The sequence below is a fragment of the Aythya marila genome (genome assembly GCF_965140915.1).
Source record: "Aythya marila genome assembly, chromosome: Z".
NCBI classification, from domain to species: Eukaryota; Metazoa; Chordata; class Aves; order Anseriformes; family Anatidae; genus Aythya; species Aythya marila.
The window spans coordinates 34,768,517-34,912,695 of record NC_139080.1 but is presented as its reverse complement, the minus strand read 5'-3'; the positions used below and the strand labels follow the sequence as shown (position 1 = coordinate 34,912,695).

Sequence of the window (144,179 nt, the reverse complement as noted above, 5' to 3'; positions counted from 1 at the left end):
CCTTCAAAAACAAATGACACCACTGGAGTCTTTTTATAAAGGGGATTGAAGAGGATTGCTAAGTTTTACATTTGAAATCTATACACTGCTGAAAGTTTAAATAATTTTATAAGCATAGTATTTTGAAGTTAAATTTTGTGGAATTAAACCCCCTTTAATCTTGGTTTAAAAGTATTTAAACACTTTTGCCAATAGTTTTGTCCAGTATTAACAGGTAACACATTTCAAAAGACTAAAATTCCATTTAGAGAAAAAATGCTTATATGTTACAAGACTTAGAGTTGTAGTATATTTTTCTCTGACTACTGTATGTTTGTCTAGTTAATAGCAGGAAAAAGTGTAAATACTTTTAACTGCCTAATTGCTTCATTTGTATAAAATCTCTTCCTATGATACTTACCTCTGTGCATAGTTTTTCAACTCTCGTGGGGATGTCTTTTCACTGTGTTTTGTAGGAGCTGGAAGCAGCATTTTTATAGTTAAAATGTTTACGTGTGAGTTTACTTAATCACTTTCTTAAACAAGCTAAGTTTGTTCTTGCAAAACTTATTGTGCCAATTTACTGCAATGTGACTTCATGGTATGCATTTGGTATGATAAGTATGCTAGAAAGATACCTGGTGTTTTCACCAAAGCTGCTGATGCACACTGGTTGGAAAACAGTCTTGAACAATTTCTAAAATAAAAGAATTTTAAGTGCTAAAGAGAGACTGGTTCTTAATAAAAACTAAAACAGTCCTAAGAACTACATATACTTCATTTTAGTACTATTTCAGTGTTGAGAGCTTTGTCTTGGCATGAACTTGGGGATTTTTAACCTGAATTAAAAAAAAATAAAAATGAATTACAGTGAACTCCTTATGAAAAATTCCTAAAGGCATGAAGGGGAATGAGACATGTGTAAGCTTCTTGAAAAACATTTCTTCAAACAATTCCTATGTGTTTCCCTAAGAAACACATCTTCAAACACTTACTTTGTCTAACATCAGACCTAGGAAGACCTTGTTTGTGAACAGAAAAGGGTATTTGACAGAGGACGGCCAGGTTAGAAATTAATTTTAATAGTTCTAAGAATCTTCTTTGGGTACTCCCAGAGAAGATGACAGTGTTCCAGGTGTTTGTATCACCTTGTATTGTCTTGTCTTCAAGGAAGCACCAGAAAAACATGATTTGAGCCTGCTGGAGACCACTGCTTCTCAATGGGGTCAGAAGCACCTATAAACCAGGAAGAATTTTTAGTACTCTACTATGACCAAAGCACTATAGTACGTCATAGTGAAAAATCAAATTATTTCTTGCTCACATGCCTATGAATTGCCATGGTTGCTTCAGTCAGCCCACCCCTTTTGTTGCTGCTGTTTAGTTTATCTCTGCTTATACATAAAATGAGTTATTTTTCCCCACTGAAAGTTCAATAAATTGGCACTTCTTATCTTTGTTTGCAGTTCTGCTCATACAGTAGTGCCAAACAGCCAGCTATTCAGTAACATTCAGTAACAGGAAAAAAAGCAGCTTCACCAGGCACTATGGTGAAGTTGCAAGTGCAAACTAGTTGACGTTATAGTAACTTGAAACACTGGCTTCAGGTTTCCCTGTTTTCCCTAATCTGAACTGTGACAGATTTGTCTTAATAATAATGCTTCCTTGCACTGAAGTCTTGCCTTACTCACAGTTATTACTCTGCATCTCCTAATTCTTGAGAGAAAATTGTTTCTTCCTAGCACTACCACCTTGCCTTTTCCTTTCTAATAGGATAGAAAACTGAACTGCATACATTGATCTTAATTCAGGATCACAGTCTTAGCCTCCTCATCTCTCCACTTGCATGCTTTAAGTAATAACAAAATCTCAATAGTGACCGGAGGCACACTTTAGCTTATACTCGATTCACAAGCAGTCCAAGGTCTACTGTGTAGTTTGCACTAGCTTTTACTATTGTGATGTAACTTTGCCAGAATCTGCCATAAAAAAAAAGAACATTTGCTTTGTCTTTTTCTGCAAAATATGCTACTTCTTCAGAGACTGCATGTGCAACATGAAGTTACTATATACATGGTTAGCTGCTAATGCCTGTCTGAAGTAGTTTGACCACCGCTTACCTGCCCACTTACACAGTGGTACACCTGGATGCTCTTCCTGCTTCTGTATGTTGACCTTACTAGAATCTGTTACAAATATTTAAGGTTTCATTACTCTGTAGTATTACGACTAGGCCAGGTAACAGTTAATGTGGAGGATCCAACAGAATGTGTCTGCGTTCAGCCGCATTGCTCACCTGCAGTTGAATTTATGCAGTCTGTTTTATGCATTTGTACAGCTGAATCCACAGTATCAGAATACCCTGCATGCCTTATAAAGATATTCACTATACTGATCTGTTGCAAGTTTTGTAGATGCAAGGATATTTTTACCCCAACATTCTTTATTACACCACTTTTGCCTTCTTACTGTCAATGGATAGAAGCATGCATCTGTAGTGACCTTAACAAAAAGATTATTTGTGCTTCAGTGTGTACTTACAGAATGGTACCGTTTCCCTTCAACCTTCCTGCCTTAAGTTGTGAGCAGCTGCTCTCTTCACAGCTGTCTTAACAGAGAGAGATGTGAAGAGTGCCTGGGGTAAGGCCTCCATCCTGAGATGCATGCTAGTAAATTACTTATTGTTGAAACAAATAAATAAACAGTAAAGATGTTCCTAATAAATGAGGTTCCGCACTCTTCCTCTACTTGCATACTCCAAGAATGGTGTCAGCCCTCAAGTGTTAACTGTAAGGCCTAGTGCTTTTTTTCTTTGGTATGTTTCATGGAGTTTGTCAATAGACCCAGACGCTGAAAGCCTTGGGGATGAGGGAGGAAAGCAGCAAAGATCTGTGGTATATAACTACATCTAACAGACAAAATCCCGCTGTTATCATCTATCACTAGTCATCCAAGCAGGTTTTAAAACATTATTCCACACTACAAACTGTAAAGCCTCCTGGATGCACGCTGATTAAAAGACTGACTGATACGCTGTTGTGTGCCTCGACCACTTCACATGTAATAAAACATGATTATTTTTTAAGCTTGAGAAAGTAAACTTTTAGAGCTGAATCATAGTATCACACTAGCTAATGCAGAGTATGTTGTTCAGGCCTTTATCCTGCTAATTACCTTGTACAAGAGTTTTAAATACAAACTTGCAGGACTTACACTTAATACTGCTGCAGCTACACTGCACTGCACTCAATTACAACAGTATTTTATAGTAAGAAGCTTGCTGTCTTGGGAAATTAAAGTCTCAAGCTGCAGGCCTTTAGAAAGGTTAATGATTAAATATTGAAGCCTGTATTTACAGAGCAGAATCCACTTACGTGATTACTGCAAGTTAAACCTCAGCATGGAAAGAAGTCTTAGGTTGCAACAATTGTGTGATTTTGAGCACAGGAATCTCCTTCCCGAAGGAAAGGTATAAACATGCAAGGAGTCTCAGAACTAAATGCTGAAACTGCTTTCAAAGCTTCTCATGGGCAGAATGGGTATGCATTTGTCTAACAAAATGGAAGGTTTTGGTATAACAAAACCGAATACCTTTCAGATCTTGATGTTGCAGGTTTGATTTAAGGTACAGTCTTCAACAGCCATGGCAGGTCCCAGCATGAAGTTGCTTTTAGTAGACGGTCACAATGTTTAGCTGCTGTAGATCTTAACTTTCAATGATCTTTAGTACTTAGTGACAGACTGGGGAAAAGGGGGCAAACTGACAAGGCCCTAGAGGTAGGTCAAAAGACAACAGCGTTGTACTTCAGCTTCCAAGCACAGGTAGCTGCTGCAGGTCAGAATTTGTGTATTTCTACAAGCCATCACAGGATGTATTTATTGCCTTGGAAAACTAAAATAACTTAGATTGTCACCCTCAAAAGTCTTTATAGAAATACATTAACCCAAAATAAACAGGAATTCCCACACAGGCACTTCCTGATTTTGATCATTCCTTTGTATCATAACCATTTCACCAAAAAAAAAAAAAAAAAAAAGGCCCTGTATTTCACAACTATGCCAAATCCACCTTGTTTTCACACATGTTAGGAAATAATGTCGATGAGCTAACGCACATCTGTGCTTCACAACTGCTGAAGATACGAAGGGTCTACCATGCCACCACTTCCAGAGGGTAACCGAGACGGAGCGCTACCAGCTGTGTGCTGCTGCAAGTAACACGTCCACTGCTACCTACTCAGCTGCTTGAGTTTATTGCCCACCTACAAACCAGACGTAACATGAATTTACAGAATCTCATTGATTCTAGAATGATTATCTCACTTCCCAGGGTGTTTAAGTATTCTGAGTAGCTTTCTGTGAGTTGTGCCCCTTTACAAGTATTTCTGAGAGGTGACGACTAGGCTGTCCAACTCCTTAAGTCTCCTGAGTAATAAGGCTCATCCCTTTTGCAGGAGAGACACAACCAATGCACGTAACTGAGAGCAGAGCTGGTTCTGACAGCAGCACCTCTCCATCCACAGAGCAGCACCTACACGGCTTTTGAAGACCTCCAGGGATGCTGGCTCAGCTACTTTGCTGGGCAGCCTCTTCCAATGCTGCACAACCCTTTTAGTGAAGAAACCTTTCCTAATACCCAGCCTAAACCTCACCTGACACAGCGTCCTAGAGTCTTGTTCCAGAGTCAAGTTTACTGTAACTTAAAGCACTGCACAGTCACGTTGAGTTGCTTGTTCTTCCAGGTGCACAGGGGGCCGCTGTGCTGATGTTACAAGCGCTCTGCTAGCACTGGACAGTGACGCTGTCTACACACGCTACATTTTGCTTCTGTATTTCACACCCACAGTAAAATCAGAGGGACTTCTTCCCTCCTCACCATGAGGACAGCATCCTGCGTCGTCACCTCGCTAGCAAAGCAAAAACTTTAGGAGAGAACCTCCAAGACCTTTTGGAAGTTTCAACTGAGTTGTAAAGGTTCACACTGCCAATCACTAAGTCTTTAAAAAGATCAAAGCAAAAAGGCAAACAGAAATTCAGATTAATGCCCTTTATTTAGGAATGCTTTCTAGCTTAGTATTTAGTGTGGTGACTCCATGCTTTTAAGTCTGAAATGAACTGTAAAGTTAAAGAAGAAAGTTTTCTGTATTTTTCCCTTAAGATAAAAATTTGTCTATGCAAACAGATTGAAAAAAGAAAGTTTTAAAAAGGTGGATAAAAAGCAAGATCATACTAATCTTTAATGCTATTAATACACAGTCATGCCTGGACTCAACTGCTGTTTTTAATTCTCTAGCCTTTTTGCTTCCCCTGGTAAGTGCAGGCATAAGTCTTCACATGTTAGCAGGCAGGACTATTAAAATTTCATTTGAATTTAATTCTGAACATATCCAAATTCCATCCATACCTTTGCACCTAATTTAACACAATAAGGAATTTGTAAGAAACAAACTGATTGTCTTGCTTTAAAAAAAAAAAAAAAACATAAAAAACAAACACATAGACAGAATTATTACAAATAATTATTTTCTCATTTTTCATTGTGAAATAATAAACGTACTTTGAAGTTGTGATCACTTACGTTCTAAGAACATTTAACAATTAGCCAAAACACAACTATCCAGCTGGTGTCACAGCAATTTAATTATGAATAAGCAGCTGGGTCTGATGTTGGATTTCACTCAGAGGAATCACTCACAAACATTAAATTAAGGTCACAACCAGCTGTCCTGTGACACCACCTGGGAATTAAAAGCATCTTTAAAAACTATGATTAAGGTAACCTTTTTGTTTTGTCATTTAAGATAAAACTGAATATCAAATAGGACCAGAACACACCACACTGTAACTTCTACTATGAGTTCTCCATTTTGTAGTTCAGCATAGATGCACTCACTTCTTGCACCCAGACTGTGGCCAGATTCTCATTCCTTATTAGAAGTATGGGACTGGCCCTAACAAAATTTCTTAACCTGCCAAGAGAACTGCTGTTGTAACCAATTTGACTGTAACTTTTTACTGGAAAGAAGGTAAATAGGTTAGGTGGAAAACAATTATACTGAGGCAGAATTAGTTTAATGAAAGAATAAATTCATATAATCCTCTTCCTGTTGCTTCTTTTAAAAGAATAAATAAAATAAAAATACACACTGTGGTGCCAGAAGAGTCCAGAAGCTGCCAGGTAAGAGCCACCTCCAGCTGGCTACAAAAGGGACCTGCTGCTGGACAGAGCCGAGCCAGGGAGCAATCTGTGCCTCTCTGGTAACATACTTAGAAAAGGGGGGAAAAAAAATACAACAGCATCCCGTGGAGAGGCCCCTGGTGGAGCAGGCTGTCCCCCTGCAGCCCATGGGTCCCACATGGAGCAGATCTCCACGCTGCAGCCTGTGGAGGAGCCCCCGGTGGAGCAGGTGGATTTGGCTGGAGGAGGCTGCGGCCCATGGAGAGCCCCCGCAGGAGCAGGCCCCGGGCCGGAGCTGCAGCTCGTGGAGAGGAGCCCACGCAGGAGCAGGGGTCTGGGGGGAGCTGCCGCCCACCCATGGGGGACCCGTGCTGGAGCAGTTTGCTCCTGGGGGATGGATGGACCCCGTGGTACGGAGCCGTGTGGGAGCAGTGCTTGGAGAGCTGCTGCCTGTGGGCAGCCCCCGCAGGCTCAGTTCGGGAAGGACGGCATCCCGTGGGGAGCAGGGGCAGAGTGACCATGAAGCAGCAGAGGAGACGAAGCGACAGGGACTGACCGCAGCCCCCATTCTCCTGCTCCCCTCGACCCCTTGGGGGGAGGAGGTGGAAGAGGGTGGATGTGGGGAAGGCGTTTTTAGTTTGGTTTTAGCTTCTCACTGCTCTAGTCTGTTATTAATAGGCAACATATTACACTAATCTCCCTTATGCTGAGTCTGTTTTGCCCATGATGATAGTTGGTGAGCAATCGTCCTGTCCTTATCTCAACCCACAAGCTTTCTTTTTTTCATCATATTTTCTCCCTCTGACCTTCTGAGGATGGGGAGTGAGAGCAGTGTGGTGTAGCTTAGCTGCCCATCAGTGTGATACCACCACACTACTGCTAAAGAAAAGCAAAACCGAAAAACAAGTTAAGACTACACAAGCACAAAAATTTACAGATTGCCTCCTTAAAATTCACCATAAGAAGACATCAAAGAACGAAACAATAGGCAGGTGATAGAATTTCTAAAGCTACACGATCTCAGCTCCAATACTGAAGAGGACTGGGAAGCTGGCGTGTTATCAGGAGGCGGCTGACAGAGGACAGGGTTAGGGAAAAGATGAAGATGAGGGAAAAAAAAAAAACACAGAAGTTGCAGCCAGGAGTGTATTACAGGGGATTTCAAACCAGCTGTTACAGCACGGCAAAGCAGTTGTGCCCTAACAGGTTGACTTGGGGTGGTGTTGAGGGCAGGGCAGTTCTTCTTCCGCAGATTCCTGCAGGATAAGAACTATCAAACCATAACACTTCCCTAACACCTGACAGCAGGGCTAGGTTCACTACTCCATTTTAAAAATGAACAGGCCAACAGTGGGCTGACTTAGAAGACAAACAAAGGGTCACCTCCTTTTTTTGGTCCTAAAAAACCACTGGTTTACATTCACACAAACTAGTGCGCCACTGGAAAGCAGCCAGGTATCTGCGTGATGGAGTTTCAAGGCATCCACGATAATCAAGCAAGCACGTGCATAATTCAGGCCATAGGATCCGAACAGCAGTTCAGTTCATCCAATACATTACTGTATGCAGGTTATCAGAAGAGGCAGTCTTTTACACCAACCAGAAGGAGATTTTCCTAGGAGCTGGCTGAAACTTTCAAAAGAAAAGCAGTTACTTTACTAGCTTTCCTAAAAGCATGACTAGCTTTCCTAAACAGCCAGATCTCCACTGAAATCCCCTGAATTCCACATTAAAAATTTAAAAAGCAAGACACTAAATAGGTATATTCTGCCTCGGCAAGCAGAGTTTCAACTTCACACAAGACTAGTAAGTACAAATTGCTCACATTTTAATAGAAACAACGAAAATATAAAAAATTGCATAACAGACACTGATTTTGAACATTTACAACTACATACACTGTAAACATAGTTAATCGAGTTATTTGAAAGGCAGACTACAGTTCATTAGTTGGCAAAATGTGGTGTCCTCTTCAAAAAACAAGCTCTCAGCATCAACATGCAAGGACAGCAGGAGCTTACGGATACAAGCACTCTCTTTTTGATGGAAAGACCTAGAAGATAACCAGCACTATGAGCGACAGCTCTCCCAGGGAGCATCCTTATCCCAGCAAATTCAACGCACCAATTTCCAACCTTGTTCAGAGATGACAACTGCCAGTTTTCCAGGTAAGATGCCCAAAGACCATTTTGTCATCCTTGAGGTTAACAGTGTTGGATGCAAAAGATTTCCCAAACAAAAACAAACAAAAACCCTAGCAGCTTTTACACGGGCATTCTCAGGGTATTATCTCTTCAAAACATCCAGATTTTGAGAGTCTAATCTCCAAACTACTGTACTGTAGTAAAAGCATATTAAAAATGTACTGTATTAAAATACACACCTGAGCATATTTTTCCATGCTTACTTATTCTCTGTGAATGTAAAGGTATACCAAAAAAGATTTCAAGTGCAAAGAGCTCCTTCATCCTCAGAAGAGTTAAAAGTTTAACCAAAAATCCTATAGTACGCTCAACGCTCAAGTTGTTTGGTGGTTTTAGCAGCTAGAGCAACAGATTGATCGATGTAGTCCACTGAATCACGCAAGCTTTAGTTGAAAATCCCAGGATCGACATAAGGATATGCAAGAAACTCCCCCAGTTTACTGCCTTCTGCATCATAGTGGAGCATTCGAAAACAAACATCACAGAAGAAACAAGGATCCTCTGGTGCCAGACTGTCATTGTTGGTTACCCACCTGCAAGTTGCAAAACACAAGTGTTTTCCATGCAAGCCAAACACACGACAAACATCTCAATGTTTCACTCAGAGGTGGGGATGGCATCAACAAACATCAGTACGGTTACACTGAACAGGAACTATGTATATTGTGTTTTTACCATCCCATGCCTACAGCCATTTCCTAACCCCTCTGACTATTCTGTGTCAATCCCAGCTGACATCTGCCACTGCTGCCACTGCATGTCCTGTGGAACCCTCAGACCCGTGGAGCTCACACAGTGCACAACAACAACAAAAAATGAGTGAGGAATCTTCTGTCCAGCCTCTGGCCATTTAGGTCATAAAAGATAAATCTGTTTTACCTTACAGCGAGAAACCTCGACACAGAGCATGCACACGACTGACCTCGAACTACTCTTGGGATAACCAAATCCATTTACAAGTCTGCAAGAAAGGCCTGGGTGATGCAGACAGGGCAAGGAAGGACTGCTGCACACCCCAGCGAACACAAAAAGTAACATGAACACAGCTGCCAGCACAAGGAGGGGCTGTCATGTCACCGAGCAATTAATTTATGGTAGCCCTGACAGCTCAAGGCCTCTGGTGATTAAAGATGCTATCTGCACAGATTACAACATACAGGACAGACAGCCAAAGCAGCTCTGGCATCCATGGTTTAGCATCTCCCCACTTAAGCTTAGTGCTTAATCCTCGTTTTAATTTAATGCATTTACATCACCTCTGGTAATGCCCTCCCTATCCCATCTTTCCCCCAAACTGACCCTTTGGCTCCACCCCCCGTTCTGGCCAAATGCCTCACAGATTATAGCCACTTGTGAAGGCGTTCTGGGGGCTCTGCTAGGAACCCTAGAAGAGGCTCCTGTCATGATGGAAAATTGGCTCTTTGCCTAATTCCAGGCAAAATCTAAGGCCAAACTAGCAAGGTAACAGCTCTCGTGTCAAACGGGGGCAGAGTTTAAGCTTGTTGGGGGGAGGGGGGGCAGGGGAGGGTGCAGGGAACACAAGGGAGGCAGTAAGGGTTTTTGTAAAGAAACCATTCAGGTCTATAAAACCAAGGAGCCTAGTTTAGTGCTCAGAACTCCTTGAGAGAACTTTCTACCATGACTACTGAAAGGCTTTCTCATGTCTAAGAAAACAGCACTAAACCCTGCAGTAGCAAGTTCACGTTCTGCTCTTTTATCTGAAGAAAATCTGTGCATCACAAGAAGTTCCTTCAAGTGCACCAGCACAGTACAGAGCTTTCAGGCAGAGGTCTGAAGTTTATCCATGGGGGAGCTACATGCCCTCTTCTTCTGAAAATCTCCAGATTTGTATACACTGAAGTCAGACTTAAATGCTGGATTTAACAAAAGCTCTGTAAGAGAATTTATATCTCGCATCTTTTGTCGTAAGGTAAAAATGCATCGTACTCCCCCAACACTGAGATTTTCAAAAGTAAGTAAACGATCAAGAGCCCAGCTGTATGTATGCAAAAGAACCTGAGCCAAAGAATTAACCTCTGCACCATTACAATTCTTTGATCATCCTGAATCATCTCCTCCCAATGACTACACCTACAGGAAGCCTTTTCAAGGGACACCTGCCTGAAATATAGAATCTCAGAGCACTTACGGATTTTTGGATGGAGATTATTCACATCGTGTACCAAAAACATACAGAGCTCTGATTATTTTTGGAAAGTTAGTAAAAACATCTATGAAGATTTGTTTAAGAAGACACCTTAAAAAGATAAATTATGTAGCATACCTGGCTGTATACATTTTGCATACAAAGCATTTTCTGGTACATAACCAGTGTTTCTTGATTAACAAGGGATAGAAGTTCCTGTCCAGGCAATCATCATGATGAATAAGCCTTGAAGGAAATAAATAAATACACAAAATACAATAAAAACTCAGACACATTGGAGCTGATCTGTACATAAGCATGGATGCAGGACTTCAATTCCAGTACAAACTATGACTTTACTTCTGCTTAGCATTTCTCCAAGTCTTCATCTGTATTCAGATGAGACTGCTCGTTGCACCATCTGTGGCTTTTATCATCAGAAGTAAATTTAGTTTGTGTTACTAACTCAGAAATTCTCAGACCATTTACTCTAGTCATTCAAGCAAATAATTCAAAGTTACAGTTTAAAGCTTACACCTCCTGTGTAGACTAACAGGCACAAGCATAACTAGGAGAATATTCAGAGGTTCACAACCCTGAGATCATCATCGTGTGACATCCAGACCCTTCTTTGGGTTGTATTCCTCTGAGAGATATCGTTTGTTAACGATACTTAGATATATCAGGCTTCTAGGAGGAAAAAATGATCTACAGACACTCAGAGGAGTGCTCTCTCTACCCTTTATATGTTGAGCAGAGCATACATAACAGTTCTATTCCTGATGTGGTTGCCACTTCACAGCCACTGTCACCTTCTCCCTCCTGTGCTTTGCCCATCCATGTCACCCCACTATTTCCATTCCTCCATCCCCTTTTCAGTTTCTGCTGCCTGGCACTAAGTCTAAACTACCAAGTCTAGTTGACTGTAGCCAGAACTGCTATCCGCAGTGTGCTGCCCAGTGCTCCAGAATTATTTTGTAAATTTGGCACGTACTGGCTTTGCATAGAAAAGGCTCTTCACTGTGGGTGCCATTCCTCCCATATTGCAAGTCATGTCATGCTAGTAAGAAACCAGATTTTTTATGCAGAACAAACTATTACAAAAAGATGCAAGGGAGACCACTTTCCTCCTTTCTAAGGTGGTATATGGAATAAATCTTAAATAAATCCTGCAGAAAGACACATGAGTGATCTTCAAGTTAGTCTAACAGATATTCAGCACTTAAATGTCTGAAGTTTGTCCACTGAAGGCTTGCTTTTAATTGCCTGGAAACTCCCAAACAGCAGAAACTTACCTTATATCCGTGATGATAACGACGTGCTCACAGTTCCCTTGGTGGCAGAAAAGGTATGGAAAGCCAATTTTGAGGGACAAATCATTAAATGTGTAGTCCTCCATTTTAACTGACTGAAGATTTCCATAGCCTCTGTCATGGGCTTCTGACCACTCAATGACTGTTCTGAAAATAGAAAGGTCATCAGCATGGCAAGGCTATAAGCTGCAAACATGCAGAAAGGAAGAATACTCCTTTTCCTTACTTTTTGGGGAACATGCAATGCTCTTCAGTGGGATACAGTTTAACAGGTTGAAAAGAAAAGAGTTCACAACAGGTTGTAATGAGGTAACTTCACAGCAGTAACACAGCTCTGCAGAACTGCGCACTGTTCTTGTAGAAGACCTGCATTTTAATCCCTATCAGGTAGCTTGATGAGGAGGAGGTCGAGTCGATGTGCACACTACTGGTGGCACCCCATCCAGGTCAGGTCCTTTGCAGTCTGACACTTCTAAAGCATTCCAATTACTCAGGTCATCATTGTTCCTTTGGCCTATGACTTTGTTTTAAAGCTGTTGGTTTCATTTTTTATTTTTATTTTTTTCCCCAAGAAGAAACAAGGCTGACAACTGCACAGCTGTTTAGGATTGGAAGGGCACTAGTCACTGTTACAATTATTTTCAGTGTACTCCTACATACATGCCATTTCACTATAAACTATATATTCACTATGAACTGTGTATGTCATCACAGCCTTTTCCATAAAAATCATTGTTGCTCATGGACAGAAAGAGAAGCAGCAGCAAAATAATTAATTTATTTGAAATCACATACCAAGTTTGGCACAACAGGAACACAGTTCGAACGCAAAGCTCTTCCATGCCATTCTAACAACTTAATCTCCTAAGTCTCACTAATGTGTCATTAAGTCCCCACTTCCTCAAAATAACGGCATATAGCTTAAATGGTATGTATAGTTCCAAATAAGAGATACCCGAGACTTTGGGAATGCTGTCTTGCATTTCTTTTCCTAACAGTCTCTTTTCTGGTTTAACCATAAAATGGTTAAACCAGAAAATGGTTAAATTCAGCACAATTTCAAGATGGAGCAGAACAACTGATTCCCACACAGCTGAGCTTGCTGTCCTTCTAACCCATCTTCCACCTCACAGACAAGTCTTTTGGGTGGTCATCACAACTAAGGAGGGCACTGAAAAAGAATGTTTTCCCTTTCACAGCATTCCAACACATCAAAACAGAATTTGTGAGAAACAACTGCATTCTTTCTTTTTATAAGTGATATGAGTAGAAATGAAAAGTCCATTCTAGATTTACACACTAACCATTCCAGTCTTAAAAACACCACAAATCATAATAAAAATTTAGTAAATTTCCCGTCCTTTAAGGTTTTTGATAGCCTACGTTTATGAATACTGTACCTGCTCAGATCTCTGCACTCTGGATATCTTTTATCATTATAAAAGATGCCTTCGAAATAAAAGAAAGCAGATTTGTAGAGATCCTGAGAAAGAAAGAGAAGTCTACATTAGTGTTACAAGATATTTAACACCTTCAACATTACAAGAACACGTCAAAAAAAACAAGCACTTCAGGTATCCAAATTACTTTTAGAGATTTCATTCTACAGATTACTGAGATAAACCTTGCTCCGGTTTTAGATGTTGACAAGGCGGCTCATGCAGTTGTTCTGCTGATATTATTCTCAAGGCAATATAAGTTATTTTAATTCTCTTATTCCTATCCCCATCATTGCAGTTATGGATTTCTATAAAACACAAAACATCACAAGGAGCACTTGGGATGACAGAGAATAATTGCAATCCTGTCGCCTGCATGTGCACACACACACAGAGACAAGATAGCTACACAGGAGCAGTCCCTAGTCTCATCTACATAAACAAGACAGACATGCAATTTTGGAAGGTCCAATCCCCTTACCTCTGGGGGATCAGAAGAAAATCTAGCTTCCTTCAAAATGCTCCCTTAATTACAAAGTTTGTCACATGCAGACAGGCATGCCTGGTACCAACCTTCTCTATCAAATACTATTAACAAGTTGTGGCATTCATATCAGCAGTGCAAGCATTGTCACTTTCCAAATCATCCCAAGAAACTGAGCTAACCTATGAGCTGTCCACACATACATAACAAATTCTGCAGAAGAACTATATAACTATTTAAGGTAAAGTCATATCCAGCCATAAAAATAGCTCCTGCAGCATGCATGTTCTTGAGAAGGAACAAAATATGGAGAAAATATCCTACTCGAATAACACAGTTAAGTATTGTTATGTTTACCTATCCAGACTGCTTGCACAGCAGTATTCAGAGAACTGTCCTTTCCCAAAACTAAAGTTAGATCCATACTTTATTTCTACAAAATAGTAACTGTGTGTAGTTTTGTAACTAATAAAGCTATTACAATAGGAGAAAGAAATGGAATAGAATATCATTATATATACACACAGACAAAAGTAAGATGGGGAAGAACATACATACTTTTTATTTCAATACTTACATCATTGATACCTAAGAAAAAAGTAATTGCTTAATTAAAGCACACATCTGCTTTCTGTAATTCCTTTTTCCGTAATTTCTTTTTGTTGGTTTCAAAACAGCCTTTATACAAACAAGCAGTCTGAGCAGAGAGATGACCACAAAATCTGTGCTTTTTTATCCATCACATTTAAATTGTGTTCTTCCAAGTTCTTTTGGAACAAGTCTATCCTGGACCTAGGGCTGCAGAAGAAGGCCAGCTTTGCACTGCATTTATTGTTAGAGATGAGGGGAGGTTGAAGGGCACAGACTGAAGGGCACAGGCTGCTCCAAGCTTCAGAAGGCAGCCGTTTTCCATCTCCCTTGACAAAAGGTCAAGATTCTGGGGAATCTGAGTCAGGTCTTTCCTGATTAACGCTAGCAAGAGATATGACTCACACATTCCTTCTGCTCAGACTTTGCATTATCCTTCAGCATGCAAGGAGGAATGTCTCATCACATTTCTCCAGGGGATACTCATAATAATAATACTCACGCAAAAGATCAAGATCCTTGTTCTGTGGAATAAAGCACCTCCATATTGACTAGTTTTCTTAAACACCCCCCTTATGTTGCTTTGACTCAAATGCTTGTTTACAAAAAAAATTAAAATGGCACAGATGCAAAGAGTAAAATCACAAAACCCAAGATGAAATAAATTCTGCCTACTTACACCACCAAAATCCAGAAAGTCTCCTGCCCTCTGCATCAGCTGAACAGCTACAGATGTTTCCCTAACCAATGAGAGCAGGAACTTGATCTTTCTGCTCAGCTTATGTACCCCAACTTCATTTCAAGAGAAGACAAAGCTGGCATCAACAGCTACCTTGCATACAACAGCCTCTTTTTGGTAGCTTCTCATAGTGCCACTATGATTTAAATTAGCTTCTAGGATCCTACTAACTGTCAAGAATTTGGAAAAGCTAACACACTTCTAGTAAGTATAGCTACTACTTTCTTTCTAGACCAAAATAAGATAATTCTACCCCAATGACAGCTGATTACCTGCCTGCTGAAGGAACACACACATTTTGTTGTAATCATGCAACTTTACTGACATGCACTCAGCCTATACTCCGCTGTTTGTTGCAATTCCTAGTCATGCTTCAGGAAAACAAACAGATGGAAGCAAAGCACACCTCTCATAAACAACTCCTGCTGGGAGGCCAGGCATGGTAGCATTCATTTACTTTGTAAAAGTTATTTGTGTTAGGACACCACATCTCAACCCTGTCTTCTAGGAATCCTTTGCTAGTCTCAGATGACTCCTCTGCATGCACAGGAAGGGAGTTTACCCTCTAGTCTCGGAACCAATCAGCCACTGCTTTAGTAGCTAGGTAGAAAGATTATTCTACTTAATTTATATAACTGAAAAGATGGAGGACATCTTTCAGTTGTCTTAAACGGGAATGTGCAAAAATTTTCAGTTTTATATATACAACAGTACAATACAAGCAGTATTATAAATAATATACTATCAATGTAATATAAATTATGCAATATATAATAGACGATAATATACGAACTGACAAGAAACCAGAGCATACTGTTTCCAGAATGCAGAGTACACTGTGGTTTCTCTTCAGATTGCACAGAATGCAGAATGTGCAGGTTCCAGCGTAGAGAGTTCACTATGGTTTCTCTTCAGATTACGCATTATCACACATCATATAAATTATATTACTTTGATAATAAGCTATACTATTAATTTATAACATTGGCCAAACAGATGGGCCCAGAGGGTGGGATCTGTGGCACAAAATCTAGTTGGAAGCCAGTAACTAGCAGTGTACCCCAGGGGTCTACATTGGGTCCAGTCCTTTTTAACACCTTCACTAATGATCCAGAGAATAGGGTGAAATACACCCTCTGCAGGTCTGCAGATGACACAAAACTTGAAGGGCTGGCTGATAAGTCATAGGGTCATGCTGCCACGCAGAAGAACCTCAACAGCTTAGAGAAAAGGACTGTCAGGAACCTGATGAAGTTCCGCAAGGAGAAGTGCAAAGATAGATACAGCTACTGGATAGAGTCCAGTGAAGGGCCGTGAGGATAAAGGGACTGAAGCATCTTTCATATGAGGAAATACTGAGAGAACTGGAACTGCTCAGCCTGTAGAAGGCTCAGAGGAAATCTCATCACCATGGGTACACAGAGGATGGAACCAGGCTATTTTCAGTGGTGCCCGGTGACAGGGTAAGAGGTAACAAGCACCGACTGAAACACAGGAGGTTCTGTCTGTACATCAAGAAACATTTTACAGTGACAGAGCACTGGCACACACTGCCCAGAGGCTGTGGGCCACTTTCCATCACCTACAAGCAGTCATGGTCATTCACAGAGGTCCCAGATGACTGGAGATGTGCTAATGTGACTCCCATCTATAGAGAAGGAGGACCTGGGGAACTACAGGCCTGTCAGCCTCACCTTGGTGCCAGCAAAGGTGATGGAACAGGGCATCTTGAATGCAATCATGCAGTGTATACAGGACACCCAGGGGATCAGGCCCAGTCAGCATGGGTTCATGAAAGCTAAGTCCTGCCTGACCAACCTCATCTCCTTCTATAACCAGGTGACCTGCCTGGTGGATGAGGGAAAGGCCACTGATGTAGTCTACCTAGACTTCAGCAAGGCCTTTCTCATGGTCTCCCACAGTATTCTGCTGGAGAAGCTGGCAGCCCATGGCTTGGACAGAGACACTCTTCACTGGGCTAAAAATTGGCTGGAGGGCTGGGCCCAGAGAGTGGTGGTGAATGGGGTGGAATCCAGCTGGTGACCGGTCACCAGTGGCGTTCCCCAGAGGTCAGTGTTGGGGCCCATCCTCTTTAAAATCTGTATTGATAACTTGGATGAGGGAATTGAGCGCTCCCTCAGTAAGTTTGTAGATGACACCAAGCTGGGGGGGAAGTGTTGATCTGCTGGAGGGTAGGAAGGCTCTGCAAAGGGACCTGGACAGGTTGGGTTGATGGGCAGAGGCCAATGGGATGAGGTTCAATATGGATAAGTGCCAGGTCCTGCACTTTGGCCACAACAACCCCATGCAGCACTACAGGCTTGGGCCAGAGTGGCTGGAAAGCTGTGCAGAGGAAAAGGACATGGGGGTGCTGGTCAATGCTCACCTGAACATGAAATGGCAGTGTGCCCAGGTGGCCAAGAAGACCAATGGCATCCTGGCTTGTATCAGCAATAGTGCAGCCATCAGGACCAGGGAGGTGATCGTTCCCCTGTACTCTGCTCTGGTGAGGCTGCACCTTGAGTGCTGTGTTCAGCTTTGGGCCCCTCACTACAAGAAGGACATTGAGGGCCTGGAGCATGTCCATACAAGAGCTACAAAGCTGGTGAAGGGCCTCGAACACACGTCCTGTGAGGAGCGGCTGAGGGAACTGGGGGTGTTTAGTCTGGAAATGAGGAAGCTCGGGGAAGACTTTATTGCTCTCTACAACTACCTGAAAGGAAGGTGTGGGGAGCTGGGGATCGGCCTCTTCTAGCAGATAACTAGAGGGTATGGCCTTGAGTTGCATGAGGGGAGATTCAGGTTGGAAATGAGGAGACATTCCTTCTCAGAAAGAGCAGTCAGGCATTGGAATGGGTTGCCCAGGGAGGTGGTGGAGTCACCATCCCTGGAGGTGTTCAAGGAAAGGCTGGACCCAGTGCTGGACCCAGGGCGTGGTTTAGTGGGTGACATTGGTGGTAGGGTGATGGTTGGACCAGACGATCTTGGAGGTCTTTTCCAACCTTAATGATTCTATGAGTTGTGTTCAAAGATGTAAAGTCCATCTTTAGTTTTCCATTACCTCTGGTGTTTCAGAATATTGCTCAGTGTAAAAAACAGTCCACATGGACATCTCTCCACAAGAAGTCACTGTTAGGGTTACTACTTTCCAGCAATAGCACTAATGACATTTCTCTTGACATGCCATCAAAAATGTACGTAGGAGGTCAGCTTGGCAGTGCCACCAGGAAGTATTTACTTGTGGCGCAAACCCCACTCAGAACCAATCTAGCTAAATATAGTACTGAAGGGACAAAAAAAAAAAAAAAAAAAAACACACAGCAATGAACAAGCCCCTCCCTACTATGTTTTCCAAGTTCTTACAAGTGCTCCAAGCAGAAGGTTTTACCTTGCTGATGTGCTCTGGTGCTTGATCTGGCTGACTGCTGAACTCTCCACCTATCTGGAGGTCACTGACGCAGGAAATGGAGTCTCTCAGTTCAGTAAGCTTCTGGCTGCCCAGTACAAGGACTGTCTGATAGGGTTTGTGATCTTTATGCTACAAAGAAAACAGCATAAAAGGTTCAAGTGAAAACTACTTCAGGATAAGAACTGCTCTTGACTTGACAGCTTGAGGTATTTAATAGCAGCACACAGCACAACACCTTCCTGATTAAGATTTAAACTTGCCTCAGCCTCTTTTACAGATGGAAATTACCAGTTTTATGTAGAAATATCTTTGTGTATACCAGTACCAAAGGGAAAAACACATTCTGTAAAAGCCTTGAGAAGTTACCACAGCTGAAGAATTTATCATGCTTCCTCAGTGGTGTCACTGATTTTAAATGCTTGGGAAAGCAGTACATTACCCAAGCAGAGGTATTAGAATATAGTTTAAAGGGTTTAGTACCAACCTTCTGAAATATGACAGGATAGAAAATGTTCAGAGTTAAAATCAGTTCTCCCTCTTCTACTAGATCTACTGGATTGTCTGGCCTCTTTCCAATCGCATGTGACTCCTGGAATAAAAAAAAAGATACAAATAGATATTATATTGGCAAATTCTTATATACCATGATCCCTGGATAAAAGTCTGAGAAACTCTTCTAACCGTAACTTGTTTTCGACTGTCTTTCTGCAGCCTTCTGAATTAACAGCCTTGTTCCTTCAACACGGGAAAGTGAAAAACTGTGGTTTCAAACATTTCCCTTTATTCCTCGGCTCTGGAGAAACTGAGGTACTTTTGCCAATTAGAGACAGCCAGCTACGGCGGCAAACCAGAATGGCTGAGAAACACGGGTTATGAAGCTCAGAACTAGGGACTTCGCCTCTACTGTTTTCCTCTTTCAGCTCTACAGAAACCAGTTGACAACTATTTATACATTAAAGCTTAGATATCAACACAGGACTCCGCAAGCAACAATGCCATGCATTTTGTCTAGCTCTACAGTAAGCTCATACAATGCTCAGTACACTTGACACCCTACACAATGCTTTAGTGGCAGCCAAGTAAAAGCACTCATACAGCGGTAAAGGGCTGGAGTTCCTCCTTACCATGTTTGGTATCAACAGAACGAGAGAAGAGTTCCTGTGTTATCTCTCCATAAAATGTCTTTAATCTCAGTCATGATCTGCAGATTCAGATCTGCAAACATTTACAGTGTACACAGGTTCAGAGTAATGGGGAAAAAAAAAAAAAAAAAGCAACCAGTAGTCGGATTTTGGCTGTGCTAGGCAGCACTGAACTCCTGTGAGATGACAGGGAAATCTTACCATCTCATAGGCAAGAGTTTCTTGCCTGCAAGCCCGATCCACAATGATTCTTTCTTCTCTCCTCTCTAGTACCTTCTTTCTAATTCTGATGGACATAAACACAGGACAAAAACGTCATTAAACAACTTCTGTACACAATCTGTAGACATATTTCAAATAACACAGGGCACTACAGTGCAGCTTTCAAAGAGCAAGATTTCTGGCCATCTTAGTACAAACAACATTTGCAATAATCCTGTTTGACAATTCCTATTCATCATCCCAGGTTGTGGATTTCAGCTTTTTCTCCCCCCTCAATACTCAAATTACAGTTTGTTTGTGGGCAGTTTTTTAACACGAGAGAAAACAAAATGTTGACCCTGCAGACACCCTACAGACCCTTGCTACCTTTGAGGAAGCTGTTTTTTCTAGTCCTCATGCTTTAGAAAAATTCAATTCATACTCCAACAAAGAAGAAAAAAGGAAAAAAAAAAAAAAAAAAAACACTAATATTCTCAACCCCTGGAAATACTTTCCTAAAAAGAACTTCTAAAGAAAAACAAAGAGCGCAACACCTAGAATATTGACTACAATACACAAATTCAACCACTGTGTGAATAACAAACCCATTTTAACTTCCAGGACAAGTCTATTCACCCCCTTCTGAAGGTTCCTGAAGGTCTTCAGGAAGATTTTAAAGAACTATATGGCCATAATGTCAGTAGTAACACTTCGGATGTTACAATAGGACTGTGGGTTGCTAGAGATAAGAACTAAAGATGTATTTTTTTATTTTTTACAGTAACCTTCTTCACATGCTCTCAGGAAGTTTCCTGTGTGCTCAAAATGCACTAATTCAGAAGCACCTAGGTTCAGGAATCCTCAATTCTTCCAGGAAGAAAGATGGTGTATTCTGTGTCATATCTTCAATAAAAAAATAAAAAAAAAAATCCAAAGTAACATTCAAGCAGAAGACTCATACCAACTAGCTTGTCCTAACATGGTGTTTCTGCCCTTAGAGTATTTCTAGACACTGCTTCAGAAAGTACGCCATGGCCTAGAAAATGAACGTGCAGCTAACCTCGCTGTTGTGTTTGTTTGGTCTTCTTCCCTTCCCCCAAATGAGGATACAGACAGTATATGGTAGCAACATACCGAAGAGTTAGTAAACTGCTATCTTCAGGAATAACTTCTGGGTCCTTGTCTTTATCGGGAGACATTAACATATCAACACTAGGACAACAAAGAAAACAGTTATTGCACATTTTTTCATACTTAACAAAAATCTGTAAGTTGTTCTTAAAAGGAACAAAGACAGTAAAATGCAAATAAACAAGGCACAGCTTGCATAGCCTAAATCAACTCTACTGCTCTTATGCCCTGGTAAGACAGAGAACCAGAAGTAAAAGAGTCCTTGAATTTATTCCTGGCTTTCACAGACATTGGGCAAGTTTTCTCTGTTTCACGTTCTTCCTAACATAGCACAGCTGTCTACAGAGGTGTAACAAGCCCCATGTGTGTCCAACACTTTTTATAAACTAAGAACGTCACTTGACTTTTTAAAATCCCACCCACCTGCTCCAATTTTCTGATGATATATGGCAAAACAGATTCAACCAAAAAGAACCATCAGCCTCAACCCATATGGCAAAGCTAACAACTCACCTAAACACATATAGGCAAGCCACCACATTCACACAAGCACTGACTGCTGTATTAAGGCATTAATTTACACCATACTTCTTCCAGTGGGAATTAAACAACATTTCTGCTGAAAGTGGTAGGTCCACCCTTCCTTGCATCCTTCTTTCCATCCTCAGACCCTTTTAACACTCACTCTTTTTGTGCCCATACAGTTTCCAAAGTACAGCTAACTAGAATTTTTTGCTGTAGTGCAAATCACTGCAGGATGTAGGATGGAAGAGCAGAACTGGTTTGGCTGCAGTACTGATTTAAACAGATTATACAAATGTCATGCTTTCATACCATAAACAAGGATGAAATTTCTCACTAAACCACAGAATGGCCGAGGTTGGAAGGGACCTCTGGAGATCATCTAGTCCAACTACTCTGCCAAGCAGGATCACCCAGAGCACGTTGCACAGGATGGCATCCAGGCAGGTTTTGAGTATCTCCAGAGAAGGAGACTCCACAACCTCTCTGGACAACCTGTGCCATTGCTCTATCACCCTCAGAGTAAAGAAGTGCCTTCTCATCAATACATTAAAAAAAAAAAAAAAAAAAAATCCTTCAGAACACCACATCTGCATCCTGTCACAGTTTTATAATATAAAGTTATTCCACATCACGCCACAAACAGACCCAACTATCCATGTGTAGGCTTCAGATTAGACACTATTATACCAGCATCACTTACCTTTTTTATTTAAAAACAGACAGAAAAATGCTGATTCAAAAAACAGTTTTTTTTATTATTATTATTTTATTATTAATCAAGGCAAATTTTATCCAACATGAAAATAGTCTAAAAAAAAAAAAACAAAACAAATTTAAAATAGAGAAGTATCACCCACTTTGAATCAGACTTGATCTGTCTCCCCACTGCTTGCAGACTATATAAAGTCAGGGCTTATATCGCTGCTTATGTCATTGTTCAGGTTGAATCCCAACAAAGCTATGCAAACCTCTCCATATAGAGAAGGAGAGCACTGGTGGAATCCAGGAGGAAAAAAAAAAAAAAGATTGTACTATCTATTCTCAATGTAATGCATGATTTGGTTATATTCTTTTTCATTATCATCTTCTAATGTCCTCCATGTCAACAATACTAAGCTCGGGAAGTCTATAATTGCAGTAATGGATAAGTCATTAGAGCAGGACTGCACAGGAGTATACAGCAATTGAGAAACAGAAGTCTGGAACCAGCTGCTATCAGCTGACAGTAAGTAAACGTCAGAGATAAGGTTTCGGTTCAGGGTAGGTGGCCTACTTCTGATGACCCAATAAATTTATTCTGCACTGACGATTACTTGTATTTACTACTGTTTAGATACTTTCACACCATCCAGATGTACTCCAAAAGAAAAATAAGAATTTTTCTGTGTATTTCAAGTTACTGAGAAGATTCATTCAGATGTATTATTTTTAAAAAGAAACAAATAAAAACAATGCAGCAATTACTTGCAACCCCTTAGAAAAAGAATCAACCTTATCCTTAAGATTTCCGCCAGAGGAACTACAGGCAGAGACAATTATGTCAGCCTTGTATTGAATGCAGACTGCTGCTAAAGAATAGTCATTTTAAGCAACATAAAGAGTACTTCGGAGAATATACATCAAGCATCAGCTTTAGATAGGGTTGTTCTCCATTCAGCACAGGTCACTGTTATGAACAGCCCATCCATTGAAGTAAATATAGCCCCTGGCAGGTAAAGCAATTCACAAATAACCCTTCCGTGGCCAATAAACACAATCTAAATCCCACCAGCTTGCCTAGGCTGTTTGCTGAAGTCTTCCTGCACTTGCATCAGTGACCCTATTTACCTAAAAGCCCTGAATTTCTTGAGGTCCTGCCATTTTGTAAACATGCCTAGGCCCTTTGCTCTTTAAGCAACATGTAGGTTGTTTGCAAGATTTGAAACCTAATGTTGTAAAATTCTACCTACATCAAAGGCAACAAAATCCCATTTTGAGAGAGGGAGTTAGGAGAATCTTATCAAGTAGAGGTAGAGCGCTGACAGTATTAAACTAGTGGATGCTACTTAGTGTCTTTGGTAACTGTTGTCCATTGTGCAAATTAATTAGAGCAAGAAGCCTTGGGCCCCTTACCAAGATTAGTCTCTTGATGGGAGCGTGAGCCTGTCTTAAGAAACTTGCAGAAACTGGTTCTGTGGATGGACAAGAGCCAAGGAGCTCTTGTCAGGATGAGGATTTTGTGGTTTTGAGTCTGCGCAAACACAAGAGGTCAACTAGTGGTGACAAGGAAGAGTCACCAACCTTCATGCCCACAAACCCCGGCGACCACCACCAGGAGACACTGCACAAGTGCAGATGTGAGGAGGTTATGAAAATGACTTCTTGAGCTAATTTTAATATGAAGCAGGGACAGGTTATGTGTATGAACAGGCACATTGTATATGCATGTATATTGCATATTGCATATGCATGTATACTTCATGCATATGCAACTCTTTACATAACCATGGCAAGTTGCCATGTCACGTGCGCATGATTTTGGTGGGACTACTCCCTGTGCTGCATAAGCATTCCTACTTTACAGTCTTACTGATTGTGGAGTCTGTTTTCCGCAAGTCAGTTTCCCTTCTACACAAGCATACCGTGTCAAACTCACCAGTACTTAACATATGCTTTCCTTCCCACCCATAGCATTAGACAGCAATCTCTGGCTGTGGCATCTGCAGAATGCCCACTAATCATCCACGCCAGGAAACAACTCACATTCCCTAGGAAGCAGCTTCAAGAAGACACAGTGAAAAACACCTGTCATGCAAGCTGTTTCCTCATTTTCCGTGTAAGGCTGGAATGGTGGCTAGCACGAAGAGAAAATGACACTGGATTCCTAGGAGGCTGCATGGACCTTTGTGAGCCTTGATACTGCCATTTCAAACTCCTCAAAGTCAGAAACCTTTGATTTCTAAAGGAACGTTACATGCAGAATACCTTTTTCAGGCTTTTGAATCAGCCTCACTGTATCACAGGCATTTAAGTCCTGAGAGACCTTGCTACATGGCCTTTTCTGTAGGCCACACTGGAGTAACTCCACTGCAGCGGAACCACACCACAAATGCTTGGTCCACAGTTTTAGGAAAATCTGCCTTGGTAAGGTGTATGGCTATTCCCTAGGGGAATTAAGCCCAGGTAGTGGGTGTCACGTGCCTAACTTACCAAACTGCACAGCAGAAAGCTTGCACCAGGCGCACCTCACTCCCGAGGCAAGCTGCTTCAAGACAAAGAGCAGTCATACACTCAACAGTGCACTCAGCTATGGCTGGGGGGAAATAATTACAGCAGATGCCCAAATTGCTTAACAGGCATTGAGATGAACTGTAGGATAGTGACAGGGAACAACAGGCAAAGGTCGCACTTAAATAAAGCATGCAAAGTACTACACAAAATTCACGTCCCCTTGGAAGAAGGCTAAAAATAAGAAGCCTAAGGCCAGGCCTGTGGTAATTTGGACATGGAAACAGAACATCAGCAAAGCCCTTAATCACCACGGCCTCACTTTTCTCAGAATATTCTGGCAACACAAAAAACTTTCTCTGTTTTAGAAATTAAAAACTTTGAGGATTCTTTAGTATTTTGCCTGATGCTTTTCTGCTAAAACAGATACCGTGTTTATACTACTCTCTGTATGACACATATTTTGAGGGCTGTACTTTCATCGCCTTTGAGACACTAACGCTATGAGATGCTAAATACTAATACGATAAGACACTAATGCTAGCTTAATGCAGCTTTATAACACATCCCTAGAGATATTTACAACTACCTCCTTCTAATAAAACAAGAAGGTGAATCAGGGCTGAAGAGAAATAAGGTACCTGTAAGCCTCACCTCTCTTGACCTACCTAAAATCCACACTGATCTGAGCCTAAGCCTACCCAACAAACCACTCTGAAGGCAGAACAGAGTAACATAGCCGAGCACCTCCAGCATTAAAACACTTCAGTCTCTCAAACATCACTACTGACACCCAGCGTAAATCTCTGTGCTGACTGACGGAACAAGGGGCAAAACCTGACTCTCCCAACATCTTGGTTATTTAAGAGCTGACAGGATCTTCTAGCTGGGGACTGCATTTTATACCTGCACACAATCCATACAACCGTGGTTTGCACACAAATTGAGCAGCATGCAAACTGTTCTTACTGAGTCAAATTCAAGTAAAGTGAAAGTGCAGTTATTCTCCTGCAAATGGAAAAATACACAGGTGCAAAAAAAGGAGAGATTCAACCACAATACACTGGGATGCACAGCAAGTTAAACAGCATTTAAATATTATTCCATTTCTTCTCACCAGAAAAGTCTAAATCATAAGGAATACTTAAAGATACACTGTATCATAAATATTGTGAAAAAGACTCCACTGTGGGTTTTGAAGCTTTATCCTGAGTCTAGGAAAGATTCCCTTACTCCTGCTGTACCAGTTTTCTTTTAAACACAGGTACAGCAGGAGTATCCACATCTTGCCATTTCTCTTCTAACCAAAGCAAAACAGCTTAACTTGCCAGAACTTCAGTCACAAGTAGCTCACTCAAGAAAATGTGTTTATATCCAACACGCCTTCATGTCAGTGCCTAGGAAACTATATTTAGACCAACAACAAGTGTGACCAGCAGACTGCACAGAACAGGTCTTGGTGCAGTCCACAGCTGTCAACTCTTCTCAAGGGACAAGTACAAACAGCTCAGAGCAGGCAAGTGAAAGTGATCAGAGGTGGTGACTTGAGGTTGGCCAATGTTAAGGAGAGATTCAAGAGGCTAGGACTATTTAATTTAAAAGCAAAAGCACGTGGAGATTAGGGATTGGGATTCCAGCCTGCATGAGGGAAAAGGTCACACCAGGATGTGCAGGTTTATCTTCATTCTCCTGCAAAGCCAACAGGCAGCTGCCAGATGATCTGTTCTTTCTCCCTCATAGACCCTCTCTCCCTTTTTGCCTCCCTTTTCCAAAATTTCTTGCTCGCAGCATCACTTTCCACGTTTTACTCAGCAGCAAATGGTCAGCACTGCTCTGTAACCCCAGCAAATGCAGACAGCAGATGAAATGTAGCAGTCATAGATGGAAGGAGACAGAAGAGAAGAGCATGGAATAAAGGAAGGGAAATATAAAGCACAGAAAATCTGCTTGAAATTTAAGCAAAAGTAGCAGTATCAAGGATCAAGAAACAGGGTCACTGCAGAGAGTAAGCCACAGCACAGGAACAGGAACTATACCTACAGAGGGAGAACTTAAAAGAGTCATTTGCACAAGTGCTGCCACACCAGAACACATGACCTGTTTTTAATACTAGCCTCTAGCATTAGCCTCTATAATGCTAGCATCAGCCTCTATTTTTCCTAAGCCTAGTAATGCTAAAAAAATCCCAATCACCAGGACTATGACAGCTGAAGCAAAGCACTGGGTTAGTTAAGTTAGCACTAGAAAATGTGAGAACGCTTAGCAAGTTTCTCCTCCATAGACAAGGCAAAATATAACTCACTGTCCTGATTTCTTCCTGCACTACAACTGTCCCTAAAGGGCCTGATTTCCGATTGGCTTCCCAAACTTTCACCATCACACACAACATACACACAGGTATGTTTGGGCTCCAACTTTGAACTCAGTGCTCCTGGGCTCCAATTCTGCATGTTTCTTGCCTTTTACTGAAGCAGTGTGGTACGTTCCTACACCTCCTCCTCCCTCTCAAGCACCATCACCATTTAAACAAACAGTAATTACCAGTTAATGAACATCTCAAAAAACGTTGGTGATGTTGGCTTTGCTGTCATGTTATCACCACAATTTGAAGTAAAAGCGTGGAAACATTTAGCAAGACACTCACCACACAACTTGTCCGATTTCATATGCACCTTGCACTTAGTGTACCCATATAGATAGCAACTCCAGCTACATTACCAACTTTTGCCTTCTTGTTCACATCTGAGACTGTCCTGGTTTGGCTGGGATAGCTGATTTTATTTCCAGCAGCTCCTTTGGTGCTGTGTTTTGGATTTATGATGAAAACAGTGCTGACATCACACTGGCATTTTACTTGTTGCAGAGCAGTGCTTGCATAGCAGCAAGGTCTTTGCTTCATACACTGCCCTGACAGTCAGAAGGCTGGGGGTGCACCAGGAGCTGGGAGGGGACACAGCCAGGAAAGTTGGCCCAGAGGAACAGGGGAATGTCTTGTACTATGCAACGTTGTGCTCAGAAGTAAGAGGGGAAGATGACTGGGGGAGGCACCATACTCAGCAACTAGCTAGATATCAGTCAGCTGGTGGTAAGCAACTGCCTTTCTGTCACTCTTTTAATTTGTGTCATCCCCCCTCTTATTATTATTCTTTTTCTTTTTTCTTTCTTTCTTTCTTTCTTTCTCATTACACCGCTTTTATCTTTCTAAGTGCTCCCCCTCCATCCAGCTGGGGGGAGTGAGTGACCAGCTACCTGGGGTTCAGCTGCTTGCTGGGGTTAAAGCACTACAGAGACTAAGTTCATTCTACTCCATGCATGAAAGAGAGCCACCTCCACCTTGCTTTTACAAAAAAAAGTACATGCTTCTCCCTCCTTTGAGGAAACAACCATCAAGGGACTTGCACAAAGCCATACATATAGCAACAGAGCTCTGGTGCATCTTTGTAACTGATGAGCTGCAGGCAAACCACCAGCTGTGACGCTTTCTGAAGCAATTGCTGTGTGAAATCCAGCCTTTCCTAGAGGTCGGGTAAGAGCAGGTGATTCTCACTACTTATCTGATCTGGAAGTCTGATGCCTCTCAGCCTTAACATGATAGATCCTGCTGATCTAGCACCTGGATCACAGAATTTCTAGGTTGGAAGAGACCTCAAGATCATCGAGTCCAGCCTCTGAACTAACACTAACAGTCCCCACTAAACCATTTCCCTAAGCTCTACATCTAAACGTCTTTTAAAGACTTCCAGGGATGGTGACTCCACCACTTCCCTGGGCAGCCTGTTCCAATGCCTCACAACCCTTTCAGTGAAGAAGTTCTTCCTAACATCTAACCTAAACCTCCCCTGGTGCAACTTTAGTCCATTCCCCCTCGTCCTGTCACCAGGCATGTGGGAGAACAGACCAACCCCAACCCCCACCTCTCTACAGCCTCCTTTAAGGCATCTGTAGAGAGCAATAAGATTGCCCCTGAGCCTCCTCTTCTCCAGGCTGAACAAGCCCAGCTCCCTCAGCCGCTCCTCGTAGGACTTGTTCTCCAGGCCCCTCACCAGCTTCATCGCCCTTCTCTGCACCCGCTCAAGCACCTCGATGTCCTTCTTGTAGCGAGGGGCCCAAAACTGAACACAGTACTCGAGGTGCGGCCTCACCAGAGCCGAGTACAGGGGGACGATCACCTCCCTAGCCCTGCTGGTCACACTGTTCCTGATACAAGCCAGGATGACGTTGGCCTTCTTGGCCACCTGAGCACACTGCTGGCTCATATTCAGCTGATGGTTCTCCCCTTCCCGTGCTAGCACAAGTTTGCAATTCACCGGTCTGCAAATAGGAGCAGAGCTACATGGGAACCAGTGCACAACAACATGAGAACCTTTTTTCTTTCCCAGACCCAGTGCCGGCTGGGCAGCTCAGCACAACAGCACTGTCCCCTGCACCAAGCGTCAGGAGCCGAGCCTTGCACAGCCAGCCTCGACAGAGAAAGCAGGCAGAGGCTGAGGATGCACAGGGTCAAAAGTTACCCCCGTAGGGTGCCAGGGCCCGTCTAGGCGGTGTAAAGACTGATGTCTGGTTGCTTTCTTCACCTGAATTCCCCCTCTGCCACCAGGGCGTCCTACGAGCACATACACACACACCCGCACACGGTCAGCGCTGCGCAGGGACGCCGTTACCTGCAGAGCGCCGCGTCTTTACCCGGTTCATCACCACAAGCCCACACCGTAAGGAAAAGCACAGCACTGCTCTATGCAGAAACGTTTTCCTTCTCCACTGTTTATTCCAGAGGAAAATAGAGGGGGGGGGGGAGGAGGAACCCACCCACCCCCGCAGCCCCCCGCTCCCGCGGCCACCTGCAGACTGCCCGCAGCTCGGCCGCCGTCTCCAAGCCGCAGCCCAGCTCCTCCGCCACGGCCATGTCCTCCTCCTCCTCATCTTCCTCCTCCTCCTCCTCCGCCGCCAGAGAGAGGTCGGGGGGCCCTAGCTGCTGCCGCCAGGCGCGGCCCAGGGCGCCGACACTGAAGGCACGGCTGTGCAGCTCCCCCACCTCGTACTCGGGGGCGGCCGCCGCCGACATGTCCGGCACCGGCACCGGCACGGGCACGGACATGGCCGCCACCCCGCGACGCCCCCTGGGGCCTGTAGTCCGCCATCTGGAAACGCGTCACGTCCTCAGGGACACGCCCGCCCCTTCCGCTCCTGGAGGAACGCGGGGGGCTGCGTGGCAAACATTAATAATAAAAAATAAAGTCCTTAAAAGCGTGAGGCGCTGGGGTGTGATGGGGGCGTGCAGTCTTTCGTCGCGCCTGGCTGAAAATTTCTGCTACGGAACCAGCTGGGTTGGGAAGGACAGCGGCCCCAACCATCCTCCTGCTGAAACGCAAGCGTGGTGCTTGCCGAGCCTTTTTTACAGCATTAGGGTGTGCAGAAATATGATGAGTGAGGTTCTAGGGATATGTCTGTATATATATACATTGTGTATGTATATGTGTGTATGTATGTATGTGTATGTATATATATATATACAGAACCTCACATATATATACATATATATATGTATATATATGTATATATATGTGTATATATATATATATGTATGTGTATATATATATATGTATGTGTACATATATATATATATATATATATATATAGGCTCCACCTGTCCCCCCAGCCACGCAGGATTAATGATGCTTTCAGTTGCTTCAGGAGCAGCGTTTTAGAGAAGGTACAAAGAACCCCACAGTGCACAGGTGCAGCATATTCTCCTGTTAGAGCACTTGGAAATTAGCCATAGGAACAGTGTGAGAAAGCTGCTGTTACCACCACCTGTTAAGAAAGAGGCACAAATAATCCTGGGTTGATCTAACCTGATACACCTTTTTCAAGTACCAATTAAACAACAGCGTTCTCACTCACTGCAAGTCAAAATACCCTATTACTTCTTTAAGTATGGAAATAGTACTTAGAAAGGAGGGGCAGAGGGTGAGGTTGAGACCAGAAAAGTTTGTGATCAGAGGTCAGGTCTCTGAAAGCTACATGGAAGGGGCAGAATGCCAAGTGCAGATGGTGGTCACAGCATTTACCTGCAGCTTTTGCAAGAGAAAGTAGTTGAGAGGAGTGTGTAAGTACTTAGGAGTGGTTACAATGTAATAGCACAGCCTATGATGCAGGACCATATTTTGCTTCACTTAACAATAACAGAATGATCTACAGCCACGTTCCCTCCCCAGTTATATTTAGACTTGCACTGCATTTCAGTGCTAAATTCTTTCATCAGCTCTCGCTCACCTTTGCCTCTTAATTACAGTTATTATTCCTCATTATGGAAGTTTTGCTAAGCTTCAGTCCATTTTTCTTGTACTCATTGACACTGTTTGTTTCCTTTTCAGCTACACCCTCTGCTTTCTTCATCCATCACATTTGTGCATCGCGACACTCCCAAGCTCTGGAGGAAGCTCTTGATTAGGGACTGCTGCCCTCACTTCCTGCTGTATCCTCCCCGAAACCTTGTTGTTCCATGTTGTTCCATGAGGGGTTCTTATTCCAGTTTCCAATGCCACACCTGCCTTTATATATGTTTGTTGTGATCTCCCATGATGGGCATGTTCTGTTTATGTTATGAACATACCTTTCCCCTTTGTGCACTTGCAACACTACCTGAAATTTGAAAACACCCTATCATGTATCTGTTGTAGCCATAGATGAGAGTAGGCTGTATTGATCTAAATGTTGGCATAAACATTTAGAAACCCTTTGGGCCAAAAGTAGTAGGATTAAATCCTATTCTTCCAGAAAACAGTTGTGTAATGTTCAGAGAAGGATATTGGTTTCAAAAACCTTCTTTGGAATACCAAGCACACTAAACAATGTGGAAATCAGTGAGCTGGATTTTATCCCAAAACCACATGAAAATGACTACAGAATTCTACAACACAAGCCAACCACAGAGCTATCACAGAGGTCTGTGCTGCTGAGGAGCATGTCTGGAAGGCTCTAGAAACTGCTGTGCTCTACTTATACTTCTTGGAATGATCAGTAAGATGTATGAATCTCGTTCACTGCCTCTCTTCCTTCTCCCCATGACAGGTTTGATTTTTTGAGTTCTTCTGTATTTTAGGGGTCTGTTCTGTATTACTTAAAAAAAAAAAAAAAAAAAAAAGTAGTACATAAACTTCATGCAGCACAATTGGGTAAGTAAGCTCCAGGAGTAGCTAGTGCACGCCGCTCAAGGAATAGCTAAGGTGAAAATACTATAGCCAAACACATTGAGTGGTGAGTAGATGATATGTTTTCTCTTTCATTTCCCAACTTCAATACTAAGAAGTTACATACCTATAAAGCAACTTCACTCAACCTAAATCCTTTTAAGAACAAACAGACCTGTTTATATTTATGGCTTGGAACCAGTCTGCCCTTTATACACTAGGCACAAGGAAAATGTGCATTTTAAAGTTTCCAATAGTTACTTTTCTCTGATGAAGAGACTCCAGTGTTAAAAGAAATTAAGGATGTATGAAGATTTCAAGCAATATAAATTCAGGCAGGTAGGAAACTAAATTCTCTAAGATGGGAAATTCTGAAACCCAAAGAGCATTGAAAGACTATCAGAGCTAGATGAGAAGTGGAGATGGTATGCAAGAGGGATGGAAAACAAGCTGGAAAAAGCACATTACATGCAAAGGAGAATAAAGAGAAATTGTAACTAATGTGCTTCTGAAGCAATCAGGTTGTCTGTATTTTGTAATGCTGTGGTACCCTGAGGGCTTAAGAGGCAGATTTTCAGAGTTCACATGTGCACAACTCCAGTTACAGTCAATAAACATTGTGGATACATAACCATCAGAAAGCCTAAATGATCAAGGAAGTCTAAGGCAAAGATACTAATTAAACTCCTTAGTTCACCACAAGAAACACCCTTCATTCATTTCTTGATGGGCACATCCTCAGGAATACATAACTACTTGTGATAGCTTATTACATTCCACAGCAGTACTCAATGTAATAGAAGTAGCCTTTATATAATACCTTGGTAATGGTTATGAAAGGGTAGTTCTGTGGCTTAGTCATAAATCATTGTTTTATGTTATTCTCAGTCCTAGTTCACATAACTAAATTTAGGTCATTTAAGAAAAGTAATTTAAAATACTCTGGGCTTCTGCTTCATCCAGAAAATAACCACAAAAACACTAACAGGTGTGTCATGAAGCTAAGAAAATTAATGTTTGCAGGCAGTTTGAAAAAAAAAAAAAAAAAACAAAAAAAAACAAAAAACTTCTGAGAATTGGTGTTGGACATTATTTTTATTCAGTGTTTTAGAATAGATTCCATCTTTGTTTACTAGCTCAGTCTGGAGTTCTGTGATACCTCTGTACCTTGACAGACAGAGCATTGTCTGTCACTGTTTTGTAAGCAGTGACTGCCTCAGTACAGCAATACAGAGATACAGAAATGGTTTGGGGCTGTAATTTTTTGAGACAGGGCTTCAACACTTATGAGGCTTAAATAGTTTTTCTTTGCCACACACAGTACTGCACTCCTTTATTGTGAAGATGCATAATCTGCATTCTTGAACTACAGCACCCAAAGCATTGAACAAACCCAGCTGAAAGTATTTTCTGGTTCCATCTGGGGGATTGTTTTGTAGCTTGACCCAAGTTAAGCCACGGTGTTTATACTATGATCTTACAGAGTGCTGCATCAGTACAACCAACCTGGTGTTCACCAGGAATGGGAGTAAATGGAACTGCTTAGGAGTGTCTTGTCTGTCACTGCTTCCAAAATTTCCATGCTGATGAACAGTGATTCAGGGATGTAAAAGTCTTTGCATCAGACTTTGCATGCCTTTACTCTTCTAAAGGCAGCCACTAACATTTTCACATCTTTTTCATGTCTCCCTTCAGCTTGCTCTGCCCTGGGCTGAACAAACCAAGGGACCTCAGCCACTCCTCATACATCTTGCCTTTTAGGCCCTTCATCATTTTTGTTGCCCTCCTTTGGACACTCTCTAATAGTTTTATGTCCTTCTCATATTGTGGTGCCCAAAACTGCACACAGTACTCCAGGTGAGACTGCACCAGTGCAGAGTTTAGAATTGAATTTGAGTATATGTCTGAAATAAGGAACAAACAGAAGTCAGACACAAAGCAGAAATGGTATCATAGACCAGACAGCATCTAAAGCTTCTCAGTATATTACATTTTAGTTACAGCCAGGAGCAAACAACTGTAAATAAAGTAGAATTCAAGCTGCTGCAATTGTTCCAAACATTTATGTCAGCTGTCATGAACACTGTTTTCACTGGTACCTTCTTTGGAATTTTATCATAAATGTCATGCTTGGATTCAGGCACAAGTTGGAAAGAAAAGCTTCAGGAATTCATGTTTGGACTTGAAACTGTATCAGTGAAACACACAGCTGGAAAGCATAACTTCATTTTCTAAGGCCAAACTACAGGTTTCCTAAGGTGTAGGAGCTTTTTGCCAGACTAGCTATATCATATATCTGACAAAAGACAAAGAAGATGTTTACCGGTACAGTTTTACATAAGAAGGTGAAATAGCATTGAAAATGCTAATATTTGCAGAGCTATGTTGTGATGGTAACCCTCTCACAGAATTACTTAGCATTTTGGCAGTGTAAATTGACAGTATAATTGTGCTAAACCCCACTATTAACCACATTTTTAAAGCACACAGGCAATTTTTTCCTTCTAGTACAAATATTTTGTAGCTAGAGCATGCAAAGATTTTATGAAACACCAAGCAGAACTATAGCCAAACTTCTGCAAGATGTCTCATCTGATCCATCATTTCCCTTTGGATGAAGACCCAGTAGGGAATCTCTTGTTTGTGTTGTGTATAACTGTCCTATACATTTTAGAATTTTGTTTTACAGAGTATGAAGGAAACCTTGTCACACAACATTATAAATCATTGCCCAAATATGTCATTTCTGTTTTATAGTCTTGGAGGACTAATCATAAGAGTACTCTGTACTTCTACGGGAAAAAGAAGTTGTGTTGTATTTTTTGATGAATATTTTTCAAAGAAAAGCCAAATGTATTTGATGTCACTGTGAGCTTCAGTGCTTGGAAATATGCAAGATGAAAGCTATCTAAAAACATTTTGAGTTAGTTGTGAAACCCAAAGCGAACGAGCTAGCTTTCAGCCAGCTTTGCTTGAAATTGGAATTAGTAAATAATTCCAATGATTAGCTAGCAGTTAATTAATTAAATAAACCACTATGAATTAATTACTTAAATTAGTAAATTATTCCAATTAACAGGGCCTGGCATAAAGCAAAGTCAGGGCCCTGAACTTTAGAAGAGCAAAATTACAGCTATTTAAAGAACTAGAGAATGAGATCCCCTGGGACATTCTGCTTATTGACAGAAGAACTGATCAGAGCTGGCAACTCTTTGAGGACTTAGAGTTCAAGACGTTTCCATCCCCATGCATAAGAAGTTGAGCAAGGAAGGCAGGAAGCTGGTCTGTCTGAGCAAGGACCTGCTAGTCAAACTGAGATATAAGAAGGAAATGCACAGGCAGTGGAAGCAGGAACACATGGCCTGGGAAAAGTAAAGGGATGTCGTCTGTACATGTATGTGCAGGGATGGGATCAGAAAAGCCAAAGCACATATAGGGCTGAGCTTGTCAAAGGATGTAAAGAATAACAAGAAGGTATTCTAAAGGTACATTGGTACCATTTGAAAGTCCAAGGAGAGTATAGTCCCTCTGATAAATTAGAAGAGAGAACTGGTAAGAACAGACATGGAGAAGGCTGAGATACTGAACATTTTCTTTGCCTCATTTTTTATTGTCAGTCAGGCTTCCCAGATCTCTCAAGTCCCTGAACCTCTAGGCATGGTTTGAGGGAGTAAAGTCCCTCCCACTGTAAGTGAAGAGCAGGTTTGAGACCACCTGATGAAATTGAACAGGTACAACTCTATGGGGCCTGATGACATGCACCCCAGGGTCCTAAGGGAACTGGCTGATGTAGTTGCCAAGCCTCTCTCTATTATATTTGAAAAGTCATTGCAGTCAGGTGAAGTCCCTGGTGACTGGAGAAATCACTCCAATTTTTAAAAGAGGTAGGAAGGAAGACCCAAGGAACTACAGATGGGTGACCCTCAGCTTTGTGCCTGGCAAGATCACGGAACAGGTCCTCCTGGAAGCAATGTCAAGGCACATTCAAGACAACCTGGTGATCCGAGGCAGCCAGGATGGCTTCACCAAGGGTAAATCGTGCCTGACCAATCTGGTGGTCTTCTATGATGGAGTGACTGCATTAATTGACAAGGGAAGGCCAATCAATGTCATCTACTTGGATTTCTATAGGGCCTTTGACACAGTCTCATGCAACATCCTTATATCTATATTGGAGAGGTGTGGATTTGAAGAGCGAACCATTCAGTGGATAAGGAATTGGCTGGATGGCTGCACCCAGAGAGTGGTGGTCAATGGCTCTATGTCTAGGTGGAGGCTGGTGATGAGTGGTGTCCCTCTGGGGTCCAATGTGGGATCGACGCTGCTTAATATCTTTGTCAGTGGGGTAGACAATGGGATTGAGTGTGACCTCAGCAAGTCTGCAGAGGACACCAAGCTAAGCGGTACAGATGATACAACAGAAGGAAGGGATGCCATCCTAAGGGACCTGGACAAGCTTGAGAACTGGGACCACATGAGCTTCATGAGGTTCAATGAGTCTAAGTGCAAGGTGCTGCACCTGGGCTGGGACAATCCCCGACATGCCTGGGCAAAGAACTCCTTGAGAGCAGTCAAGTCAGTCTATGATAATCTATCAATAAAATCTTTGTGAAACATTTTGGCTTCAGAAAGATATTTCAATGTCAGGTTTTAATCATAGAAAAGTTGGCAGAGACCTTAAAGATCATCAAATTCCAACCCCTCTGCCATGGATGGGGATGCCTCCCACTACACCAGGTTACTCAGATTCCCATTAAGCCTGGTCTTGAATACCTCCAGGGAGGGGCATCTGCAGCTTCTCTGGGCAACCTGTTCTGGTGCTTCACCATTCTTTGAGGAAATAATTTCTTGCTAACATCTAATCTAATTTTCCCCTCTTTTAGTTTTAAATCATTACTCCTTATCCTATCACTACACCCCCTGACAGAGTCCCTCTCCTGCTTTCCTGTAGGCCCCCATTAGGTACCTGAAGGCTGCTATAAGGCCTCCCTTAGATGTTAGACAGCACTGGTCCCAATACAGACTCACAAGGAACACCACTTGTTACTAATCTCCACTTGGACATTGACCTATTGTCTACAATTCTCTGAGTGTGACCATCCAGCCTATTCTTTACCGAATCCATATTCTTTGGTATCATATAAAAGAGAGAGAGAAAAAAAGAGAGAGAGGAAGACAAAGAAAGAAGTGGTTCCAGACACTGACCTGGAAACATGTGAGTGTTTGTTAGCTGCCTTTTGAAATGAGAGAAGAGTGAACTAGAGGAGATATGCTCATCAATCCAGAAGGGTTGTAACATCATGGATTTGTTATTCTTTTATGGGCAGCATGTCCACGCAAAGAGTTGGATTTAGCCTATATATTATACCATGTTTATTCTATTTCTGACTCTCTAATCTACCTTTATAGAAATACTTATTTATATTTTAGGGTATGTTCTTCACCTGACAGATAACCAACTGTTATTTATTTCTTCTTCTTCTTCTTTATTTATTTATTTATTTATTTATTTATTTATTTTTCCCAAGAGCCTTAGTCATGAACAAGAATTCCATTTTGCCATTTGCACAGAACAAAAATACAGCACAGAGGCAAGAGGACAGGATTAACACAGCCACCAGCATTTGGCTGAGTAGACAGCTCTGAGGCATTGCTCTGACCAGGGTGCCACCAGTGACACTCTGCTCAGGAGTCCCTCCCTATTCCAGCCCCATTCCTGCCCAACAATGATTGTTCTTGATAAGCACCTGAGGGTCTTGTCCTCATCTTATCCATTGTACCACCATCACTGATGACCTCTAGCAACGTTTTTTTTTTGCTACCTTAAGGGATTTCTAGCATACCAAATAATGATATATTCTTTTTGTTGAAAACAAAATATTTGTTGAAAGCAGGCTGTTTCTGTATCTTGAGAAAATAAGTATGGTATGCTGACTTTTGCCAAAGTGAATTCCGTATGTGAGTGACAGAAACTGTCCATGTACCTTCCTTCTCCTCTCACCAAATGCCAGTGAACAGAATATTTACTGGATGGCCTTTTTGCAACAAATGCCTACATCCATTTACTTTGCAGAGGAACACTTCTGGTTCCTTGTGTGTGTCTGGTAGTCTCTTACAGCAAGATTGTTCCTGGAGTGGAGAAATGCTATGTTTTCTTTTCATGAATGTTACTCATCAAGGCATCGTGAACAAGGAGACTATGAGGTAATGTAGGACTGCTTAGATGACAAAGCTGGCTGGGTGGATGCTTGGTTTCTGGAACTGGCTGGAAGAGTTGTGTTTCAGGAGGGTTCAGGTAACAGCATTTTCACGTGGACTGTATTTTAACCAGATGCTTAGTAAATTCTGCTGAGGCTGTTGGTCTCTCCAGCAGTGTCAGTGACAGTCTTTCCAGCTATCAAACATCTTGCACAAAGCATTGGAGATGCTGACAATTTACACTGATTAAAGAGAAGTCCATTAAAGAGAAGTCCAGGAAAAAGTTATGAAAGAATAATCTGGTGAGGATTCTTATGTACCTGCACAAGAAATTTGAGCTGCAAAATAATGCAATTTGGGAAACAATTATACATACTAACAATATTATCATTGTCTTTGCTTTTTCCATTGACAGAGACAGGATACAATAAATCTGAATGGACACTTTGACTCTTTTTATGTTCTTACTGCAAACAGCTTACTGCCTTTTCATTCTTAAAGAGAAAAAGGTGCAGAAAAGTCCCATCCTAACTAAACCTGTTGCACCATCATTGATACTCCCCAGCTCAGATCAATTAGCAGGGATTAATTAGGCAATGAGTCTTCTCAGGAAATATTTCACTGAATGTCTAAGGGATGGAGACAATAGTAGGAAATTGTGTCTGAGCTCTTGGAAATCTTTTTCTGACACTTGCTAATTTTTCTCTTAGGTAAATAATTTATTCTGATGATACCTTAATAGGTATGATATAGACTTCAACCCTATACAGCATCCAAAATTCCAACATACAGACAAGTTACCTTTAAGGACTGCTGCCCACAAGTCAGCTGCTTTCTATGCCACTGATAAACAGTATGTGAAGTCAGAGGGCTTGGGAAAAAAATAAAATCAGTAAATTTTCTGAAAAGTCAGGGGTAGCACAGATTACAATGCTAGCAATATGCAAGCTAATGTAGGCTAACTTTTCATTTAACACAAAGAGTAACCCTGATCCTCTGAGATTTTTGCAAAGGCCTTTAGGTTAGGTTAAAAGTGCTTGCTGCAAAGAGATGATGCTGATGAAGCAGGAAGCATACCACTCTCCACCCTATCATGTTCTATGGAGAGGATCTGCCCTCTGATCCTGAGGGATCTGCTAAGAACAATGGTAGTGTTTAACAGAGCTTTTCATATTCTATAGCAACTGTATAATCAAGGACAGAATAAAAACTCACCTGTGGATTCCCAACGGATCCACATAGCTTCCTGCAAGACCCAGTATCACTGCATGGATCTATGAGCATGTGGTCTTCCTTGCTAATTATTCTATCATTTTACACAAAGTGGTTGCAAAACAAACAAATAAACAACAACAAAAACCTGAGTGCTTTTTTACACTGTGGTTGAAAATCCACAGGCATAAAAACAGGTCTTGAAAAACTCTGGGATTTTGTTCAGCTACCAATACATTACCTCATCTTTGGCTTTCTTTGAAATTCTAGGTTGAATTCAGCATTCCAGTCATCATTGTCGCATCATGCTATAGTCCAAGTTACTGGAGAGATTACCTCACTTCATCTCATTATGGTATGACAGCGACATTCCACTTCATTAGTAACAATATCATCTGCATGAGTCAAATAGACTGTTCATGCTGACAAGCAAGATAATTTGCAGTTTCAGATTAGGATAAAAGCACACCTTGATGTCTTCAGAACAAAATATATGGTAACCTCCTTCAGCCTGGGCTTCCCACTCCATCACCAAAAGAATAATCTTCCATCTTCTAAATAAAGCCCAGCTGTCAGTGACAAGAGTGACAAGAATAACACACATTTCTTATTCTGCAGGCATAATTAAGGGAGGAACACTACACTGAGAAATTGGAAGCTCTTCCTCTAAACAAATCTGTTGAATGCCAGTGATGATAATTACTAGTGATTATTCACCGATTGCTAATGCAGTCTAGATTTAGACATTCCAAAATAGGGAAAGCCTGGCAGTTTTTCATGTTGGTACATATTCAGGATCAATTTTTTATTTTTAATACCTAACAATAAATCCCTGTAAGAAAAAAGCTAGTATTTATACTGAAATCTGTACTAAGCTTCATACGGTTACAGACTTACATTACAGACATAATATTTCCACTTGAAAATAAATTGAAATCTAGGAAACAGAGGAGGATATAGTGCCTAAAGCATGTTAAAATAAAGGATGTCAGATGAAAGATGAAATCATCTTTCTAGTAGAAGAGAGATAGACTAGGTCAAAGGAAAAAGGAAGGTTGTTATAATTCATTTGCACCCTGGAAACCATGCTGCATGAGATTTGTTGGAAGAAATCAGATCTTTTGTGAGACCAGATGGTACAGCTGGAGAAAGATGACAAGCTTTCAAGCACACAGAGCATTCATTAACTGACAACAAAGATGTAGCAAACTTACAGCTAACTACAGAACAATACTGCATGTGTGCAGTAGATCTCCCAAACCTCTTTTGAAAAAGACTGCCTAATCCAAAACTCTATAGTCCTTTCTCTATAGGGGTTTTAGGCATTCATCTAAATCTTATATATTGGTTTTCCTACACTGAAAAAGAAGAGCATTTACTCAGAGTCTGAAAAAGCAGCTCATGTGAACCGTTTGAAAACTGATTGTTTTCTTGTGTGATTTGTTGCTGTTTTTGCTGCCTTCTTTTTGCCTGGAACAAAGAACTGATCTTACTGCATAACCAGATCAGCAGCAGTGTCCATGAAAGAGAGAGAGAAGTACATAATGAGAGGCACTGCAGTTTTAGGTGACCTGAAGTCCTCAAGAACCTAGTAAAAGATTCAAGGAAAGCATCCTCTGTGTCCCTACTTTCACTGATCATGCAGGTAGATTTTATAAGTGTAATAGAAAATTTTGAGCATTTAAATGCTGGGCTGAAATTTTTATTTTATTTTATTTTAATTATTTTATTTTATTTTATTTATTTTATTTTATTTTATTTTATTTTACTTTATTTTATTTTATTTTATTTTATTTTATTTTATTTTACTTTACTTTATTTTATTTTATTTTATTTTTTACAAATGGGATTATAAATACATACAATTCTTAAATTCAAGACATCCCCTTTAATAAAATTAAAGTAGTATCTATTAATATTGTGCTAATAAATCAGTATTCTGTTACATAGACAGTTTCAGCTGATCTGAATCTTTGGGGAATTACTCTATATAATTAGATTTTCTAGTTAAGATGAGTACCAAAATGTGCATGGTTGCAGATGGTTTGTTCCCTCAGAGAATGGTTCCCATTTGGCCTTCAAAATACTATTCTCCCTGGATGAAATTTTGTTGCTTCTTCTGTGGACCCCAGGCTGTCTGTTCAATCTGTGTTCCCAGTGGCAATGCGTCCTCTGTACAGCAACTGGCTGAGCCTGGTGCTATGTCACATGGGGCTTCTTATTTTACCTGAAGATGGTCTCCACATCCTCCTCTAAGCTATTGACCAATGCAGCCATACAGGGGTAGTTTAATACCATTAAACTACCACTATCTCGTCGTTTGACACCCTACGTTCTCCTTTGTTTCTCATTATGAAAAACACTGCTGGAGAGCAGACCCATGGAAGGAGATCGGGCATTCTGGTTGATGGCAAGTCAATAGTGTGCCCTGGCAGCCAGGAGGGCCAACCATGCCCTGGGGTGCATCGGGCATGGCATCACTAGCTGGTCAAGGGAAGGGATTGTTCCGCTCAGCTGTGTGCTGGTGCAGCCTCATCTCAAGTACTGTGTGCAGTTTTGGGCACCACAATATGAGAAGGACATAAAACTATTAGAGAGCGTCCAAAGAAGGGCAACAAAAGTGGTGAAGGGTCTAGAGGGCAAGACGTACAAGGAGCAGCTGAGGTCCCTTGGTTTGCTCAGCCCTGAGCAGAGCAGGCCGAGGGGAGGCCTCATGGCGGCCTGCAGCTCCCTCAGGAGGGGAGCGGAGGGGCAGGCGCTGAGCTCTGCTCTCTGGGGACAGTGACAGGACCCGAGGGAACGGCATGGAGCTGGGACAGGGGAGGGTCAGGCTGGGGCTTAGGGAAAGGGTTTGCACCCAGAGGTGGGTCAGGCACTGGGCCAGGCTCCCCAGGGCAGTGGTCACAGCACTGAGTCTGCTGGAGTTCAAGAAGCATTTGGACAATGCTCTCAGACACAGGGTATGATTTTTGGGTGGTCCTGAGTAGAGGCAGGAGTTGGACGCAATGATCCTTGTGGGTCCCTTCCAATTCAGGATATTCTATGTTTCTATGAAAATAACTTCCTGCTGCAGGAAAGCTCAGGTGATGTCTCCTTATCTTGGGTTGCCAGTGTATGGGGTGATTCCTACAAAGTAAATAAACTGGTGTCATCTCGGCTGTTACAGGCATTTTTTGCATGGGGACACAGGTTTAAGTACTTCGGCTGCACCCTAGGAGATGAGCCAATCTTTTTAGACTCCTGTTGGTTACTACTTACTACTAGTGCTACTGGCGTGGCTTGGCTGACTGAAGGAGAGACTGTGGATCAAACAAAGCAGTTACTGTGATTCTCCTCACCTCCCAACCCACAGCTCCCAGTGAGAGGAATATGTATTTATAAGCCAAGATAAGCACATTGACCACTATAGGTTGGGCTGTTGGCATACAGACCTCTTACAGGTAGGCAACATTTAGGTAATTATAGAGTCAAGAGGGTTATGCAAATATCTATTAGAGTGACACCCTACCGATGGAAGGCAGTATTGTTATAGGACTGTGGCATGGAAAGACAAGGTGTCTAGCACAGCGTCGTCTAGCCAGTATGTGCCAGGGCAGGCAGTAGAACTAGTTACTCAAGCTCCAGACTTGTTTTCTAACCACTGTCTTGTTCTTCCTATCTATTTATGTCTTTGCATGTGGCTGCATCCCAGTGCTCTGTCTTATTTTCCATGATTTATGACCTTGTATGTTGTCTCAAACAGGCATAAAATCTTGTGATAATATGTACTGTGACAATTTATCTATTCCATCTTTATAAGAAAATTTCAAAACCTAAATCTGCAGCCCTTATTTGCATTCAGACACACCATTTTTAAGCTTCTACTTGATGCACCTATAATGCATTTTAAATCAAATCTGTCCAATTCAAAAGATTTTATTTTAAGAACTACAAATATATGATTTCTGTCAAGTAATCCTTCTTTCAGTGGGAAATAGGAAACCCACAAATAAATGTCTGGCTTCTCAACATGACCTACTGTGGCTCACAGCCATCTGTATTTACAGGAAGAGATCACCCACATGCTTTAGTCTGTAAACTATATAAAAAAAAAAAAAAAAAAAAGCTCTTTTTTTTTTTTTTTTCTTCTTCTTCTTTCAATCTCCATCTATTGCAATTGCAGGGTGTTCACCTCTAGATAGAAGTGTCTGCACAGTTTTCATTATAGGTGTAAACAATTTAGCAGTTTTCTGAGCCAGTGCTTAACATTTGCTTTTTAACTATTGATAGTTAAAAGTCAACTATTGATAGTTGAAAAGATTATTGCATTATTGCTGTCAGTAGTAAGGGATGATTTATTTGCTGATTCAAATCCTTCCTAATCATTTAGCAATGGTTTTGTGTTTAGATAACTGCTGCATATTGAGTAGACAGTCAAACTGTAACTAACAAAAGCTAGAACCATGAATTTCCCCAATGCATGGAATTGTTGGGGATAAGTTAGTTTGCCATTTGGAAACTCTCCATTTCTCCATGTTATCTGACTTCAGACCGTCAGCTGGCTGGCAGTCGGAAGACCAGCGCTGGAGTCAGTGATTGCCACAAAATTTATTTTGCCACCCTATAATATTTTTTTCTATGAATATAGCTGTGAATGTGATCAGGAAAAAAGACTTAAAACCCAAAATTTCACATAAATGTCATTGATGAAAAACAGAATTAAGATCAGATTAGGACTACTTCTAAACATTTTCAGGATCAGATTAAGACTAATAACAGTTTTTATAATATGTTACTGAAAAACACACTTGCATTTCAAGTAACAAACAGGAACAGACTAGTGGAACATGTAAAGCACAGCTGTTCTTATGACCTTATGATTTCTGGGACAATAAAATCCTCTTATGTATATCTGTGTTCAGAAAATTCATCATGCCTGTGTCTAACAAAGGTAAACTGACTCAACTCAAGGAGAAGTTCTGTGGTTGTTCCAAAGATAAAGAAATCCCTGTGGATCCTTGCATAATAGAAGACAGCTTGCAACTTCTGAAGCAGCGTTGGGATTGTCTTGAACTACTAGTCATAGCACAACCATTTATATTACCAGAAGGCTGAGAATGTGAAGTGCTGCTGTAATGGAAGCTGCAGAGTTTGGTGCCAAGGAGCCCAAATGAAATGCAATTCAAACATTTGGAAATGCATGCTAGCATGGAGAGTGCTACCTTGGCTGTTGTCAGCCTGTCTTTTCCATTTTTTTTATGATGTCTTTCATGACTTCTAGGTATTTACTGATCTTATTCAAAAGATCAAATATATGGACAGTACTTGGATTCTGTTCCCTGCTTTGCCACATATTTCCTTTGCATCCTGTATGAACAAATATAATGTCATTTCTCTACTTAAGCTTTGCATATTGCTTGTCCTCAAGTTGTACTGAGAATAAAGCTGTATGAACCTAATGAAATATGATAAATTTTCAGAAATTACCTGCAGTGCTTGGTTACAGAATCACAGAATTTTCTAGGTTGGAAGAGACCTCAAGATCATCGAGTCCAACCTCTGACCTAACGCTAACAGTCCCCACTAAACCATATCCCTAAGCTCTACATCTAAACGTCTTTTGAAGACTTCCAGGGATAAAGAAATAAAATAAATAAATAAATAAAGAAAGAAAACTTTGTAATAAGTTTTGGGCAGATGCAGGGATACTGGATAGATAGATAGAGACAGAGATAGATAGAGAGATAGATAGATAGAGAGATAGATAGGCAGACAGGGAAAAGAAAAGGGAGAGAAAGGGAAGGGAAGGGAAGGGAAGGGAAGGGAAGGGAAGGGAAGGGAAGGGAAGGGAAGGGAAGGGAAGGGAAGGGAAGGGAAGGGAAGGGAAGGGAAGGGAAGGGAAGGGAAGGGAAGGGAAGGGAAGGGAAGGGAAGGGAAGGGAAGGGAAGGGAAGGGAAGGGAAGGGAAGGGAAGGGAAGGGAAGGGAAGGGAAGGGAAGGGAAGGGAAGGGAAGGGAAGGGAAGGGAAGGGAAGGGAAGGGAAGGGAAGGGAAGGGGTGTGCATTAGACACACCAATGTGAGTAAATTATGGTAAAGACAATTGTGACAATTTACAACACTTTAGCTAATAATAATTTGGGCAATGCTGAATGAGAACAAGTTTATTCCAATGCCTTTCACAGGAAAACTACCTTGCAGTTGTCACAAGACAGGGTATTTGGATGGTAGTCATGCGTAGTAGCTAATTCAGTGTGCATTCACATCTCCTGGTATCTTGTTCATGTACCCATACTCTGAAACTGCATTTGGCACTTCATGTGCCGGAGCTGAAAAGGCTCAATCTGTTTTTGTCATGTGATGCCAAAATGTCTTTGAGTAAGCATACTGAAGTTGTACTGTTTTTTTAAAAACCAAAATTTAAATTGGGATATTTTATTTTTTTTTTTATTTTTTTTTTTTGTGGGAAATGAGAATGGAAATGCACATACAAAAAAAGCAAATATTTCTAATCTTAACCTTGAAACATTTGAGAGCAGAAAATAAATTGAAATAAAACGTTGGTTGTTTGTTTTTTTTTTCTTACTGACTTCAACATGTGTGGTATTTTGCATGTACACAGACATTTCCTTTTGGTTATATGTGACTAATAAAGGAAATTGTTACTCAGCAAATACCTACTCTTAATTCGATGTTTTAACATCTCCTGAACTTTAGCCACACAGTACTGAGTACACTAATCAAGCCAGGATTACTTCTGAGAATTTATTTTTATTGCATACAGAAACATCTATCTGAAATCCACCCATACAATATATTTTTTTACTTGTTTTATCACTGGTTTAAATCAAATCAAATGCATGCCATTAATACACTGCTTTCCTTGTCAGGCTCTGGATTTGGCCTACAGTCAGGATAAGGCTGACACAAATACTTTCACAATTTATCTATAGGACAGCCTTCTACTAGCTCCACTCACTAGGGAGCCCAAATTTGCTACAATTTACAGATGAGCATCTGGTAAATTCACCACATGCTTTTTCTGCATAGTCCTCCACAAATCCACTCACCCTCAGATCCCTTTTGGAAGTTGTTATCTTTGTTTCTCAGTTCCTTCAGTCTGCAAATCATTGGCCAAATTAGCTGCCACAAAGTACATTACAAAGTTTTTGATACAGAACGTATACTTCCAGTTCTAGTGGAGGAACATTTGGAAACTGCTGCAGAACAATCTGGTATGAAAGTGTATTACTTTGGGCACCACTTCAAGCTAACATGCCTGCTGGGGTTTTGATTAAGAGCTAGATAAGATGCAACAAATGTAAAGTATGGACAAGGCAAGCTTGGATTTATCTACACCTGCCCTTCATCTAGATTTATTTATTACATATTGAATAATAAATAGAAGCATTTTAGAGAAATTGGTTGTTTAAATCCTGTGGTTTTAGGACTTCTTAAATAACAGATGGCTTGAATGAACAAATTAAATCATAAATACAGCTAAAGTTCAGAGTTAATTCTAGAAATAGCACTTGAGACTTACAGTAGTTGTACTTAACAAGTTAATAATGAGTACTGTTTGCTCTAAAAATACTAGTAGGAGAGCATAACAGCTCTTATTGTTCTTGATAAGTATCTTTCCATAACATGGAAGTTCATGAAGAGTCACATTCAGGCCTCAAGAGGTCTAACTAATCAAGATACTCTCAGGTCATTTGGCACACATGCCAAGTGTCATGGAGTCATAATGCATCAAGTGGGGTTAATGTCCCCAAATGAGACAGCCTTTTCCCAGCCACGTGTGACTGGAATTCAGTCAGAGGCTGCAAAGCAGGCACAGTCCCTACCCAATCAGCAGCGAAACCTCTTTTCTGAGTAAGAGGGGCACAGACCTGCCATTACAGTAGGAGCTTCTGAATACGGTGTCTTCCAGAGAAAAGAAGCCCATGCATCTGTTTTGCAGGTTTTTAATTTGTTTAAAAACTTTTGCCCTCGAAGTGGATAAATGTATCAAGCATTAAAGGAGCTAAAAGACAAGTAAATAAACAAACAAAAAATAAAGCCACGTATTTTCCTGCAATGTGAAGGGAAGTTTTTTGGATACAATTTACCAACTATAAATTGCTGTCCTGCTGTTAAGTCATATGATCTGTATTCAGAGATAAAATTATTGCTTCCTTGTGGGAAGAAGAACATGTTTGTGTACACATGACATTTCGGGTTTGGTTTTGGGGATTTTTTTTTGGTGGGGGAAGGACGGGGTTGCATTCAGGCATCTTTATTCTCTGGTGACTTGGACACATTACAACCATCTGTTCAGATGGTTCAAACCAGAACATGCTGTTTCAAGAGCAATGAAAGAATAACAAAATGAATAGACAAAAGATGTAGTAGATGTTTTCTGGCAAATATGACTTTGAGAACTTTTGCTAGTAAGGCAAAGAGAATTTCTGTAAGGTGAAGTTGGACCTTTTGTTTTGCCTTTTCTTGTAAAAATACTACAGGATGTGAAGAAAAGGCACTTGAACAAGATTAAGCTGAATACATATATCATTTCAAAGATGTTGTTTGCTCTAACTACTGAAGAATTTATGAGCAAACTTTCTGAAGCTTAATTTCTTGAAGTTAATAAAAGGCCGACATGACAAAATACAGTTTGAATTATTAATGGAACCAAAGGTTTCATAAGGTTTCAAAATAAAACAATAAAAAATCCACCCTATTAAACTGCAACAATTCACCAACATCTTTAAGAGTTTATTTAGCAAGAGATGATCAGTCATTCCCAATATACCATGCAAACAATAAGCATCATACTAGTAGCAATGAAAGTGAGGACATATTCATTTATTTTATTTTATAAATAATTACCATGATTTAATCTGGCTTTTTACATCATAAATAAAATGGAGGGTTGACTAGAACACTTTCAGAAGTCCTTTCCACTCTCATTACTACATTATTCTCTGAAAAAAAAAAAACTTCCACAAGAGGCTGGGAAAAGGAACATTGGTATCCTTCCAACGAAAATAAGTGGGATGAAAGTTAAACACGGAGAAGCATGGAGATAAGACTGGGAGAAACAGAGATAAAATATCTTGCTGAAGTAGCAGTAAACTCCTTAGCTGTAAAGGAGTGGAGAGAAACATACAAACCTGCAGAGATGAGACAGAACATACCAAAAGACACAAACGTACCGCTTGCTGCAGGACAAGAAAGGGCTAATCACCTGGCCTGCTGACAGAAGTTATAGGTGGGTCCCTTGAACACCTGCTAGAAAATGCTCTAGCTTGAATGAGTGAGCAGAGAAGGGAATACACATTAAAATAAAACATAAAAATATATTAAAAAAACACGTCTGATTTAGGAGAAATATTATACACAGCACTCCTTTCCCCCAGAAAATTCTTTGGAGAAAATACAGGCAATGGTCTTTCATACTTGTGCACTGCAAAATAAAATAAATCAAAACATATGTTTCTGTGGCTTGTAGTTTACTGAAGATTTTCCCATGTCTTGAAAGTATTTAGACTAAAATGTACAGTTTACTTCCGTGTCATCTTCAAAGTTATTCAGTTTCTTTGCTGCTTTCTGAGCTTAAGCTGTGCCAAATGCTGTTACACGTCACCTTTTTCCTTTCTCATGGTCAGTGTGTTCTCTTTTCTCTCATAAATTGCTCTCTTTGGAAGAAGTCAGTTTTATGGTTCTCCAGGACACAATTGCATGAGTTATTATTACATTTACTTCTCAATAGGCACAAACAGTGCTTCATCTGCTAAAGTTGTTGTAAACCAAGCTCTTCTCAGTTTCTGTTGTGACCTAACTTTAATGGTAAAGTATAACAGACTACAAAATTTCCTCTCATACTTTTCTTGCCACTTTTTTTCTTTCCCCCTAATTGAAGTTGCTGGTTTGATTCGATTTTCACTATCCAACCTGAGAAAATTAATTCTGGATAAGATGACATTCAGTTGACTTGAGTCTGAAACAGATGAGAGAAAGCATATTTATTCTTGTGAGGCAGATGGCTACTTTTGAATATTAAATAGAATTATCCTTAGTCCTCAGTAATGTTGTTCTCTAAGCCTGCTAAGTCTTAGACAGTAATACTAGATTTTGCTTGGGTGTGATTCTTACTCTTGGATTTCTAGGTATCTGAGTAGGTTGGAATTTTAACAAAGAAAAACATTTGTTGAGAAACACCACGTTTGTTGAGTCAGAACCAAGCTCTGTTTTAATCCAAAAATTTCCAGGTCTGTCAATTTTTTATCCACTCTAGATCAGGATGCCTATTTATATATTGGAGTTGTGTTGGTCTGTCTGAAGGATGAATGTGAATGACCAAGATAGAAAAAAAAATGTATTGAAGCTCCTAATTTCCTATTGATTATCATAGATAATTAGAGTTATTAGTGTTTTGTTAGATTTAAACCAATATGCCTATTGTTTTGCTTTTGGTGGGAAATAACATTAACATTCCTGAAGTGTCTGAGGAAGGGGTTATAAGGAGTTTGCACAGGCTTGTTCTATTTATTTATTTATTTATTTATATTATTATTTTAATACCCTTATTCTACATTTATATTTATCAAAAAGAAGAAGGGGGGAAGAAGGTGTTGGCAAATGGATTCTGTAAGTACTTTGCCTGAAATTACTCTAGTGGAGGAGGTGAAATAAGGATGTTTGGGAAGCAGTAGGTCCTGCTGACCTGTCCCTGACCATGGCAGTGGAATTGGAATTAGATGATCTTTAAGGGCCCTTCCAACCCAAACCATTCTGTGATTCTGTAACTTTTGCTTGTTTAGAGGGGAGGAAATGGGGAAGGGGAAAGAAATAAGGGAAAATGAAAAAGGGGAGGAAATGCCATAAAAGTGTGATGGGATGCATAAGGTTTGAAGAGAGAATGCTGATCATTGAAGACACCATGAGGAGAAAGAGTTTTGGTGATGGGACGCTGAGCTGGTCTTCCAGATGAAATGGAATATCAGGCAGGTCTGTGGCTTTGCTGTCTAGAATCACAGAAATTGGGGGTGACTTTTAAACCTCCTCAGATGTAATAAAGACCTTGCAGTTTTCTGGTTCTTCCCTAGAGATACAGTAAGGAGATGCACAAAATAATGCCATAGCCCATAAGTCACAGGTGGCACCTGTAGAAGTGTTGCTAGAAACTAGCATGCAAACAGTGTTTGTGTAGATACATCGGTAAGAGTGTTAGCGGGTGGCTGAAAGCTAGGCGCATTGATTGCACTATGCTTTCACTGAGGATAGCTTATACAACCTGCTTCATGTTCAAAGAAACAAAGCATGGTAACTGAGAAAAATCACTGAGCTTTATCCAAAGCACATTATTGTCCTTGACCTGGCATTGAGAAGGAGGCAGGGCTTCCCTTAGTAGAGGAAAATTTCTTTTGGATATTTTTCCAGACCGTGTTTATGCTGGACTTTCTGGTAACTACCTGACCACCCCTCTTCTAATCATGGACATGGTGAAATAACAGTTCTGTATGTCTTCTCACCACATCCTTCATTGCAACATGCTAGTACAGTGACTGAAGGGAAACATGGCTGTCAGATCAAAAGAACTGGTGGCTCTACTTTGACTTTAATACGGCTACCACTTTTAATTATGGAAATATAATGTGGGAGTTCGAAATGACTGCGGATCTTTAAAAGTGCCTAATGGAAGATGAAACTCTAAGTATTTAAAACCAAAACCCAAACCAAAGCCACTGCATTAATATACTCATGAAAGAAGTAATGCCAAGATGCTTATCTTCCACAGAAAATTCTTGATGAGTCTAGCAAAAAGGATTGAGATGAAGCAACTAATTAAGGGCAGAAAACATTTAACTGTAACAGTCCTATACTTTAAGCTTTATTTGATGACTGTATGTAGTCTTTGCAGAGTACTTGAATACTACATGTACATGACATAGTGCTGCCTCCATGCCAGAAAGTGTCTTGGAGAGCCTGCTATCTCTGACATCTTTTAGAAAAAGTATATGCTGGTTTGGTTGGTCCATCTCCTTATACCATTCTGTTGGGGCTTGATGCCAGAGAACATATTCTGAGGACACTGGCTTTCCTGGTGATTATAATTATTGCATTGACAAGGCGGGCTACTTTATGGCTTGCTAAGCTCTCCCTGCGGCTGCCTGTGGGAAAGCAGCTGCTTTCCAACAACTGGAGTTGATATTCTTTCTAGAGACTAAGGGAAAACATGAGACTTCTTGTTCCAGGTCTGTTTGGTAGCAGCCGAGTGTGTGTGTGGCTGGGAGGGGAAGGAGGGGGAGGACACAAGGAAACAACCTGATTATCAATCTCAGCCTTCTCATACAATGATATGTACACACAAATGCACTCTCATGTGTCTTAACTTTAAAGAGATCACTACTGCTGCTACAGTAATCTCCAAAATACTGTTCGCAAGCCACAGACTAGTTCAGCTTGTGGAAATAAACAATATTTTGAATCTGGAGGAGATCTTCATCTTAATTGACATAACTATGATGATTTAAAAATAAAATGCTTAGAGGTTACAGCATTGCTGTTACAGTCCACAGGAAAATCCACCATCATCTATTTTTCTGTCTTGGCTATTCCTTCTTGCTTTTGCTGAAGGTCTTTATGAGTTGGCATGTCTGCTAAGTTACTGCAAATATATACTAAAAAAATATACGTCAAGTATATATATATACATATATATACTTGCTTAGCTGGCTTCTAACGCCATACCGCAGTACAGAAACGTAGTCTCTTGATCTTGAAAGGTATTCCTCAAACTCAGTGATTCTTATTCCTGTCAGCAAGTCCTTTGTGGCATGTTTATATGAGTAGACTCACATGCAGCTTGCACTGCTAAGAGTACTCATTGCTTTAATTGGTAGTTTATGAAATAATTCTTCTGGAACTAGGTGGGACTTAGTTTCTGTCTTGCTCACCTGCCCCACCTCCATCCGTGAAACAGCTAATTGTTTAATGATTGGTATCTACAGTTCTTCTACTTGAGAGAGTCTGAGACAGTCTAATCCTACTGGAAAGTAGCCTCAGAAATACTAAGGCAACTTCATAGGCTCTTTTTTGGCAGGCCTGTTCTCAAGCACAGACCTCCATAAAACTAAATCTGTACCAAATGTTTACATTGAAATTGTTTTTACCCTTCTGTGTTCACTATCTGATCATGAGAAGCAGAATAGGACTTTTCATCCTTGTTGAACCTTAGTATTTGATTACAGAAGCTTAAGAAAAATCTCTTTTTCCCCCCTCATTGTTCTGTGAATTTTTATAATCAGGCAAATATCCAGTGAATAGGTATACTGCAGAAGGAAAGACTAGCAGAGCTATCAAATATCTAAATCATGTTAACACAGCAGCATGCAGGTGCTAGATCAGAAAATGAGGGAAAATACAGGCAGGCTTCTGTTGGGTGGGAATTCTATACAGCTGTGCTATGAAGAGGGGAATGGTGTCTCAAGGACTCACCTCCTCTCTCATATCTCAGGTAAATCCTTTCAACCAATTCACTGGAATGCTCTATGGAAGATTATTAATCAGCTCATAATCTTCCTAATTCTTGCTCTGGAGGTATCTACATTCAAATGGACGGAAACCCAAGCTGTCTGGGAACTGCCACAGGTTTCTTATCTCAGGAGATTCAGACCTGTTAGCTCTTGTAAACAACTGCTTCAGAAGTGTTATTTATTTATTTATTTACAAGTGGAAAACTACAAGGAAAAGGAATGTGCGAGGTCTTTCTTCAATGACTAAATTTCAAGGGACAAGGGGAAGGATGATTAAACCCATTAAAGCCAATTGGGGGGCTTTGAGATACCCTTTTGACTGCTATTACAGTGACCTAAATGGAAATATGGCCTGTGATAGCCTGTCAAAAAAACAAGCGAAACTCAGTCATTGCTCTGCCTTTCACAGGACCTGTGTTCAGACTTCAGAAGTATTTTTTGTGGTTTTGCTACCTGGGTCAGGAATGATATGATGCAGTTCTCTCTACCATGATCATTTTAGCATACATCTTTGTTCTGATCAGAGAAAGACCACTAACAGATATAGCTTTCATTTGTCCAAAAGCATATAAATGATCTAAAGGACTTGGCAGGGAGGAAAGAATACAACAATATAACTGCAACTTATCAAGAGCTGATCATGACAAAGTGATGTTGACCTAAAACTTAGCCTTGAACTTGCAGAGTATGTTATTTTAAAAACATTGACTCAAATGCAGTTGTCTCCTGCACATGCAGTACTACTCATGACTACAAACTCCGTAATTAGTGTAATTTCTCCAACCTAATGTCATGAGTGTTGGTGCTATAGTCCTTTACCAGTTTCTACAAGAACATAAGGGACTAAGCTAAGTTTTTATTTGTTCTAGATAGAACTGTTAGTGAGCAATTGCCTATATGAGTAGGTGCTACATAGTGGTATATCTGGTTCTCATCTTCAAGGACCATGTTCCCAGAACTTGGAGAACTTACATATAAGCTATCTTACTCACACACTATGTAACACATAGTATTCTGTTATAGAGGAATACTAGTTGAAAATTAGTTTTTGAAATGGAGGTAGTCTGCTACTCCAAGCAAAAAGATGTCTAGAAGGGGTTGCTTTTGCAGCTGAAGGATAAAAGTAGTCATGTCTTCAACAGAAGATGATAACCTGTGTAATGGAGCTACTGGAGCAAGCCTAGCAGAGCGCTTGGATGATTAGGGGATTGGAGCACCTCTCATATGAGGAGAGGCTGAGAGAGCTGGGCCTGTTTAGCTTGGAGGAAAAAAGACTGATAGTGAGAGGATCTTATCAGTGTGTATAGATACCTGAAGGGAAGATGTCAAGAGGATGGGCCAGACTCTTTTCAGTGGTGCCTAGCGACAGGACAAGAGGCAAACAAACTGAAACATGGGAGGTCCCATCTGAACTTGAGAAAACTTCTTTACTGTGAGGGTGATGGAGCACTGGAACAGGTTGCCCAGAGAGGTTATGGAGTCTTCTTCTCTGGAGATATTCAAAACCTGCCTGGATACCAACTTGTACAATGTGCTCTGGGTGATCCTGCTGTGCAGGGGGGGGTTGGACCAGGCGGTTTTCAGAGGTCCGTTCCAACCTCAGCCATTCTGTGACTCCGTGATTGTGATTCTGTGAACAGCGTAAGATTATGATGTAATGGTAATATGAATTTCAGGTAGAGCTGTGTGGGCTGTCCTGAATTAAATACAAGGCATGTGTGGGCCTATCGACTGCATTTGCACTACAAGCATGTTTCATGTATTGCAGATTAGTCCTGGATATATAACATCCCTGAAGTACCTTCCAGGAAGTTGCCACTGAAGAAACTTACTCCAGTGCAATAGGAGTATGAGAGAACAGAGTGTCTGCACCACCTTGAGTGACAAGGACGCTGTCTTGCAGTACAGAGGAATGTATTTAAGTCAGGTTTCCTTCCTGCTAAGCAGTGTAAAAATAGTAGTGCAGATAAAACAGAGCAGTCTAGATAAGACCTGAGGAACATTTCAGTTGCAAGCCTATATTGAAAGCTTGTACTTTGGCCTCAGGCTGAGGAACCTTGCCTATATCTAGACTGCAATCCCCAATGTTGCGAAAAGCCCTGACACTGCATCTACCTCCTGGTTAGCTGAATCTGCTCAGCACCCTTTCCCTCTTCATCTGACTCTGCTTCTATCGAAAGTGTTTATTTTTTTAACAGGGGCTGCGGCAGAGATGTAACTTGTAGGATGTGGTGACATGATGGTCTCTAAATGGTCTTTTAGTGGAACTTGACATCAGCTTGCTGAATAGGTAGAAGTGGGAACTGGCAGGTTTTTGGAGAACATTACGGTACTGCCAACTACATCCATACCCCAGGAGAAGGCAGAGCGAGGGAACTGGAGAGCGCTCCTCTCAGCCAGCTGCTTTCCAAACTCTCTCCTCTACCGCCAGCCACTGTGGGGATACAACAGCCCTTCCACAGCGCCTGGCCACAGGCTGCTGAACGACTCCAAGGTCCAACGGGACCGCAGGTGGCGGGCACCTGCCCCATCCCCTGCAGGAGGCAAGCCTGCTGTGTCCCCTGCGGCCCCGCAGCGCTGCCCCGGGACGAGACCCGAGGCGCAGAGCGCAGCAGAGGCCTCGCCAGCTACCCTGGCCCGCCGCTGCCCGGGCTGCGGGCCCGAGCCCGCGGGGCCAGGGCGGGGCCAGCGATGCAAAGCAGGGGGCGCGGACAGCGGCGCTGCCGGGCGGGCGGCCGGCGGGGGGCGGCGGGGCCGGGCCGGGCCGGGCCGGGCCGGGCCGAGCCGAGCCGAGCCGAGCGGGGGCGGGCGGGAGGCGTGCACCGGGCGGCGGGGAGCGGGGAGCGGGGAGCAGGGAGCGGGACCGGCGGCCGCCGTCAGCCCAGCGGGAACATGGCGAGCGTCGGCAACGGCGCCCAGGAGAACGGCGGCGAGGAGGCGAGTGCGGGGCAGCGGGAAGGGAAGGGAAGGGAAAGAAGGGCAGGGCAGGGCAGGGCAGGGCAGGGGGCGGCCCGGCAGCGGGGAGGGGGCGAGTTGGGGAAAGTTGTGCCGGGGGCGGCCGCTGCCCCTCCGGCGCAGCCTGCTGCCACCGGGCCGCCCTGCCCTGCTCCTGCAGCCGTTTCTTTATCGCCTCTGTGTTTTTTTCCTGCCCGTTTCGCTGCCCTCGTTCCCTTCCCTTCCCTCTTTTTCTTTCCCTTTCAGCCCAGCGCGCTGCCGGTAGGCCCCGTGCCGGTGGGGCTCCGCCGTGGGGCGGCCGGGCAGCGGCTCCCCAGCCCTGCTGCGGCTTCCCCGGCTGCCGGTCCTGCCGCCGGGGCCCTCTCCTCAGCCCTCCCTGCTGCCATGGGGCCGGGCAGGTGCGGCAGCAGAGCCCCTGCAGGTCGCTGCGAGCAGGCTCCTGGGTGTAATGGGTGTCCCAGGCTGGCTTCGCGGGAGCAGGACCATGAAAGCAAGGCAGACGTAAAGGCTTGTAAAAATGCTCCTAAAAGCAGTAGCTCGAAGTCCTGGCGAGCTCGGGTGGGGATAACCCACCTGGCTCCTGACTGCAGGCTGTAAGAGCGATGACTTTCGCCTTGCTTACGCTCAGCAGCTTTTTCAGGAAGGTTCACAAGGCGTAGCTCCAGCAGGACTTTGCAGAACAACACTTGTGAATCATGTCATTGCATAATAGTTTTTGTCTTCTTTCTTTTCAAAGACCTTGCTGGTGTGAATTTCAGAAACAGGCACGCAGCCAGTGCCCTGTTTCCGAGGTGAGCTAGTGTAGGGTATAACAGAGCAGCTGACAAACGTCTATATAGTATGGGGATGCTGTATAGTTGTCTCGAATACTCATGTTTTGTATTTGGAAGTTGCAAAAGTTGCTTTTGGATGAGATGATTTAAAACAAACAAACAAATCTTCTCACTTGGAAGGTGGGGATATACTACCCTCTATTTCAGGGCATGTTAAAAAAGTTGTTACTTCCCAAGGCTGTAGCATAGAAGCATAATGTGAAGAGGAAGTGAAAAGCTATATTGCTTTGTGTATTTGAGTCAATTGCTGCAAAATCTTAATGCACCAAGTAGGGGCAGTGATCTCTGTGGGGTAAGGTTTGTTTCTGACATAGGGAGTGAGTAAATACCAGTGGGAACAAGTTATTAATGAACTCCCGCTGCTCATAAGCGAGTAGTTCAGATTCACAATTGGTAAAACAGGTATGTAGCAACCTCGCTGTAATCCAGCTGTCCTATATAAAAACAAACAAACAAAAAAAATAAGGGTTGCTTTCTGTCAAGTGTCTGTGCTGTATCTCTTAGAGGAAAAGATGATTCCATGCAAATGGACAGGGGGACATAAAAACACCTGGAAAAGGTTTTACCTAAGCAATAGCATGCCAGAAGCAAAAAAGCATTTTTTTTTCCCATGAGCTCACAGTCTGTGTAGAGACTTGTACTTGATTCTCTAGAGTGTTGGTTTTAAGTGGACCAGAACAAGTAATAGCACAAGCAGTCAACTTTTTCCTGATAAGAACTGAGAGTTCAGAGAGGAATGGCAGATGCTGGCTTGATCCTGGAGAAAGTGACTGCGTGCATATCAGAAGTTGTCCCGACCGCTGGCATCCTTTGCCTGCAAGTTCATCACAGTCTTTACTAATCTCGATGTGATTTCAGCACTTCAGACATGAACTAGTTGTTTTGAAGTGCCTTAGCTGTTATTTAAGTATTTAAGCTTGGGAACGTTGCTGTTAGTTTTCTTCTTAAGAGCTGTGTGCTTCCGAGTAACGTTTACATGTAATGTGAAAGATATGAGCTGTTTATTTCCTTGTTTACGTGTGCATCCTTAGCACCGTATAAACACAGCTTTTAGCACAGGATTTTGCTTTGTAGGAACTTGTTCATCCCTGAAGCTTTGAAAAAGGATGTGCTAAGCTAAACAACCTTGAAGTCATATTCTACTTGATGGGACCTTAACTAACAAGAAGACTTCTGCAGTCCTTGCTGATGGTACAGGCAGCAGCTCTCTACTGTAGTCCGTGATGAAGAAAATGTGTGGTTTTCCTTATGCTTTTTTGTAGCTCGAGGAAGTACAAGATAGTATATTCGTCTTTACTTGCTGTTTTTTTTTTTTTTTTTGTCTTGTCCTACAGCTGTGGATTTGAATTGGGCATTTCAAGGAAGTAGTATGAAGTGTAACTCTTTGTTTTGTTCCCCAGCTGATGCAAGTGTAGTAGTTTTGGTGTTTTTTAATGAACACCAACTGGAACTGGAGACCTAAGCCTAAGAGGCCATATTAATGTGAGGATGTTCATCTGGAAAAAAAAAAAAGCACAAACGGTTATTAAACTCAGGATTTTTTCCGTGTGATGTTGCTTCCCGGGTGTTGAAGTGTGCGTAGGAGGATGTTGCTCCTGTACTAGGAGGAAGTTTGTTGGCTGTCAAGTGATCAGAGTGAGTGTCCACCTGTGATGTATCTACCTGTGAACTTAGAACCTGATATCTCTTAGGCCCTTAAACATCGATACAGCATTGAACTTCTATACTGCAAGTGCTCATGTTAGTGTTCTTTTGGAACAAGTTATAAATATAGGACAGATAATGTTTAGGGGCAAAATTACATTCCCAGCCACTGCAGTCTTCAAGCAAAACTTTAAGCCTTCCCCTTCTCCCCCCTCTACTGTCTAAAGATTACTTAAAATAGTGGGCCAGATCTGCTTCCCATTAAGTTCACTCTGTGCTGCCCTGGTTTTTCAAAGTCTTAAAGCCAGCTTAATTGGTTACTTGGGGATTCCCTATCCATTAAAAAAAAAAAAAAAAAAAAAGCAACAAACCCAACCTTGGCCTTTGTGCCTGTGAGGCTTGTGGCCAGACAAAAAGGATCATGATCTAGAAGTATCTAGATGCTATAAAAATGTCCTGTTTGCCCACAGCCAGCTAGGCTAAGGATTATATAGAGATCTGAAAGTGATTTCGTGCCCTTGCTGTGGTTAACTCTAAGTCTTGTATTAAGGGCAGGTTGGCCGATTCAGCTAATCTGTGCCTCAGCTCTAAACTAACCTGTTAAGGAAAATTTGTTTAATGATCTGATGATGCACACTGTACTCCTTTGAACTGCCCAAGCAAGGACAAATAGTATGTAGGGTGGCTTTACGAGCCTGAGCAGTTTATCTTCTGTACTAATTTCAGTATGAAACCAGTGTCTTCAGGACAGGCGTTCTTTAATTCAAGAACTGTTTAGTGCTGCTTAGTACTCCGTTAAAGTACTCAGAGCTCTTTATTCACTGCTGCTGCAGCTACTGTGCTTAAAATCAAAGAACCTACCAGAGTGCTTGCTTTCACCATTAACAATATAATAATGTGCTTTAGACTATAATAGAGAGAAAATGGCCAGTAATGCCGGCTCCTTTAATGTTTACTCTGAGGACTTTCTTTCCACTGGTTTTGGCTGGTATTTCTAACACAGAAAAATGTCAATGGGGAGAAACTGTTGTAGTTGTGCTCCCCCTGGGGGACTTCGGGAAGCTGGAACAAGCTGATTAGCACCTGTTTTTGTTTTTTTGTTTTTTTTTTTTTTTTTTTTTAAACCTTAAAAATGAACACTTGGTGCAGATGGTGTTGGGAAGGGGCAGTAAGAGTACTTTTTCCTGTTAGAGGTATTTTTTTTTTTTCATTGTATCAAGATGAGGATGCATACTCACATTTTCTGTTACCTGTATTGTTCTGAAATGGTGAATTTTTATTGCTTGTGTTTTTCCATTTCTTAGCTGCCTTCCTGAAGTTTGTTTCAATAATCTGTTTGAGCTCTTCGGTTAACTGTGAACAAATTTGAAAAAGAATGGCTTTTAAGTCTTTGTTAATTTCCTGGAGAAGCAAAGAAGGTGAATGTAACTAAATGTCCAATTAAATGTTCTTAGTTAATGCTCCCTTTGGTTGGTCAGCTTGGTTCCCTCTTCAAAGAGAGGGAAGAAAGACACGGGGGATACAGGAAAAGGTGGGGCTATTGCGGTTAATGAATTACAAGACAGTGCAAACTGAAAGAAAGCCTGGTTTATGGCTCCTCGTGTGTGTGCACACTTTCTAGAAGTGGTGAGGTCCACTGAGGGGACAGACATGATGAAACATGAGATTACTGAAAGCTGTGGTTATTTTGAAAGCTGAAAACTTCTTCAGTGAGAACACTAATGAAAATATATAAAGGTTGCCAGGATGTGAGAAGCACAAGATGCCTCTTACAACTGCAGAGCTGACAGAGGAACTCCTGGAATAGCTAAGTACCTGTGAAGCCAATCTGTTTCAATCTGTTATAATTTGCCTTTACATCTGTCTATTTTTTTTTTAATGGTGTAATATTTACCTATAGAGATGGAAAAAAAGTTGAAAAAGGAAACAGCTTTTTCTGAAGACTTTTCTTCATATATCGATCTGTGGCTATACTGTTGTGGAAAACAACATCTGAGGTCTTTTAATGAACACTTTACACTGAACAATGGAAGTTACTGTCCTTAACAGGTACAGCTGTCTTGGTTACTGTAGTTAAAGGCTTGCTGCTATCCACTATATTAGACTGTTCTACTTTGTACAAAGTCTTCAAAGGGGATAGATTGTATTAAAAAAAAAAAAAGCACAGGGATGAGGTTTAGAGGTTGAAGAATAGGAAGGAGCTTAGTTACTTTCCTCTGAATGGCTTAAGAGTTGCAAGTACGGCATGTTGCAGGTTGGAAAGTACCTTACAGACCACTCCATTCCAACCCCCTGCCATGTGCAGGGACACCTCCCACCAGTCCAGGTTGCCCAAAGCCCCATCCAGCTTGGTCTTGAAATCCTCTGGGGATGGGGCACCCACAGCTTCTCTGGGCAACCTGTGCCAATGCCTCATCACCCTCTGAATGAAGGTTTTCCTTCTAACATCTAATCTCAATATCCCCTCTTTTAGTTTAAAGCCATTCCCCTTGTCCTGTCAGTATCTGCCCAAGTAAAAAGTTGTTCTTCATATGTTTTATAAGCCCCCTTTAGATACTGGAAGGCTGCAGTGAGGTCTTCCCAGAGCCTTCCCTTCTCCAGGCTGAACAACCCTGACTCCCTCAGCCTGTCTTCATAGGAGAGGTGCTCCAGCCCTCTGATCATCCTTGTAGCCCTCCTCTCAACTTGCTCCAACAGGTCCATATCCTTCCCCTGTCCTTCTTGTGCTGGGCGCCTCAGAGCTGAACGCAGGGCTCCAGGTAGGTTTTCCTGAGAGCAGAGCAGAGGGGGACACTCACCTCTCCAGCCCTGCTGGCCCCACTGCCTTTTATGCAACCTAGGACATGGTTGGCGTTCTGGGCTGCAAGCTCACACTGCTGGCTCATGTTGAGCTTCTCATCAGCCAACACCCTCAGGACTGTTCTCAATCTCATAGCCCAGCCATCATAAGCAAACACAAAGTTATATCACAGAATCACAGAACTGTAGGGCTTGGAAGGGACCTTGAAAGATCATTGGGTCCAACCCACCTGCCAAAGCAGGTTCCTCAGAGCAGGCTGCCCAGGTAGGCGTCCAGACGGGCCTTGAATATCTCCAGAGAAGGAGACTCCACAACCTCCCTGGGCAGCCTGTTCCAGTGCTCCGTCACCCTCACCATCAAGAAGTTCTTTTGCATGTTGGTGCGGAACTTCCTGTGCTCTAACTTGCAGCCATTGCCCCTTGTCCTTTCCCCACAAACCACTGAGAAGATGTTGGCTACATCCTTCTGTCCCCCACCCCTCAGATATTTATATACACTGAGGAGATCCCCTCTCAGTCTTCTCTTCTCCAGGCTGAACAGACCCAGGTCTCTCAGCCTTTCCTCATAGGGAAGATGCTCCAGGCCCTGTATCATCTTTGTGGCCCTCCGCTGGACTCTTTCCAGGAGATCCCTGTCTTTCCTGTACTGGGGAGCCCAGAACTGGACACAGTACTCCAGGTGAGGCCTGACTAGGGCAGAGTAGAGAGGGAGGATCACCTCCCTTGACCTGCTGGCCACGCTCCTTTTAATGCACGCCAGGATCCCATTGGCCCTCTTGGCCACCAGGGCACAGTGCTGGCTCATGGTCAACCTGTCATCCACCAGGACCCCCAGGTCCTTCTCCTCAGAGCTCCTCTCCAGCAGGTCGTCCCCCAGCCTGTACTGATATAGATGTGGTTGTTCCTTCCCAGGTGTAGCACTCTACACTTGCTTTTATTAAATCTTATTAAATATATAGTGCTCTTAATAAATATATATATGTAGTGTTGTTTTGTGCTATAGTGGCAATAGAGCATGCAGCTTTATGCTATCCAGGTAAATACCAGTAGATTTTTGTCATTTATCTGTTCAGATCATACCTTATTTTATAAGTTGGTCTCTTTAAATTGTGCAGGTGAGTTAACCAAAATGTCACGAGATTTAAAGAAATGGTGTGAAAGTCTCCACAGATTAATAAAAACTCTCATGTATGTAATGACCATGGGCTAAAGTGAAAATGAATATAGATATTGGCAATGCGTGGAGGTCAGAATGACACAAATAGTTCACTGCCAGCCTTTTATTGTTTGGCTGCTACCTCTCCTTTCATAGTTGAAAGAAGTTTACTACACCAGTATACTACACCTTGAGTACTGTGCCTGTCTTTTCTGTTTTTATATCCCTTGGTGCTGAAGGGAGGAAGTGGCATTTAGAGAGGTTCAGTGTTTTAGATTTAACAGTGTGGGATTTCCTTTTCTGTAGCATGAGTCATCGCAGCCAGTTCACCAGCCATTTTGCAGTGTGAACGTGGTGCAAAGGAGTCAGCGTTCTGATTGCCTGTGAGTATGTGCTCCATGCTACAGTGCAATTCAACGTAATAGCACCGAAGGAGGGACTATGCACATGAGCAGTGACCTAGACACACTGACATACTGTAAACGTAACCTTACACTTAGGGTGAAATGTTAATGATCCTTTGGGCAGAAGTGACAAATCCAGCAACAACTGTGTATTTTTTCTGTCATTATTACACTCCTAGTGAAATGTCCTAAGGCTACAGATCGGTTATGCATCAATAAGCTGCATGACATCTGTGTGTGAGGAGGGAAACTGCACATCTCTACCTTTTTGACAAGCCTCAGTGCACAAATTGATGATGTGACTTCTCTGTAGGGAAATGCATGCTGAATTCAGTGCATTGTTTCTGGATCCTGCAGCTTTCAGTCAATGGCTGAGGAAACAGCAAGCTCTGGATGTAGTGGATGAATAGTTAAAGTAGAGGGAATCTTTACTGAAGAAGGTAGTAGCCTCGTGACATGTGAGGAAGACTTAATGGGGGACCTTAGTAGGTCAACTCTAACTTTATGTTAATGAAATTTGAAGGTGCATGTTACTTGTGATATTTGTTGGTAAAGAGTTACCCTCATAACTTCAGAAGAGAACGTGTTTTGTTTGTACTTGCCTTTAAGTAGCCTAGAAAGAACTAACACTTTAGCTTACTGTCAAGTTAAGTCAAGATCTGATTCTGCTAAGTGTAATTTAATGTGACACTTGTTCTGGTTGTGACACTATATTTTTTTTAGGCTTTTGTCTGTCTCACTCTGATTCTGGTAGAAACACAATGAGCTCTTCAGAACACATTTATAAATCAGCTAATAATTAGTTAATTTTATACTAATGAGGACATCAAGTGAGTGCTTATTGAAGAGGATGCTTTTCTACTGTAATGAAAAAAAATCTGTTTCTAGGAGAGATGGAAGGTGGCCTCTCTAGCACTGGGGGAACAGGTTGTTCTCTGGACAAAAGTCATTGCTTTAATCCTGTACAGATCTCTTCAACTGTACATAATGTTGGTTTCTAAAGCTCTGCTGTTTTGTTACTGCACTTAATGCTGCTGGTGGATTAGAAGATATCCACAGAGACTGTCAAGTTCTGTAATGAGAAAAACATTATCACAAATAGGTTGTTGCAATTACCGTTACTGCAGCAAGGCATTCCTTAAAAGGAAATAAAGCACTTAAGGAAAATCACTTCAGTAGTTTTACACAATAAAATATAACTTTTGGGTGCTACCCGTGCAGCAGCTGCTGCTGCATTCTGTACAAAGCAGTGTTCAGCCATGTGGTCCAGGAAACACTTAACCTGAGGGGAACGAGGAGGTTAATATCAAAGATGCTTGTACTAGTTTCTCTTTCATATAACTAATGAAATAAAGAAAGGCAAAGCGGGCACTGAGTCATCTTTAATACAAAGTAAACATGTTTGTTCTCCAGCTTGGCGTCATCTCTGAAAAGTATTAGTATTAGCAGCTCCAAAGCAGTGTCTCTATAATGAGACTTACTGAGGATTGTTGACTGCATTGAAATTGATGAGCATTCTGGAATGCTATAAAGATATTCTTCCAGGGGAAGAGTAATTGGAAAGAGGTGATACTTTTGTCTTGGTAAGTCTGTAATATGTACACAGTGACCCTGCTACATAAATAGGATTTTTCTTTGAATCTTTAGAAAGCCAAAAAAGCAGCGAGGACCTTTATTTGAAATTGCCTAGTAAAGTTCAGGGTAACATAGAATCACAGAATTTCTAGGTTGGAAGAGACCTCAAGATCATCGAGTCCAACCTCTGACCTAACACTAACAGTCCCCACTAAACCATATCCCTAAGCTCTACATCTAAACGTCTTTTGAAGACTTCCAGGGATGGTGACTCCACCACTTCCCTGGGCAGCCTGTTCCAATGTCTAACAACCCTTTCCGTAAAGAAGTTCTTCCTAACATCCAACCTAAAACTCCCCTGGCTCAACTTAAGCCCATTCCCCCTCGTCCTGTCACCAGGCACGTGGGAGAACAGACCAACCCCCACCTCGTACAGCCTCCTTTAAGGTACCTATAGAGAGCGATAAGGTCGCCCCTGAGCCTCCTCTTCTCCAGGCTGAACAAGCCCAGCTCCCTCAGCTGCTCCTCGTAGGACTTGTTCTCCAGGCCCCTCACCAGCTTCGTCGCCCTTCTCTGCACCCGCTCAAGCACCTCCATGTCCTTCTTGTAGCGAGGGGCCCAAAACTGAACACAGTACTCGAGGTGCGGCCTCACCAGAGCTGAGTACAGGGGGACGATCACCTCCCTAGCCCTGCTGGTCACGCTGTTCCTGATACAAGCCAGGATGCCGTTGGCCTTCTTGGCCACCTGAGCACACTGCTGGCTCATATTCAGCCGACTATCCACCATCACTCCCAGGTCCTTCTCTGCCTGGCAGCTCTCCAACCATTCCTCTCCCAGCCTATAGCTCTGCTTGGGGTTATTGCGCCCCAGGTGCAGGACCCGGCACTTGGCCTTGTTAAACTTCATGCAGTTGACCTCAGCCCATCAGTGCAGCCTATCCAGATCCTCCTGCAGAGCCTTCCTACCCTCGAGCAGATTGACACACGCACCTAACTTGGTGTCATCTGCAAACTTACTGAGGGTGCACTCGATGCCCTCGTCCAGATCATCGATGAAGATATTAAAGAGGACCGGCCCTAGCACCGAGCCCTGGGGGACACCACTAGTGACTGGCCTCCAACTGGACTTGGCTCCATTCACCACGACTCTTTGGGCCCGGCTATCCAGCCAGTTTCTAACCCAACGAAGCGTGTGCCAGTCCAAGCCAAGAGCAGCCAGTTTCTTGAGGAGAATGCTGTGGGAGACGGTGTCAAAAGCCTTGCTGAAGTCAAGGTAGACCACATCCACAGCCTTTCCCTCGTCCACCCAGCGCGTCACTTTGTCATAGAAGATCAGGTTCGTCATGCAGGACCTGCCTTTCATAAACCCATGCTGACTGGGCCTGATCGCCTGCTTCCCCTGCAAGTGCTGCGTGATGACTCTCAGGAGGATCTGCTCCATGAGCTTCCCTGGCACTGAGGTCAAACTGACAGGCCTGTAGTTTCCCGGGTCTGCCCTCCGGCCCTTCTTGTAGATGGGCGTCACATTTGCTAGCCGCCAGTCAACTGGGACCTCCCCCGATAGCCAGGACTGCTGATAAATGATGGACAGTGGCTTGGCCAGCTCCTCTGCCAGTTCTCTCAGTACCCTTGGGTGGATCCCATCCGGCCCCATCGACTTGTGCACATCCAAGTGCCGTAGCAGGTCACCAACCAGTTCTTCATGGATAGTGAGGGCCACATCCTGCTCCCCATCCCCTTCCACCAGCTCAGGGTACTGAGTATCCAGAGAACAACCGGTATTGCCGCTAAAGACTGAGGCAAAGAAGGCATTGAGCACCTCCGCCTTTTCCTCATCTCTTGTAACTAAGTTTCCCCCCGCATCCAGTAAAGGATGGAGATTCTCCTTAGTCCTCCTTTTTGTGTTGATGTATTTATAGAAACGTTTTTTGTTATCTTTAACGGCAGTAGCCAGATTGAGCTCCAGATGAGCTTTGGCCTTGCTAATTTTGTCCCTGCACAGCCTCGCTACATCCTTAAAGTCCTCCCTAGTGGCCTGCCCACTTTTCCAAAGCTTATAAACCCTCTTTTTCCTCCTAAGATCAAGCCACAATTCTCTGTTGAGCCAGGCTGGTCTTCTTCCCCGCCAGCTCGTCTTTGGGCACGTGGGGACAGACCGTTCCTGCGCCATTAAGACTTCCCTCTTGAAGAGCGCCCAGCCTTCCTGGACCCCTCTGCCCTTCAGAACCGCCTCCCAAGGGACTCCACCAACCAGTGTCCTGAGCAGCTCAAAGTCAGCCCTCCGAAAGTCCAATACAGTGGTTTTACTGGTCCCCTTCCTGGCCTCGCCAAGAATAGTGAACTCCACCATTTCGTGGTCACTCTGCCCAAGTACATGATGTACTCTTTTTCTTAGCTATTTCTATCTTACCCTTTTTTCTTTACTATGATGTAGTCTCCACTGCATCTACTTCTTTTCTATCCTGAATCAAGACAGATTTTTTAAAAAATGTATGATTGCAGCTTGATTTATACAAATACTGTCTTTGTTTTATGCTTCCAGAAATGTGTGAGATTTTTCTGTTTTTATTTTTTTGTGACTATTTGTCATGGCTGAAGACAGATTTTGTAGGGTAAGGACAGAGACACAGAATTGCAGTTCTGCTCCATCCTGCTCTAAGCTACCCATGCTTAATATGAACTATATTATGCAAGTAGAGACCTCACCAGAGTTTGGTAACTTGTGACATAACACGATCTTTACTGGAGAAGGTCTGGGAAATTTAATAAGTGCACTTAAATCTCAGCCATAAATACTTACTTAGCGTAGATTAAAAACAAACCCCAAACAAACAAGTGGCAAACCTCTTATATCCAGGACTGACAGAACTGGATGTCTTAATGAGAACATACACTATTATTAGTAACTCTGATACACTTTTCAAGTTTCTTTTAATGACAGACTGCCGGAAAGCACTGATACTCCTCTTGCTTGCACTTTCAGAAATAGTTATTTCTCTTTACGTTACAAGCACAGTTGATGTTACACTTGAGACACCTTGCATTCTATTCAGACATGCGGTTGGAGTCTCATGGTACTAAGATAAAACTGCAGGTTTACTACTATTATTATTTAAAATGAAATTATTTGAGCTCTGTTCTTTAAACTGCTTCCAGTTGTACCAAATGCCAAGCAATGATAATAGATTACCTCTATGAAGCACGTGAACTCTCTAGCAACAGCACTTCCTTATGATTACCACACAGTCATTTTTTGCCATGGATTGTAATTTAGCTGTGACTTGAGTTGTTCTTATTTATCTGTGTGTGTGTGTTTAAACCATAAAATGAATTGCTCTGTGAAGGAGGTGCAGAAGTCTGTAGAATTATGACACCTGAGGATGCATTTAAATGAGGTCTTTGGAAGGCTTCCTTGCATAGGCTATGAAATTCTGTGTGGTAGGCAAGACACCAGTTGTCCTGGGAAAAAAATCATTCTGGAAGTGTTCCCAAGTTTATAGCTGTGGCATCCAGCATTACAAGATCGAAGAATATCTGATACTATTGCATCTAGTGAAGGTGACGGCATTCACTTCAACTTCTGAACATTGATAATGGGATAAAATGAGTGATTAATTCCTTACCGTGATAGCCAGATAGTTTGGGAAGATGGTTTTCAATTCAGGTTAATTCTCCAGTTGGTTCATGGCTTTCACAAAACAAAAGGTACCACATAAACATGTATTTTGAGTCTTTTTGATTGCCCATGCTGTTTAGTTCAAGATTAAGCCCCGTATATCAAGAATTGTGCATGTTTTTGCATTGCATGAAGGGTACAGCTCTTTCCTACTATGTATTTTGACTGATAGCTTAAGAACTTCAAAAGGGTCTTGATTTGTAATCCATTTTAGAGATAGTGTCTTTACCACTCTGTCAGTGCTTCTTGTTTTACCTCTGTTCTTTAGTTCTTGTTCTTGAATACTACTAATTGGTGATGGGTTTTTACTGTCTTTAATGTTGATCATATGAATCAACAGCTAGGTTCAGTTGCAGCTAATAGTAGTCCCACTAAAAAACATGTAATTTGGAGGAAGGGGAGACTTCTTTTTTTTTTCTTTGGTCTGAAGAAACCTGTTCTTGACAACAGTGGATTTCAGGTTTTTGAGAAATTTTTTTACTAGCAAATAGTTACACAAGTTAGCAGCACAAAAAATGATGTAGCACTCAAATTATGAAACAGTAATGAAAGGAATTTTTATTCACCACAAAATAACTTTGTCAAATGGTTTGGTAAAAGATCATGGTGGAAATAAATCCCAAGTGGAAATAGGAAGAGGTTCAAGTTAACTATAACCTTTCTTTCCCATCAAGGCAGTTTGAAACAAGCAATTTAAGGAATTTTCCTTTCCCATTCTATTCCTTGCTTTTTCAGCTGATGAGGAATCATTTTGGTCAGCAAAATGAAAATCTTCTAAAAGTAAAATAAATACCTTGTTACATTGGCTCCTGTTGCTTCCAATTTTTCTATGCTTTTTTAATTTTACTTTGAGCATCCTGTGATAACATGGTGAGAACTGTTAGGTTTTGCTTCACGTTCTGCATCAAGCGTACTGAAATATGGAAATACAAGTAGGAAGGTTGTGTGAGGCAGCTGGGCAGATCTACCCTTGTGAGAGAGGAAGAATGGAGATTCTGCAATTTCAAAGTGCATACAGATGTGTCATCTGGTGTTTGTCAGATGGATCTTCCAGCTTCCCTTTTCATGATGGCTTTTATCTTATTTGGTGGGTTTGGCTGAGTAAAGTGAGTGCAACCTTAACTTTTTGTGCAGTAGAATTGTATGTTTTGAGGTAATACCTGTTCTGTTAGCAGCAGATTATCTAATGATCATTTGCCTAGACTGAGCTAAAGTTTCTGTGAAGTTTTGCCACTTGTGGAAAGCTAAACTTCATGAGGGATAGACAAATCTGAATGAGAGTGGGTGAAATTTCCCTAGCTGTGAAACTTTGCCAGAATTAGTAAGACCATGCTTCTTTCTTTGTGTCAAAGATTGGTGACATTGATTGCTGATACCTTGACTGCATGCAAACAAATCAAGAGAATAAATACTTGTTATGTCTGTCAAGTGCCAGCTGATGACTTGCTTCCAGTTAGTTTTTCCCTCTAATTTTCTTTCTGTAAAACATCTCACAATGTTTTGCATTTTCTAATTAATTTAAGAATGACCTCTCAACAGTCTTTGGAAACCGATTAGAGAAGGTTGGTTGGACTGACAGTAGAAAAGTCTCCACCAGCTTTGTCCTGGAAGATGTAGATACACCTAATTATTAATGCATATGGCTATGCATTATAAGAATTAGGTCTAGAAAAATGTGAAGATGGTCTTACCAGCTTACAGACATGATAAATAGCACGCTATGGTTTCTTTTGACTTTAATAGGGCTTCATTCAATCATTTCATAGAAATTACATGATACTCAAGTTTCTAATAAATCTTGATGGGCTTGGAACAAAGTTTTGCAAGACTCTCAGGCATGTCTAATTAAAGAAGAACTAAGCTGACAGAACAATCATCCTTACCTGCTAGAGAGGACGAACTTCTGGTGTCTTCTGGAGTATCTCCTTTGAGGAGGATGATTTTGCGTAGTCCCTACTTTCTCAGTCTGTTTAGTCACCTTCCCCTTCTTCTCAAGTCACTTTTCTGATGGTATCGAAAGGCAGATGTATCCAGTCAAAGTGCATCTAAATATGTGTATTTATCTTTGACTGTAGAATTGCTTGGCAGTCAGTCTTGTCCAATAAAAATGACTAAGAATAGTGACATATTTTCAGATCCCTTTAGGAGCATACTCTGTACTGGACTAGCAACTCCCAATGTGTGTTTTTTTTTTTTTTTTTTTAATTTCCTGGTGCTGTTAACAAACATATGTCTAACTGATATTTCTTTGAACTTGGGGCTGTTTGTTGGGATGTGTGAGAGGAAAGTTGGCTAATTGTTTATATATGTATATATAAACTTTATTATAGCAATGATGTTCTGTTGCTACCCTACTCCTTTGACTCTTAAAAATGCTCTTTGTGCAAAAGCAAAAGCAGGTCAAACTGACAAATAACAGGTCAAATAGCGGGAAGGTGCCAGTGTAAACTGTAAGAGGATCCAGACTGGTGTTCAGCCAACTTTAACTTCAGTTATATTCTCACTTTTATGTGCAAAATGTCAGATATGAATGCAAATACAAATAACTGTTGACAGCAGCAATTTGCATGTCAATTATAATGAAGTATTTTGTGATCCTTGCTGATGGTGTAACCGATTCTGCTTATTTCCTCTTCTCAGTCATAGGGGAGAGCAGTTGTTTAAAACAGTGCAAGCTCAGCCAGCTGCAGTCACAACAGGCAAGACTGATGCTAATGTACTAATGTGAGACTGCCTGAAGCTTGGTGTTTAGAAGTAGATTCAGAAAAGGCTTCATCTTGATGCTCACTCTGGTATGTAGATAGTCTGACCCACAAAGACTGATATCGCTGAGTATAATCATTCCCAGTCCTGACCTTTTTTATATGAAGTGGCTGGTATGCTGCTTTATAAATGTCCTGCTTACATGCAGCTGAGTGCAAATCCAGAGTTGTCTGCTTTTTAGAACATGTTAATAATTAACATTGAACTACAGCAGGTACTTTCATTGAAAGCATCTGTTTTCTGTTAAAATTGAGTATGGAACTTTTAAGACAGCGTTTTCACATGTCTTTTGGTAAATTTGAGGTAACCAGCTTTGCATGGAAAGGTCACTGCTTTCCAGGCTGTAATGGAGACACCTTTGTTCTTGTGGGTACTGATATCTAATCATTGAGCTAAATGACAATGAAGTTTGTATTTAGCTACAGTTTATTTAGCCAAATTTACAGTAGAGCTGGGTTCTACCTTATCAACTCCTGTTTTCTCTTTGTGTGTGGAAAGTTGTGTTTTTTATTTTTTCTTAGCACATGACCACTGTTATATATTTATATAGTTTATATATATATATATATATATATATATATATAAATCAAATCACCCACATTAGTAAAGATCTTGAATATGACATGATGTTCCACGTGGATGAGACTACATAAAATACCAGTGTTTTTCCAAAGAGGAGAGTGGAGGGTTTGGTGTCTGTTTTGGAGGAGCTGTGTTATCCTAAAAGTTTTCCACAGCAGATGAAAAACTTGAGCTCTCAGAAGCCAAAGATCAAGCTCAGTAGTTCAGACTTATTTATTCCAAGTATTTTGAAGAGTAACTTTAAAGAAGCAGATGGATCATATTTAGAGTTCAAGCCAATGAACTTGAAATACTGCGTAAGCACAAAAATACATGTTTTTTTCCTTCAGAGAAGGAGTTATTTTCATGTAAAAAATAAAAAAAGTTGCACTGAGTAGAAACAGAACTTGTGTGTTTCAGTTCAGTTCTTACTTTCTAATGCCACAGCCCACTTAAGTGACAATTGAATTCTGTCCGTAGGTGACACCATCATCTGATTGTTAGTATGCAAGAAAGGTGTCCACAACAGATTGTTTTATAGGTCAAGTTCTTGGTTACTTTTTTCTAGTTTATACAGCTTCTACCTAACGTTTTGAAGTGTGTGTAGGCATGTTAGACTTCTCTTACTTTAGATGAATCAAATGAGTTTGCTTAGGTGAATTTATTTTTAACTGAGCAGTATTATGAAGTGAACTTTCACAACTTTAAATCAGTAAAGCTTGCAGTATTGTTCATCTCCATCATTCTTTTTTCTTGAAGTAGTCATTTCTGATATATGATTCTTTGAGAGTAATTTTTGAGGGGAGGAGAAGCAGCAAAATAATGCCCATATAATCCATTATGAAGGTATTTTATGTTATGTGGAGAATATGCACGCTTCTGGGAAAAAGGGGAAAGAGCAGTATTCAGAAACTACCTAAAACTACCTCAGTATCCTTTTGATCCTATGCAGTGGAATTCTGACAGTAAATTCTGTAGTGGAACACTGTCTGTAGCTCAAATTTCAGGCTATGAGTTAATTTGAACAAAGTATTGTCAGAACTACAGATAATTTCTCCTTGTGTAACAAAAGCAACCAGTTTTCATGAAACTTAGCTGATGTTGAACCTAGTAATTTGTGCTTATCTGAGTCATAGTGTTATGTACTTTTCAGACTTCATCTGGATCCATGAAAGATGGCATCCATTGTTATTCTTACTTAACACTCTGCCTCAAGAAATGTGAACTTGACTCAGCAGGAAAAAAAAGACGTGATGAAAACCATTGTTTACAAGAAACCAAAGAGGTTTTACTTTGTACTGATTTTGTGCTTGTGTGATACTGTGTTTGTGTGTGATTTTTTTAAAACTTTTTCAATGAGCAAGAGATATTAAATATTTCTGCTTGGTAAATCGAAGTGATTAAACTTTTAAATAGCTTTTACATTAAGTCGTGTTCTAGCTCTTGGACTATTTTGGGTAATCTTCTGTATTTGTACATATTAACCAACCTTTAGGATGGTTGAACTCTAAGGAAGTAAAATGTTTTACTGTTTTCATCCTCTCAGTGTTGCTTGCTAAAACTTTTTTCTACGGTTTTCAGATTAGTTTAAGGATCACAATAACAATAGGAATTCATATTGAATTACTTGTCAAAATGACCTTCTAGCCTTATTCCAGGTTGTTACTTCCCATAATACAAACCCAGCCAGCATGTATGATTTCTTTCATTGTTTTTACATTTACAGCTCTTCACTTGAGACTGCGTTATATTCATTGATGCTAGTCTACTAAAGGCAGTGTTTTCTTGTTATGATTTGTGTTCCTCTAACTCTAATATAATTCTTCACAGCTGAAGATTTCGTTCACATCTAGGATATTGATTAAAAATTGTTTTGAATGAAGCCATGAGGGTATTTTATTAGAAAAAATGTAATGATAGTATTCCACTGACACCTGTATTTCCTTATGTTTAGTTGGCTAGTTGTTGATATAAAGTATGTTTTATGGGAGACCGCTTAAACTAGATCAGCCTACAATATGAAAGAAGGTTTGTCAAATCAGAAGTGTCTGTTTTTATTCAAGAAATGTTTAGTAGCCTCAAATCATTTTTTATATAAAAAAGTCAACTTTCATAATTATACATTAATTCTTTATTAATTGTAACTTTTGCGTGTTTTTTTTTTTTTTTTTTTTAAGATTGGTTTCATATTAAGCAGCTTATAGTAACTTAACTAGTAACTAGTTACTGTTTTTTCAGTTGCTTGCTGTGACAGTAGCTCTGTGGTACTGTAGCAGTTCTTTGGCTAAAATTATTTCAGTGTACTTGACAGAGTAAGAACACCTCAATATTCTTACATAAATGCAAAATAAGTGAGTAGACAACTGACAGTGGATTATGCAGTGGATTTGTATTTCATTAAATGCTGAGTACACTGTTGCCCTGAAGGAGAACTCCAAAGTACAGAGCATGATAAATGGAAAAAAAAAAGTTGGCAGAAAAATGTCTCTGATATGTCCTGTCTTTAGCATTAAAAACAAACAAAACCAAATAAAATATCAACAACAACAAACAGAAAAACAAGCCTAAAATGAGAATCAGTGTATTGCTGAGATTTGAAGGTGCAATCCCACTGAAATGGGATTGTCCCAGTTATTTTCTTGCTTTAGGGTCAGTCATACTCCTGTGCTGCATGTCTCAGAATGTACCCAATTTCACTGATGTTTCTCATCAGATCTCTCTTCGTAGTTCTCAGCTTAGTCATAGAACAGAATCACATAATCATAGAATAACTAGGATTGGAAAAGACCTCCAAGATTATCTAGTCCACCCATCCCCGTGCCACCAATGTCACCCACTAAACCATGTCCCTAAGCTCTGGGTCCAACCTTTCCCTAAACACCACCCCCAGGGACGTTGACTCCACAACCTCCCTGGGCAACCCATCGAAATGCCGAACCACTCCTTCTGAGAAGACATGTCTCCTAATTTCCAACCTGAACCTCCCCTGGCACAACTCGAGGCCATTTCTTCTAGTCCTATCCCTAATTACCTGTGAGAACCCCCAGCTCCCTACAGCTTCCTTTCAGGTGGCCGCAGAGAGCAATAAGGTCTCCCCTGAGCTCCACTTCTCCAGATTGAAACAACAACAGTTCTCTCAGTTGCTCCTCATAGGGCTTGTGCTCCAGGCCCTTCACTGGCTATCGTAGCCCTTCTCTGGACACACTCCGGGGCCTTGACGTCTTTCTTGTAGTGAGGGGCCCAAAGCTGAACATGGTACACGAGGTGCAGCCTCACCAGAGCAGAGTACAGGGGGACGGTCACCTCCCTGGTTCTGCTGGCTGCACTATTCCTGATACAAGCCACTCAAGTCAACTGAACGGAGGTATGTTGTCCTCTTGTATCCTTGAGCAAGGTGCAAGCTCCACTGTCTGCTCATTTTAAGGGGCCTTTCTGGGGCTATGGAATTTGAAATGTGTAGCCACCAGTTTCTTTGAATTTATTATGAATGTACTCCTGACTCGGGCTAAAAAGGAATGAATACGTAGAAAGTCGCATAACAAGTAATAATAAAAATGTATTTTTTCTGTATTTACTTGGATTCTCTTCCAAGTACATTTTTAATACTCTATTCCGTTTGCTAATAAAACTGTGGTGATTACTGTTTTCTAGAAACTTGCTCTGGTCAGAAATTAAGATTATCGGGAAGGCTTCTCTTTGATAGTCCCAGTCCATAGGGTGGATATTTCAGATCAGCGTTTTTTCCCTATCTTCTCATAGTCACACTTTTCTCCTGTACTGAGTATTGATCATTAAAAAGAAAAAATGATATAGCCCATGTTCCACCAAGACAATACTTACTCCTACATGCTATGCGCGTGTTAGTACCCTTTCAGCTTGGTCTGCACCGTTTTAGTTAGAGGGAATAGGGTGGATCTCTCTGGATTTTAGAAAATGGCTGCTGAGTGTGTCAACTAAATTTTGTTTAAACTCCATAGAGTCCTATGGGACAAATTCCTCTGCAGAACGATAGTTGTTCTGTGATTGCAGTGTTCTCTCACTCTGTTGTTCTTCCTATTGCGGTATTTTAGACCTCTCTCTCTGTGTATGGGGAATCCAGCAACTGACATCCAAAAAGGCAAATTCTTATGGACAAGTAGAGGTATGAAGTGTTCTTGGCTTTCGACAAAGGCCTGATTCTCTATGCATCCTTTTGTCTCAGCCTTGATCTTGAGGGGAGGAGCAGCACTGAAGTGAATTACAGAAGGTAGAAGAAGACAAAAATAATTAGATGTACCCATACTTGAATATAAGTTCGGAAAAAAGCATCAGGACAAAAAAGAATCTTGAAGTGTATGTGCTTACTAAATATGCTACTTTTTATAGATTGCCATTACTATTTACTTTCTGGGGAGGGGAGTTACTACTGTGGTTTTCCACAGCTTGACTTAAAGCAGTCCTCCAATTAATACCTAAAAATAAAGCTGTAAATAGACAACTAAGTGTCTTACATCAACAGCTTTTAATGCTGGCTAGTATTATTTCACCACTATCTTACGTTGTCTCATTTGTCTGTCTCTGAGAAAAAGTGACTATGTGATTCAATAAAAGTTTTTTTTTTTTTTTTTTTTTTTCTTCCAGACAGCTTTATTTTTGAGGTGTTGTGCCAATTTCTTTTCCAGATTTGTGGGAAAATCTAAATCAGTTTTCGTCATGCCATCTAGTGGCACTTTAATTTACATTCATGTGTTAAGTTATTAGGTATTCTGGAAAAGGTGCAATAAAAATTGTTACTCAGTGTTATGTACTGAGAAACATTACTAAACTGTTTCACTTAGTACTGAATAAAGTGTTAATGTATTTTTTTTCCTGAGTAGAATATCAGGAAAAAAGAGATTATTTCTTATTGTGGACCCATCTGCAAATTCTATTTCCTGAATATTTATGCAGAGTGTTTGTGGCTGTTGTAATAAGGACATACTTTAGGACTTGCTGCAGGATGGACCCAAGTCAGCAGAAAGAAATGGATGAGGGACTGCATTATCCTAAGTCTCTGGCAAGTCTCTCTAGCCATGCAAACAAAGGAAATTATATTCATCCAATATCACTCATAAAATGTTGAGGTCACAAATATGGCTGATTTAGTTACACATGGCATTAGGTTTGAAGGAACTTGTTTGCAGACCATCATCTGTGCTTTGTAAAATAATCTATCTTGAATTAAGTAATCTTCACTGTAGACTGACTTGAACAAGCACCTCCTGAAGTTAGTTATGGCATTTCAATTGTATCTGTTGTCTGTAGGCTGTGGTACTGTGATGAGCAACTAAAGATGGAAACTTTGCTAGGCTTTAATCAAATGTGCAAGAATGTCTGTCCTTGTCTTTGGGCTGCTTCTGTACTTTGAGGGATTGATAAATATTACAAACCACTTGATTTTCTTTTTTTTTTTTTTTTGAAACACATGTAGGTATGCATGTAATACATAACTTCACGTGTTCAAAATGTACTTGATGTAACAACTTGATGTTTTCTTTCGTAGAACAGGTTTAATTCACAAGTTAATTGTAAAAGGCTACCTGGAGAAAAGTGATTGTGCCCTGAATACTTCTGAAGTCTTTCATGTTTTTGTAGGAACATGACGAATCTCACAACTTGATCTGGGAAGAGCTGTTTTGGGTACCTCAGTTGCAGTCTTTCCATTTACACTTTTTTTTTTTTTGATGACTTTTTTTTTTCCTCCCTGAAGGAGACATGGAATGGAGTAGAAAATGGCCACATTTCTCACTTAATGCCTTCAACATTCTTCACTATATACAGAATCATTGAGATACTATAAAGTCAACTACGAGCTTGCCTGAGACTGTTTAAGACAGAACAAGATGTCTTACTTGAATACCTTTTAATTCCCCTTCTGTATCCAGTGGGACTGTGAGGGCTCATAGAATAAATGCAACGTTTTTAACCCCTTCTGCAATGTTTTTAACCCCTATGAGGAATCTTAAGAGGCCATGACTGTGACCTGTACTTTAGAATTGGGAAAAGATATTGTTGTTCTTCACCTTCTAAATGTTTAGACATGCATTTAACTGTTATGAATAGTAAGGAACAAAAATCAGCAGGAGCTGGACAGAGAAGGTCCACGTAGATACAATGTGTGAGTTATCTCTTTCTGCTTGTACATGGCTGGTGCTCTCAGGTTTAAAAGAGCTTTATGTGCTAGGAGCAGGCAAGAGGTTGACATCGAAAGTTTTATCATGTCAGTATACACTTCTGATTATTACTGTTATTTGTAAATATCTGACAGTTGAATCTAATTTTTGCATGTAAAGTTGTCCTCATAGGAAAAATGGAAACATGCTCAAAAACTGTCAGTATATTTTATTTATTTTGCTGAATTTCTCCTCTTGTTTCTGGAAATAGCTCAGGGAGGCAGTCTTCAGAGAGGCAAGTTACTAGAAGGCTGATGACTTTTATCAGTGTGTGGGTGAGACATGGGTAACACAGTTTTTATTTAAGATGTTTGTTCCTGTTGGCATCTCTTCAGCTTTTACAAACTCAGTTCATCTTTCCTCAGATCACACATCGTTTTACTGTCTTCTGTGTTAACTACTGTACTCTTCAGAGTATCCCTTATCCTGTCTACTATACCATTGTCAGCCAGAAAATTTAGCTTGAAAGAGAGCATTTGGGCAGTCTGTTAATAACATATCTTTAAGTATATTTATGGCACTCCTTGGCAGTGGCAGCTGCAGACAATAAAGAACGTGCTATTACTCTCTTTCAAGCTACTGCAATTGCATGTTCTACCTGTAAAGAATGATAAAAGTCATGTCCTTTTGCAACAGTTATTATGAATAGAAATTTTCCTGTAGATAAAACAAGTATTATTTTCAGGAAAGTAGATCATAGTATCACAGTATATTGCTGAATTAGCAGAGAAATTGTTACAATGTTTGATTATTTATTAGCTGTTTTCTGCTGGTAAGTTTGCCTAGAAATATAAAATTCGTGCAGCATTGGTGTGTCTTCTGAAGTATTTACTGAATGGTAGATTCAATCTCATGTTACCTTTAAGGTGAGTTCTCTTCCTGACTGCCTGGTGGAAGAAGGGACAGGCAACTTGGGGAGAGTACAAGGAAGTTGCCAGCATACACAAAGAAAGTCAGGAAGGTTAAAGTCCAGCATGAGCTCAACCTGGCCACTATGGTTAAAGATGACAAAAAATGTTTTTACAAATATATTAATGATAAGAGGAGGGCCAAGGAGAATCTCCATTCTTTACTGGACTTGGGGGAACATGAGGATAAGGAAAAGGCTGAGGTTCTTAATGCCATCCTTATATCTGTCTTTAATAATCAGACCAGTTATCCTTGGGGTAGTCAGCTTCCCAGACTGGAAATCTGGGATGGGGAGCAGAAGAAACTCCCCACAGCTCAGGTGGAAATAGTTAGAGGTCTGCTGCTCCACCTGGACTGTCACAAGTCCATGGAGCAAGATGGGATCCACCCGAGGCTGCTGAGGGAGTTGGCGAATGTGATTGCTGGGCCACTTTCCATCATCTATCACTGGTCATGGTCATCTGGAGAGGTCCTGAATGACTGGAGATGTGCTAATGTGACGCCCATCTATGAGAAGGGTTGTAAGGAGGTCCCAGGGAACTACAGGCCTGTCAGCTTCACCTCGGTGCCAACAAAGGTGATGGAATAGGGCATCTTGAATGCAATCATACAGTGTATACAGGACAACCAGGGGATCAGGCCCAGTCAGCATGGGTTCATGAAAGCCAAGTCCTGCCTGACCAACCTCATCTCCTTCTACAACCAGGTGACCTGCCTGGTGGATGAGGGAAAGGCCACTGATGTAGTCTACCTAGACTTCAGCAAGGCCTTTCTCATGGTCTCCCACAGTATTCTGCTGGAGAAGCTGGCAGCCCATGGCTTGGACAGAGACACTCTTCACTGGGCTAAAAATTGGCTGGAGGGCTGGGCCCAGAGAGTGGTGGTGAATGGGGTGGAATCCAGCTGGTGACCGGTCACCAGTGGCGTTCCCCAGAGGTCAGTGTTGGGGCCCATCCTCTTTAAAATCTGTATTGATAACTTGGATGAGGGAATTGAGTGCTTCCTCAGTAAGTTTGTAGATGACACCAAGCTGAGGGGAAGTGTTGATCTGCTGGAGGGTAGGAAGGCTCTGCAAAGGGACCTGGACAGGTTGGGTTGATCGCCCAATTGACCCAATGGGATGAGGTTCAACATAGCCAAGCGCTGGGTCCCACGCTTTGGCCACAACAGTGTGTGCAGTTTAGGGAAAGGTTGGATCTGGTGTTTAGAGATACGGTTTAGTGGGTGATACTGGTGGTTCGAGCAGACGATCTTGGAGGTTATTTCCAACCTTAATGATTCTGTGATTCTAAGGTAAGTATCATGCAAGGATGTTGAATTCCTTAATGAGGTTATGGCATAATGAATTTAAAATGAACAAGGAAGGACTGGATCAGTATATGGAACAGAGAGATGCTGAAAATTACCAGATGGACAAACCACAACAAGGTCAGGAAATTGCCTGAGCTGTTAATGGCTGGAAAACGTGTGGTGGATGGAAGAATGTAGATGTTTATTCTGTTCTTTGTTTGCTACACGACTCTGAAGACTAGTTTTGGAAACTGGATATAGAAGTAGGTGTCCTTTGATCTGAATCATTCTGACCATTTTATGTTCATGCATCTCTTCCTCTATTTTAATTTGAACTAAAAGAAGAAGAGACATCATCCTGATGTCTGTACCAAGTAATTCCCGTAAGCCCTACTAATGCCTGAGTTGGCTGTGTATTCACACTATCTGTTACGCATTTTGGACTTGACATATATAATCTGGTCCATCTGCATATCAGCTATATGCTCAGAACATTTTACATGCTGTTTTTTCTGTGCAAGTAAGCTGGTGCATCCTGAATGCATTAGATGTGGTGCAGAAATTACTGAGGCGTAAGCCTGTATTCCTCTTAGAAGTTTACATGGTAGAAGTTCGTGAGTCTGAAGAAGTTGTCGTCTGTGTTTAACTTGAGACTGTAGTGTGATATGGTAGGCCCATAGGAAATGTATATGTTTGGGTGATGATTTGTAGTGAAACCATAAGGGAAAGCCAGTAGGCTATGAATATTCTGAGTATTACTGTATGTTGCATAATAAATGCTACCTGGTAAACGTAACTTTCTGACGTGTTACAGAAAGAGTCCCAAAATACACATACACATTTAATTAAAACAGCTTTTTTCTTTTCCAGGAAAATTTTGAAGATGCCTTTGAAAACATCCCTGTGTAAGTAATATTTTTAATAAAAACAAATATTTTAAAAGCTACTTATACAGCAATAAAGTACTATACGCATATCTTCTCAGGGCAGTGTAGCTTTTTTATGCACTGACTGTATTCATGTTTTCAGAGTCCCAAGAGTTGGGAAAAGTGAGTGTAATTAGGTTGGTGGGTGTGATAAAGTACTTGTCAACAAATGTGAAAGTTGTAAAGAAAAAAAAAAAAGTAACTTGGTTGCATACTGATAGCTATAGGCAAATATTTGTATAGTGAAAAATCATAACCTAGTATTAGTGGAAAAATTTCAGATGATAGGACCATCAAAACAAGACTTTTGAATGCAGATTGCTACACCAATTGCTGCACAGGTATTTTTTTCCTGATGAAGTTAGGTATAGTCACTTCTCGAGCATTAGATTTAATGCTGAAGCATTTGTATAATACCTAGAGTAGTAAGGTATGCCCTCTATATGAAAAATGTAATGTAACTTCCTGTAGTCAGAAATAAATGAAGAAGAATCTTGTACATTAGTGTCAAGAACTTTTTCATGTTAATGACCACTCCTTCCTTAGGCTCACTAGCAGGTGCTGTATGATTAGGTAACTTCTTTCTTTGGCCCTTGCTTCCCCTGGGTAAGGAGAGAAAGTGACTCTAATATTTACTTTAGGGATATTTATCCAACACTCACTCAATTCCGTGAGAAGGTTATTTCATGGTTTTTGTTGATGTTAGACATGGGCATGGATATTTATTATGCAAAAGTATGCAAAACTCTGGTAATTTTTTGTGTGTATGTCTTCAGTGCTCATAGCTGCCATATAGAGAGACTTGTTACAGCTATAGAAGTTAGGCTGATAATAGTTTCTTCTTGCTAGTATTACTTCTGCCTGTATTAAACCATTATGTAAAAGAATAAATGTCCTCCTGTAGGGTGGTAGAGAGAATATTAGTAGGACAGAAGCAGTCTGTAGCAGAAGCAGTCTTCTACTGGCCAAAAATACTATCCCTGTGCTGTTACATTGTTGATTGATTCTGGTGGATGTGTATTCTAAAACTGTTTTTGCATTTGTTCAGATTTCACAGCCTTTAGTTCACTGTGTTTCAGTAGCATAGGACCACCTGCAGTTCTTGTGGGGTACCATTAGAGAGATCATAAAATGAGACTTATTATCTATCTTAAATGGGTTATTAGGAAAGGAAAAGAGCTGGCAAGTCTGTGTTGTATTAAAACAGCTTCTATTTTTCAACCCTAGGAGAAGTCACAATGTGACTAACTGCATTCACCGAGCTCTTATTCGTTTTTCTAAAAGAAAATGTCATTATAATGAATCTGATTATTCCAGTATTGTTTTTGCAGAAAATGAATTTATCTTCACATCTCAAGAACTGTTTCAATTTAGGGAATAGCTACATCAAAAAACTTGGGTTATATAGGCTGTGTAAGAGTGGCATTTGAACAGACTCTGAAAGTATCCTGCAGGATTTGAGTTGATTGCATAGACTGTTAAAATAAGCTGAACTAGATGTAGTAAAACTTCCATAGATGATAAGGGCAGTATATGTTATTATTTGGAAGCCTAGCTCATTGACTGTTATGAGACGTGCATTTATGTGCTAAATGTTCTTCACGGAATATGTCTTCTATTTCTTTGGTTGGTTGATTAACGTGATTATAAGTCACCAACTTTAAACTTGAAATAATGCAGGGATTAACCTGTCTGACTGATTGGCAGGCTACCGAACCAGTAAAGACCTCACTTTCTGTAGATGTTGAAAAAGGTATCTACTAAAATGCACTATGCTTTAATCTTATGTTGAATGTTTGGACTCATAAATGTTGCTCAGGTGTGTCCCCAGATAGACAGCTTTTAAATAATACTGTAAAAGAGGCATGTACTTTCATATTAGTTGATTGAAGGTAAAGAAGCAATAGGACTCTGAAACCCAACAGGATGTACAGATGAACAAACAAGTATGTGAGTTTCCAGCATCAGATTCTGAATGCCTTTATTTTTTGAGTACATTTTTAGACTGACAGATAGTATAAGTGAAAGTACTAGTAATCTTTGAGAGAAGAAATATTTCTAGTTTTCCATGCTTTTTTCTAAATTCTTTACAATTTTTCCAACTTTACAATTTGTGTTTTAAAATTGTTATGGAATCCTGTAGGGTTTTTTTTCTTTTTCTTTTAATTCTTCCTCTTTGGAAGAAAAATTTGAAGCTCCATTTTAGTAGTTTCGATATGCAGTGTGTGCAATTGGAGTTGTCTGGTGATGGTTAACTGACAGAGGATGTCAAGAATATATGTTTGAACAGCACTGTTCTTCCAAACTGCTAAGACTATTATTTTTTTTCAGTCTGGCTTAGAAATTTTAATTCAGCTGCTGTAATATTAATGGAAAACAGAATTTGATGTGTTTCTGTATCAGAGGACTGTAGAGGCCTGTGATATATGGAAAGGCTTTTGTTACTTTCACACAATATTACTGACCTTGAATTGCTTTCATCAAATTTTTGCAGGTGGGGAAGTTGTTGTAGGCTTTGGTTAGTGAAAGTGTAAAAGGCCTGTAAAATCTTAACCATAATACGTAGAAGAATGAAAAGTAAACCAATTAAAGCTTCGCAAGATTTTTGAGAAGTGTTAGCTTTAGTAAGCATTTAGTGAGTCATTAAAATGACTTACAGTGTCAGCTTTTATTTTACACTTAAATGTTCTATTGATTGCTAATGGCCACAGTAAGTCTTGAGCATTTCCGTTGTTACTTTCTTCTGGATTGTGTTCATTGTAGGTGACAGTGCTCATGGCCAATTTCTCTGAACTGAGCCTTATGTCCTTATGTCTTACGAACCTATACCTTCCCCTACCAGATGACTCAAGCTTTCTCTGCACCTACATACCTCTCCTTTCCCCAGCTGCATCTGAATCTTCCTTGCTCCTGGGTGGTGGTTTCATTTTTCAGCAGGCCAACAAAACAGTTAACTATGGTTCTGTAGCTTTTCTGTCAGTAGGTACATATTTCAGGTATTTCTGCACTATCTAGGTGTTGATTTTAATTATCTCTCAGATTTACAGCTTCTTTGTTAAATGCAATTGACTGAAACTGCGAATAGGCTAAGATATTAAGAGCATGACCAGACAGTTGGCATAACCATGTACATTATTTCTGTAGAAAATGAGGCTTGTTGAGAAGACTGCTCAGCTTATGAGATTTAAGCAATAAGAATAGGACAATCTCATTTGAAATAATTGCTGCTGATGACTTGCTTGGTGTTTAGATAATTAGCTGCTTCGCAGTTCTGGGGATTATGTAGAAAATACATACATTCTGTATCCGGGCAGCATTCACTACTTAGACTCCATTCTCAAATTTTTCAAAAGGTACAGCTATTTAAACAATGTGCATAAGAACTACAAAAAGCAAGCCTTCAGACTTTTCCTGAAAGTTTTTAATCTTGTATTCCTTGAATTTTTTTATTGTTTTAGTTTTCAAATAATACTGATAAGTTGCCTAAGGGAAGCTTTTCCTCAATCTGGAGCCATTCTTGTTATTTTTCACCTTATTCGGTCTAGAATTAATGGTATTTCTTTCTGTTACTAATACAGTAATAGAAGTTTGAAAGCATTACTGCATTGAAACAGTGAATGCTTGTTCACTTCGTTGTACTGGAGGCTCAACATTTTGGGAAGCTGTATCTAGTTTTTTTGATTTTGCTGTTGATAAAATTCCTTTTGGAATTTTCTAATGTATCTGTGTTTCAATCTCTTCTAATCAGATAAGAAACTTAAATTGTTATATCTCTGTGACAGTATATCTGGCATTTATTTGAGTGATTTATTGCAGTTTGATTATACTCACTTGAATTCAGCTGAAATTAACCCTTTTATTGGGTAGAATCTTTTTTATATATAAGGGCTTTTTCTGTTTACTTACAAGGAAAGAGCTTATTCAAATTATATCAGATCAACTTATTCTTTTAGAATTCTCTAAATCAACAAGTGGGACCTGTCATCATGATGTTTTGTGTATCAGTAACATAAAATATTTATAAATGAATAGTACTGTGTATATTGCTCCAGTAAATAACACACAATTTTACTAATTTAACTTTTCTTTAACTGTCTGTTTTCCATATTATTATTATTATTGCTTAACTACAGGTAGGTTGCGTAGGTTAGATGCTAAAAGACCAATGAGTTATCTTAAGAGGTTAAAATCCTTCCCTAAATCTCTAGTGCTGGCTGCTGTAACTGAGGACCAGTCCAGGAGGCAATCAGTCTTTGCTCCGATTGTCTAAATGGATTAGATTATTTATCTACACTCTTTTGTGATCTTGTGTTAGGTACTGTATGCATACTCAGCAACTCTGACAATTTTTTTGAATGATCACAAATTTCATGGTTCTATTAGAAGTGTGGAGGGATCATTAAGTGTAAATATAATTCTTTACTTACTGTCGCTAAAGTCAAAGTACGGCTGTTACAGGCAGTCTGCTATTTTGCTTAAAACAAGCCATAGAATTTCACGTTATTTACTCTGTCAAATCTAGCTATTAAATTTTTGTAAGTACTTTGTCTTGGCCATAATTTTTGATGTAGCATGTTCAACCTTATGAAGAGGATAGCTGGGATCAGTGTGAAACTAAATTTTGCCATTACATGGGACAGTTAATTCTACATTACTTCTGCACTGGTATCCCCTGTGGTAAAATAACTCAATAGCTTGAAATAAATCTCTGTTTTTAAAGTTCAAGCCTTTGGCAATAATTAAGTTTTCTGGTGCTAAGCTGCTGCTTACCAAATGTATCAGCATGTTTTCACCTGAGTGTTGGCTTACTTTAAGTGTTGTACAAGTCTGTTTCATAAGGTAACTTAGATTCTTGTTGGGTAATAGAATTATAAGCTCAAAAAGATGTATAGATAGAAAAGATTGGTTTTATCCTTTAATTCTTCCTAAAATGTTTCGTTAGCATCTGAATTTTATTATGTAAAAACTCAAATACAGTTCTAACCTTAGCGACCAAGGTAATTACCAAATTCTGCAATTTGTTCCTTATGTATTTCTGCTACATTAATTTTCCCCTGAATTATTCAGAAATTCTTTCTATTGAATATGGAGACCTATGTTTTCTGTTGTCAGAGTATTATTTTGGAAGTTATTTTGTCTTTGTTTTTACAAGATGACTAAAAAGTAAGGTATGTGCTCTTTCTAGTTTTTAACCATAGTATGCTTAATCTTGTATTAACCTTGTCATTGCTGTTTTTTTTTTTTTTAACATCTTCTCTGAAGCTTTAAACTTGTTAAGAACTTAAATGCTCTTTCAATTATATTTTAATTTTCTCCTGTTTTATTTTACTAATTATTCCTTAAAATTTCATTAGTATGTGACAGGAATGGGTTACCATCAGATTATCATAATTTCCTGTAGTCTAGTTGGTGTGCAGTCTTTTTCTTTGAAAGCACCATCTTGCCTTTACATGAAGTAGTGGTGTCATTGCCGTTCCTGGGGGTATTCAAGGAAGGTTGGACAAGGTTTAGTGGGTGACATTGGTAGTAGGGTGATGGTTGGACCAGATGATCTTGAACGTCTTTTCGAACCTTAATGATTCCTTTAATAACATTCACAGTGGTTATACTATGGTGACTGGCTGGGCATGTTTTACAGAGGATTACTGGTAGTTGTCTTTGTGAAGAAATGCAGTTGTCTGCCTGGCTGATCAAAACAGTTCATACAGGGGCCACCTTCGTGTTGCTCTATTTGTACAGAAAATTTTGACGCCCAACCTCCAGTTCTGGCGTTGGTGGGAGATCTGGAAAGATAGTGAAATCTCCTGTGAATACAGTTCAAAAATGAAATAGGGGAAAGATCTAAGCCACAATTCCAAAGAGAAGCAGACAAATGAGTTTTGATGAATAATGGAATTCATAGGATTTTCTATATTTTTTTTGCAGCAGAAATGCTGATATTTTGCTGCTATATTACCATTCCTCTTCTGCATTTCCTTTTCCTACCCAAAGCTGGATTTTGTTAATCCTTGATCCTACCAAAGCAGCTCTGTGTGGAATTACTGGGGTGATAGATTAAGGGCCAGAAGTGTTTAAGGAAGTTAGAGCAGGTTATCCTTGTAATCTCAGAAGTGTAGTTAAGATTTCGGTTATACCTGCACATGTGTGTGTTTTGTCAGTTAAGGAAACTGAACAGCTGAGGAAGTGACCCTAAATTCAAATCTGAGTTCTGGGAGCCAAAAGCTTGTAAGAACAATCTTGATCTCCATATGCTTGAATTCATATTCACACATTGTCTCAAGATGGTGAGAAACAGCGATGACAACTTGTGATCAAAGTTGTATTTTCTTGTGCTTGGTCCTCAAGGCAGGGAAAAAAGTGGTCCTGTAAAGGTGATTTTTGTATCCAGTAAATAAGATTTTTATAGCTATGCACATATGACACACTAACTACTTTCTGTTGTCAGTATCAAGATTTGGAACAGCAGTAGTCAAGAAAGCAGCCTAATCTGACCCCTAATCTCTAACCCCAACAGTTCTGTAAATTTGAGGGGTTTTGAGTGGGCAATGGTTATATTATTGTTAAAGCTTCTGTATTTATTGCAACTAAACCTTTTGCCTCTAGCATAAGACTTGTTTGTTGTATTTTAGTAGATGCTTTCAGGATACATTTTACAATTTTTTGTTGTGGTGTCTTCTGGTGACTTTGAAACGTGCAATTCCATGTGTCCATAGCTGCTTAAAACGCATGTGTGGGGGAAACCAGTGACAGACAGGCAGACAAACAAAAAAATCCCTCAAACCGAACTCTACAGTCTGAATTGTCCTGGCTTGAAGGGGAACCGTGATGCTGGAGCACACTGGGACATTCTGCACAGAACTTCCCAAAGCTCTGCATCTCTTCCGTGCCATTCTTCCTTGCAAGCCTTCACTGAAAGGTTCCCGTGCAGGATAGAACAGCCTATTTTACATGACCCAGTGCTGGCCAAGTGAAGCTTGTCTTCATTGAGGCTAAATGTTTGGGTAGCTGCTTGTGGTTAGCTCTTCCATGAAAGACAAATTAACACCATAGTAGTAAACACAGATACTATGTTTAGGTCAGGGGTTCCTGGTGTCTTCAGGATAATAATAGACTTCTGGAGCCTATTGTGTTAGTTTTGATGTTAGAATGTGTGATCTGCTGATCACATCCATATGTTATCTCTTTAAATTGCTTTTGGGAAATTAGCGTTTATCTTATCCTGTGCTTTAATGAAGAATGCTGTGATAATTTGCAGTCATCCAGTTCAAGAGTTTTCTTCTTTGAATATTTCAGGGACTTTGAAAGGGATGTAGATTGTTACCACAGACAGTTCTGTGGTAAAGGATTTATACTGAAATGTTTCTTATGTTTATTTTTTTATATTTTGCTGGAATGAGGAATGTGAATATTCTTTCCTCATTTTTTACAGTTAGGTGATCAATCTGTGATCTCAGAGTACTTAGTTGTGTTCACAAACTGGTGTCACAATTTTTGAATCATGAGTATTTTGAATAAGGAAATGAAAAAGTGAGCTCTGACTCGTAAACAGATGAAAAAATAAAAACTTGTAGGTTATAACTTCTTCAAATATTGAGAAGGATGATCCTTCTTAGGAAATGGGAACTGAAAACCAGTTCTGCCACATGCTTTATTTTAAACTATTAAAAACCGCTCTCTGATCTTTAATACTGTCTCTCTTCTTTTGACAGATAATTGAAAACTGTCTTGGAAAATTTTGGGAAACAGTTGTGAAGGTGGCTTGTGTGAGCAGCTCGTGTGTGTCTGTGCTTTTTTTGTTAGGTAATCTCAGGAAAACATTTTTTTTTGACATCTGCAGGTGGAAGGCTCATTTTTATCAGTTAAAGGAAGTTGCTGCATTTTTGTGGAAATTGGCTCCTGTCTCTCTCAGCTTTTACAGGGAGGTGTTTTCTGAGGTCTCAAACATGGCCTAAATTTAAGACAGGACATGGTTTGTGTTTTGTGTGAACTGGGTAGGTTTTTATGCGGCTACTCAACGTTGATTCAAGACTGTCTTGTCTCTAGCGTGCAGTCAAGGTGAGAGAATTCCTGTCATGTCCTCTCTCCCTGCCTCAAATAATGGTAATGGAATTACTGACAGTACACATAAATGCTATTTCCAAGTTGTGTGGTGGAGAGCTCAGAGATCCTTGGTCTTTAATGCTATCAGGAACAACTTCAGGGAGAAACATCCTGATTTCAAGGTTGCTGTTGTCAGTAAGTTGTATTAGTCAAGGCAGCTGTCAGTTTCATCTCTGCCTTGCAAACCCTGGAGTAGCACATGTATGTACGAGTGGTTGTGTCTGTTTTGGTGCAGCCCAATGAACAGTTTGACATCTTTAGGATACTGTTGTTATGCAGGGAAGCAGTATTTGAACTCTATAAATGGTTTCAATCTTATACTTCAAACTTTTGGAAATTTGACTTATTTTAAGAAATGGGGTTTACATGGAAGTTTTAGGTGTGAAAGTGCTTAATCAGCCACAGCATGTAAGATTACTCCAGTTTAATTTGTGTTTACTTCAGAAACGAAACACCACATTCCCTCTGCTGTTGCTTTGTGTGGCTAGGGAGAACAGAGGACTGTTGTTGCATCGTGTCATTCAGATTTGTAGAACAGAAGAGATGTGAAACTGGGCTGGCAACAGAGTTGTATTTGGTTGGAGAACCTGACCTGCTAAGTGAAACAGTTCAATTAGCACACGGTTACGCTGTGGGTTAGTTAGGCAGGCAATGGCATGTTGCGACCGTCTGGGTGTTTTAGGGTAGCTTGATGGTGAGCTTGTGGAATTGCTCATAACTGTGGTGGGATCAGGTGATCAGAAGAAATTACAAACTAGCCATTGCTGGCTTGGAAGTTAATGTCAGGGTGGTATGTATTAAAACAATTTCTATTTTTTTCACCGTGGATGCTTGGCATGAGTGGCTTCATTCACTACCTATGCTTCACTGAGCCAAAACTCCTGTTTTTTCTTTTTTCTTCTGGTTGAGAAAGCCCTATTACTTACACATATTACTAAAGTCCTTTGTGTTGTCTGATGTTTCTTCCTGTTCACAGTCCTTGGTTGCCTCCAGTGTTTTAGGAAATACTGTGCACCTCTATGTCTGTGATGCATATATATATTTGTGTGCCAATATTTGTGTGATGCAAAATGCATTACTTTTTGTATTTTGAAAAGTAAATTGTTTAAGTAGATAGCCTTGAAGTATGACTTAATTAACACCCATCTGAAATGGTAAACTTTAGTGAATGCAAACCTATGGTTTCCTGCACTATTTTACAGGCTTTTCCTGATGATTTTTTTTTTTGTGATTTAAGCTCAATTTGTGATTGTAGACATAATTATGAACACATACCCTTAGCCTAGGTGTTCTAGCATTAAAGAACAATTTTATAAGGTAACAACAGAGGACATAGTTTAATTTGCTGCTGCTTAGCTCCCATGTGCTGAGCTTTCCCTTTCTCTCTTATGTGGAGAGATTAGACCAAGGGGATGAAACTATTCCTGTTGCAGCTGTTTTGCTTCTGACTCTTACTTTCTCCCATTGGTACTAATGTTCATGAATATAACCAATTCATGTTAACTGCCTCTCTGTGCTATTTTATTTTGCTCACAAGATTTTAAGTAAAAAAACAAACAAACAAACAAAAAAAAAACCACACTTGAATTTACAGGGAGAAAGTGCCAAAGGGTTAATAAAAACCATGCTCATTTGCTTGAGGACTACATAAATATGAAAATCAAACACGAGACAGTTACTTTTCTTCAGTGCTGTTTGCTATCAATTCCTATGTGTTTGTTCTATTTTTGCTGTGGTTGCATTAGTATACTTGTCTGTTTCTGTCTGACTTAAAAGAAAAGATGGTATAATTATTCAGGGAATGCTGTGGCAACTCCCTTTTTGTCTTTAAATATAAATCACTTTGCGTTCCTCCTGTCTCCATTTTCTCCTTGCAGTTAGGAGTGATGGATTAGAATTAGGCTGCAGCACAGATTGGGAAAATCTCCCAGCATCCTCTTCCTGCAGAGGCATCAGCTTCCAGCGTTGACTGTAGCTGCTGCCACTCTGACATTTCTTTTAAATTCAGCAATGGAGAGTGCCTGCGATGCCGGCTGCTGGCTTGTGAACTTTTATTCTCTTATTCTTTTTGCTTGATAACTCATTAATGAAACCTCATGGATGCTGAAGAGTGAAATAGTCTGTTTTCTCTGTATGCTTTTCTCCTGTCTTTTTGTTGTGCGGTGGAAAAAGAAGAGTGAAAGAAGAAGCAATTATTTTTGTATAAGGAATATATTTACTTACCTGAAGTTAACCAAATTAACCCTGTGAGTACATTATCTCTGCCTATTAGTCCCTGAAACTGTGATTGTGTTAGACAGATTTATGGAGTTTTATCTGTGAAAATGTACTTTAGCAGGTATGCTGAACATTTAATAAAAAACATTTTGTAGTTCAGATGAAGTTCTCTGGAGAGGAGGGAAAAAATTGTATTTGGAACGGATTTAAGAACTAATTGTTTCTCCTCTGCACTTTGCTGTGGTGAACAATGCTTCTAGCAAGCAGCAGCATCTATGCTGATGTCAGTGCTTAATCAGCTAGGATGCTGTAGGTTGTAGAACACCGCAAGGTATGTGTTTTGGATGCTGTTTTTTAATATGTGGTAATTTAAGGATAGTATCTGACTTGTAATCATTTCCTGCATTTATAATACACCTACCAAGAGAAGAAGATATACTCTAATTAACCATTTGAGGTTACATGATTTTTTGACTTTAATGTAATGCAGCTCTGTGCTTTTAAAGTACAAAATGCTAAGTATAATGCAGTGAGTTTTGAGAGATTTTTAGCAATTTAAGGTCTCCAAATTCAGCTATAAGTTCACTGTGTGATAAATTCCAATAAATTATTGTGAAGTTAGGTAGAACACTCTTATTGGTAGAACTACTCAGTCCTAATTTTCTGTTTTGGATCAGAGCCAATATTTGTGTGACGCAGTGCAAGTCCCATAAACATCTGGCCTGATCTGGTGTCCTACTTGCTGAATGATTTATTTCTTGTCCTTTCCATAGCAAGATAAGTGGAATTTTTATTCATTTTGTGTAAAACTGTCAGTAAGCTGTGGTTATTACTTATATATGCTAGCTCAGTTCAGGAGGATCTTTTTCAACGTAATTCCTTGTCAGTGTGTCCTATGCCCTACACCTTATGAGAAACGTTAAACAATCAGAAATTTGGAATACAAACAAAAAATAATTTTATTTCTATATACATGTTGTATGTTAAGTTTCGACTGTATTGTTCTCTAGCACATTCAGATGCTCATTTTTATAATCAGCATAGCCTATATTGACCTCAGATGGAGTAATTCATAAAAGCTGTTAGTCTGATATGGGGTTTTCAAACATTGGAAATTCTCAGTTTACCTGCAAAGATTGCATATTAAAATATACATCTGAAAATATTGTGGAATCACTGAATTCTTTTAATAAATCTGATAACAATTAACATTTAATAGTGGTATATATTTCCCATAGTGTCCAACAGAACAGCGTAAAGCAAATTTTTTTAAACTGCAGACCATCATGGTGCCTTTTTTTTTTTCTTTCCCCTTAGTCAAACTGTGGTCACTTTTAAATACCTATGATCTAACTTTTTTACTCATGGCGTTTAGGATTACATGTTTTTCAAGGTTGTGTCAAAGTCATGCTATAGGGGCTTGATTTGCTTGACTAGGATTATTTCACAGTCATTCTCTTGATAAATTATATGTGCATATTCAGATAGGTAGAAGCTCAGGTAGTTGCAGTGTGCCTTGTTCTCACAATATGGCTGATGCAAATTTTCCGTAATAAATCTTGCGTACTGTGCATGTGCAGTACCATTTGCAGTTGAACTTGAACAAGTAAAGAACTTGAAGTAAGATAAAGCTGCTGATGTTCATTTTCTTTTTAAATTGTAAAAACACCTGAAAATAATTTGATTATTGGGATACCAAATTTGATTAATGATGAATCTAAATACGACCTTCTAATTTTCTTAAAAAAAAAAAAAAAGTGACTACAACAGTAGCCTTTTTTTTTTTTTTTTTTTTTTTTTTCAGAAGGGTGGACTGGTGGCATTGGCAGTGAGTGGTGGATGCTGATCAGCCAATAAGATGAGTTTAGTGTTGGCCCTTTTATTTTCTATGCTATTTGAGACTTAGGGGGATGAAAAATTTTACCTCAGTTTTCTTTGTGCTGACCCAGTTTTGTTGCATCTGTAGAGCATACGTGAGGACAGAGCAATTGGTATTTTTTGTGCTGTACAGATGCAGTATCAGTCTAGATATTTATTATTAATGCGGTGTTTCTGATGTGAAACACCATCAGATAACCTTTTATCTGCCTCCCCCACCCCTTCAAGTTGTGGAGGTAAAATAGAGCAAATATTTGCATGCAAAATCTTTTTGACAGCTTTATTGCGCTCCGTTACCAGGTTCTCATGAAGCAGTGCTGTACACAGAATTTCTAGGTTGGAAGAGACCTCAAGATCATCGAGTCCACTGTAGGCACTGAGTTGTTTTTTTTTTAACTACAACAAACACAGTTCTAGTCATATCCCAAAATATTTGCATTGTTTCAATGCGAATAGTAAACATCACACCTACACATCGCATGTTTTCCATATTTTTGCTGTAAGAAAATGACAATTCCTTAATTGTTTTCAGTGAATGCCCAAACCTGGCTGCGAGATGGCCTCATGCTCATTGTCCTTGTCCCTGCCTCTCTTCAAAGAGCTGCAAAATTTTTTTGATTGAATACTAATTTTAATCTATTATTCATCTATTACTATTGAGAAGGTTAAATAGCAGCATGGTACCTGAGATTCTGGGGGGGGTGGAGGTGGGGATCACTGAAGACATGATGTACATATAAAGCAGGGGACAATTCTGAAGTATTAGATCTTCAAGGTAGCATTAATATCCTGTTGAAAATTTTAGTAGAGTTGCTTACAATTTTCAGAGAAGAAAAGGGAAAAAAGCCTCCTAGTTTAGTAAACCTCTAGTCCTCAGTTAAACAACTGTTGTTTCTTTTGGAAAAGTCACAAGAGCAGCACCTGGTTTTTCAAATCTGACAAGACTCAGCTGAAGAATGTAAAGCAAAGGCACATTAATGGTCTTCTGAAAGGTGGTGGTCTGACACCTAAAATGTGATGTCAGATGAGAATTATGAGAAGGAATTTTTATTTGACATTTTTTGTTTTATTTGAATGTTTGAACACACTTGATTCGTAAGACAATATTAAAAATATTTCTACCGATGTGAACAGTAGTAATTCCTAAAATAAAGCAGTGTTCTCCTGTAGCATGTATCTAATTTTAGCTTTCCAGAACTTTGTAGAACTTCCTCTTTTAAGAACTTCCTCTTTTAAAAAGGAATAGAGGGTGAACACCCTCTTAAAATGCTGTCACTTCACCCTAACTTTTGGTCTTCTCTGGCTTCCGTCTATCTCATTGTTTGATCATATGTATCTGATAAGTTGTGAAGTTTAATGAAAACTATTTTTTTTTTTACATAGCTCTCAATTGTACGAATTCTCCAGTGTCTAAATAAAGCAATTTAGTGAAATTGCAGCTTTGCTTGCAAGAATACTCTTCTGGATCCCTTTTCTCTCCCTAAGTCCCGTTTTCACAAAAAGTTGAACTCTACTGAACTTTTTTTGAAACTGATGAGTTTTAAATGCTTCAGGAGAGGTATGTTTGAGAGAAGTCATTTGAACTCATTTGTTTCCTAGTCCCTTCACCAGCTTTGCTACTCTTCTCTGAATGTGTTCCAGCAACTCTGCCCCCTTCTTGTAGTGAGGGTCTCAAAACTGAGACCAGTATTTGAGGTCTGGACTTACCAATGCCAAGGAGACAGTCACTTTCCTTGTCATGCTAGCCCCACTGTCTCTGATGCTCTCATTTCTGCCGGTTGTTGACCAACACCCCCAGGTCCTTTGCTGCCAGGCAAAATTTCTCCTAACCAATGATCTAAATCTCCCTTCCTGTAGTTAAAAAACATTCCCCCTTTGTCCTGTTGTTAACTGATTGAGGAAGAGTCGCTCTCCATCTTTTTTTTTTTTTTTTTTTTTTTTAAGTCCCCTTTAAGTACTGGAAGGTTGCAATGGGGTCCCTCTGAAACCTTCTGTTCTGTAGACTGAACATCCACATCCTTCTTGTGCTGGGGACCCCAGACCTGGACACAGCACTACATGAGGGGCCTCACAAGGGCAGAGCAGAGGGGGACAATCACCTCCCTCCCCTGCTGACCATTCCTCTGCTGATTCAGCCCAGGACACAGTTGACCTTCTGGGCTGCAAGCATGCACTGCTGGTTCATGTCGAGCCTTTCATCCACCAGAATCCCCCAGGCCCCTCTCAGTGAGCTCTTCTCCCAGTCTGTGCTCATGTATGGGATTGCCCCAACCCAGGTGCAGCACCTTGCATTTGGACTTGTTGAACCTCATGTGGTTCACATGGGCCCACTTCTCTGGCCTGTCCAGGTGCTGGCATCTCTTCTTTCTGTTGTACAACTGCACCACTCAGCTTGGTGTCATCTGTAAATTTGCTGAGTGTGCACTCGATTCCACTGTCTGTCACTGATGAAGATACTAAACAGTACTGGTCTCAGGACAGACCCCTGAGGTACGTTACTGTCCTCCACTTATACACATAGAGCCAATCTCTGGGTGCAATCATCCAGCCATTTCTTTATCCACTGAATGGTACGCTCTTCAAATCCACATCTCTTCAATGTGGAGACCAGGATGTCACATGGGACTGTGTCAAACACCTTACAGAAGTCCAAGTAGATGACATTGGTTGGTCTTCCCTTGTCAACTGATGCAGCCACTCCATCATAGAGGGCCACCAGATTGGTCAAGCGCAATTTGCCCTTGGTGAAGCCATCTTTGGCTGTCTTGGATCACCTCTTTGTCTTGCATGTGCCTTGACATTGCTTCCAGGAGGATCTGTTCCTTGATCTTGCCAGGCACAGAGCTGAGGGTCACCGATCTGTAGTTCCCCAGGTCCTCCTTTCTACTTTTCAAAAATGGGAGTGATGTTTCCCTTTTTTCAGTCACCAGGGACTTCCTCTGACTGCCAGGCCTTTTCAAGTATGATGAAAAGAGGTGACTACATCAGCCAGTTCCCTCAGGATCCTGGGGTGCATGTCATCAGGCCCCATAGACTTGTACCTGTTCAATTTCATCAGGTGGTCTCAAACCTGCTCTTCTCTTACAGTGGGTGGGACTTTGCTCCCCCAGTCTCCATCTATGGGTTCAGGGAAACAAAAGACTTGGGAAGTCTGACTGGCAGTGAAAACTGAGGTGAAGAAGCTGTTGAGTACCTCAGCCTTCTCCATGTCCGTCGTTACCAGTTCATCCTTCTCATCCATCAGAGGGGCTACGCTTTCCTTGGACTTTCTTTTCTGAGTAACTTATCTATATAATCCCTTCCTGTTCTTTGCATCCCTTGCCAAGCTCAATTCCATCCACGCCTTGGCTTTCCTGATCCCATCTCTGCAAATCTGGACTGCATCCCTGTACTCTTCCCAGGCCACATGTCCCTGCTTCTGGTGCCTGCAAATTTCCTTCTTGTGCCTCAGTTTGACCAGCAGGTCCTTCCTCAGCTATCCTGGTTGTCTGCCCTCCCTGCCCACTTTTTTACGCAAGGGGATGGAGAGTTCTTGTGCTCTAAGGAAAGCATCTTCAAAGAGCTGCCAGCTCTTCTTGGCTCCGTTGTCTCTAAGGACAGTGTTCCGGGGATCTCATCCACTAGGTCTTTGAATAGCCTGAAGTTTGCTCTTCAGAAGTTCAGGGTTCTAACTTTGCTCATTGCCAGGCTCATACTCCTTGAGATCACAAACTCAATCAGGGCATGGTTACTGCAGCCCAGACTGCCTCCAGTCTTCACCTCTTTAATGAGCTCTTCTGTGTTGTTGAGCACCAGGACCAGTAATGTTTCTTCTCTTGTTGGTTTGTCTAATACCTGGACTTGGAAGTTATCCTCAAAGTACTCTAGGAATCTCCTAGATTGCTTACAGCAGGCTTTTCAGTATTCCCAACAGACATCTGGGGTTAGTGTGTTTGTCCTGTGTGCATTGTGTGGTCTTTTTTTTTTTTTATTTGTGTTTGTTTCAGAAAACCATGCGTTGTAGAATAGATCACAGTATAGTAAGCGTTCAGAGTAATTCGTCTGTTCGTTGGCTAAAACAGCACTGGGTAGTTTTGCTGCCAGTGGGGTTTCCTTAAATGAATGTTTAGCATACAGACTACAAGCATGCGTTGGTGAAGTTCTGAAACAGCGAATACACTACGCCTTCAAAGAAATTACTTTATCAAGTCTGTCTTGCATCAGAATGAAATGTTTGTGAATGTTTCCCATAAGCTGATAACATTTCCATTGAATATATAAACTGCAGACATTTTATGTATGCAAAATTCATGCTTCTCATAAAAAGGATGTGTGCAGAATGAATGTAGCATTTGCTGTGGAGATAAACTCAATAGTGGATTTATTTTATGGGCTAGAAAAGAAGTTTGTGTCCTTGCTATACTGGTCAGATAGTTGCAGTTTGCAGAATTTTTATATTAGTAGTGATAATAGCCTAGGATAGGAAGTGACTTATGTTAATTGGAACTCATTTCAAGTATCTAACCTTTTTCTGGTGTGTGATTGTAAGTGGCGTGCCATTTGGATTTTAGAGGAAATCTTAAAACAGTTTTCAATAAGCTTTTTGTTTACTGTAAAAAGAACTGTTCTTCATATGGTCTTACATCCTTCCTTGCTGATTTTTTAAAATAACACATTGGGTTAAGAGTCCTTCTTGTTTGTGAATTGGAAGTGATTGACAACTTAATAATGTTCAGATCTCTTACAATGTAAATGATTTAAGCTACTTCCATTTGTTAGCTGTGAGAAACATTTAAATGTGAGAAAGCTTACACAATTTGATTCTACGTTCGTGCATTGTTCTCCAAATGTGAATAACGCCTAGCATATGTAGAAAGAGAAAATTCAGCTGTATGGAGGTTTGCCTGATAAACCTTGCTTTTTCACATGCCGAAAGAGGTTTACCAACACTAGCAAAGTTTGTGGTGGTGAAGGGTGTGTGTGGTTACTTATAGAGGAATAAGTAGTTCTCAGTGAGGGAGTTGCATGCTCTTAATATGCTCAAGCGCGATGCACAAAAGATTCTTTGAAGTACAGGTTTGTTGTTGTTGTTTTTTTTTTTTTTTTTTTTTTTTTTTAAAAAGAATCCCACACTTAGGAGTGTTTAGGAGTACTCTCTTGGAATAAGAAAAAAAATCGAACATAACTAGAAAGCTTTGCTTTTGCTTTCATTACAAGAAAGCTAGTCTTTGCTTTTATGAACATTTTCTAATGTTCACAGTATGTGAATCTCAACTGTACTTACCAAGGAGACTTCAAACCTTCAACTACACTTAACAGAACAATCTGTGACATAAAACATACACCTAACACAATGTCTTTTTTAAAGAAGACAAGGTAAATGCCCAAACTCTTCTGTAGGCAGTGAGATAATTTTATGATAGCCTTCATTTGAGAGATTTGTAAGTGTCAGTAAATAACATTGCGTATTAGGAAATTACCCAAACTAGATTTTGGTACACCAAACTAGAAGAGCAGAGTATTACTATTGGCTCATATATAAGTGATGAATGAGAGGGATAAGGTGAAACAGGTTTTTCTTCTCAGTCGCTCTCTTAATAGTGAGGTCAACTGTGTTTTCAAAATGTGAAGGAAAATAACTCGAGAAAGATCTTCAGATCACAAAGCCAATAACTGAGGTATTGGAATGCTTCTTCAGATATAATAGACACATACACATAGAATACACACAGAGTTGAAGGGGTTGGAAGAGACCTCAAAAGATCATCGGCTCCAACTCCCCTGTCAAAGCAGGTTCCTTAGAGCAGGTTCCTTAGAGCAGGCTGCCCAGGTAGGCATCCAGATGGGCCTTGAATATCTCCAGGGAAGGAGACTCCACAACTTCCCTGGGCAGCCTGTTCCAGTGCTCCGTCACCCTCACCATGAAGAAGTTCTTTCGCATGTTGGTGTGGAACTTCCTGTGCTCTAACTTGCAGCCATTGCCCCTTGTCCTATCCCCACAAACCACTGAAAAGAGGTTGGCCAAATCCCTCTGTCCCCCACCCCTCAGATATTTATATACACTGAGGAGATCCCCTCTCAGTCTTCTCTTCTCCAGGCTGAACAGACCCAGGTCTCTCAGCCTGTCCTCATAGGGAAGATGCTCCAGGCCCTGTATCATCTTTGTGGCCCTCCGCTGGACTCTTTCCAGGTGATTCCTGTCTTTCTTGTACCGGGGAGCCCAGAACTGGACACAGTACTCCAGGTGAGGCCTGACTAGGGCAGAGTAGAGAGGGAGGATCACCTCCCTTGACCTGCTGGCCACGCTTCTTTTAATGCACGCCAGGATCCCATTGGCCCTCTTGGCCACCAGGGCACAGTGCTGGCTCATGGTCAACCTGTCATCCACCAGGACCCCCAGGTCCTTCTCCTCAGAGCTCCTCTCCAGCAGGTCGTCCCCCAGCCTGTACTGATATAGATGTGGTTGTTCCTTCCCAGGTGCAGGACTCTACACTTGCTCTTACTAAACCTCATCTGATTTCTTATCGCCCATCTCTCCAGCCGGTCCAGGTCTCGCTGAATGGCAGCACAGCCTTCTGGCGTGTCAGCCACTCCTCCCAGCTTTGTGTCATCGGCGTACTTGCTGAGGGCACACACTATTCCCTCATCAAGGTCGTTGATGAAGATGTTGAACAAGACCGGACCCAGCACTGACCCCTGGGGAACACTGCTAGTCACAGGTCTCCAGCCGGACTCTGCACTGCTGATCACCACCCTCTGGTGGTGATCCATACATCCATACATAGATGTATGTTACTGTCAATGTGAAAGCAGTTACCACAGGAGATTGGAAATCTTTATAGTTGCTAGCTGCATCCATGAAACAAAGGCCAAATGCATTCTTGTAATTCGCTGCTGATCTGAGGCATAGCTCAGAATTAAAAATGTGTCAAAGAGGATGCCAGGGACAGAAAGCCTTCCTGCTGCAATTACACAAAGTACCAGGGTCATTTGAGTTAAATAAGTGATGGGTTGATGTGGCAGTTTTAAAGTGTTTTGGATCCCTGCTAAATAGTAAAACCAGCGGAGACCATCAGGAATGTTCTGGAGTGTTAGTACATAAAATAAAGAAGTTAATTGAGAGGAACTTAAAAAAACCATGGAGTCCAACTGCCTGACTGCTTCAGGGCTCTCCAAAAGCCAAAGCATGTTACTGAGGGCATTGTCCAAACGCCTCGTGAACACTGAGAGGTACAGGGCACCAACCACCCGGCTAGGAAGCCTGTCCCAGTGCCTGACCACCCTCACGGCACAGAAATGTTTCCTAACACCCAGCCTGGCCCTCCCCTGGCACAGCTCTGTGCCGTGCCCATGTGCCCTGCCATCGGTGACCAGGAGCAGAGACTGGCACCTTCCTGCACAGGCCTGCACACAATAGTCAAGGCGAGGCCACACCAATGCTAAATCACCTCTGTGCTGTGTTAATGCACCCCAAAATACAGCTTTCCCTCCTGACTGCTGGGGCCTACAGCTGGCTCATGTTGAATCTGCTGTTCACCAGCATCCCCAGGTCTCTTTCTGCAGGGGTGCTCTCCATCCACTGGTCTCCAAAACTGTGCCTGTGAACAGCATTACTCCATACCAGGTGCTGTACCTGATGTATACCCTTGTTGAATTTCATGCCTTTGATGATTGCTCAATGCTGCAATGCATATCTTGATGCCTCTGCAAGGCCTTTTGTCCTTGCTGTGAGTCATCATCAGCTCCCAGTTAAATATCATCAGCAAACTTGCTAAGGATGCACTCCAACCCTATATTCAGATCACTGAACAAAACTGGCTGTAGATGTGAGTCCTGAGGAACAAGAACTGAGCCTTGGGGAACACACGTGAGATGTGAACATGAAATGATGATTTTATCGTCTCTCCATGAACTGTGACATTTGATGCTGTAGTGGCAGTACAGCTTTTGATCTTGTCTCAGAGAAGTTCTTCCAGGGAGACAGTGGATTCCAACACCCCGAGACTGGAAGGCTTGAGTTTACTTTATTAAGTATGTATGGTAGTGCACACCAGCACAGAAATCTGTACCTCATGGAGGAAGCTCTGTGCAGTAATCCTGTGCAGGTGGGAGGGGAAGAGGGATCCTATCAGCTAAAGGTGATAAAGGTCAGAATCATCACTGATCTTGGACATTACAGAGGATGGATACATTTAAAGTAAAGCGGTGTTCAAAAAGACCATGAGCTTGCTAGCCAAGAAAATGGAACAATTGAACAGATTCAAGTGAGGCTCATCTGCAATTTACCATTAAGAAATCATGTCCTGAGGCAGGAATGATGGCAATCAGTGGATTATCAGTGTAGGATTTTTTTTTTTTTTTTAGAAAAGTAATTTATTTGAGATCTTTGAAAATAGCTAGCTATTTTCATTTGCTGGAAAGATAGAGCAAATAGAATGTGTAGTCTAAGCAGGCATGTACTGAATGAAATTAGTTTCCTAAAAAAACATGTGTGAAGCATGAACACAGAAGCATTGGTACACAGTGGTAGTAATGGTTAGTTACTGAGGGACTAACTTTTTTCCTTCCTCATATATCAGAAACAAAACTGAGCCTATTAATGTAGGCAAGTAAAAGTGAATTTTTGACAGCGATCTATTTACAGATGCTATTGGAATTAGCTGATAAAATTGAGTATTTTGCAAAACTTTCATTATGAATTACTCTTATATTTCTTGCTGCTATTCTTTTGAGACCATGATGTTTAAGACTTTTAACGAAGACATGTAAACACATGTACATTTATTACCCATACAAATACTTTAATTTAGACAAATTTATTCATATATTAATACGCAGTCTAGATACAGTAAAATATATTTTCTTTGCTTATATTTAGTAAATTAAAATGTTTATCAAGAAAATATTGATTAACAAGGATGGGATCACACACATACTTATTTCTGATGATTTTTGTTAATGGGAAACATTTATCCAGTTGAACAAATTTAAACGAAGTTTAAAGTCCACTGTTTTGCCAAATAGGCAGGGTGCTTCATAGCCTAGATTCAGTGGTTTTCTCCAGCCAGAATCTAGAAAGAATTTTATTTCAGCAGTATGAACAGTTATTAAGATCTCAGGCCTTGGCAGGTTCCCAAACTAAGTACTCAAATGGGTTATTTTTTCGGGATTTAGAAGCTACAGTATGCAAAAATACAAAACAAGTTTGTGGTTGGCTTTGATACTTTTTTTTTTTCTTAAACTAAAGATACAGAAAGTGTGAATGTGTGAAGAGAGAAATACTCTGTATGTCTCCCATAAGGGTTTCTTGGTCTGTGGGATGAATTTTTTTTTTCCTTCAGGAATGATTGTGGAAAGTGTCTTCAGTATAAGAATTGTAAGGCAAAGAAATTTACATTTAAGATTTTGTATTTGATGTTCTAACTCTTCACAGATTTTTTTTTCAAATTTAGATCTGAGAAGTCAAATCTTCTGTTAATATCAGTGCAAGTAGCCTCACAAAGATAAAAAAGTGTGTGTGCACTGAAACTTTGAGAAGAAAGTTCTTAAGCCTTGTGTGACCAATAGTAAATTGCTGTTTCCCAATTAAACACAAACAAACAAACAAACCTGAATGCTTAATATACCACTTTCCGTTTTCCCCTAGTCAAGGAGGAGCTGGTAGGAAGGATTAATCAGGGTGTTAAAGACTTAGAGGAGAGAGTCCGAAATCAAAGAGATTAAGCAAACCTTATTAAAAGGTGAAAACAGAAATTGTACGTGATCCTGTTGAAGTCATAAAGAAAATGGTGTCTAGTTTTGTAGCCATCTTGCAATAATGCTACTATGTTGGCTTCCCCCACCCTCCCACCCCACCATTTTTCATGGAGAGGTGAGATTCAGAGATTTGTATGTATATATGTATATATGTAGCAGAGGGGGAACCGAAAAATAAATGTATGGATTTACTCAAATACACTCCTATCATTGAGTAGCCTTTATTATCACCAGTCCAGTGAAGATAATTCATACAAACTTGTATACTGAAAGATTTAGGACTTGGAAAATGAAGAAGAAAGAAGTCAAAACAACCATCATTTTTTTTTTTACAGTACATTTGCAACACTTCAATTGAAGTAGTCCCAAGGCTATGGTTTATTATAAAACCAAAGAATTTACATGAAAATGCATACTGTAAACTTTCTGAATAAAGATAAAATATCATAATACACTCCTGTAATTAATGTAACTAACATGTAAAAAATGAATGTCTAGGTAAAAGATTGGGTACAGTTAGCCAGCATAGTATGAATTGTGAATTGTACCCTTATATTCTGTATTTGTATTGTATCTTATATGCATCTTCATATGTATATGTATCTTTATATCTTATATGAAGAACAGCATGTGAACAACAACAAAATGCTGACTCTTTTTCATCTGCATTTTGTTATTATTACTTATGTATTTTTATGTAGACCTAAATAAAGTTTCCATGCAACAACTTCCCTGAGTTTTTTTTTTTTTTTTTTTAAATAGAAGGCAAGTTAGATGTCTAGCTTGAAGATAGCTAAGTAAGAGAACATAAATGAATACAGGCAACAGGACACTGGGTCGTGTAGGCTAGAGATAAAAAGAACACATATGAACTAGATTTGCTTGCCATATGTTACTAATAAGTACTGGTTAATAAAGACTTCAGTTACCTGTACCTATACAGCAGGGCAGTCGTGAGCCACATTACAGTCCTTGTTCGCCAGGCTTCGGACAGGATACTGGGTGAAATCTGGGAGTCTGATCCTCTGGCAGAGAATCTTAAGCACCTGGGGAAGGAGAAAGCTTCTGTGCTGATAAGACTCTTGTTCTGTTTGCCTGGATCCCCAGCATGCCCCAAGGAGAATATCTGTACAGGAAGTTCAGTAAAGATCAACCAGACAAAGAGCAGTGAAAAGACTGGAACATGAGGAGTTTGCTGAAGTCTAGACTTTGCTGTCTGGTACAGGTAGCAAACTAAGAGTTACAAAAATACATCTCGACAATCAGTATTATATTTTGTGTCCTTTTGTCAGGACTTCTGTAGCTTAACTATGTTATGCCTTCTTTCATAAAGCAGACCTGCTGGAAAGTTGTAGTGTTGTCAGAAGGTACTAGGAATATCAGAATCAGTGAGACATCTAATAAGTACTGTAAATTTTCAGGTGAGGAGAAGCCTCTAGATGACCAGCAATAGAGTGCAAGGACTGATAACATATCACAACCATAAGTATCCCCAAAACCAAGCTGTCATGCATAAACAAAGACTGTCAAGCAAATAGAAACTTTGCCTTTGATAAGCTTTCTACTGGGCCTTAATTTTGTGAAATTATTCTTGAAATAATTGCATTAGGAAGCGAGTTAGAGCCAGGATATAAAGAGGACCTGTACCTTTATCTCATCACTTAAATAAAAAAGGGCCTTTGAGGGTCATGAAACCATATGTTCTTAGACAAATGGTTAAAGTGGTATTAGTTCATCAAGGCCTTGTTACTTGCTTTGACTGTTCTGTAATATTTTGTTAATTTACAGGATTTATAAAAGACAAAAAGTAAAATAAACTGTAAAATTATTAATATTTGAACAAGGGTTACTTTTCCTGTGTTGACAAAAGCTACTGTAAAATCACAGTAGTATGTGATCGTGTATATGTGATCTGTATTGTCAGTGGGCCAAAAACTTCTGTATTATTTCCTTAGGGATTGCTTCAATATTATAATCAGCAGAGCACCATCAAAAAAGAACAACAAAAAATCTGTCCCTAAATAATAACTAGTATGCTTTTTTGGCCAAACTATACCATGGCTCAAGGCCCAGGATGTGTGGCACTTTTTTGTTTGTTTTTAAACAGTATCTTCAAGACAGATTGGGAAGGAAGTGATCTGTTGGGCAATTCACAACTTTGCAATTCACTGTTACGAAGTGCAAAATTTGCCTCTTGGTAGGCTCAATAATACGTCTTTAGTAGTTTCAAAGTACTCAGTTACAGATCTTATATCTCTACAGAAGGATTAATTTTTCAAGTACTACTCTAAAAAAAGAGCAGAAAGCTGAACAAGTGTTTTTGGAGGTCATTTAGTCTTAAGGTAATTTTCTGCCCCTGACGGAATACAAAAAGCATAACTAATAATTTAAAGCTTTTTTTTTTTTTTTTTTTTTGGTGATGCAGAGTGCTAGAGGGGAGAGGAGTTTGATTATTCTATGTGAAAACCTGTCCAATCATATTCTGATATCCCCCTTTCCCCCCTTTTTTTTTTCATGTGTGTGTTTTACATTAAGATTTAGAACAGATGCATTCACTGTTGTTTGTCTTTCATAAATTCCTCCTTCAGGATTCTTCTCTTCTGGTCAGCACTTAAATATTCATCTCATTGACATGATCTGTTGCTTACCACTGCTTAACCTTTCTTGAATAAAGCCCATTATAGTGCCTAAACCTGTTGTTTTAAAGCTGTAGACAGATTATCTTTCCCAGATCCAGCTGTGCTGATTAAAGGCTATGTAGCTGCTAGCTGTTCTTTACTACCAAGAATGCCCAGTGTGTTACCTGTTCCACTCGTGGAGCAATTTGTGAGTGCTCCCAATGTCAGACAAAATTGGCTGAGGTAACACTTGTTAGATGCTTTGCTCTTAAGCAAGTGCAAGTGACTTTGCTTGAAGTGAATCAGGAAGAACAAAAGCTTTTTGCGTGGTTGCAAGCTTCTGACAGGTCTAGTTTTGGGCATAGCTGTTTACAGAGTGAATGTCTGTTTACTAGCTTTCTCGAACAAGAGTATTACTGTGTCATCTCTCTCCAGACTTAGATCTGAATACAAAATCTGACATTACATTTGTGTTAATACTGACCCATGAGAGCTTAGGCACAATAACTTGTGTATTTGTTGTACAAGTAGTAGTAAAAATGACTCCATTGCATATTGACTGGTAAACAGAGGATGACAAAGCCATAAACATCACTTTAGTAAGAAAAGAGAGTATTCCTATGTAGCATGGGTGAAGTGATAAGAATCTGACTTGGTTTTGTAAGGTCAGATTTTAAAAATGAACAATAAAATTGCTATGTAAGACCCATGGAGTTATATAAGAAAAATATTTATAAATATATAAAATACATTTACAGTTTGACTAAGTTAACATTCTTTTTTTTTAGGGCATCCAAAATGGATCTCAAGACTGCTCTGGAAGAATGTTCAATGGCACTGAATTTATTTCTAAACAATAAGTTCTCTGAAGCCCTGGAATTACTTCGCCCATGGTGAGATCATGTTATTTGCTTACGTTACTGTAAACAGATAGTGTGAAATGTGATAAGTGGTAGCTGAAGATTAATTTATAGCTCTGAAAATAATAGCTTTCATTTATTCCCTCATGTCCAAAAACATTTCTCAATATTCTGGGCCTTTAGCAGTGCACATATTTCTCCTTAATTCCATCACAGACCTGTTAATGAAGCACTTAATTGGTTTGTTATAGTTTATCATTCAAGTTGTCTTTTCTAGTGCATAATGAAAAAATGGAAGAACAGGACCTTATCCAATATATCTTTGATCAGAGAATTTGTGCAAAGGAGCTGCTTTTTGAGCAGATTAGTAAAGCTAATTAGGAAAACTCTAAATTCTCTTTCAAATGCTTTTAAAATTACATCTGTGTGACAGTAGTGTTTACTTTTAAATCAAACCTTTCAATTTAATGACTGTCTTTCTGCCCTGTTGCATTTGGTCAGTATAACTAAGTCTTCATAAAATGAAGGACACAGTTATGTAGCATGTTCTAGAGAGTGTGTGTACTTTTCCTTTCATACTATCACTGTAATAAGAACAGTGCTGATAAACCTGGAAATAAACAGTATCAATGGTTTATCTGCTTGCTCTGTTTGTTCTGACTTTCAAGTTTTTGAAAGCACTCTCTTACCACTTCACTGAGATAAAATACAGATGGGGCAGATCCCTTAGTAGTAGTGCTGAAGCCTATAACAAACAGTACAAACTAATTTGTTCTGGAAGGTGTTGCTAATAGTCACGCCAAATCATCTGCTGGGAATCTTTCCATATCTGCATCCATTACAAGTGTAGGTAGCTAGAGGATACTGAAAGGTTGTTTGGGTGAAGGTAGATGACCTGTGACTGTGGGGAAAAGAAATACAGGCAGCAGGGATCAGATGCAAATTCATGGTCCTTTTCCTGTCTGCCTCCTGAAGAAGATGCATGTTGTGGGTATTTCAGTGAGGGGGTTCTGTAGCACATGTAGGTAGTGGCATAAAGTTCTTGCTCTATTGTTTGGTAATAGTAAGATGGGGTAAAAATGATGTATTGATGATTTTAAGAAGGTAGACTACAAAATTACATGTAGTAGAGCAACATTTTGAGAACTCCCAGCTGCGCATCTGTATGCAAAAACTTTATTTTGGGGTATTATCACAAAATACTTAGTACCACATGCAAGGTTTGTGCTTGTGTGTATTAATAAATGCACACACATATATTTCCAAAATTTTAATATGTATATATATTTCCTTATATATATTATTTTGCCTTATGAAATAAAAAAAACATGTAATTCATACCCCATTTTATACTGCAGTTTTTTACAGATAGTGAAGTGTTTGTTTTAGTTGATGTATTCTATGAAGAAAAATACTATAAACTCCATGGTTTCAGTACTTTGAGTCCCTGGCAGCTAATAGACTCTGAGCCTCTTATACAGCGTATTCAGCTAATCTGCAAAGGAGGACTTAGCCCAGCAAAGAAACAGAAAGCCACCTTTCAAAAAGTAAAAGCCCAATTGTTTTACAGAAAAATTGCCTTTTAATGAAAGTTAGACTTGAGTCTTTAAAATACCTAAATAAAAATAAGCGAAAGAGTTGACATCTTTAAAAAATAAACATTCCAAGGATCTGTCTTCCTTTCATCTGCTGAAGTTTTCTGTCTTCAAAACTGTGCTTGTGGTGTGGCTCGTTGATTGAAAAAACATGTTGAGGAAACTGGAGAGGATCTAGCAAAGGGCTAGCAGGATAGCTAGAAAACTAATACATATGACTCCTGAGATTGCAAGCTGAGCTTGTTTCAGTTCGTCAAAAAAGACTTAGGGGATTAATCTAATAGTGGTTTGTAGCTATTGAGGGGAAGTTGCAAAGATAGAGATGGTCTTATCCATAGTGGCAGATGGTAAAACAAGAGGCGGTTACCATAAGTTGAAGCTTAGGAGGTTCAAACTGGTCATTAGGAAAAAGTACATTGAATGACTAGTAGAGTACCAGAGGAGTGGGCAGACTTCATTTTCCTGAAGCTTTCAAAACCCAGCTGGTACCAAAACCCAGCTGGTACCCAGGTTTCACTCCAGTTTCCCCTTTCCAATAGTTGCTTTGATGGTGTGAGAATTTTTTTTAGATGTTGTGAAAGCCGGGCTGATTCAATGTAGCCTTTTATGCAGGACTGAGCACATGGGTACTGGCCTTTCACAGATGCAGATCGTTGTATCTCTGGATCAGTTAGTAATTTTATAAGGATGTCCCTACCTCTTATGTTAAGTGAAAGCAGAGCTGAAAGAGTATTTATGTCAAGGCTTAATTAGCTAAATTAAACAGATATGCCAGTGGACTATAAATGGGTGTATAATTAAGTGCAAATGTTTGTGTAACCCAGTTTGTATATTTTCTGGGACTTGCTGCAAATCCCTTGTGGAGGTGGACAAGTAGCACTGTGGGGAAAATACTGATTGTATTTACTAGGTTATGTCCCTAACTCTATTTTCTTGCTGTATTCTTCTGTCCTTACACAAACTCATGTAGGTGTCTCAGACAGCATTTAATTTTGTCTTTTAATTTAAATTTTGGTTAAAATGCACAAGACTTGTATGTTTGCCATAGGTCTAAAGATAGTATGTACCATGCCCTTGGATACAGCACTATTTTAGTTATGCAAGCGGCTATGACCTTTGAACAACAGGATATACAAATGGGAATTTCTACAATGAAAGAAGCTTTGCAAACCTGCCAAAGGTAAACTTGAGAAATTTACATTTTTGAGGTACTTCTTTTTGAGGTTCCTCATTTATGATTACTTTTTTTTGCTATGCATCATGTTAAATTGTAATGTCGTAATTTCATTGATGGAGCCCTGCCCTTTTCAGTATGCAGAAGAGAGTAAACAGATGATAAGCAAATGTTTAATATTTGTAATGAATTACTTTCTGGCATGTAAAATGCATTCCTTTTCTAAATGTAGAGTTGTGTATTCGGCTTCTGCATAAGGCTGAGGTGTTTGTAAATAGCAGTGAATATGTTTTTATAATGGCATACCTTAAGATAAACCATCACCTTGTAATATGAATAATTGAGATTTGTTAAAACTAAGATGTGTGACTGATATGGGATGTCCAGTGCAAAATTCCATGTCTGACATAAATACATCAATATTTTATGACTTTTTATGTTCTCATTTTTGTTGAAAACGTAGCTCCTTGGTTTTCATTGTAATTCTGAGACCAGGTTTGAGAACAAATGGAAGAATAACTTGACTTCAAATTTTTATTGTGGCTTGCCCAGCATCATAAAGAACTCTGCAGCAGTTTTGTTAATGTGTGTGACTTTTTCTCAAAAGTCTTGTTTTAAAAGCTAGAGGTCCAATGAGAAACTGTTTAGCATGTGATTCATTCCCCAGCAGTGTTCTTGCATGTGAGCTGAGTTAGGTGGGAACCCCATGGCTGGAACCGGGGAATGGTATGCTCTTGTATACTTAGCATAGATTAAATGCATACTTGAAAGGTAGTTTAAGGTTGCATAGGCTTCTGGGCCTGTCAGCGGCCACGATTAGACTAAAAAAATCATAGCTATTGACCTTCCTAAGAATGTCTACAATTTGTGGTTGGAAATAGTTAAGAATTATAAATTAGTTCAAGTTCTTGTTGAAATGTCACTTATGCTACATGGGTTTCTTTTCTTCCATGTATGACTGATTCAGATTCAGGAAAAGAAACACAGTGGTAGAGTCCTTGTCCAATCTAGTTTCTAAACAGTCAGTGGATCAGTTGAGTGAAGGTAAGTGGTTTATAATACAATTAAAATAACAAAATGAAAAAAGCTCAAGAACACCCAGCCAACGCACACTAATATGCTTAACTCTTTAATTTGACTTTAGTGTCTTACAGTTAAAACAAGAAGCAACCCCCTCCCCCCCTCAAAACCCTGCATGTTCCATCTTCAAATATTGTGGAGTCCTTTGGGAGCAATGTTGATTAGTGTGGACCAATCACTTATGTGTCCTTTTCAATGCATAGTTTCATGAAATGGTGTATACAGGCTTATTTGTTAGACTGAGCATGCATGATGAAGTAAGAGAGCAATGTGTTTGACAACCAGTTACAGGACTGAGGAGAGTTTTGTTTTTGTTTTTTTTTTTTTAGCTTAAGACAATTGCCAAAAGGTTTAAGAATCATTAGTGCTGTGGAATAAGTCCTTATCCTTAGTTGTATTTGAATCTGAATATATTAACAAGTTTTGTGCTTGTCTGTTTTGCCTTAAGGTGTTTTGGGAAATGGTATCAGTACATTGTTCATGGCTCTGAAAATGCTGATCTACTATTTCCGATTCAGGCAGAATCAAGTATGCATTTTTTTCTAACCTGACACAAAAGAACCCTCTTTAATACTGGACACATCAAACTCACCATGTGTGCATTGTACATACAGCAGCCTTATGCATGTGGCTGGTCTTGCAGCATGCAGTTACTCTCACTGCAGAGTAACTTGTGTCATGTGTGTTAAGTCAAATGGTCTTTAGTGGTGCATGAGGACAGAAAGTCTGCCTGGGCCTTTCAGATTGCTTAGCATGACTCAGTAAAAACATGTTCGTAACATTCTACTGGACTTAGGAAACAGCTGAGCTGTTGTGAATGTTACTGTTCATCTGTAGAAGTTTTCTAAGATAGTGTTTGAGGAACTGGTTGCTTTAGGCTCAGTTTTAAACGTAGTGTCAATGCAAAGTGCAGGAAATCATCCATCAGAATGGTAAGTGGCTTTTGCGTAAGGCTGAAGACAGCTCTGGCAAGATCAAGGGTTTTGTCTGAGGAGAGGTGAAACAGAAAACTATTTTTAGCTAGCTTCTCAATTACTAGTTCTGATGGGATCTGTTTGTTACTGCTGCTATCCAGCAGTTATCAAAAGAGCAACAGCAGAATCCTACTTTTTTTCTTGGCAGCATTTTATTAGTTCCATTGAGCTTGAGAATATTAACAACAGCAATGTTGACAGTAGATAACTTTTCTTTCTTGTATAGAGGAAATGCATGCTGAAATCTGCTATGCTGAATGTTTACTGCAGAAAGCAGCTCTCACCTTTGTACAGGTAAAATCAACTGTTAATTTTGTATCTTTGTGTAACAGTTTAATGGAAGGATGTTCATGCTTTTAGAACATCATCCCCACAATAGATATGTTGTTTAAAAACCAAACTTCTTCCTCTTTGAATGAATATTACTTCATGACAGTGATTGAAAGTACAGCAAATGCTATGCTATCCAGCAAAACTCTTGCTTTTTGTTTTGTTTCTTTGAATAACCAAAGATGTTATTGTTACCCAGGAATGAAAAACTGAAGGTATCATACAGATGGTAGATTTAAATTAATGGCATCACTTCTAGAATAGTCTAGGACTTCAAAAAGACATTCAAATACGAGGAAATGTATGACAAAATGTCATTTTAAAATGCAGTTGTTTTTTTTTTTTTTCTTCATTTCACAAAAATAATAGAATGTTTCCAACTTACAATATTATACCTGATATGTGCTTGTCTTTAATTTAGTACCACTCTCTCTGCCCCTTTGAAATATCGTCATGAACAATATAGTAATGAATTATTATAAAACGGGCATGCCTTAGCATTGCTGAGGTAATCTTACGGTTCACATAAGGGTGTGCATTTTGCTGCTGTCTTACGCTTCTTGTTTAGCTTGTGTTTGAGAGACTTAATGTTAGTGATCTAAAAATTGGTTAGAAAACAGTTGTTGTTTCCTCATACTTTCATTGCTTGTGTGTTGTTGTTCAACAAATGTTTAATTAACGTATTTTAGATAATTCCTTCAGATATAAGTTATGAAGAAGAAGTAAAGCACAGAGACATATTAAGATCAGATGGGCCTGAAAGGTTAATTTGGCTCAGCTTTATAAACCACTTAATACAATACTTAGGCCAGAAGTGTCAGGAAATGTTAGTGGAATGCCAGTCTTATAACTGCCTTTCTCTTTTCCTAATAAAACAAGAGCAAACCACTTGTTGGTTGTTTATTTGCTTCTTGATTTTGTTTTTTAATTATTAAAGAATTTTTAAATACGTGTCTTCAATTATGGGACTGTATGAAATGAAATACCTTTAAGGGAAGTGTATCCTTTCTCTAGAGCAGCATCTGCCTGTCCATCATTTCAGTTCCACTGCAGTTTGCTGTAATACCCTACTCTGATGATTGCTGCCATACACCATATTTTTCATCCTTGATTGGCCTTGATTCATTTGAGGATGATGATGATAATGAAAATGTAGTCAGTCAGAAAGAGGTAGCAAGAATGCTTGTACTAAAACATCTGCATTTGCTTGTCCAGTCTTACAGACAGAACAGTTGAGGTTTTTCAAAATGATGATCCATTTATGGAAGCCAATGTTTCCTTCAGTTCCAGATTCTGATGCCCTTCTAAAACTTTTCTTTTCTTTTTTTCTTTTTCATGTCATACATGCTGTACTTGAGTATTTATTTGGGATTTTTGAAATGCCAGTACACATTCCCCTTCTGTGTTAATTCTAAGAGAAAAAAAATTCTCCTGCTTAATTGTTAACCATCTTGCTATTCAGGAACTTATTTTTGATGGCTAATAGATTGTGGTTTTGATTTTCTAGAGGTGAATAAATACATGTTGGATAGTACGTGTAGTTGCTGTTATTAGCAATGGGAATTAATCTGTTTAGGGGATTTTTCGGTATATCTTCTGCCAGGTCTCAGGCTTGCTTGTGTGTGTCAGAAACGGCTTTCCAAAATTTTTTGTAAAGATTCCTACAGCACCATCTGGTGGAGAGTTTTCTGTTTTTCACTTAAATGCATTAGAAGTCTAGTTAATAGTAATGGTAGCTCTGACCACTCTGCTTCTTTTTAGGTTGTAAAACTTGTCACATGCAACAGAAGAATGTTTCCCTAACAACTTAATGCATTTTCTAACTTAGGCTTAGAGATTATTCTAATAACTGAAATGCATTTTTAAAATTTCCAATGTCTTTTTAAGTTCTAAATCAATTAAAATGTAGCTTGAAGTTTATGTCTGTTTATATGCAATAGCTAAAAACATATTTTGTATAATTAATATTTTTTGTTTCAGGATGAAAATATGATCAACTTTATCAAAGGCGGCCTCAAAATTAGGACGAGTTATCAAATATACAAGTAAGTCCTTAGAAAACACTGAGGTTTAATGTTTGTATAAGGATGTGCATTAATGCCTCCAAATTTTATATATAAATAAATAAATAAATAAATAATATTACATTAAATTATATATATAATATTACATTAAATAATACATTTTTATTATATTATATTATATTATATTATATTATATTATATTATATTATATTATATTATATTATATTATATTAAAATAATACAATGATTATACTTCGTATAATTTCTAAGTCATGTTTCCCATCTCCTCCCTTTTTCTTATATCAAAAGGGAATGTCATCAGGTGCTACAGATGACTCAGGGGAACAAAAGCAAAAATGAAACTTATCACCAATTTGAAGGAGGAGTAAAACTGGGAATCGGAGCATTCAATTTGGTATGATTCTTTCAGACTGTATAAAGTTGATTGTAGTAATTCTGTAGGATTCTTTGCAAATAGGATACTGTAATCCTATTTTAAAAATGTTTATAAAATGTTTTAGAAACAGAGATGCATGTTTTGTAGCTTTTATGCAACATGAAAAGTGTAGTGGCTTTTTGCATGCATGCCTTCTAGGGTCTTTCTACTAATTTATTTTAAATAATGTTTAATTTTATTTGACTAATTTATTTATGTATTTCTTGAGAGGAAAAGCTGCTACATGCTATGTGTATTATGACTTTTTAAGATTCTTCTACAGTTGGTTACAGGATCCTCGAGTGAACATTTTTATGGTAACCCACGTATACTGTTCTATGGCTTCAGTGGCATACTGTAGATTGGCACTGTGAATTAATGTAGATCATGAACAAGTTTGGGAGAATAAGCAGTAAGTTACTGGATTGTACAAGAGACAACTGGATACATCTGCTAGTGTTTTTATTTACAGTTTACTACATTGTCTTTTAGCATATGCCATGACAGCAGTGAGAATTGATTTTTGCTGGTATTGTAATTTCTGTATCATTCCAGACTGGAGCTGGCCAGTTCTGTGTATGGTCAGAAGAACTCAGGTTTACCTGCACCGCTCAGTCTCTAAAACCCAAGCAGCTGGTAGATGTCTCTGTACACAAGTGCTCAGACTTATTCTTTGTGAATTTTCCTCAGCAGGAAGCCTAACAGCAAAAGTCTGTTCTAGGCAGTGACTAGAGTGACTAGAGCTTACAAAAACTAACCTTGAAATAGACCTTCCAGTAATGTTTTCTGAAAAGATGGTTGTGATCTTTAAAAGTTTTCTGTTGTGTTGAATGTGAAGATTGCAGCTACAAGAGCAGAAAGTGCATGTAAAGGAGGGTAACAATAGCTAATACTTCTAAAAGAATAGCTTTCTGGTCTGCTAATTCCATGCCTCTAAAGAAGGAACAAGTAGAATTTTGTATACCATTGTATCATTCAACTGGGAGTCAAGGAAGATAACAATTGTGGATTGTAAGTGCTACCAAAATAGATAATACTTTCTTCTGATTCCACATGGCTCAAATTTTTTGAACAATTCTGATCAGATCTGAACAATTCCTCACAGAAGGATCATTATCTGAAAAAACACAGATGGACTTTTTCTTGCTGTTTCTATGCTGGCTGATCATAAAGAGTCTGAGTTTTCCTTAAGCTGCAAACTGATTGCATATTGTTGATCATGCATGTCTATTTTTGAGTTCTTTTGTGTTTTACTTTTTCACTGATGTGTAGTGGCATTTGATATAGTAGTTTTTGGTTGAAGCTTATAGTGGTTTTACACTTTTTTTGAATGCATATATTTTTGTTTGAAATGTATTACAGATGCTGTCATTGTTACCAGGAAGGATCCTCCGACTTTTAGAATTTATTGGATTTTCTGGCAATAGGGTATGGGATTTGGTATTTTATTTGCTTTTTCAAATTAGACTTTTCTCAGGTAATGATTGGGTGTGTTTATTGTTACATATTTCACACTAAATGTATAATGATCTACATAGCTGATTAATATTTTAGTGTTATTAAAAAGTTAAGTAGGCTAGATTATGCAGGCAAGAAAGCATATTTGATATTTGACTCTTGAGCAAGCAGAGGAGATGGCCAGTATGCTTCAGAGATGGTTCCCTTCCTGTTTCCCCTTTCTGAATTCCTCCTCTCCCCTTCTCCCTTCTCCCATCCCCTTTCCCATTGTTCTATATTTTGCAACCCTTTACAACCCTTTTGCCGCCTACAAAAAACAAAAAAAACCCAAAAAAACCCCACAGAATTATATGTAACTAAATTTCAAGTTATTAGTGAACCAAAGAGTCACCTTATGGTCTTACTGCTTGTAGGTTGTCCACAAGTACATTTTGTTTATATAAAATTAGACTTCAATAGAGTCCTTTTCGTTCTGTTTATTCCAGTAAAAATTCTAGTTCACTGAGCTTCATGATGAAGCTCTTTGACAATACACGTTAGTGCCCTGACTGAAAAGGTGATAAAAGCTGAAAGGAAAGCTGAACAATTTTGTAGTAACACCACATTTTTTGCATGGTGCTTGAATTCTCGTGTAACTCGACAAGTTGCTATACAGTAAAACTTTTTTTTTTTTTAATCAAAACTGTTACAATCTGTTTCTGAAGAGCAACTGCTCTTAAGAAGGGAACCTCTGAACTCGTCTTGACAATCCTCAAATAGTCAAGCTGTAATTTAATGGGAATAAACTGGAATAGATAGGAAAATCTTTCTTATGTAAGAACAGAATAAATTCCCATGAATCTTTTTCAATAATCAGAAATTGAATTGTAATTTATGAAAACACTGTATAGAAGTTGATGTGTTAGTAGAGCTAATATTTTGACCGGAACCTCAAAATAGTGGCTGACTTGACAGGAGAAAATTAAGGATTACCAGTGATTTCTCCAAAGGAGGACTCTTGCCTAGAAGTAGCACTGAAGAAGCTGAGAGAGTTCCCTACCAAATATAAAGACGTTATTCTAAAAGGATCATATCCAGAAAGTAGTGGAGAAAAGATTTAGACCCGTGTGGCTGCATGGTCTGTGACCATGCAAAGCAATTAAATGCATGGGTAATTTTATTCAGCATTGACTTAGTCTACTCCTTGCTGAGTGCTGTCAGCTGTGTCAGAACTGTTTTGGTAGAACATTGTGTTGGATCTGAGATAATGAAATGCTGAATTATGAAATATTTGTATTTAAAAGGATAAAACATTCAGGTGAGCTAGAAATGATTAAGAGTACCATAGTATTATACTCATAATTAATTCTTCATGTGTTTGTATTTTTTCTTAGGAGTTAGGCCTCCATCAACTACAGGAAGGTGCATCTGGCAGCAGTTTGAGGGCCATTCTGTGTACTTTCACCCTGCTGGTTTATCATACTTACGTCTCTTTAATCCTTGGTGAGTCCCACTGTGTTCAGTCATGCTACGCATTTTGAAAGATATTCTGCTTTTTGAACTGAATTTAGAAACTGTGGCTAGTACTTTTGTAAGAGGAGTTTGCTGTGTACTTTGTTACGATCTGAAAGTCATGCCTCTAACAGAGCTATAATTGCAAAACCAGCAAGGTAGATACTGTTCTATTGACAATCTATTTCATTTGAAGGGCTATCCTAACATGCAACAGCAAAATATCAGAAAACACTTCTCAAATGTGAGGAAACAATTGCTTTTGCCACATGAACGTTACTATTAATTCTGTATGCATCTTTGACATACATGTTTATGTTCTTTAGTTTCAAAGTATTTCAGTCCTTGTACCTTAGGCTCATCAGGAAATTAGGGATAACTTCGTTTCTTTCAGGTTCACCCCTACTTTGTAACTGAGCTCAAAATTAGTAAAGGGGGCAGCTGAAGAATGTTTTCATAACTTGATAGAGCAATTACAGGAACTTGAAAATGGAAAAGGAATTTATAATGGAACAGTTTAAAGAATATTAATGTATTTTAACCTTTGTCTACTTACAGGCATTTATTATCTTAAAAACTATTATTTCTTGCAGGACAAGAAATGATTTTTATAGAAACATAAAAACAGAAATATTATTTGATCATATTGAGTAGAGGTGGTCGTTCTTTAATTTATTCAAGCCATAAATAGGATTTTGAAACCACAATCTTAATCTGTTACACTTTTTTTTTATTTATTTAAAGTAGACTAAGGTTGGTTTATTGTGATTTCTAGGTACAGGGGACACCAACCTTGAGGAAGCAGACAGTCTTCTCGAACCCTACCTCCAGAAGTTTCCAAATGTGTGTATTCTCAATACATTTTGTAATAGTAATGTATTTCCTTAAGCTTAAAGTAGTAACTAAGTACTTTTTTTCTCCTTTCCTTTCAAGGGTTCCATTATTCTCTTTTATGCTGCCAGAATAGATATACTGAAAGGAAATTTTGAAAAGGTAAATCAATTGTTTTCTTTTTAAGATTTTTATTTGTACAGTGTTCAGCTTGGGGTGAAAAAATATGTATGTTTCATCTTGGTAACTATTTAGTTGGACTGATAATTATGCTTATTTTCCTGTTTGTGTTTAGTGTTAATATTGATTCCAGCTTTTATTCTAAGATAAGCTGAGAGAGAAGATTATTTCATTTTTCTAGTCAAGAGTGTTCTCTGCTTGGGTGCTACAAAGGAATTTGTTCTGTAATTAAATGTGGCTCTGTCATAGAGATTTAACCTGTAATTGAACCAATTTTCATTATTCTTACTTTTCTAAATCCTAGGCACAGTTAACGTTCCAGGAATGCATAGCAGCCCAGCAAGAATGGAAGCAGATTCATCATCTCTGTTACTGGGAACTAATGTGGTGCTACACATTCCAGCAGAACTGGCTTCAAGCGTATCGGTATGCAGACCTCCTCAGCAAAGAGAACAGGTGGTCTAAGGTAAATGAGCAGGCAGATATTACTGTGTTATACCAGTAGCCGCTCCACAGTTAAATATGCATTTCAGTGTGTGGAATCAGTGGAATTTTTCCTTTCTTATGAACTCAAAAGCAAAGGGACAATGGAACCAAATGGTATATTGTGTAGACAAGGGGGAATTTTTCTTATGGTACCATTACGAGAAATGCTTCAGTCTTGGGGTGCTTATCAGAATTAAGAGAAAGAAAAGGGAGAGGAAAGCGGTTAACTTGCAGTTGTAATTTCTAATATTTGCTAATAAAACTTGGCAGAAGAAACTGTGTGTGTTTGTTAATTATAAAAAGACAAAAGAAAGCATAGTCAGCAGATGCTTTGTGACATGAAATAAAAGGCTGCTGGAGACATGCAGGGTAATCTACCTTCTCCTTGTAAAAACTGTTCTCACAGTATGACCCCAGCACAACATACAATGTGCATCCTTTGTCTGTTCTTTTCTATGTTGTTCTTTTATGCTTAGTGGAAAAGGGAATATGGCCAGTTTTTGAAAAAAGAGGAAGAGAATAGTATATTCAGTGTGAAGTGTAAATGTCTTGAACAGAGTTATAAAAGTTTCTTTTCTTTTCTGAAAAGTCCAGTTACTGAATTTTCCTTGATTCAATTCTCAGATATATTTTTGTTTGCTTGTTTGTTTGTTTTGTTTGTTTGTTTTTAGCTTATCTCTGCACATAACAGATCAGATGACATTTCTGGACTTCAGAATACTTTTATCTGCCATTAACCTAACTTTTTTATCAGTTATTTAGATAGTATATTGTCATATTCTTTGCAGAAAAGACCTTTAATATTGACTAACTTATTAAGAATATTAGCAAATATACTGAAAATAAAATTATAAATTATGTGAAAAAAGAGATGCGTAGCTAAACTTCAGTAGTTCCACTTGCATGAGAACTACTGGAAACACTTCACTGTAACAATTGGGGTAAGATATTTCAGTCCTTATTGTATTGATTGAACACAACAAATTAGATGCAGTAAAATATGAATTTTTTGTTTGAAACAGGCAATATATGTATTCCAGAAAGCAGCAATTTTATGTATGCTTCCAGAGGAAGATTTGAAAAAGACTGGCGAGGACATTGTGTCTTTGTTCAGGTAAACATTTATAGAATAACTAAAAATGCAGTTGTCATGTCCCATCCCCATTCCTGCCCTGCAAATATTTTTGACTTAAATATCTTTGTCTTGTATCATTTACTCCCTACTTAAAACCAGCACCTTTTCAGCTTTTCTCATTATTTTTTAGCATCACATTGTTTAAAACACTGCTTTTATTAGCAACATATATCCTGCATATGCAGGCTGTGTGGTGTGGAGAACGTAATATTTTACTAACTGAAATAAGAGCAAATATTTCATATTTTACTAATATTAAGGAAATTATGTATTTAGGCAATCACTAAGTATTTAGGAAATACTTAATATTTTACTAAATGAAATAAGAGGAAAAACTACATAAAGTGAACTGTCATATCCATTTTTGTCTCCTTTTAGACAAGTGGAAGGTCTAAAACAGAGAATTGCGGGAAAATCTATCCCAACAGAGAAGTTTGCAGTAAGGAAAGCGCGGCGCTATTCATGTTCTCAACCAGTGAAGTTGATATTACCTGCCTTGGTACTTACACTTGCTTTCTTTTTGTCCTTTTTGAGGGACAAACGGGGAAAAATGACTATGATTTCTTACATAGTGAAAGAATATTATCGTTGGGTACTATGTGTCCAATAGTTGCATTTTTATTTATTTTTTATTTTTAAAGAATTATTGGCATTCATGCAAACGGAATAGCCTTGGGATTTTTGTAAAATGGAGTTAAGGGCTGAGTAATGCTATCAACTAGCAGTACAAAACCAAGGCCAGATTTTCTATGTGAAAATTCAAACCCATAGAGCATAATTTGTTGTTAGTACATGGGGCTGAAAGTCATCTTCGGATCTACATTGGTTTCTATCATGTGTAAGCACATGCTATTTACTGTGACAGGTTCTCAGTCATTATCCCACAGATTCACTAGGAAATTGACAACAACTTCAGTTCTTTCTATATCATCATCTGTTCTTCTGGTGAAAATGAAAAGCATTTTTTTTGTGTTGAATCTGAGTAAAAGGTATAGAAGTTGATACTATACAAATTCTGTTCTAATTTCATATGCTTTTCACTTCAGAAGGCATTAGTAGTGCACAACCTGTTTGCATGTACACCATAATGATACTTCATATACACTTATGCTGAGATTTTGGAATATGGGTAATATAGCAACTACTGGAAGTGGAAAAAAAAAAAACACATTTGAGAAGGAATTTCTTACGTTAAAGCTCATAGAAAGAGAAGTCCAAAGAAAGTTTATCCAACAGTTTAAAATTTGGTGGTTCATGTATTTGATTTTGTTTACTCATTTATGTTTAAAGACCTAAGTAATAAGGTTGTCCTGGGCTTCTACAGCACAGTGCTATTCAGGTGTGAATATGTATTTTTGGTCTTGCTGTCAAATCTAGTATCTTTAAATATAAGAGTTTTTCCACCATGGGTTAAGTAAAAGAAAACGCAGGGTATTACTATAATAAATGCAAATTAGACAGGACTAAAGAATTGAAATGAGTCCAGCGTAATGTAGTTAGTTGGTAGTGTCAATAACACTTTCTTTTAGACTTCAATAGAACCATTTTTTTTCTCTCTGAAACAACACATAGCTACAGCAGAAACATTTCAGTGATGTATCTGTTTCAGAATGACATCATTTCATATTTCATAGGTGCAATTACAATTCAAAGTGATAAACAAAATTATACTGTAGTGTTTGTGATGATTGAGTGGAGATACTAGCAAAGATTTTTCTTGTTTGGAATTAAATCTGCATAAGTATTCTCATTCTCTTTAAATTTTATCACATAGTACATTAAGTAATACATTAAACAATTGTTTTGGTTACTATTGCACTAAAACAGCTGGGAAGCTTTTTCTAGGATTTATCTTGATTTTTTTTTTAAATAAGATTTGGAGGAATATATTAGAAGCAGTTGGATGTATATGCTGGAAACGTTTTTTATCTGGGAAGTTTTGTCTACTTTACTGCTGTTCCACCTGGAATATAGAAGCCAATTAATTATAACATCTCTCTATATAAACACATGTATGTATGTGTGCGTGCACACACATACATACATTTATAATATATATTCCATCCTTTGTGAAAAACTTTTTTCAGAATGGCCATTAAAACACACATTACTCAACATTCATCACACAATCTCCACAAACTTTGCTCATGTCAACAAAAATAATTCCCTACACCAAACTCAACATCATCACAACACTGACAAAGATGGACAGTTTACACAACCTCACCCCTTACTCCTTCACCACGTTACAAGAACACAAATTCACTGCAGTTATTACTCTCTCTAACAGCATTCAGTCTGTATCTCTAATTCCTTGAGTCCCACATTAGGTGCCAGAAAGGACTGTGGTGGTTTCACATAGATGGGCAGCTAAACTGGACCACACCACTTCCTCTCCTCAGAAAGTTAGGGAGAGAAAATATGATGAAAAAAGTAAAGCATGTGGGTTGAGATAAGGACAGGGAGGTTGCTCACCAATTACCATCATGGGCAAAACAGACTTAGCGTAAGGAAGATTAATGTAATTTATCGCCTATTGCTAACAGACTAGAGCAGTGAAACTAAAAAAAAGCCTAAAAACACCATACATGACCAATGTTAATTTGCCTCTCCTATGCACAGGTATTCTACTGCAACTGTAATTAAATGACTTTAAAGACAAATGTGATTGTCTTTGTAAACTCCCATGTAACTGACTAAGTGTCCAGTACACATTGTGGGGAGGTTATTTGAAGTAACATGGATACTTTTGTTCTTGGGCTTCTTAACAGTGAGTGTTAAACTTTGAAACCTTTCATATTGTTTAAAAAAAGTTTTTGTAGGCAGTATTTTTATTTACTCAAACTATTGAATAACAGCCTTCAAAGGGATACTCTTCAGTTAAATATTTATGCAATTCCGTGGATGTCTTTGCTTTTTTGTCAGGAAATGATGTATGTCTGGAATGGCTTTGCAATTGTGGGCAAAAGAGTGGACCTTACTGAAAATTTATTGGTAACAATTGAAAAAGAAGAAACTGCTCTACAAAATGAAACTAGTAAGTAGTTGATCAAGATGGAAATAACAAGGTAGTAAGAAATGTTGACATTTTGCTTTGCTTCTGTCTTAGAAATGTTCTGTTGCCAACTTAGGCAATGTGCTGTTAAATCTGGTATGAAAATTTTGGAGCTGCTTAAACTTTAGTGCTGATTCCTCGGTATGCCCTTTATCAAGCTTGATTAATGCTAGGGGCTAGATTATACAAAACTCAAGAATTTGAGACTATTACTTACATAACTTAACTGAATCTTATTAAGACATTACAGTCTCAAAGAATGTCCTTAGACCATAACCCACTGATTTTTTAAATGCCTGAAAAATACTTTTGCTGAACCAGTTTATGCCATACTTCAGCTGTACTACAGAGGACACATACTGAGCAGAATATAAGTATGAAAGAGAAGACAAAGTATTAAGCATGATTCTGTGTTTTTTTTTTTTTTTTTTTTTTTTTTAACGTCTGCCAAAATCTAATGTCTGGCAGCTATAAAATAAAATGTATTTTTAATTAATAAGCTTTGACCATGGATTTAGATCTTGAAGTATAAGAAGCATAGATATTCAAGGTAATATGCAGTGTATCAGTCCATAACTTCATACTGGAACTTAATTTTCTTGAGGAATAAGAAAGTTGTGCTGGGTAAGTACATGGCATTATTTACTGTTCCTTAAATCAGGCTTTATCAGGCTGCTCCTGTTATCTATTATGTGAGCTTCTCAGTATATTTCTCCTTTGAATTCTTCTAAAATGAATAATTATTAGCTTGTTAGTAATGGCAATTCACAAGAGCAGTTTCTATTGAACCCAGATTTTAGTCATACTTATCAATAATTTAGAAACTTAGTTTACCCACATTATTAAAACATGTAATAAGTTTTGGAAGCACTAAATATAGTATTAATTTCCCCTGTTTACATCGATAAGAGCAATATTCATGACTGAGTATCAAAACTCATTCAGTTTGTTATTAGCAAATAAAAATGCCCATTAAACATTTTTGCTGAAGTATAGCTTTCCCCAAAACATAGTATTCCAGTAAGGCCAAAGCAGTTGGAAATTGAATTTTGAACTGCAGAATTACAAATATTCCCCTGAGCTCTGTGCTGCAGGCCTGGTACAGTATGAGGTGTTTTGTGCAAGGCAGGAAATAGAAGCAATGAAATGTACTTGCTAGTAAAGAAAATGAGAAGTAAGCACACAAAAAAACTGATAGTAATGGTAATCTTAAATGTTACAATTTTATTTTATTCCAAAGATACACAGGAAAAGAGAAGCATCTTTTAAGTAAATGACAAAATGGTGTGAAATATGCTACCATTGTCTCATCTGAAAACTACATATTTAGCTATAAAGCAAACATGACAACTGGATTGCAGTGGGAGGAGAGGTGCTCTGTTTTTTCTTTTTTTTTTTTGCCGCATTAAAACCAAGATGTAGCAAAAGGCAAGGCACCAAATAAATTATGCTGCCATGAATGCAAAGAATGCTGGCAGAAGCTGTAGGGAATCTAGAGATCTTTTATCCAGATGTTTGTGTTATGACTATCTAATCAGTTAGAACAGTGAAGTAAATTTACTGTCCTAGGCAGAGATGCTCAAGATATCAACATAAAAGGAGTAGAATAAAGCAATTGCAAGAGGACTGAAATAGAAATAGGTAGATGATTGGAGAAGGTATAGAAGATATTTATTACTAAAGGAATTGGTAAATTCCTTTCAAAAGAGAAAGTAGCTGAAAAATACTTTAGGATCTACACACCCACAAAGGCAGAGGAGAAACTGAATGGTCTGTTCAGTTGTGGTGGCTTTGTTACTTTAAAATTCTTGAAATCACTGGTGTGACTTATTCGTAAACAACTGGATGGTAGAGAATCATGGGTGAGGATCCCTTTTATGAATATACCTCAAGTGAATAGGTCATTCAGGATGAGGTTGCTTTCTGTCAGTGAGATACATTCCTGCATGGCAAAATGAGTTTATTTACACTATCCAGACAAACAAACCAAGAAGTCCAAAGGAATCAGATTGAGTATTCAGGGCTGCTTTTCTGAGTTGCTGAGATATGTCTCTATAGCATTTAGATGATGGTTTAATTTACTGTAAAAAGCATATGTTTTTATGTAGATAAAAATGAGTGTCTGTATTATAGTATTATGAAAATATATAAATCTGAATTTCATTCTGCTTGGACTAAACTGTAGTATTTTGGCCTTAGATTGTGGTATGAAATATTTAATCAGCACTTGGAAATCTGTAGTTAACAGTGGCTAGAATAAGTAACTTATTAGTGTTTCAAAATAGTATTCCTTTTTAAAAACATTATGTTTTTCTCATGGAAACATGCAGATTACAGATACAATGTAATTCTGATACAAAGTTGTTTTTTATGCTTTTTTTGTAATAACTACAATGAAATACAGTTTTGTTCTGTACTTTCTATCTGTGAGCCTGGTTAACTTTTAAAGATACGGAGTCAAACAAAATAAAGGCACTGATTATCAGAATTGCTGCTGAATGTACACCCAAAGCCAAAATGAGGCAAGGATACAGTATTTTTTTTTAAAGACAATTGTCAGTACTAGATAGCTTTAAAGGACTCCTAAGGTGTCATCACAAAAAAAAAAAAAAAAAAAAAAAGTAGGTTAATTATACACAGAGGTCATGTAGGGATTGAGACTTCTCAGAGAGAGCTGTTGATGCTACATTTGGTTCATGTAAACAGGCACAGCAAGGAATCTGTCAGGGACTGAAAATGGTTGTAGAGAATACTGAAAATATTGATGACAGAAGGACACTTTAGAAATAATCTTTTCCTCAGGATTTCTGTGTATTGTATTTTTCCACAGTTGTGTCATTTCCAAAATATAAAAAAGATTTTTAATGTTAAGAAAAAAATATTCCTATGGTTATCTTGTGTGTTTCATCAGCATGATAATATTTCCTCTGGTACAGGGTACTGCAGGAATATGTGTCTTACACATTTATTGCCAAGGATCTCTGTTTTAAGTTGGCCTGTTCATTTACTGTCATTGTTACAGTAATTTAGCTCACTGTCTTTTCTTCCTCTGGGACATGCCAGGGAGATACTATCAGTTATTTCTTTTATTGACATCAATGCTTATCTCCAGTAATTTTGGGGAATGAGACTTTTAGGAGATAACCACATAAATCTAGTACCTTATCTAGTAAAATGGGCTAGAGGAATGCAAAATACTCATCCCTTCTAGTTTTACCTGTCACTAAAAGCACAGTCTGTTAGTTGTTATCTGTAGAGAATTTCTGGGTTTAAACACAGACAGAAATATGCCTGAAAGTAGTGGGAAAGCACTTCATGGAGTCCTAAGATACTCTAGTCTTGCATCTTTCAGAACTGTTTATGTAGGATTTTTTGGCAGACTATTAAGAAAAAAAAAAAGTGACCATAGAGATCTGGTAATTAGTTGTAAACAACATGATCTGAAGGGAGGTTGTTTTGCTTCCTGAATTGTTAATGTATGTGCAGCCATCTGTCTATCCATATGTGTTTTCTTTCCTTTCTTTTTCTTCCCTGCACCTAGCAAAGGATATAAACCGATGCTACAAAAAAGGACCACATTGGTTAAGGCTACATTTCTTAATTACTTTATAGAAGCCTTTTCATCACATATTTTCAGTCCTATTGAACATAAAACTTCCTTGAATTTTCCAAGTGAACATTCATAATTGTTGGAGATGATGCAAATACTAACAAAGATGGTTTCTTGAATTTCTGTTGTAGTATTATGTTTCCTCAGAGATATGTAGGAATGAATTGTAGGGTATTCTTGGGCTTTTCACATTACCGGTGCTGCTGGAGTTCTGCCAGTACTTTGGAACAGTGGAAGCTTTTAAGATGTAAAGGTTTCAGTCTCAATCCAGGTTTTCTGTTCTGTTTTAGATGTTAAATGTATAGAAGTCTTTAACTTGTGCCAGATTATGCCCACTTTGTACTGACTTCCTGATTTAGAAGACTGGGGAACAACTAGATGTTTAGATTTCTTCTTTTCCTCAGTCTCTATCCTTAAAGAGAAAGATACAGAAGCTATGAACATATCCTCTCTAGTAAGCAATGTTTAAAATTGTGCCTGTGGATTATGTGTTGAGATACAGAACTCTGAGAAGCAGACCTCAGAGTCTGAGTATATATTCACTACTGAAAAATGTTACCTTTTCATGATGATGTCTTCAAATTGGTTGATGTATTTTGCTTTTGCCTTTAGACCACAATGAATACTATACGGATGACATGTGCATGTTGCAGCTACTGAAGGGTCTCTGCCTTAAACACTTGGGAAGACTCATGCAAGCTGAACTGTGTTTCAATCAAGTAATTCAAAGGTAAGAATAATAGAAATAGACTTTTCACTTTTATTTTGTAGGTTTGAGTGAAACATGATATTCTTGCAGAAGCCTTCACATTAGAATTTTAAATAATTAAACTTTAACATCCTGCTAGGGAGCTGGAATTAAAATAGTTCTGAAAGTAGTTGGAGGACCACAAAACTTTACCATTGTTTTTCTATAGTAATTTGACATTATATAGCTTTTATATAAATAGGATGTGTTTTAGACCACACAAGTAAGACTGATGGATAATGCATTTATATATATACATTTGTAATTAGTATTTTTATATTTGCAGAACTATCAATAGAAGTGAAGGTAATTCATGTGGATTTATTGTTTGTTTCAGTATTTAGTGCTTCATGAGTTAACACTACATTTAGATGAGAAATTATTGAAGTTGTTGCTATTTTCAGTTGAAAATTTTAGTTTCTTGTGTTATGGACTTATTAAACATTTTAGATGTCAGGTCAATTTCTACTATAATACATATTTTTTAACTTTAAGTCATATATTGATTGTGAACTTGGAATTTTTAAAGTAGTTAGCCTGAAAAAGTGTTATTTTACAATTTTCATACAATTTTTCTAATCAATAATGATCTAAAAAAAATATTTTCTTTCAAAGGAATATGTTATCTATGATTCTAGTACCTGTTGCAGCTTTCCTGCCAGCAGGCCTTGTCTTGCCATTTCTAAGATTACAGGAGAGTTTGGTCAAACACTTTGCAAGTTAGAGTATAGGTGCTTTTGATGGTTACATGTTTTCTGAAAATCTCTCTCCAAAGGCAATTGACACTGTGGAGACTTCTAGGGTTGAGACACTTCAAAAACCGTCAGACAACAGTTCCTTAAAAAGATGTTTTGGATGGGGAGGAGGAGTTTTCTGGTAAATTAAAGATCTGAGTTTCAGTTAGCTTCAGTCTCAACATTTGTTGGGCTACTACGACACATTAAGACTGTTTGTCATATAAGCAGTCTCCCTGCTTTAAAGACATGCTTTCTATGCATCAAAACTTGCCTTGTTGGACAAAATACCTCTAGAAGTGTTGTTCTCAAAATGTTGACACTTGTTCATTGCAAACTTTTTTGTTCTGAAGAATTGTTTGATACTATTTTATCTAGATAAGAATTGAAGAGTTGATTGTAAAGGACATAGGAAAGGCCAAGGTACTCAATGCCTTATTCACATCATTCTGTGAATCTTCCTCTTCCTCTTGGTGGAGGAAGGTCAGGTTAGGAAACATTAAACAAGCCAGACACGCATGTGACCATCTCAGCTGAATATACCCAGTGGGATCTACTGGTACATATTCGTGAGTGATGAGGGAATTGGCCAATGTTCAAAGAATCACAGAATGGTTGAGGTTAAAAGGGACCTACAAACATAATCTAGTCCAACCCCCCTGCTCAAGCAGGGTATATATTATTCAAAGATACATATTATTTATGGCAACTGGGGGAGGTTCCTGAGGACCATAAGAAAGCAAAGGTCAACCCTATATTCAAGAAGGCAAAGGCGGAAGCTTGGGGTAACTACAGACTAGTCAGTTTCACATCAGGCCCTGGAAAGCTGGAGAAGAAAATTCTGGAAACCATTTCAAATGCATGAAGGTGATCAGGAGTGGTCAGCATAGGTTTATGAATCATGCTTAACCATTCTTATAGTCTTCTACAGTGTGATTACTGGCTCAGTAGATGAAGGGAAAGCAGTGCATGGTTATCTCCAGTTTAGAAAGGCTTTCAACAGTCTACCATAATAGCATCGTAGAGAAGCTGTTGAAGTCTGGATTAGACAAGGGAGCAGCAAGATGGATTGAAAACTGGCTGAACTGCAACGAGGGGTGGATTAAAAACAGGCTGCAAACAGCAGCATGAAGTCAGCTGGAGATGAGTCACCATTAGAATATTGCAGGGTTCAACACTGGAGCCAGCACTGTTTAACATATTTCTTAAGGACCTGGATGATGGGACAGAGTGCACCCTCTGCAAATATGTAGATGATACAAAAGTATGCTGCCATTTTGAGCAACCTGGATAGGTGTACTGGGTCTGACTGGGATGTAGTTTCCTTTTCCCACAGCAGCCTATGTAGTGTTGTGCTTTGTGCTTACAGCTAGAACAGTGTTGATGCCGCACCAATGTTTTTATTGTTACTTAGCAGTGCTCCACAACATTAAGACTGGCTCTCCATTGCTGGCCCTACCAAAAGGCATTAGGCTGTAGGTGTTGGGAGGACATCACTGGGACAGCTGACCTAAAATGACCAAAGGGATGTTCCATAGTGTATGGCATCATGCCTAGCAGTAAAAGCAGAGAAAACAGAAGGTGGGGCTCTTGTTGTGAAAACATTTGTGGCCTGAGCAACCACTACATTTACTGTTTCATTTACTGTTTCCTAAGGGACAGCAGAACAGTGCTAGCTGAAGGAAATTAGAAAATAACTGTTTTCTCCCTTTGCTTTTGCCCTGCCTTTTTTTTTTCTTTTTTTTTTTTTTTTTTTTTTTCTTTTTCCCTTCCTTCCATTAAACTGCTCCTTATCTCAACTCATAAGCCTTTTTTTCATCATATTTTCTCCCCATTCTTTTGTGGAGGTGGAGTGAGAGAGCGATATAGCCAGCTTGGCTGTCTACCAATGTGAAAACACAATGACAGGCTAGACAAATGGGCTGACAGCAACCTCATGAAGTTCAGCAAAGGGAAGTGACAAGCTCTGCCCCTGGTGAGGAATAACTCTATGACAGAGCTCAGGCTGGGGGCAGCATGACTGGAAAGCAGATTGTCAGAAAAAGCCCTAGGGATCCTGCACATCATGGTCAACCCCAAGTTGACAGTGAGCCAGCAATGTGCCTTATCAATGGGTTGAATTAGGAGGAGTGTCATCAGCAGGTGATCCCTCCTTCCTGCTTAGTGCTGGTGAGGCCACATCTAGATTACTGAGTCCAGTTCAGGGCTTCCCAGTACAAGAGAGACATGATCATACCAGACCAAGTCCAGCAAAGGACTACAAACACAGTTAAGAGATGGGAGTGTCTGTCATATGAGAAGAGGCTGAAAGAGCTGAGACTGTTCAACCTGGAGAAGAGAAGGTGCAGAGCAGGGGCTTGGAAGGGTCATCTGTATGAATCACATAATCATAGAATATCCTAAATTGGAAAGGACCTGCAAGGATCATTGAGTCCAATTCCTACCTCCACCCAGGACCACCCAAAAATCAGACCATGTGTCTAAGAGCATTGTCCAAACAGTTCTTGAACTCAGGCAGCTTGGTGCTGAGTCCACTGCCCTGGGGAGCCTGTGTACTAGGTCTGGCTGGGATGTTAACTTTCCCTGCCCATACAGTGCTGTGCTCTGCACTTGTAGCTAGAACAACAGTGTTATCACACCAGTGTTGTGTCCACTGCTGAGCAGTGCTGGCACAGCATCAGGCCTCTCTTTAACTCTCCTAGCAGGTGGGCAAAAAAGAGAGAAGAGAAACATCACCAGGGCAGCTGACCTAAACCAACCAAAGGGATATTCCATACCATGTGGTGTCACACTCAGCAATAAAAGGTGGAAACAGGAAGAAGAGGGGAGGGGTGGGCTCTCATTGTGAAAACCTCGGTCCTTCTCCCGAACACAGGCTACGTGTGTTGAGGCCCTGCTTCAAGGACGTGGTCAATCATCGCTCATTTGTGGGAAATAGAGAGTAATTTCTTTCCTCTGCACTTCCACATAGCCTTTTTGTTTGTTTGTTTGTTTGTTTTTTATTTCCCTTTTTTTCCCTTTCCCCCTCCCTTTTCCCCTTTCCCCCTTTATTTCCTTTAGTTAAATTGTTTAAATAATAATCTTTCCTTAATAATTATTTTTTTCCCTTTGATTAAATTATCCTTATCTCAACCTGTGAGTTGTTCTTTACTTTACTTTTTCCTCTCCTCATCTAAGCAGGGGGAGTGAGAGAGCAGTTGTGGAGTTTAGCTGCATAGCACGTTAAAACCACTACAGCCTGTCCCAGTGCCCGACCCACCTCTGGGTGCAGACCCTTTCCCTAACCCCCAGCCTGACCCTCCCCTGTCCCAGCTCCATGCCGTTCCCTCGGGTCCTGTCGCTGTCCCCAGAGAGCAGAGCTCAGCGCCTGCCCCTCCGCTCCCCCCTGAGGGAGCTGCAGGCCGCCATGAGGCCTCCCCTCAGCCTGCTCTGCTCGGGGCTGAGCAAACCAAGGGACCTCAGCTGTGCCTCATACGTCTTGCCCAGTAGACCATAAATTAATTAATTATCAATACCTGAAGGGAATGTGTTTTTATTTATTTATTTTATTTGTTAAAAAAAAGAAAAAGGAACCAAACTTTTCCCAGTGGTACAGTGGCAGGAAGAGGTGTAATAGGTGTGAACTGAAACACAGGAAATACTGTTTAAACATAAGAAGAAATTTCCTTTATTGTGAAGTTGGTCAATCACTGACCCAACTTGATTAGACAATGGAGATATTTAGAACCTAACTGGACACAGTCCTGAGCAGGTTTCTGTTGTTGACCCTGCTTTGAGGACAGTATTGGACTAGATGATCTCCAGAGGTGCCTTCCAGTCACCGTGATTCTAAGTATTTCTTCTATTGAAGAAAAACTGAATTTCTGTATTTCTTTGCCTGATTCTGTTCAGGCAAGCTTAGGAATGAAGATCTCAATTTTGTTTGCAGGGACAAAGCATTTGTATTACACTGCAAGACTTAACGATGTTTTTAATCTTGTGTCAGCTTTTTGTTCCTTTTTTTTTTGAACTGTAAGTTACATAATAGGGCTCCTGTCCTGAGAATATGTTCGTGGTAGCTTGGGTAACACAACACAGTACAAATAATAACTGGGAATGAATAAATCTTTGCTTGCATAACATCACATTGGTAGTATTTTATGCCCATGGCTTACAAGTTTAATTGATATGCACAGTGTCAACTGGTAAAGAAGTTCCAGAGTGTTTTCTATGATCATGTGCTTCTACAGGTAGTGATTGCATTTAAAAGTTAAATGTTCACTTGAGAAAATGTTGTAATTAACCATTCTTTATTTTTATGATTTCCTAGTGAGAAACAAATAAAATATGATAGCTATTTGGTGCCATTCACCATGTACGAACTGGGTCTTCTGTACAAACAACAGGGTGAGAGAGAAAAAGCAGTAAGATACATAGAAACTGCAAAGTAAGTGGATTTTTGTTGTTGTTGTTGTTTCAACAATTAAGAATAATTGGGTAAGTTTAGCAATGAGGACTTTTTTTTTCCCTGCCAGCCCCTTGTCAAAATAAAATTAATTATAAATCTTTATTCTTGAGTTAAAAAAAAGAAAGTTCAGTTTTACAGTCTATGGTACTACTTCAGGCATGGAGGAATAGACAATATCAAACAACAGAGACTATGAAAGGAAAATATTTTGTTTTATATTAGTGTTTGGAAATGCTGAGGCTCTTTGTATGACAGGAAAAGGCTGGGCTCCTTTGCAGGTGTGGGATGGAGCTGGAGAATCCAGAGAATGGATTAATAGCACCTGTGTGTCAGAGAGCAGCTGTGGGGCTTATATATGCTGCAATAAAAATGTTGATGAGAATAGGTTAAAAGCTAGTATAGTTCTGACCACCTCCCATTTTCCTTTTACATCCTGTTGCAGAAGAGTGGTAGAGAGCAAATTTTACTGTACTGCAGCAAGTACATTGTAGAAGGAGATGTAATTTGACCCTTGTTATGTATACAGAAATATACCAGTCATGCAATAGAGAAATATACCAATCATGCAGTAATGTTCTAAATATAGATTAGAAAGAACAGCCTCCTAAAATGCTTTTTAGAAACATAGTAGCTTTTTGCTTTTTTTGTTTGTTTGTTTGTCTCACATGCTTTAGTTTCTTTGTTGTTTTATTACACCAGCTGAGTTCTGTTCTGAAGTTGAGATTATATTTGGAGCTAACATTCTTTTCAATAGTTTTTTAGTTTGTCTTTTCACAGCAAACTTCTGAAAGGATTGTTGAAGGATCAAAATAAGTGAAAGAGACATTAAGACATGGTTGTAGTTTAGCAGGATATGTAACTTATTACTGGTATAGATCTCTGCTCTGTTGATGGAGAAGACTTTAAATGGCATCAGAACACTTTAATTCATCTCTGTATCAACTTCTCTTTTCTGTGGAATGAGTAAAGACTGTTAACTCTGGTACTTCAGTGAATGTGTGAAATAGAAATAGCCCAGGTCAAAAATGTTTTTCTTAGAGCTTTCTAGCTGATAAAGTAACTTTATTGTTCGCAGAAACAACTACAAAGAATACTCCATGGAGTCCAGGTTGCACTTCAGGATTCATGCAGCACTTGACAGCTTGAAAGTGTCGCCTGCTTCAACACCTTGAATGAGGAGGGATGCTTTTCATGCACACAATGCATACAATAGTCTACACAATGTTTTTGCAATCTTTTTTAAATCTTTGAAAAGAAACAATAATGATTATTTTCTGTCATCTCTGATTTGATGTATGTCATTCCTTTTGACTGTTCTTTTTCTGTATGGCTCATATACTATATCTACTTGATACTTTAAATAATACATTATATTTTGTTTGATAAAAATAATTTAATATTTGACTTGATGGGGGATATTTAAAAAACAGTTGATGGTGCAATAAAGTTTAATTCAAACACTTTATTTTTTATATGAAATCAGATGCTGGCTATGCAGTGGAACTTGTGATAATTTCAGCCTTTTGTGAAGGTTTGATTTTCTGCAGTACACTTGAGACCTTTTTGCCTCTGGAACAACAATGCAATGGCAGTGGATAACCTTCACCCATATTTGGCATACCATATTCTGAAATTTGTGTTCCAGAGGAAAAAAAAATCATCATCTTTGACTTAATTTCATTTTGGGAACAAAATGAATTTGTCTGAAGTGCAATATTTTTATTGTATCTTTCAAGGTAATGTTAAGCAGGGCTACAGGTGTAAAATCTCTGCAGCTCTATTTCACTTGAAATAAGAGGTCACAGGGGACATGTCTCAGTAACAGAGAAGCAGGGTTCTAGGGACATTACAAGGTCATCTATTCTACATGTATGTTACTGCCCTAAGGCAGAATCAAGCCTTATGCTATTCCTCACAGGTACTTGTTTAAATTGTTTAATAACCAAAAAGCAAACAGACTAAAACAACCAAAACAAAACAAAACAAAACAAAACAAAAGCTTCCATTGAGAGGGGTTTTGTAACTTACACAAGCAGTGTTTCCCAGTGCTTTTATTATTTCTACTTGGATTTTTTTTTCTGGTAGTTACCCCAAATAATTATTGGCACAACTGAAACCTACTTCCTATCTTCCCTGTCATGGATGTGGGGAATGGCTTGTTCTTTTCCTTTTTTAAAGCAGTCTTTTAATTTGAAGACTGTCTCATGTTAGTCATCTTGGTTCTTGGCGTCCAACCAAAACAAATTAAAACTTGCAGAATTTAATTATTTTCCTCATCTATAGGAGTAACTGATATTGATGCAAATTGTGTATCAAAACTGAATCCACTCTTAAACTTAAAAAATGTTTTAAAATATACTAAATGAGTTTAAAAAATGTGCATATTCTAACCATAGCTTTCTACCAAAAAGTATGTAGGAAAATACATATATTTATACATTTCTATATGTTTTGTTTTCCCTTTAATATGTGGACAGCACTATCAGATTTAGTTTCCCAATTCATTATTAATACTTCTGCAGGTTTTGCTAGTGATTTATTCATAACTAAGAATATGTTTGATATACCAAACACTTGGGAAGGTTTCCAGAGGTAGTTGATGCTCCATGCCTCTCAGTGTTCAAGAGGCATTTGGACAGTGCCCTTAAAAGTATGCTTCAACTTTTGGTTAGCCCTGAAGAGGTCAGGCCGTTGGACTTGGTCTTTGTGTACATCCCTTCCAACCAAACCGGTTCGGTTCGGTTCGGTTCGGTTCTATTCTATTCTATTCTATTCTATTCTATTCTATTCTATTCTATTCTATTCTATTCTATTCTATTCTATTCTATTCTATTCTATTCTATTCTATTCTATTCTATTCTATTCTATTCTACTGTTCAGTCACAAGTGTTTTGCAAAACCTGCCAATCTCCATACTTTAATAAATCTATTATATTTGCTTCCCATGGTAAATTCATAGTAATTACACTCCTGTATGTGGTTCTCTGTCCTCAACTGCCACCCCAGAGAAAATGGAACAAAAGAAATAGGTGAAAAGCCTATCTTCAGTAAATGAGTGACAGTAAAATTTCTAATTAATCAGTCAATCTAATGTAAATGCTATAGATGACTAAGAACACAGCCTTCTTTTATGTCTTTTATGACTTTATAAATGAGTGATTTAGTTGCATATAAATGCAGGTAAAGTAAGAGTTTTATTTTTTTCAAAAAAAAACATCACCGAAGACTAACATATGCCACCACCTGACTTCTCCGACTCCTAGCCCTTTTATGCATACCTGATCATAAATGACAGGCAGCAAAAATAAATTTCTGTATGTTATATTTTCAGACAATGTTTTATTGGCCTATTTGTATATTTATGTGTTCAATTTAGGATTATTTGTGATTCAGTCTGATTATTGGATTACAAAAATCAAATGGGACCACTTCATTTTCTTCTGAAAGGTGGTGAAAACAGTAGCTGGTGGAACTTCTATAGTTTGTGTTTCATATAATAATTCACTCCACTAAAGGATTAGATCAGGGACTACTGACTCAGGATGGAGCATGAAATAGTCTCTGATATCTTGTCATTGTGTAGTGTCTTGTATTTATTATTTTATGGGTGATTCAGAATAGCAATCAAAATTAGCAAAAAATAAAAAATGAGCTTTCTTAGAAACTGACTTTTTGAAAGTCTAGTAAAAAAATGTAGCGCTATACTTTTTTCACTGCTAATAGTACTGACTACAAAGGTAAAAAAGAATTTTGTTTTCATCAGCTCAACCTTCCAAAGTCAATATCACACCCTGTGTATGTTAGTTTTCTTTGTCTCTTTCAGGATTTGCCTTTTTGCACTCATGCAGAGAACAGGCATATCCACAAAAACCTGCAATATACTCTGTAGTGCTTTGATGCCCTGAGGTCCCCAGCCTAAGTTCTATTTACACTCTATGTCTCTTTCTTTGCTGCTATTCCAAACTTGTTTGTTAGAATCTTGAGCAATCAGATTTTCGTAGCTTTTTTTCTGGGTATTTTTTTAAAAGCTAATGGTAGGAATATAAATGTGTGAGACTGACTTGTAACCTTTCATATAAGGTAGGTCTCAATAGATCTGTAAGAGATGCTTTGTCTTCCAAACACTGTGCATAGCTATGGTCTGCTCCTACTTAGTGCATCATTGATGCAATAATATTTAGTACATTGTGTCTGAGTTAGGGTAAGTGATTTGTGGATAGAGTTTCAATGGAAAGTCTTACGTTATTATTTTTTTGATATCTGCTGCATACGGTACCAGGCCTTAAATAAAACTATGATTTAGTTTTACTGTGCTTCAGAATCTTCACCTCACTTGCTCATGTTGTGTGGTAATTTTGCATAATGTGGTGAAACCTTGAAACTGAACAAGGTTGAGCATTTACGTGAGACACTGTAACATCTATTGATAATAGTAGGAATTATATTCAAGAACAAAGCTAAGGCCTTAGTTTAAGCAAGCAGATCTGAACTTGCATAGTAATGTTATGACAAAGGTCATTCTGGTCTTACTGGTGATAGACGGGTATATATTTTTTAAGGTGAGGAATAATAAAGCAGCTTGGCTATAAGACAAAGCTTCTCTTCAGTTAAGAATTGCCTACTTGGAAAATACTACAAAAATAACTTTGTCTGTGCATATCAGTCAAATGCTTAATCTATTGGGGAAAGATTATTATGTTATGATCTTTAAATACTAGTTCACCACTTTAACAAAAAATAAAAGAAAATACACATTAAAAGAAAGCTGATTAAAGGTTGTGTTTCATATCTGTTCTAAAAGGTTGTGTTTCATATCTGTTCTAAAACACATATGTAGCAGCTGTATTGAGCAAGAAAAATTTACAATAATTGGATCCTGCTATGTTTCCAAAATACCTTGACAACTAATGTATTAAAGAAGCCATTTCTTCTAACAAGTCCAGCTTAACTTTGCAATTATTTTATTACTAATCTTTGTGTTTAATGTCCTTTGTTTCTGTATGTTCTTATATTGCATAGTTCAACAAAGAATGTTTATATTTGCACTGGTGGTGCAGTTTATTTCCTTCTAAACTGTTGAGATTTGCACAAGTTCATGTTTGTTACTTCAGTAAGGACAAGGTTAAAATAACGGCTGATGAGCGATGAAGTGTTTTTGGTATTAAGAGCATGTAGAGATGTTCAGTTTGATGAACAGATTCTTTCTTCAGAGGAACAAATCACGTTTTATGCTTTTGCTACTGAATGCAACATTTTGCACAGTATTCTTATTGTACGTAACTTTCAGCTGAGATTTGTTGACACAATATCAACAAAAAAAGCATATACTTAAGTTTAAATATGCTATGATAGGCATATATCTCTAATACCTATCTTCTGATTTATCGAAGTGTAGTAGAAAATAAATAGTCTTTTGAAATATATGTAGTAAATGTACAATAGAAAGCTACTTTAACTAGTCTTGACTTCTCACCAGATAATACCATTAAATTACAGGAGTGATTAATAATTAATTAATTCTTTTACCAACTATGTCATTAAATTCAGTGAGAATGACACATAATATACCCACAGGAGCTTTTTAAAGTCCCAGCATGAAAAATGGGGAGAATATAATATAAATAAATAAATAAATATTATATTTTATATATAGGTGCAGGACTTGATTTTTGTAACATTCAGAAAAGTAAATGTTCAAAAACTTTTCTTTTCATTTGGTACATTTAAATACTTCCACAGTTGTGTGTCATTTTAACTGATGCTTCTAACCAGTTAGGCCAACATTTTTATCATAGTTTGAATGATAAGAGTGGAGGTTATGGTTATCATAAGAACAGAGATAGTGGATGACTTACCTCAAAGAAAGGCAAAGAATGGAGATGTTCCTGCATATCTGTCGTTGTCTGAAAGGCACTAATCTACCCTCAATTTTTACATATACCATGGTACAGAATAAAGCCTTCATGGATAGATCAGAATGCTTGCAACACATTGAGTAAAGATAGCTTACTGAGTAGAACAGGGAATAGAAGACACACTGAAGACTTGAGCACAAAGATAGGAACTACATTGGCATTTATGCAAACATTTTGCAGAAGCTATGTTACATTTTTACAGTCACCTGACAAATTCAATACTTTTACTTCCTGTATTCCAACTAGGAGAATGTCTGTGGTGCTGGGTCCATAGCTCAGTTTGTTTTTTTTTCGTATTTTTTTCTTTTTAGTCTCTGGTCTCATCATTTACTTTTTATTTTATTTGAAGGACAGCTTCAGAAAGAAATTTAAGCATTGCAACTCTGAGCTTTGCATTTTGTAGAAGAGTAGCCTCTGGGAAAAAAATCAGATCCTATGGTTAGCATAGTAAATTCAGGGTTTAATTAATGCAAGATTAAATGCTATGATTTCAGTAGGTAGTTCCACTGTACAGAGAGGCATGTGCCAGCTAGTAATCACAGTTAGGAATACCCTTCCAGATTTTGTCACTCATTTCAAGAGAACTTCTTCAAATGCGTTAGCAGGAGGAGGTGCCTGCTTTTTGTGCTGTGCCTTTGTACCATAAATACAGTAGTTGGAGCACTGAAGCTGTGTAGGCCACTTTCAATACCTACCTCATCTGAAGCTGTAGGTACTTAGTACTGATGACATGCCACTGTGTGGAACAACTGGTAAGGTTATCCTTAACAGCAAGGAAATCCCAGTTGAGACATTAATATCCTTCTATACTTGAGCATAGAAATGTGGATCTCAAAGCTTAATTTTCTTATTGTAAAATGAGTGTAAGAGTATCTTAATATACTTTTTTTGGACATGCTTAAATGATCTGCTCTTGCTTCAGTATCTAAAATCAGGGTGGAGGGATATGTAAAAATAGGTTAATACTGCTTATATAGCTTGTGTGGTTGAGGCTTAGCTTGTTTCAGAGCATTAGGGGATCTTCAGAATTAAATGATGTAGAAAAGAGAGCAGTATGAATTTAAGTTATTATTATTACTTTTTAAATACTCTTTTTCTCAATGGAACAGATATTTTATCCAAGCAAAACACAAAAATAAGCTAAATAAGCTAAAATATGTCTAAATATGCTCAGGTATGGGTATAAAAGCACAAAAATTCCATCAAAAACAAACAACAAACCCAATCCCATGGAAAATGCTCCTACTGTATTTCACATGAATTTTGCTAGAATACCCATATTCTATTTCATTTATTCCAGTCAATACAAATACTATGGATAATGCTTGAGTTTATTCAATAGTGAATCTTTGAATAGTAGCTAGGTTAAATCAGTTTTTTTGTTAGCTGAAAGAAAAGAGAGGACTGAATGTGAAATTGTAGAATCATACACTGTTCCAAGTTTGAAGGAATCCACAAGGATCATTGAGTCAACTGGCTCCGCACAGGGCCATCCAGCAATCAGACCATATATCTGAGAGCATAGTCCAAATGCTTCTTGAACATCATCAGGCTTGGTGCCATGACCACTGCCCTGGGGAGCCTGTCCCAGTGCCCAACCTCCCTCTCAGTGAAGAACCCTTTCCTAATCTGTAGTGAGGCGCTTACAGTCTCTGTAGAAGATGAACAGTCCAACAGGATGCTACCTAACACATAGTATACTCTGGAGTCTAATGACAATTTGTGACAATTCACTGTCTGAAACTGGTAGTGGAGCCATCCAAGGAAAATCTTTGCCCACCATTAGTATCTATGCTCTGTGCTTTCCTGGAATAATACAAAGCCAAGATGGCTGCTCATGCTTGCTGGCTGTAGCAGTTGTCCCCATTCAGGTATGAATGAGAGCAAGTCAGTAAGGGATAGCTGACAGAGAAAATGCAGGGGAAACTGGGGAGTGGGACAGCAGTAGGGATATATTCAATAGGGATTTCCATAGCACCCCAACCATTAAACAAGGGAACGTGAGACTGTGGAACCAAACAGTAAGGTGAGGGAATAAAGCAGATGCAATTGTGATAGAAAGGTGTTATGTAAGAAAAATTATGGAGTTTAGTTATCAGTTGCTGGGTAACAGTAGATAATATCATCCAGAGGTAACACTGGAAGAAAATATTTTTTTCCTGCTTAAGAAGTGATGGGGACAGACATCCCATCAAACCATATCAGGCACAAGTAACTATGCTACTGAAGGGACTATGGAGAATGAATTCTGCTCCTCCAAGGAATGTATTCAAAGAAACAATGTACAACTGGCAAACCAAATTCAACCTTAAGTAGTTACTTCGAAGTCCTTAAATCCTTCTGGCTCCTGAAATCTAGACAGTGGCAGATTTCATGTAGTTTAATCATCACCTGTTGATGATTAAGGGCAGAGGGTATTTGAGTTCCAGTATGAAGACTTTATCTCTGTCATCAGTGCAGCCTTTGCCTGTCTGAAAGTCTTGCAGAACTGTGGCTAAGGACAGATTCTTAGGGTGCCAGATGTCTAAAACACATACTAAATATTGGAAAAAACATGGCAATACCGGATGTTCTCTGGATACTCAGTACCCTGAGCTGGTGGAAGGGGATGGGGAGCAGGATGTAGCCCTCACTATCCACGAAGAAATGGTTGGCGACCTGCTACGGCACTTGGATGTGCACAAGTCGATGGGGCCGGATGGGATCCACCCAAGGGTACTGAGGGAACTGGCAGAGGAGCTGGCCAAGCCACTGTCCATCATTTATCAGCAGTCCTGGCTATCGGGGGAGGTCCCAGTTGACTGGCGGCTAGCAAATGTGACGCCCATCTACAAGAAGGGCCGGAGGGCAGACCCGGGAAACTACAGGCCTGTCAGTTTGACCTCAGTGCCAGGAAAGCTCATGGAGCAGATCCTCCTGAGAGTCATCATGCAGCACTTGCAGGGGAAGCAGGCGATCAGGCCCAGTCAGCATGGGTTTATGAAAGGCAGGTCATGCCTGACGAACCTGATCTCCTTCTATGACAGAGTGACGCGCTGGGTGGATGAGGGAAAGGCTGTGGATGTGGTCTACCTTGACTTCAGCAAGGCTTTTGACACCGTCTCCCACAGCATTCTCCTCAAGAAACTGGCTGCTCTTGGCTTGGACTGGCGCACGCTTCGTTGGGTTAGAAACTGGCTGGATAGCCGGGCCCAAAGAGTCGTGGTGAATGGAGCCAAGTCCAGTTGGAGGCCAGTCACTAGTGGCGTCCCCCAGGGCTCGGTGCTGGGGCCGGTCCTCTTTAATATCTTCATCAATGATCTGGACGAGGGCATCGAGTGCACCCTCAGTAAGTTCGCAGATGACACCAAGTTAGGTGTGTCGATCTGCTTGAGGGTAGGAAAGCTCTGCAGGAGGATCTGGATAGGCTGCACCGATGGGCTGAGGTCAACTGCATGAAGTTCAACAAGGCCAAGTGCCGGGTCCTGCACCTGGGGCGCAATAACCCCAAGCAGAGCTACAGGCTGGGAGAGGAATGGTTGGAGAGCTGCCAGGCAGAGAAGGACCTGGGAGTGATGGTGGATAGTCAGCTGAATATGAGCCAGCAGTGTGCTGAGGTGGCCAAGAAGGCCAACGGCATCCTGGCTTGTATCAGGAACAGCGTGACCAGCAGGGCTAGGGAGGTGATCGTCCCCCTGTACTCAGCTCTGGTGAGGCCGCACCTCGAGTACTGTGTTCAGTTTTGGGCCCCTTGCTACAAGAAGGACATGGAGGTGCTTGAGCGGGTGCAGAGAAGGGCGACGAAGCTGGTGAGGGGCCTGGAGAACAAGTCCTACGAGGAGCGGCTGAGGGAGCTGGGCTTGTTCAGCCTGGAGAAGAGGAGGCTCAGGGGCGACCTTATCGCTCTCTATGGGTACCTCAAGGGAGGCTGTAGTGAGGTGGGGGTTGGTCTGTTCTCCCACGTGCCTGGTGACAGGACGAGGGGGAATGGGCTTAAGTTGAGTCAGGGGAGTTTTAGGTTAGATGTTAGGAAGAACTTCTTCACTGAAAGGGTTGTGAGGCATTGGAACAGGCTGCCCAAGGAAGTGGTGGAGTCAGCATCCCTGGAAGTCTTCAAAAGACGTTTAGATGTAGAGCTTAGGGAAATGGTTTAGTGGGGACTGTTAGCGTTAGGTCAGAGGTTGGACTCGATGATCTTGAGGTCTCTTCCAACCTAGAAAAATTCTGTGATTCTGTGATCTGTAGCCAGGGTCAAGTGTACACTTTTCCCAGAAAAAACAGCTTTCCCGAAAGCAGTGTTTGTAAAACAGTGCTTATGCAGACTTATGGCAACTGTCTCCACTATTGTGCAGTTTATTCACAGAATCACATAATCACAGAACTATAGGGGTTGGAAGGGACCTCAAAAGATCATTGGGTCCAACCCCCCTGCCAAAGCAGGTTCCTCAGAGAAGGCTGCCCAGGTAGGCGTCCAGACAGGCCTTGAATATCTCCAGAGAAAGAGACTACACAACCTCCCTGGGCAGCCTGTTCCAGTGCTCCGTCACCCTCACCATGAAGAAGTTCTTTCGCATGTCAGTGCGGAACTTCGTGTGCTCTAACTTGCAGCCATTGCCCCTTGTCCTTTCCCCACAAACCACTGAGAAGAGGTTGGCTACATCCTTCTGTCCCCCACCCCTCAGATATTTATATACATTGAGGAGATCCCCTCTCAGTCTTCTCTTCTCCAGGCTGAACAGACCCAGGTCTCTCAGACTTTCTTCATAGGGAAGATGCTCCAGGCCCCGGATCATCTTTGTGGCCCTCAAAAATAAATACAGGTATTAAAAAACAAACAAACAAAACACTCATCATAGTGAATTAATAATAGCAACAATCTGAGTGGAGGACAGAGCCTAAAATTATAGTAGAAAAAGCCAGAAATGAGCTGATGTTAGAGTACAACTATTTTTCAGAACACCGATTAAATAATATTTTCCTAATTTTTGATTGTCACTTTTAGTTACAGTTCTATCAATGTTTCTGTAAGCCCTTGCTGTTGAATTCCCTGTGAAATCTATACTATTTTGAAGCTTAACTTAATTTTGAAGCTGTTCTTCTGTGGCTTGTGGTCATTTTTGTTTGTTTGCTTGAGTGGGTGGTTTTTTTTTTTTTTTTTTTTTCATAGAGGCTAGTATGACTGCAGTATTTTTTTTTTTTTTTTTTTTTTTTGGTGCATAATAAATAATTTCTATAAAAAATGTGTGGTCCTTGGAGGTGATTTTGGGGGATTTTTAGGGGGAAGGTATATTAATCCAGTCCAACCAAAGAGATCTATTTTGCAGTCTGAGCAGGAATTCTAGCCCTTGTTGCATCCTGACTTGGTCAAAGTTTAGGGAGACCGGGATGCCTTCCATTAGCCTGGAAAGAATTCAAACTTCTTTTATAAAATTGTTTATGTTTTATCAGTTGACTGACATGACAGCAGTCTCTCATGCTAACACACTGCTGTCTTGGATGATTTTCCAACCAAGTTTATTGATTGTAAACCATCAATGAAACATGAGGGGGGTGGACAGACTTCTGTAAGCATTTCTGACATAAAAATTGTATTACAGACAGCGTAATTTTTAGACTCTGTGTCCAACTAGAAAGCTATCACCAGTCTTCAGTGTTCAAACTCCCCCCATACCCTGTGCTGCTGTGCTCAGGCAGCCCTGGCAGGGATGAGTATGCCCACAGAGGCAGCATGAGGGAGACCTTTGTAGTGTCCCCAGACGAAGCAGTAGGGGATCGAGAGGAAAGCAGACTACTAATTTTCTACTCTGACCAGTGTGTGTGTGGTGGGGGAGGTGGGAGTTGGTTGGGGGTCTTCCACTCTGATTCCATCTGTTCAGTAAGGAAAGGCATTTGTTGAGTGGGGGGTAATACAGGTACAGCAGATGGAAATATATCATTTGTTTTACCTATCTTTTGTGTACATTAAAAGCAAGCGAACAAAATAAAACAAATAAAACCCACAGATGAACAGTGGTAACTTTGCATCAGAAACACTAGAATGGGCAGAGATATTACCCAGTTTCAGAAATAACTGAGAATACTTTGTTACTGCTTCTCATTTAAAGAAAGCATGTATATCTTTAGTCAATCTTCAACATGAAAAAATTTAACTGAATTTCAATTTCTGAAATAAATTTTCCAATCTAGCAATCATATACTAATAAACTATATGCAAGTTCCAAGGAACAGAGCCTCATGGATCACTTTATGAAACATCAATCACTACAAAAATGCAATGTGGCAGTGCAATGGCCATATAGCAGCCTTACATTGCAAGATTTCTAAAAACCATAAAGAAAACACTGTTAAGGAGCAGAGTTCAAAACAGTAATGGAAGTAATTGTCACTTGATAGGTGACCTAAAAGCTCATACTCATATTATTTTTTTTCATGGTATCCTCTTTGAGGTGGCTGGAATGTCCATGCCCCCTCCTGAGAAATATTTTAAAACACAATATGGTGGTAAAAAAAAAGTACCTGTGAACAAGTACCCCTGGAGAGAGCAGTAGTATTAAATAGTAATGCCACAAGAGGAAATCTGAATGTCTTGCTGTAACTTACTGCCTTGTGAATGTGTTTCCATGA

General features: G+C 39.5%; 3 protein-coding genes across 8 annotated transcripts in view; 2 read left to right on the top strand and 1 right to left on the bottom strand.

Annotated features, from left to right (window-relative positions):
- PSIP1 (PC4 and SRSF1 interacting protein 1) overlaps positions 1-704 on the top strand; it is a 36,735-nt gene extending 36,031 nt beyond the window's left edge. For all 3 annotated transcript variants that reach the window (XM_082783778.1, XM_082783779.1, XM_082783777.1), the window contains one exon: positions 1-704. This exon is cut by the window's left edge and continues 45 nt beyond it. The gene's annotated coding sequence lies outside the window, so the exon portion shown is untranslated.
- A 127-nt stretch (positions 705-831) lies between these two features.
- Positions 832-29,788, bottom strand: SNAPC3 (small nuclear RNA activating complex polypeptide 3). Of its 4 annotated transcripts, XR_014319384.1 has the most exons (10): positions 29,524-29,788; positions 20,957-21,034; positions 19,823-19,907; positions 18,964-19,068; positions 18,459-18,608; positions 13,221-13,303; positions 11,803-11,967; positions 10,646-10,753; positions 8,541-8,894; positions 4,069-7,789 (listed from the first exon to the last, which is right to left on the bottom strand). XR_014319384.1 is itself a non-coding variant. In XM_082783783.1 (9 exons), the coding sequence occupies exons 1-9, from the start codon at positions 29,778-29,780 to the stop codon at positions 1,206-1,208; spliced, it is 1,041 nt and encodes a 346-aa protein (XP_082639909.1). In that variant the 5' UTR covers positions 29,781-29,788; the 3' UTR covers positions 832-1,205. The 4 variants fall into 4 exon arrangements, 3 of the variants coding, with proteins under 3 accessions (XP_082639909.1, XP_082639908.1, XP_082639907.1); XM_082783783.1 differs by lacking the exons at positions 4,069-7,789; positions 8,541-8,894 and adding an exon at positions 832-1,215; XM_082783782.1 differs by lacking the exon at positions 8,541-8,894 and having other exon boundaries at positions 4,065-7,789.
- Positions 29,789-55,638: 25,850 nt separating this feature from the next.
- Positions 55,639-136,583, top strand: TTC39B (tetratricopeptide repeat domain 39B). The gene is made up of 19 exons (XM_082783867.1): positions 55,639-55,718; positions 80,410-80,444; positions 105,802-105,906; positions 108,517-108,648; positions 109,610-109,686; positions 110,923-110,990; positions 113,007-113,071; positions 113,360-113,465; positions 114,849-114,914; positions 116,318-116,426; positions 117,211-117,278; positions 117,369-117,428; positions 117,751-117,912; positions 118,955-119,046; positions 119,446-119,566; positions 121,993-122,104; positions 126,345-126,462; positions 131,524-131,640; positions 132,737-136,583. The coding sequence occupies exons 1-19, from the start codon at positions 55,674-55,676 to the stop codon at positions 132,831-132,833; spliced, it is 1,755 nt and encodes a 584-aa protein (XP_082639993.1). The 5' UTR covers positions 55,639-55,673; the 3' UTR covers positions 132,834-136,583.
- The last annotated feature ends 7,596 nt before the right edge of the window (positions 136,584-144,179 follow it).

Excerpts from the sequence above, each read along its gene's own strand:
- SNAPC3 (XM_082783781.1), bottom strand. The coding sequence starts at position 29,780 with ATGTCCGTGCCCGTGCCGGTGCCGGTGCCGGACATGTCGGCGGCGGCC. Across the intron at positions 21,035-29,523 it reads GAGCTGCGGGCAGTCTGCAG|TGTTGATATGTTAATGTCTC; the intron begins GTGGCCGCGGGA and ends TTGTTGTCCTAG. Across the intron at positions 19,908-20,956 it reads AGCAGTTTACTAACTCTTCG|AATTAGAAAGAAGGTACTAG; the intron begins GTATGTTGCTAC and ends TATGTCCATCAG.
- TTC39B (XM_082783867.1), top strand. The coding sequence starts at position 55,674 with ATGGCGAGCGTCGGCAACGGCGCCCAGGAGAACGGCGGCGAGGAG. Across the intron at positions 105,907-108,516 it reads CTGGAATTACTTCGCCCATG|GTCTAAAGATAGTATGTACC; the intron begins GTGAGATCATGT and ends TGTTTGCCATAG. Across the intron at positions 113,466-114,848 it reads GAATCGGAGCATTCAATTTG|ATGCTGTCATTGTTACCAGG; the intron begins GTATGATTCTTT and ends AATGTATTACAG.